Source organism: Drosophila willistoni, assembly GCF_018902025.1.
Source record: "Drosophila willistoni isolate 14030-0811.24 chromosome 2R unlocalized genomic scaffold, UCI_dwil_1.1 Seg167, whole genome shotgun sequence".
In the NCBI taxonomy this organism is placed as follows: Eukaryota; Metazoa; Arthropoda; class Insecta; order Diptera; family Drosophilidae; genus Drosophila; species Drosophila willistoni.
This window is the reverse complement of record NW_025814050.1, coordinates 4,922,953-5,067,131: the sequence shown is the minus strand read 5'-3', so window position 1 is coordinate 5,067,131 and position 144,179 is coordinate 4,922,953. Positions and strand designations below refer to the sequence as shown.

The 144,179-nt window shown below is 35.7% G+C and overlaps 6 protein-coding genes and 4 long non-coding RNA genes across 17 annotated transcripts; 6 read left to right on the top strand and 4 right to left on the bottom strand.

Moving 5' to 3' along the window:
• The first annotated feature begins 3,048 nt into the window (after positions 1-3,048).
• Positions 3,049-4,934, top strand: LOC6644467. Of its 2 annotated transcripts, none has more exons than XM_015178008.3 (2): positions 3,049-3,214; positions 3,298-4,934. In XM_015178008.3, the coding sequence occupies exon 2, from the start codon at positions 3,489-3,491 to the stop codon at positions 4,866-4,868; it is 1,380 nt and encodes a 459-aa protein (XP_015033494.2). In that variant the 5' UTR covers positions 3,049-3,214; positions 3,298-3,488; the 3' UTR covers positions 4,869-4,934. The 2 variants fall into 2 exon arrangements, with proteins under 2 accessions (XP_015033494.2, XP_015033493.2); XM_015178007.3 differs by having other exon boundaries at positions 3,049-3,244.
• A 1,860-nt stretch (positions 4,935-6,794) lies between these two features.
• On the bottom strand, positions 6,795-7,148 carry LOC124460281. Its single transcript, XR_006954205.1, has 2 exons — positions 7,048-7,148; positions 6,795-6,991 (listed from the first exon to the last, which is right to left on the bottom strand). It is a non-coding gene; the product is annotated as an uncharacterized LOC124460281 (long non-coding RNA).
• A 1,979-nt stretch (positions 7,149-9,127) lies between these two features.
• On the top strand, positions 9,128-10,079 carry LOC6644466 (GATA zinc finger domain-containing protein 10). Its single transcript, XM_002066761.4, has one exon. The coding sequence runs from the start codon at positions 9,291-9,293 to the stop codon at positions 9,921-9,923; it is 633 nt and encodes a 210-aa protein (XP_002066797.2). The 5' UTR covers positions 9,128-9,290; the 3' UTR covers positions 9,924-10,079.
• Positions 10,080-11,568: 1,489 nt separating this feature from the next.
• Positions 11,569-12,712, top strand: LOC111518819 (cationic trypsin-like). 4 transcript variants are annotated; one of them, XM_047010812.1, is made up of 4 exons: positions 11,569-11,674; positions 11,725-11,908; positions 11,970-12,249; positions 12,341-12,712. In XM_047010812.1, the coding sequence occupies exons 1-4, from the start codon at positions 11,602-11,604 to the stop codon at positions 12,692-12,694; spliced, it is 891 nt and encodes a 296-aa protein (XP_046866768.1). In that variant the 5' UTR covers positions 11,569-11,601; the 3' UTR covers positions 12,695-12,712. The 4 variants fall into 4 exon arrangements, with proteins under 4 accessions (XP_046866768.1, XP_046866767.1, XP_046866770.1 ...); XM_047010811.1 differs by having other exon boundaries at positions 12,314-12,712; XM_047010814.1 differs by having other exon boundaries at positions 11,570-11,674; positions 12,299-12,376.
• Positions 12,713-30,873: 18,161 nt separating this feature from the next.
• On the bottom strand, positions 30,874-31,215 carry LOC124460280. Its single transcript, XR_006954204.1, has 2 exons — positions 31,109-31,215; positions 30,874-31,053 (listed from the first exon to the last, which is right to left on the bottom strand). It is a non-coding gene; the product is annotated as an uncharacterized LOC124460280 (long non-coding RNA).
• A 7,044-nt stretch (positions 31,216-38,259) lies between these two features.
• On the top strand, positions 38,260-38,810 carry LOC124460257. The gene is made up of 3 exons (XR_006954184.1): positions 38,260-38,497; positions 38,554-38,675; positions 38,732-38,810. It is a non-coding gene; the product is annotated as an uncharacterized LOC124460257 (long non-coding RNA).
• A 20,759-nt stretch (positions 38,811-59,569) lies between these two features.
• Positions 59,570-61,518, bottom strand: LOC111518818 (trypsin-3-like). Of its 2 annotated transcripts, none has more exons than XM_047010717.1 (4): positions 61,107-61,518; positions 60,554-61,053; positions 60,319-60,454; positions 59,570-60,262 (listed from the first exon to the last, which is right to left on the bottom strand). In XM_047010717.1, the coding sequence occupies exons 2-4, from the start codon at positions 60,621-60,623 to the stop codon at positions 59,608-59,610; spliced, it is 861 nt and encodes a 286-aa protein (XP_046866673.1). In that variant the 5' UTR covers positions 60,624-61,053; positions 61,107-61,518; the 3' UTR covers positions 59,570-59,607. The 2 variants fall into 2 exon arrangements, with proteins under 2 accessions (XP_046866673.1, XP_023032457.2); XM_023176689.2 differs by having other exon boundaries at positions 60,554-61,044.
• A 1,746-nt stretch (positions 61,519-63,264) lies between these two features.
• On the bottom strand, positions 63,265-107,413 carry LOC124460184. 3 transcript variants are annotated; one of them, XR_006954123.1, is made up of 4 exons: positions 107,131-107,413; positions 94,411-94,542; positions 73,498-73,748; positions 63,265-63,703 (listed from the first exon to the last, which is right to left on the bottom strand). It is a non-coding gene; the product is annotated as an uncharacterized LOC124460184 (long non-coding RNA). The 3 variants fall into 3 exon arrangements; XR_006954122.1 differs by lacking the exon at positions 107,131-107,413 and adding an exon at positions 106,818-106,837; XR_006954124.1 differs by lacking the exons at positions 63,265-63,703; positions 73,498-73,748; positions 107,131-107,413 and adding exons at positions 82,392-82,948; positions 106,818-106,837.
• LOC6644465 (V-type proton ATPase 116 kDa subunit a1) lies at positions 88,813-93,939 on the top strand. The gene is made up of 4 exons (XM_002066760.4): positions 88,813-88,894; positions 91,219-93,445; positions 93,511-93,682; positions 93,750-93,939. Exons 2-4 carry the CDS (start codon positions 91,249-91,251, stop codon positions 93,838-93,840), a joined length of 2,460 nt encoding a protein of 819 aa, XP_002066796.2. The 5' UTR covers positions 88,813-88,894; positions 91,219-91,248; the 3' UTR covers positions 93,841-93,939.
• Positions 107,414-107,574: 161 nt separating the features above from the next.
• Positions 107,575-108,026, top strand: LOC26530090. The gene is made up of 2 exons (XM_015178123.3): positions 107,575-107,660; positions 107,727-108,026. Exons 1-2 carry the CDS (start codon positions 107,576-107,578, stop codon positions 107,894-107,896), a joined length of 255 nt encoding a protein of 84 aa, XP_015033609.2. The 5' UTR covers position 107,575; the 3' UTR covers positions 107,897-108,026.
• The last annotated feature ends 36,153 nt before the right edge of the window (positions 108,027-144,179 follow it).

The window sequence follows — 144,179 nt, the reverse complement described above, 5'->3', positions numbered from 1 at the left end:
TGATAAACGAAGTCAGTTAAAAGAGAGCCAGCAAAATAAAGGAAAAGTGAAATCAAAATGAATCATAGTCTCCATGCTGGCCGGCAAGAGTTCTGATTTCATAGTGAAAGCCAACCAAGTCATTTGTCGTCATAACTTTTGTCATTAAAAGCAATCCTAGTGGAGGGAGGTTAAGAGGTTAAACTGTACGTGATGGCCGGACAAAGACAGGGTGTATACATTTTTCATAACATGCTAAATATAGAGGAGACATAGACATCCACATGCAACATATAGACACAGAGACAGACAAATAGACAGACAGACATAAAGCGTGACAAAGGCAAGTCACGTTCCTTAATATGTCTGTCTCTATATGATTGCACTGTGAGGGTGTGTGTGTGTATGTTTCAGTCTAACACATTTTTAATTTATTTTCCTGCCACACATCCTACACAATGTACACTCACATATATTTGTTTTCTTTTTGGTGTGGATCTAGCCGCAGCAGCAGCCCCCGAGCAGCGGGTTAAGAGCCCCTTTTGAACTCTCAAGTAGTTGGCTTTTGCTACTGTCATTGGTCAAACTTCCATTCACAGAGTAGGCTATGCTTTTTCTGTAACGAGACAAAAGTCGTATAGTCACTTTGAATCAGATATATTTTCATTGTTGATTCGGAACTCGAACCTTTGGCATCTAACGAAAACAAACAAAAAACCAACAAAAATTAAAATTTCGCTAAAAATGTATAACCTTTTAACTCTTGTACAATCTTTTGATCGAACGCAATTGATAGTATTTTTTATGTTATCAATTGTATTCGTTTACTTTGTAATAAGATTCAGTGGTAAATCCAAGCAGATTGAAAAGAAGCCAGTAGCTGACGACCCAGGATCAAGAATTGACGAGTTCGAGCAGTATGCAGAGGAGTCCGATCTGGATGAATGCGATGGAACAACCATTGAAGAAGAAAACCTAGAAGATTTTAATGAGGGTGGCGAACCGCACAAGCAGCTGGATAAGGCAACCGGAACTGAAGATGACAAGGACAAGAAAAAGAATGAGAATGACAAGGATGTAAAGGAGATGGATGAGGACACTTTATCCATGGAGGAGAATAACGACGGCAATGATGATCGCGAAGACGAAACTTTATTGGCAACTCCTCAAGTAGAGCTCATGCAGCCAAGATGTTTGTTCTCTCGAGAATCTCATGCCTAAATGCTGTACGAAAATTTATATAATTTTAATTAAATATTCTTTTTGAATTGTTGAATATTTAAACATAACAAAAAAACCCCACTCAAACAACCAAGTCTTGGCCATCTAGGCCTTAATCCTTTCGAAATTAATTTGTTGCCTTTGTGGTGCCGTCACAGGACTTACTCGTACTACACAAAGACTAGCAAACAGGAGGCATACATACAAATATTCCATTGGCCATTTTAATTGGTTTGCTAGCCCATAATCTCTATGTATAAGTCCCAGGTGGGATGGAGTAGCAAGTATAAAAAATACTAAGTTGACAGTGGTCCAACTTGGCCAAGATGATGCAGCAGGAATATCCCGATAGTCCCCTTCTTAGCCCTTGCTTGGCTCCCTAGTCTAGACAATTTTAATGGCCATTGTGGTAAATGAAATGCGCTTAAGATTAAAAAGCATCGCTTGGACTTGGCTGCGATGTCAGAAACCGCAAAGCAAAAATAAATACAAATACGAAAAGTCGTCAGGAGGAATATGTAGTGACACGGGGATAAGAGAGAGTAAGGCATACAGAAAGAATATAAGGAGTATTCGACTTATTAACTTCCTGCAAAATATACAGAGGGAAAAATAACAAAATTTGTTGAGAGATTAAGTGGATTTAAGATTGAAAAAAAATCTAATAAGAACAAGCACACTTCTTTTAGGCCCTTTGCCAAGTTCTGATTTTCAAAATAGAGGTTTATAGACATGTACATGGCTAATATTCTATTATCAGACTTATCAGACATTAACTTTATTTAAAGTTAGAGCTATACAAAGAATAATTTCAACACTGTTTCCATTTCGCCAGAGCCTAGCCCACATTGGGGGTATCATTCAAGTCGATGCAATCCATGAAATTTTTCGCCCACATGTCCAAAAGTAAACATTTTAAAGTTCAAAAGAAGGTCCTTAACCTGCAGCCTGAGGGAGTGAGCAGATGAACACACTCAAACACGCTTACACCCACATACATGCACATATTTACACACACACACACACACATACACAAACAAACTCTCTTGTATGCCATTGCAGCTGCAGTTGCATTTGCAGTTGTTGCCTTTGTGCTGGAGTTGCTGTTGCTTTGGGCTGCTAAATGAAGTGAGTGTCAACGCAAATGCAAACAAATGGGGAAAAAAGCATAAAGCAAGAAAAAAAGGAGCGAAAGGCGTCACAAATCAACAGAGGACTTTCATCACAGGAGGTAACAGAATCCCCTATGTTTCTACTGTCATTTCATTCCCTTACCACACGAACCCGTATTCCTCATCCTTTAAAACCAAATGAGGTCAGCGCTCTGGGCGGGGTTTTAATAAAATTAATGCACTCAAATGTCAGGACAAAGGCAAAATACATTAAAATAAAACAAAACGAAGTGTCACTCTAAATATAACTACAAAGAGAAATAAAATAAAATACAATGAAATTTAACTTTATGTAAATTCAACTCATGCATTTTCCGTTGACATTTACACAAATGGCCGGAATTTGTTGATTGATATGAAAGACAACAGTGTCAATAAAGGAATTGAAATTTGCCATCAATCATTTTGTAAGTTAAGTGCGAGTGATTGTATCCTGCAATAGCAAAGGGCAATCAAGTGTTCGACTAGCAAAAGTAACCAGATCACTTTTTTGCAACGGGAAACTCTTGACGATCTGAATCGAAAGGATTCTTAATGCTGATCAAGATTTTATATTCAGTTTCTGGGGTCGGATGGCTAGTGCTTTCGCTTGCCTGATGTAATAATTTATGAAACTTTTACTTCACTTAATTTCACAACATTTCTTTTCTACTATCATAGAGTTGTTAATCAAATTTCATTTCATTTGGCCTTAAATATACAGTTGTGTGTGCTAAATTATTTTCATCATGGAAAAATCCGACGACTTCTTTGATCCATTTCTCATTGGGCCACCAAAAAGTGGGCAACGTTTGGACTTTGAAATACCTTTGTATTTCACCTACTCAGAGCCAGTATTTGAGGTAAAGCCGGAGCCGGATATTCACCCAAGGGTAAAAACAGAAATTTGTTGAAATATCATTATTCTGATTTCTTCTTTTCTTAGATTTCTCTGTCAACACCTAAATCCAAAACAACCACAATGACTTCAGAGCAAGTGAATTACTATAAATGAGTAAATTTAAGTAATTACTTTAAATTTTTCGGCAGCTATATTTCCCCACAAAAAACCACAATCTCAAACAATCGGTATTTAATTCCAATTAGCAAGAAATCTGTGGCTAAAATTTTACTATCATGGCCAATGCATCTTTCAATCCATTTAATATTGGGCCACCGGATAGCAATGCTAGTTTGAACATCAAAATTCCTACATGTCCTTCCTACCCACCGCCAGTGCATGCTGTTACACCCCAATTCAAGGTACATACGAATCGATCCGTTTCACAGGACTCCATGCCCGAGATGCAATTGAACTTGGCCGAAATGAAAGGTGCCAAATCACAAATTGGCGAAGTGGCTATTTCAAAAGCCATCAATGAGGAGATGGCTACATTCAAGCAGCTGGCCACTGCTACTACTCATGAACATCAACGCATTCATGCAGGAGGCGGCTCGGAGATGAGTCTGCCCCACAACATGACGAAAGATGGTTCGGACACGGTATCGTTGCAAACATTGATGCCAGTAAGAGTGTGCAGTAATAGCAGCAAAGAGAGCAGATTGTGTGAGATGGGAAATGGGTTCACCTCAAAGTCAAGTGTCAGATCGAAAGTTTCTAGGAAAAGTCATGTATCCGATGTCACCAAGGCTTCCAGAGAAACTGAAGGAATAGGGCTGAAGTCACAAGGTGATTCAAATTTCCATTTAGAATCAACACATAGCGCAAAGACTGTCATCAGTAACCTGTCCAAAGCTATCAAGGATTCTAGGCACAGTTTGAATTCTCCTCAAGCCAAATCTGTGAATGCAATCTCGAGAATAAGTCTAAAATCGAAAATCCCATCGGAATTGACACTTGGAGCAAAAGATTCTAAGCGAAGTTTTTTATCCAAGTCCAGCAATGTCCCTCAAGAAGCAAAGTCTGACAAAATGTCAACTAAAATGAGTATGCATTCACATGCCTCTCAGCCTACCAAATCGAGTTCAACTATTAAATCGCGAGCAACCCTGAAAAGTTCGAAGAAGTCTACGAATATTTCTATAAAAAGTTCCGACAATAATATTTCACTTGAACCTCCTAAGGATACAGCAAATGATTCTGATCAAATATCTCATTATTCAGTCAAGTCGACCAACAACAACCTATCACAAATGTCTCGACAAACAAGGAATGTATCTCATCACTCAATCCACTTGGAGAAAAAACCTTCTTTCCGCATCTTAATCGAACAGAAGAAAAGCACTCAAGCAAAAAGTGTTTCTCAACGTTCTATCAACAAGGTGAAGGATCTTGGGCCCAGCGTTTCGAAGCAGTTGAAAAGTTTCATTAAAGACCACACTCCAAGTAAAGTTATCGAAGAGGCCAATGTATTAGCCAACCGTCTTAAAGCTGGCAATGTAAGTTCATTTAGGCGCCTTAGTCCACTGATCAGCACCTATACAAACCCCGAACCTGAGAAGCTTTGCCGTGATGATCGCATGTCCCAGTGGTTCAAGGAAGCGGTGCTCTCCTAAAACAAAATACACAACATCCAATCAAAATTAAAGCTTAAACTAAAACTTTATTCGTTGCAATTTCAATTTCTATTTAATTTTTGTCCTTTTTTTTTTTTGTTTTATTCATTCTATTGCAACTTGATTTGCGGTTGAACATTTTGCTGACATTTTGGGTCGTTAATTTAAATGCTCTGCAAAAAAAAGAAAGAAAACTGTTGTGGTTAGTTGTGCGTTCAAAATGCGCTGGGTCATAAAATATGCATAAACATTTGTTTCACTTGCATAAAAAACACAAAAATAAATTTATTTGCATCAATAGAAAGTTTTTTTTGTTTTAGTTTAAAGGGAAATACTGTACATGCTTTTGACGATTGTAAAATGTTATTTTAATTATAACACAAATGCAGCTAAAGGCGAATCAAAGCGGAAAAAATTGAAATCCAGAGAGTGAAATAAAATTACGTATATATGCATATAGCTCTTTGTGTCTTAAAACAATTTTAGATTAGTTTCAAAAATCTAAATTTTAATTTAACATGTTTTTAAGGAAATTGCTAATAGCTTGACCAGATATAAGAAAAAAACAGCATTGTTTTGTCTATATCGAGATTATTACTCCAAATTACGAATCTACTTAATCGTATTCTAGATCTTAGTCGGCATTTGTTGACCTTTCAGAAATGTGATGTTATCACAAAACTCAAAAGTTTCTGATTTATAAAAAAAGCTATTTAAAATTGCTGAAAAAGTTTTAGAAAAAATGATCTTTTCATCTTGACATACTAATCCGGCTAATCCCATATTATGGCAAGTGTATACATAAATATTTAGCTTGTCTGGTTAGGGGAACAGTGGGGAGAGTTGGGGAATGAGTAAAGAAAAATTTTCATGTTGACCATGTTGTTTGGAAGCATTGTGGTTAATTTTATTTATTACAGCGCAAAATGCTAATTGCAACACAAACCATAACAGCAACAAAATTAGTCGGTTGCTAGCTGCCTAATCAGCATCTGGATAGCTGTTGTTGTTGTTGTCGTTGTTGTTGGGTCTGCAACAATTATAACAAATGTTCATGGCATATACTAACTACATTTAATTGCATGTCAATTTGTTAGCACTGAAAATACTCGCATGGTCGGATGGATGTAAGGACTTTTGGAGGTGGCAAATGGGAATGATGGTTGGGGGGTTGGCCAAGTAAGTAGGCCACAAATAAATGAGCCGAGTCCATAAAATATGTAAATGCAAACCATTTTTATGGTTCCTACTCTTACTTCTCCCACTTCATTTTTCTTCCTTTTTTTTTTCCTTTTTTGTGGCATCAAATAAAGGAAACAACTGCAATAATGGCCACCGAGCATAAAGTACCACCCAGAAATAACAGCAACAAACAACTTTGCCAAAGTGCAAAAACCAGCAACAACAACACCAACAAAGGCTTCCCAAATGAAACAAGAGAGGCAACGAGGCGCAGGTAGGGGCGAGACACAGAAAAATATATTTAATACGAAAACTTTTGCAATAACGGAAATGAAATGGAAATGGACGCGCGCCAATAGACATAAATGTGTGCGAGGTGCTGCTGCCGCCACCGACAACAGGATACAAATAGGACACGACTGCAGCAACAGCAACAGCAACAGCAACATGAACAATATCAATGCAGGCCATGTGAAACAAAAGGGCTACACAATGCAAGCAAATATACTAAAAAACAGGCACACCTACATACACAGATCTCAAAAGTAAAACTAACAATATCCGCAAAAAGCAATTGCACAAAGCCAAAGAGGCAACAGTCAAGACCATAATGTAGGTAGGCACTAGAATAATAATCGAAATTGAGAAGTTTTCCATGCCTACTGCATCAATGGGCACTTTCGACTGATCCTGATAAATACCTCTCCATACACAATAAAAAGTTCCCAAATGAAAAGATTTCTATTAGTTGCGATTAGTATCAAAATATATATATATTCAACATCTCAGCAACGAGAGTCCAGTTTAGTGTTATTGGAAAATATGTGACCATTGTCCAATAATTGAAGTCCTTGTAACCATTGTCCAAAAATTGAAGTCCTTGTAACCATTGACCAAAAATTGAAGTGCTTGTAACCATTGTCCAATCATTGATGAAGCTTCTGAATGTATTCCAAGGATAAATGCGTAATGATCAAGATCATGATGATATACTCACCTTATTTAACGGATTATATTATGTGTAAGAAATGTTTTTAATTCATCACTTTATTCTTAACCTAAGAGAGTAAAAAAGTATTTATTTTTTTTTTTTTTTTTTTTTTTGTGTACGAATGAACAAAGAAAACTAAAATAAATATTTTTCGGTGCTAGACTACACCTATGCTGAAATAACTGAAAAATTTGGAAGTCATTGCTAACTAGACCAGATAAAAAGTAAAAAGGTTTTGCACTCCTTTTTCAACTATTGTAATATCTACAAAAAAAGAGCATCAGCGCGACAAAAATTTTAAGTACACTTGATCTTTTATACAGACAGACGGACTAACAGAAAGATTTGGCGTATCATAAATATACATTTTACAAATCCAAAAAGCTTTCTTCTGCCTGCTACATATGCCAATTCACTGCTAACTTGAATCCTTTTCTTCAGTGTCCTTCAGTGACCTAAGTTTTAGAAATTACTAAGTATACAGTTTAATTTTTAAGCCAGTGTATTACAATTCGTATACCCTTCGTATACTGTTTTATATGAAATGCTTCCGCGCGCATAAAGTATAAAAATTCTTGTTCAGCATCAGAAGCTTAGTTGATATATCCATAACCGCCTGTCTGTCAATTTTCCCCGCTAAATTAAAAGCTGCTAAGATGAAACTTGGTACTATTTATAACCTACATTAATGCAAGAAGACTGTATGAGTATTTAAACTAGGCTATGGTCAATGTTATCTTCTTTGATATTTTAAACACATTTTTATTTGAATTCCGATCACAAGAAAAAATGTAATTGGTCTGGATCAAAGCGATTGAAGGAATCCAACTTCATTATAGTTCACGTAAAATAAATCTACGGTTTTACCTATGGGAAAAAAACACTTGTAAGTATTTTTCAAATAAATTCATTGGAAATCTCTGTTTTTCGGGTTTTACAAAAAGCAAACAGATGTTACAAATGTTCACATTTAATAAAATAAAATTAAAAATAAATCTAAACGCTCGAAGACACAGATGGTTTTTTTTCGTGACAACTTTCTTTTTGGCAAGTAAGTAATTTCTCTTTTCAGGTAAAAAGGTAAATTAATTTCATCTAAGAAAAAGCAACAAGAAAAGAACTCAGAAACTGCTTCTCTTTGGCATAATTAATTGAAAGTGCACACACAAAAACCTCTCAAAATAAACTGCAATTTCAGCAGCAGGAACAGAGGCAGCAGCAGCAACATTTGTACAAATTGCATCTACTTTAACGCTTAAACGATTTCGCTTTTATATATTATTTGCCAGTGTGTGTGTGTGAGCTGTGTGTGTTTTATACTTATTTACAAATTGCTTGTAATTACATGTAAAAGTATGAAAATAAATTAAAGCGTACCTTTTGCAGAGAGTATTGCAAAATGGCAAAAGCAGACGTTTTGCAGTGAACATTACAAAATTGGTGTTTAAACAGGTCGCTCACATTTATCAGCATTAATTGTAAAACTGGAGATTCTGTATATGCGCTTAAGATAACAATATTTAAATCTTTTCAGTCCGAACAGAAATCGAAACTGTTTCGTAGCTACATTTTATTATGTCATTTAAATATTGTCATTGGGAATTTTTTTAAATTACAAATTGGGAAGACTTGCAGTTCTTAATTTTCTAAAAATATCAAAATTAATTATGTAATACTTTAGTCAGGGAACTAGAGTGTATTTCAATATCGGTACGATGCGTTTTTTTGATACATTTTGCATTGCAAATAAGTCGAATTGATGGAAACTTAACATTAAAAACACGAAATGTGTTTTCATTGTGAAAACATTTGAATTATTTCCCCACAGAAGTATTCATACTCAATTGTAAAATTATTGAAAAGGTTATTAAATATTTTAAGTATGTCAATTATTATACACAAACCATGAATAAATTAATTAAAAAAGTGCAAAATTTCAAGTGAATGAGGTATCAATTTCACTTTTAATTAATAAATGCTTGGTAGTACAAAAGAAAATATCTGATTAGCTATGTGAAAGATTTCTTTATTGGAGTGTCGTGCTGATAGAACAGAGTTCCCTTTCTATGTTCACCCTTTGTTTACCCTTTGGGTTTCATGTCAGGAAAAAATCATTCGACTTTTTGTTTTGCCTGAATCCAGACCAAATTTAAATCTTTCGGTTTCCTGGAAAATAAAAACTAAAACTGTTTAGAAAACCATATCCAAAAATTTCAGCAAATACAGAAAAACAAAACGAAATTTCCGCAATGTCCACATCACATAGGTCATCTAACGCTGGATCGTTTCAACAAGGTAAGCCCGGTGTTTCCCGAATACCGCCAAATGGTTTGGTCGTCTATGGCAACGGACTGGTCTTTGGCGGCAATGTGTATCCCGTTCTGGTCGATGGTGTTCCCATGAGTTTACCAGCTGCAGCGCAAGAGGCAGCGGCCATGCAGCGTTTCGGGATGCAGCTGTTAGGACAGCCTCAACAGCCTCAATCTTATGGCCAAAAGCCAGGAATACAACAACCACCTGAAGCATCGTTTGGACAGTCGGCACAAAATTTGCCCAGGCAGTTGCAACAGCTGCCTAGACAGCAGCAGCATCAACTTCTACTGCAGCAGCAGCAGCAGCAGTTACAGCTGCAACAGCTGCCACCCCAGCAGCAGCAGCAGCAACAGCAACAATGGCAAAATAGCTACGGCAACATGAGGGCTATGGATAGTAGGAATGGCAGTGACATTGCAATGATGCCGTCACCGCAAATGTTCAACTATAATCACGACTATGGTTATGTGCCCACTGGAGCCGAATCGTCAGGTTGGAATGGTTATGCGTCCTGTCAGCCAATGGATGCCAGCAAACCATTTGCATTTGGCTGGAGTCCCACCGACTGAACTGAACTGAATTGAATTGAACTGTACTAAGCCGTATTGTGGTAATACAATCAACAATTTGATTAATTGATTTGTGAAACCGAAAGTTTAGAGATGAGGTGATTGGATAGTATTAGTACATAGTTGCAAGTTGAATTAAATTTCAAGTTAAACCAATATTATTTATTGAATTTGTATTATTTTGTATGATATCTTTGACCATTTACAGTAGCATATTTAATTTAATTTTAGAATTGCTTTTGCTGATCTCATTAATTGCCGTTCTTTTGGCATTTGCAAATCGAATTATACAATGTTCGAATATTGCTTTTCAAGAATCAATTATTAGTTAAATCAGGCAAGAGAGAAGCAAACTAAATTCACACTGGTAATTAATGTATCTGGCCAATTTATACATGTGAGTGTGCAGATGTTCAATACTTGGCCTAGAAGCATTTGCAAGCAAGAACAAATCAAATAAACCTGAAAATTTGTGCACAAAATTAAGATAATATTTCGCATGTCAAATATTTGTGACAAATCAAAACCAAGTCAATAATAAATTGGCCTCAAACCCAAAGTTGAACTAATAATAATTGTAAAAGTAAATCAATAGAGCGGAAGGGCAGGGAACATTCAAAAGCTGCAAGACGTTAGGCATGACAAGGCTTTAGGGGCCAAACCTGTGTGTGTGTGTGTGTGTGTGGGAATGTTCGTGTGAGTGTGTCAAAAGCTTGTCTTAAAATTTATGATTACATTTATAGGCAATAAAGACCCTGCCTTGAGCGAAAATGTGCCACAAAATTGTTTGGCCTGGTCTATCGTTAATTCAATTTTATTACGCATACGCAGTCTATGTATGTGTGCAGGCCGGACAAGGCAAAGACATGCACTAAGCAAATTGTGCGTATGCGTGTGCGAATCTGCATTGCGACAGTTTCAAGCCCATGTGTTTGTGTGCAAGTGTTGACTTAGGCTTCCTTTACCCATTCCCTTCAACCCACTCCCTCCGATTGTCGAGTGTGCAGCAATTAATTAGTGTTCTTTTGTTTGCGTATCCTATTTGTAGCCCATTTGCCTGTTCACTTTCTGCCCGACAACGTTAAGGGATAACTATACAAACGATTGCAATGTTCACTTTCTCAATTTCGATTCAGTAAATCGAATCTAATTGATTTATCTAAAATTTATACAAATTTACATTTGAGTTGAAGTTTAGCTAACTAACTGAATGTGGCTAACCAATATTTTGTTGTATCCCAAATTTATTTAGTAGGACCCTTGTAAGGTTAATTTGTCCAACTAACTATTTATTTAAAAAAACATAAAATGTTATATTTGTTAGTCTCCTCTATGAGGAATTGGTAAGAAGAATTGGTAAGACAAAAAAAAAACTGACTGCAGGACTATTCCAAAACGTGTCTTGCTTTTGCCTTCTAAAGAGTAAACTGTGACTCTCATATTATGTAATCCTGTTTCGTAACTACAAGTCTGGTTTTATAAACGCAGAACGTTTCTTGTTCTCCTAATGTCCTTCGGTGCCTCTGGTTTCTACAGAACTTAGGTATAAGTTTACACCAAGCTTCGGTGATTAGTTGTTGAGATTATGCCTCATTAATTTAGATGGAATGGACAACATTAATGTGCTTAGAGAAAACCATCAATAATTTAATTAGATTAATTCAGATGAGTTTTAGCTATGCTTGGATTGTTTATTGTGTCAATAGTATTCCAAATTGTTTTTTCGGCTTATTCAATTGTTGAAGGCAATGGTGAGTTTTCTGTTCTAGAATCGGCATCTGATTGATCATATTGAGCACAGCTAAAATCTTAAAAACCCCAAAGATTGTGGGTGGCTATGGGATAAACATCGTTGATGCTCCATACCAGGTTTGGATTGCTCTACGTTCCAGGCATGAGACGTATTACGGTGATGGTCGTTTTTGTGGTGGCTCTGTGATATCCCAGCGTGCCATACTATCGGCAGCCCATTGTTTCTACAATGTGTAAGTACCCTACAATTCCTACAGTATTATGCTGTTTTATAGACTTCTGATTCTTCCACAGAGCACTTAACTTTCCAGGGGAAAATGTGTCGAGTCTTATTGTTATTGTTGCCGGTAGTGCTTCTGTCAGGGAACCCGACAAGTACACCAAGGAATATCGTGTACAAGAAGTCATTATACATCCTGCCTTTAATAATATTTCGGATAACGACATTGCGTTAGCATTTTTGATGGGTTTTATCCCTTGGAATTGGCCGCAAATAAAAGCAGTGCCTCTGGCCGAAAGGCCACCGTCTGTGGGCGAAATATGTCTAACCAGTGGCTGGGGCTATGTGAATGAGGTGACTTCTAATCAAATCTATAATAATTCCATGTTATATGCTTCAATAGCTTTCACGTATTTAGATGGGCACTCCTTTCGTTTTACGACAGGCTAGTGTACCAATTTTAAGTATTGAACGTTGCAGATTGGCTTATCCTGAGATGCCTACCTCTCAATTATGCGCAGGCTACTCGGGGGCTGGTAGCAGGCCCTGTTATGGTGATTCGGGCGGTCCCTTAATATGTTCTAATCAATTATCCGGCATTGTGTCTTATGGCAAGTCTTGTGAAGCTCCAAAAATTCCCGTAGTTTATACGAATGTTTCGTATTATATTGATTGGATACGACAAGTCAATTCATCATTTGACTATTCCCTATATTCATATACAGATGCTTCTACCGGGCTTATAAATTGCAATTTTGAAATTATTTGCTTAACCACATTACTTATTCTTCTAGAGTAAAAATGAATATTCTCATTATCGACTAAGTTACAGATCTAAAATACACCAAAGTTATGCGGTAAGTTTTAGTGAGCCGATTCTATTTGGTTGAAACTGATAAAAGATTCAGGCAAATTTTCTGGCAACATCTCGTCATATGTCATACGGAACATGTGCGATAGGGGGAAGAGCTCATCCCTAATGTAAGATCCGTTTTTAATTAAACTCAACTGCAAACAAAGTCATAAGAAAGCTGGCTAGGACCTTAGCTATCGTGCAGTGAAACCCTCGTCCCATTTCATAGCGCTTTTGACACGCAGCTGAGGTTTTGTCAGTGCGCACACATACACACAGTTGAATGAAAGGGGGTTAGGCAGGAAGATGCGCGGAATCAGAGGAGCGAAGCCAAGACCAAGACCAAGACAGTTACCCCAGCTGAAAGTTGTTTGCACCTATCTATGTATAGCCCAGCAATCTGACTCTTACCGCTGCTGCTGCGTTTGGGATTATGCCAAAATGCAATTTGCATTTACCAAGGCCTTGTCATGACACACAAGACACTAACATGATGTGGCAATGGTTGGTGAGGAGTAAATGGGGTTTTTCGAGTGACATGCGCGTATTAATTTTAAATTGACTGTGAAATTACGATGAGCGTTTTATGTAACCGAACTGAGGGAATGACTGAATGAACGAGAGCGAGTTTCGCACACCTATATTCTTGTGTAATTCTGCATTACAGATATCCCATTAGCCCTTTGACGAAACCAATAGTTGTCCCCCATTGTCAAGAAAAACCAATATTTAATCAAGGAGTGCTCTTGATGGTCCTTCGCTGCCACTCAATATCCCAACAATGAGAAGTTTTTATAGCTTTTAATGTGGTCTTAGCCTTTCGGCTATTTTAACCTGGAAAAAATGATACATATTTACCATTTGCATTCTCTGACTTTAACAAATTAAATTAACAGAAATATATATTTTTATTTGCCAAGTATACCTACATACATACATTAATATCCTGATTTTTCATTGTTCAACTTTTGAAAAACATTTTGTGTTAACCATATTTCACAGTTTTTTATCCATTTCCAAATGAAATTTTATACATTTTCATATGCACTTTGTTTGCTCCATGTGTTTGCACACATATAAAATCAATTTTTTTTTAAATCAAACTATGAGAGTCATCAATGGAGTTCCATTTTTATGAGACACTGAAATTAAATTGCTATTAAATCTCCTTTATGGAGATTTACAGAAGAATAACCAGTAAAAAACCTGTTAACATCATTGAAGAAAAAACTGTTTTCCCATATTAATATTCTCTGTTTCATATAGTAAAAGAGCATATTAAAGTTAAATGCTGGATCGAAATAAAAAGTATAAAAATAGTTTTCACTTAGTACCAAACTTTACTTTTAGTTCGAATATAGTCAGTTCTTAGGCTAATTAAAATAAGTATCAACTCGATCAATTAATGAAAGAAACTACTTTTAAATTCAGTGCAGAAGTACGTCATTTTTTTACCAAAGGAACGAATGCTTCCTTAGAGAATCGAGTCAAACCACGAAAAATTTTGGTAAGTCTTCAATTCTGTGTTAAAATTTGAGTTTTAAAGTATTCAAACAATTTTGACAATAATTTTGTCATAATTTTTCTAAAAAAATTTACTATGCATTTTAAATTGCAAAGGAAATTTGTTTCGTAGACACCCTCAACTATTATAATAGTTGGAAAAGAACACAAATTAAAATAATTAGACATTTGATCGCAATCCATCAACAGATTGGGATACCCCTGCAAAAGTGGTAAAAAAAATTTTGGTCAGAATTGTACATCGCATAGAAAGAAGTATCTCCGACTCTATAAAGAAAGTATACTCAGTCTCCATCTGTCCGTCCGTCCAGCTGCATCACAGCACAACTCTTCCTAGACCTATAAAGCTTCTTAATATTGCAGGGTTTGTATATCTCGGATTCAGCTGGAACGGACAACTATATCTTATAGCTCCTATGCAAAACACCAAAGTCGTCAACAGAGACTTCTTTATGACTGTACCAAATTTGATCAAGATCGGTACTTTATCATATAGGTAGCTCCCATTGGAGCGATCGGTCGAAAACAGTGCCTTTTATCATTAACTTCGTTATTATTATTATTATTATTATCATTATTAAAGTATAGGATATAGTTATAAACTATCAACCTAACTATATTTTACAAGCACTGGCAACTAAGGCCTTCGGATTAGACGAAAACTACATCCATACACTAGTCTGGGATTCGAACCCGGATTCTTTGTTCGTTGAACGTTGCAACGCGTTTTTCAGTTGACTAAAATGACTGGGCCACTTAGACAATCATCTACCGAGGACTGCATTAACTTCGTTACTTTTCGGCGTTTGCCTTAATATTTTTAAGTTTAATATATCTATCTTTTAATGACTGTTGCAAATTTGGTCAAGATCGGGTTACTACACGGGTAACTATAGGTCCCATAATTCTTTCGCGAATACTAGACTTTTTAAATAAAACCTGTCAAGTCTGTCAAACTTCGGCGTGGTCGAAGTCAGCCCCGGCCCTCTGGTTTCTTTTTCTAAAGTGTTGTCATAATAACGTTTGTCAGTTAAGTATATATATCTGTTAATGGATATGCCAAATTTTATCAAGATCTATCGGACGACTATATTAAATAGCTCACATAGGAACGACTGGTCGTAGAATAATTTTGGTCATACTCATTTTTTAACTAGGTAATTAATTGGCACATATAATAATCTATAAATCAGGAAATTTTTTACCAAAATTGCATAGCAAAGTTATATAGCTGTCATATAAGCAAACAATTAAATATTACGCTGCATGTGCCGCACTGCTGTAGCTTGATATTGTAGTTCATTTTTTGGCACAAATTGTTTTTAAACTAAACGTTTTTTCGCTTTAACTCGTCAGGGTAGGGGGAAGGGTAACAGAAAAACATGAAAGGGTATATCAGCATGGGTTCAGCATGGCCGAAATAAGTCCCGGTTCTATTGTTAAAAACTAAAAGCTTGAAACTTCACTTGCATCTAGCGCCCCCAATACAACCCTTCACTAAGGACACTAAAGACAGACGGCATTGGTTTATCACCTTTGGTATTTCCCTTGTAAGTTAATATCTTTTAAGAAGGAGAGTTTTGTATCCATCTTTGTTCTACTTAATTTTATAATAAAAGCTTTGTTCCTTTTTTTATTACGCAACTTTGGAATATCAATTTTAGAGATATTTGATTTGCCAGAGACTTTCACTCAACCGCAAAGTGGGCCAATGTTTAGCTTAAGAACATGCCAAATTGCCTGTAAGGCATTCATATATACAAACATATATTATGTGTACATGGCAACATGGTGCACTATATGCACATATTCTCTTACCGCACTCGATGACATTCTGCGGCAGCGAAATCTTGATTATAGCCAAGTGCCGCAAGCATTTCGCTTGGCTTTCAGATATTTTCATTGCATTCACTTGAGCAACTTTCGCTTGGCTGCGCATTTCAATTGCCCGGTGGCTATAGTGGTTGGAAAGGACGTCGGGCGCGATAGAGAGGAGGCGTTGTGAAAGCAACAACCCAATGACATAGATTTTGCCGCTAGTAACAATAATTTTTATTATTATGAGACCACCTCGAGTAGCTTGCGCCATGTAGATGAGCTGATGCCACAGCCAGAGCCACACTGATTACTCTCAGTTAGCAAATAACATTTCCACACAATGGCCTCAAAACACACACACACACACTCAGGACAAGAGCCAGGACAACCAAAACGAAGGGTAGAGTCAGCAGCAGAGGCAGAAACAGAGACAGACTCTAGTCAATAAAATCGAACAGCTGCCATTAAAATCATTTAAATGTTATTGTCTCTGTGCCCTGCCGCAAGTTATTTCTACTTTGGTCCTGCTGCCTCCCAGTGGCTTTTTCTTGCTGACTCAGAGAAACATAAGGAGGTAGCTACTGCCTGCAAGTGGAGCTATAACTGGAGACGGAGCGAGAGCCAGAGCCACCGCCTGAAGTCACTTTTGCTTTTTGCCTCAGTTTCCTCAGTTTCAGTTTTAGCCAAATGTGTGTCTGTCAGCAAGTTGCAGTTGAATAATACTCTGGGGTGTAATTGCTTTAAATGTCCTTGTATGCGAGTAAAAATAAGGAAGACAGACAGGGAGTTCTGTTCCAAAAAGGTAAGTTGCCCTAAACTCGAATGCCAAATGTAAGAAATCTACATACATATTTGATTGGGCTTTTGGCATGGGCAACGGAAATTTTCAAAGAGTTGCACGTAAGTGTAACAAATGATTTTTGAAATTGAGCCAAAACTGAGAATTAGTTTTCATATTGATTTTTCTTAAAAGAGGAATCATTTTAACTGTCACACAACTTAAAGAGCAAAAAGAGTTTAAAGTGTTAACTATAAAATTCGAACAATTCAGAAAAAACCCCATTTCAATACGACAAACTCGCATAAAATTCTCTTTCTTTCTAAAACTGATTTCGCATTGATTGAGCCAAACAGAAGCTAATAAGGAAATTTAATAAAAAAAGAAGAAAACTCATATAAAATTAGTAAAAATCTCTATATATATTCTAATTGCAGTAGTTTTTAAAATTTATTAATTTATGAAATAAAATCTAAATTTAGTGTGGACATTTTACTCGCTTTATTTAGAGAAATTACTAGTTAAAGAGTTTTTAATTCTTCATTATAATCTTAAATATATTCAAGCTTAAGTAAATAATCAATTTTAATCAGATAAAATATTAGGTAAATAAAGTATGGCAATTGAAACATTCTGTCATTTGGCCCTTGATATAGAACAGAAATTTGGCATAAATAATAACCATAAAATAAAAAGTAAAATATAGCACATATATTTTAGTTGTTGGCAATCGAAACATTTTTCATATTTACGAATTTCATAAATATAAAATCGATGTGTTAAACCTAAATGAAATGCTCTTAGCTTTATATCCATCTCTATTTTATAAATATCCATACGAATTAATCAATCAAAATGAACATTTCGTTTGCTGCATGTTGCAGCATCGTTTTGTGCAACATTTATATCATGCAATCAAATAAAGCTTAAAAAGCATTCATCTACAAAAAATTGCATATAGAAATACAATTTACAGGCACAAAATGCTGGATGCGGGCTACCAGTACATAGGTAAATAATGAAAGAAAACTAAAGTGAAAACACGAAATTTGTGGCAAATTTGTTTTTAATTTTCCGCTCTACTTAAAACTGAAAATTGCAAAGAACAAGTCAAGAAGGAAATGCGACGAGTTAGATAAAGAAGCTGCTTACTAACGTAAGGAAAATTGGAAAAATTCACTATCCCTTTTTACCTCTAGATCGTCCATGCCATAGACTCAAACAGATGGGGGTCGAGTGAGAGGGGAAGGAAGGGAAGTATAAGCAAGCAAGTATGTGCGACTTTTGCTCTAAAAAATCGAATTTGCATATGCATTTGGCTCCTTTGTAGGTTGCAGACAACAACAAACAGGACAACCACCAAAACAACAAGCAGATCCTGTTAAAAGTCAGCGAATCCTCTAGCCTGGCCATGAAAGTGGAATTTTTTGTAATCCTTTTTCTTGCTTGGTGTTTTTTAACCTTTGTCAGCACTTCGCTTTTTTTTTTTTTGTTAGCAATTTTTGCTTATGAAATTGTTTGTAGATAGACGCAAAAGAGAAAATATTTTTTGTGCTACCACAAGTATGCAATGTGGCATGGAAACGAAATTATAACAGATTTTGTCATATATTCATTATATTCATACATACATTCAGCAGTATCTAAAAGTACTGAACAGTTACCTAAAAAAACTCAAATCGTGCACATTTGAAAAGGGAACCCACAATTCGAATACTCTGTGTTTGAGCTGCTTTGCTGTAGTCGGATCTCTAGAATTGTGAATTTTGATGCAACACCCACCCAAAACCCATACCCATGGCAAGCAAATGAAAAGTAAAGGACCTCAATGTGGCAGAGCTTCTGTTGCAGCTGCAAGTTGAACCAAAGCTGGCAAGCAAACACTTTGGCAATTTGACTTTTGGTCAGCAGTGTCAACAGCATCATCAACACACACACACACTCACACAAGCAGACCATTATACAAACGATGGCACACACTCATACATACAAAGAAATGGAGTTGGAGATAAGCCATGTTTGATTCATTCATTAATTTTACCACAAATTTTTGCAATTAAAGTTTGCTGTTTGCTTTATCTGTGTTTTGGCTTAACTTGACTTGACTTGACTTTGCATGGCACAGCTCGGATGGACTAGCGTGAGTTGACTAGTGCCGATTTGGGATGGGAATGAATGAAACACGAAGTCAATAAAACTTTGGCGCTACTTAATGCGAATTTATAGTGTAAACACACATATACATACATATAGAAAGACTGTGTGTAGAAGAGACGGACATGGTCGTGGAGTGAAGGGGTAATATTTAAATAGAACAACAAAAACAATAAAACCAAAAAAGAAAAAATTCTTGTTAACTTTCTTAAGCTTTAACAATATCACTTCCTTTAAAGTGTCAGATATTTGGCTACGCCCATGGGAATACAGATAGTGAGACAGAGAGAGAGAGATCCGTGGCAGGACAAAATTGTGTTACCAACAATTGCATAACAATCATTTCAAGTTTTCCGCAAATTGTAAAAAAAAAACTTTTTATTGTTATTATGAACAACAGCAAAAGCAAAAACAAATATATGTAAACGTTCTGGCAGGCCGAACTGCGGTATATACATATAAATGTATATATATATCTTTCTCTGTATGTGTGTGTGTGTGTGTGTGTGTGTGTATATAAAACAAAATGGCCGCACATCCTTTTGCCAGCGCTCATTTTGGCACCCCAAAAACTATGCAAAATTGTTGTCGTTGTCGTTGCCGTTGCTGTTTTGTTTAGCTTTTGATTTTGTTTGTGCATATGACTTTGCTTGGAGGTCGCCGGGTGTAGGAGGCTGACAGACTATCCCAATGGTTGGGTAGATGGTTGAGTCGGTTGCTGGTGCCTCAATTGCGGTCCGTTTTGCGGTTTCCGTTTGTTACTTGCAATTTTCCTTTTGCTGGTGGCCAACAACAACAACAACAACAACAGTAGCAACATCAACTGAAACAGAAACAACAACTGCGGATGTCTGCCATCAGCTGACAACTTTGCTTGGACAACTTTTACAACTTGGCTCCGGCATTTTGCTTTTTGTTGTTGACTTTTGTTGGGGGCTGATGATTTTTTAATTGCATACGCTTTTTCGGATTTACCCACAAAGTTCCCTGAAGTTTTTTTTTGGTTTCTCGAACAGCTCCCGCCGCCTTCTCTTATTTCCCTTTTTCGCTTCATTAATGTGGTCATGTTCATCATTTTCCGCCAATTGTTTGTGGTTTAATGCTGCTTAAAAAATAATAATCAAAAAATAGATATTTGTTGGCCTCAATATCAAAGACAAATGTTTAAACTAACCTTATTGTATCTAGCGCTCTATTCGAATGAATTAATTCGAATGAAATCTACATTTCACCATATTTATTATATATTTCACCTGGAAAGAGATATGACTTTCGAATTTATAATATGCTGTTCTGTGAGCAGAGGTCATTCTCTCTCTCTGAATATTCTTAATACTTCCAATAAGAGTATGTTACTATGTAAGAGCATGCGGATCGCACATATCGGTGATTCGATAGTTGAAGTTGGTATTATTGACAGCAAGTTGTCAGGCGACAGCCACTATTCTCATTCTCTCTACATTTTCTGTTTGATCGATCATTCTTATTGTTTCGTAATGGAACACAGTCACATTGTAACTTGGAACATTTTATATTATTATTAAAAAAAATTATATCTGGAGAATCTTATTGCATGTCCCATGTAAATTAATTAACTTGTATTAACGAATTTTAGTCCACATTAGAGGTGGGAAAACTATCGATGGCACGATCGAGCTGACCCACTACCTAATCCGTCTGACGAAATTTGCATATACAAAATTCCAGCACATACACGAAAAGCAAAATATTATAAGGGAACTTCAATAGGGCTTTGCCGTGTGATATTACTGAGCGAAGTAAGAATCAGCATTTAAGCCAACACCGAAGAACCAATCTGTTGTCTTTAATTTCCCGCATTCCAGACCGTCATATTTAGCAATTTATGCTGTATTCCGATAACAACTTGCAGTATCTAGAATAGAACAAATAATGTCTCTAAAATCAAACATATCCCTAAAAGGAGTCCCTTACTCCTGTCACTAGTTTGAAAACTCTTTCACTTATTCTTTTACCTCATCAGTTTGTGGTAAAGTTCCCCCATCGAAATAAGTATATAAAAGTTTTTGTTCTGAAATCAACATAACTTAAGTAATTTAATAATGTTCAAAGTAAATTGATATTATCCCTTGTTAGGCTTTTTTGGATTTCTTCGAAAGTAAAAATTTAGAAATATTGAAAGCTACTCTAAATATGTATATTATCATTTTATAAATGAATAAATTTTAACCTTTTTAATGTTGCAGTAATAAAATAATTGTATAAAATATGAATTAAACAACATGGACTCCTTTTGGAAATGATAAATACACTAAAAGAATATTTTTCTTTTATTGTTTAAGTTTATATTGTAAGTAAGTTTCTGGTAGTGTAAAATGATACTCATATTTTGTACTCAAAAATAAGTTGTTTTTAATTGTTAAAACCCTTTTAAAGTCTCTACTCTAGAGACGCTCTTTCTTGTTAATTACCGATGATAATTATCATCTTTGTTTTCATGCTTTTAGCACGTGCACATTTGTATGTCCATTGATGATGGCTTAAACATGATAATGGATGGTTAAGTGGCATGGTGATTGCGAGGATGTACACACTAAGGAACCTAGATGCCAAAGGGGGCTTAACAGTTCGCTGCATTTTGTATGGCTAATCAGAATTGCGTATTTTCAGCATTTTCGGCCTTAATTATGAGCTTCGATTTCTGAATATGCAATGCCAGTTCGGACAATTCAGCGAAATATCGAACAAGCTGCCACTGTCAGTTGAAACCATCTCCACTTTAGTAGATATATACAACTTACTCCCTCTCCTCCTAGTTGAGTTGTTGGGCTAGGTGAGTGCCAGTGCGAATGGAGGCTAATGGAGAGTCCAGTTCATTGCCACTAAGCAAGCAACAGAAACAGCTGGTGCCATTTCATCTCTAGTGCTAATTATGCATGCGCCTTAAGCTGAACTCATTGACGACTGAATGGAACTGTGGTTGGGGCTCGACAAGGATGATTGACCAAACTTGGCCAATAAGCCATTTCTATTGCTTGTGTAGCCATCATTAACGTCCACATCAACATTATCATAGTCCTGGCTGTTGTTTAGCGTAATTGAATTACTAATTTTGTGTCTGGTCTTTAGTTAATTTATGTTTATTAATGTCATTTTTTCCATCTTTCCAGTTACTCTGTATGTCTTAGTTCTCTTTCCACACAAGCTAAACCAACTTTATCTGAGAACAAGCCAACTGCAACTCAGGTAGGATATGCAGAACTTCAAATGGAAATCAGCGAAACTGACGCTAAAACAAAATTCTGTATACAAAGATTGTAAAGTAACAGTAAAGCAAAAGAAAAAAATAAAAAGGAAAACACCAACCAGAAAGCCGCAAAAATATTTATAGAAATTCAAACAAACAAAGCAAAAGTATAAGAGTAAAAAAAAAGTAGAACAAAAAAAATTGTAAAGCTGAAAATGCGCACAAGCGTAAACAGCATAAAAAAGGAAGCGAATATTGTGAGCGCAGATTTCCATGACTTGCCAATGCTCTACCATGGCCAAATTGATTTCAGCCTTTAAAAAAAGTATTAGCGAATCAATTAATGTAGAATATCTTTATTTAACCACATACTGATTTCCATTTCTCTATGGGGTTATGTCAAAAATTACTTTAAGATCTCAGCCCTTGCATATTTTTCTGTTGAAAAGTTTTTTCATATTAAATCATGGTCAAAATGTTTGGCAAATGGAAAATATCTTACTTTTCACTCTATTATAACCAAACAAAAGTCAATGCCAGGCTTTTGTGGTAGCCAATCTTAATGGATTTCTTGGCATAATTAACCCATGCCCCCCTCATGGCTCCCTACGGACCCTACATTCACTATTGCTTAGAGAGAAGGTCACAGTATTGGCAGTGGTTTTCTGGTGAAGAGAAAGTGTTGATGGTTTTTGGCAAATGCCAAAAAATATAAAAGCCAAGTCATGCGTGGCAATTTCATGGCAATGGCAGCTGGCGTCCATAACAATATATGGATAATATATCTACCCAACATCTGAGAGATGGAGGTGGGAAGAGCGATGAGAAGAAGAAAATTTATATATATTGAGAGAGAGAAAGAGAAAGTAAAACCAGGAAGGAAACGCATTGAATGACATTCCTCATGCGTGGCAATTTATGTGATTCGGGTTAAAATACTTAGGAGTAAAAAGAGAGAGAGAGAGAGAGTGAGAGTGAGAAAGAGCTAAGACAAACTCTTCAACTATTTTATGCCATTGCCATATAAATCATTTTCCCCCAAGCATTTACTTTATGTTATTTATAAATATTTTATTTCAACCTCTCACCCACAGATCACTTGGGAAATGTCATATAAAATACATAGATTTCACATGATTTTTTCTCTTCTCACACACAAATATCTGTTTCAATTTGCATATTTTTGATTTCCAGCTTGGGCTAAAAGTTCTGCACAATCCACCAAGGACACCCAACAATGGCCACAAAAGCTTCTCAACACTAGGCTTAAGGAATTTTCCTTGGCAGCTCATGAGAGTGTATGTATGTGCGTGTGTGTGTGTGTGTGTAACCAATATGCGTTACTAATACTAAGAAAACCATTTCATTTTACGTTTGACTAATAGAAAGGATTCATTATGAATTAAACATATGCGTGTTGGGGTTATGGCAACCAAAAACCAAACCCAAACTATGCGTGTCCTGGATAAAATTTTGTTTTTCCTCTGTTTGTACTCTTTTTTCTTTTTGGCTCTGTCAACCTCAACGTATGTGTATCCCCAAGGATATCAAGCAGGCATTGCCATTCGTAATTGTGTGAGCTTTGGCCTAGGGGCCTCGGCTTCGGCTTTAGTTCCGTTCCCTGGCTGGCTATTTAGTGTGTGTGTGGCTAATTTTCAGCGTAGCTTTTCCTAGAGCCAAACTTGATTAGAATTGATGGAAATTGATAGTGAGAGTGTGAAGGTGACACAAAGGGTTCGGGTCTACCTTTGGTATATTATTTACGTACGGTATGCCCAAAGACAAGCAATAAAAGAAAACAAAAAGAAATTGACAATGATATTATTGAAAATCCTTTAGGAATACCAGGCAATAGAATAAACAGTTGCCTTTGTTTTTGGGACAAATGTTAAATCCATCACAGCTCAATCAGACATTTATTGGAACTGAAAACAAAAGAGATTAAATTTAGGAACTGAGTGAAGTTTGCCATTTCAAAAGTTCAAAGAATGGAGTATCAGATTAGCTGAACCAGATATGCTGCTTAAATTGTTAAATTGTTTACAAGAACTAAAAACATTGATAAATGCAATCGATTTAGGAAACTGAGAAGCAGTCTTGAGTAAAAAGCAAAATTGAGGATAAAATTTCACATGAAATGGAAAATTTACCTATTATGTAGCATACTTTTTAGGGCAGCCATCGATCTTCATCAAGAAAGAAACGGACCTTTAATATTCAACTTAGCAACGATTTTCCGTGTATCCTAGCATCGTTGGTTTATAATAGTTTTACTTCCTGTCCATTGCTTGCCTAGCATCGTAGATGAGTGAAGCTTCCTTTCCGTTTCCTCAGTAAATAAAAGCATCCACTTGAGAATAAATGGGAATTTCATTGAATTCCGCTGAATATTCATTGTACACATTAGGCCCATTTATTTAACTAGTTACTTCATTTGGCCATTTGCACCCACACATTTCACAGTTCAAAGCGAAAGCCACATCTTTAAGGTTTGACCACAACATGCAGCACTCAAGATTCCCATTCTCATTTCCGCAATTTCCAAGTCCAAGTTCAGCTCTGCCGCATCGCGGCCATAAATAACTCAAAAGGGAACGGGGCATTCAAGTGTGTGCACAAGGAGTAAGAAAATGGAAGTGGTGGAAAAACTATTCTTTGATATTAATTGTCAAGGCGACAAAGTTTTTGGGGTTTAGCACAACCTGTGCCCCCTTTCACCCTCTCCTGCCCAACTCTGCTTACTCTTTGCAAATGTTGGGCCATTAATTTCCGGTCAAGTGGCTGATAGACAATCATAATTATTTATTTAGCACACATCAAATTGACCAAATGCACACGTGGTTGTGGGTTCCAGCAGAGACTAGAGACAAGAGACCCTTCGCCATGCGTGTGTGCGTGTGTGTGTGGGTGTATGTATGTATGTGTGTGTTAGTTGTGCGGTTTGCCAAGGTGTTGAAATGTTTACTTTGTATGTCAGTCAGAGTTAATGATGCATAACTCGTGTGGTTGATAATGGGAACAACAAGGACGCCAAAGACGCCAAAGGACACAAAATATGTATGCATGTGAGTGTGAGAGTAAGTGTGTGTGTCTCTGTGTGTGCTAGCAATTTATAGACCATAATTGCAACAATTTTGTTGCCTCTTTTCGTTTAACACCCACAACTATTCGCACATACACAGAAACTTAACATTTTGATTTATCCTGGAAATGCACTCCAGGACGAACAATTTTAATGACATGGCGTAATGCATGCTGCTTCTACTGCGGCTGATGTTGCTGCTGCTACTGCTGGCTGAAATCCAATCTATATATTAAAAACAAGGAGCAAAGGAGCTAAAAGGAACCTTCAATTTGTGCAATAGCTTGGAAATAATTTATAACATTTTGCAATGGCAAAAACGGCAAAAAGCCAACCCAATGGCAAGAAGCATTCAACTGCTTATCGTTTGCCAACTGCTCTTCCCTCCGCTTCCCGTACATCCTATACGATAACTTGTGTTACCCCCTCCCTCTTCTCTTATCCTACTATGTATTTTGTCCCCACACGCACACTATTATAATAGGTATTTAGATATATGTGGTAAAGGCTCTTTGGAGGGTTGAATCAGGTGGACTGATTTGCTTTCTTTCTAAGCAGTTGGATTATCGATCAAATTTCAATTTTTAACTGAGCATTGGTTTTTCTTTCTCTGTGCGTTAAATGCAAATAATTGAAACGATTTTTTCTTCTGTCTGTCCTACTCATTAAATTGCATTTTAATTTCGTTTCCTTTCGTTTTTCCTTTTTTGTCGGTTTGCCTGGCCTCAATATATCATGTCAGCAATCAAGTGACAAAAAGAAATCTGCTGACAGTTTCCATTCTCATCTCTTCTCATTCATCGTTGTTTGCCCCCGTCCCCAGGCTTGGTAATTTCATGCTTGGCAACATTTCGCTGGCTCAAAGAGACAAATTAAAAAGTTTTTTTTCCCAACAACACTCCGCTCTCCATCTCACCATCATCCTAAGCCCCACTCCCATTCGCCTTCACTCAGCCAAAGTGCTTAGCATTATTAAAAGTTTTATAATTTATCAAATATTCTAAAAAAAAATTGGACCAACTGACCGGGGGAGGGCAATCGAATTGTTGTTTACCGGACACATAGCTGACATTGCTGGACATCAGTATCTCTCTATGGGATTGGGCATCTGTCGTCTGGCAATTTGTAATTGGCGGCCATCTACTTACAAATGTTTCTCTCCCATCGATATCGAGTGATGGTGAGCCAAATTATAAATATCTGTCGCAGTTCATTTTTTATACATTTTTTGTTTACTTGCACCTGATGTCACATATACTCACTTATTATTGTCTAAAGCTATCGACCAGTATACCACCTACCAGGTATACAAGCCAGATTAGAGGAGCAGGTATCGGGGTACAGTTACTTGAACAAGTACCTGCCACTCATTGGCCATCAATCTTATTGTATGATAACGTCTGGCAGGCAGCTCGTAAATCTCAACGCTATCAGTATTCTCTTTTTCTTCTGTTTTTCTCGTCCTTTTTTTGCTATTCCTACTCGCGGATGTCCTATTTTGCGTAGCCTGTCAGTTCGAGGACGGTCAACACACATGAGACTCAATCGAGTAGGTGTAGGGAGAAGGTGTTCTATGCGTTGTGTGTGTGTGTGGGTGAGTGTGTGCCTGGGGGGAGAAATGGTGGAATCAAATCAATTCTCTTTTAAACGATGAGTTTCTGACAAGTTTAGTTAAAGAAGCTCTACTTTTCGTTGAGAGCATGTTGAAGTTTTGCGAGAAAATACATTCGAACCAGAAGTGACTTTCAGCTATATAAAAAGTAATAAATAATAAACTGTTAAATAATAAACTGATAGTTAGCACTACATTCATCGCACCAAGGGCTAAATTACGGTGTGTAGTTTTTACTCAGCTTAAACTATGATTAAGCTTAAGGGGAAAATTGGCGCTTAAACTAAATAACAAGGATTAAACTACTCTCCATTAGTCTACTTTGTGTTTAACAAACACTAATTGAACTAAAGTTCACATCTGAAACTGACTAATTTATGGCATTCTAATCAGAATGTCTAAAGGTTTGTTGAGCTGCTTGCATTGGCAGTTATAGCCGATGCAGTTGAGAATGAAAGAATAGTTTGTCAATACAATAGCCCTTATTCAAAGACTCTTTAGCCGTTTGTTACACACACATTTCATTGGCTTTCACAACACGCAACAAAGGATATTTTCTTCATTACCTCCCTTTCCTTGCTATCTCTTTCTCCATCTTACCCTCTGTCTGTTTTGAAATCCTGTATTTGAATGGCTGAAAACCTCTCATTATTGTTAATAACAGTGCTGCAACAAGGAATCAATCAAGCTAAGCTAAGTACCAGCCACAGAGAATGGGCAGAATGGATTGGAAGGAAGTTCAATTGCAGCTCGTATGGCAACAATATTGCCAGGCATTTGCAATATTAATCAATGACTCCACTCCTCCTGTGAGTTCACTCCACCTAACTTCAACATTGCTTTCATCTCGTCATCCCGTACGTATAGTCAAAAGGTGCATTAGATGCCGTTTCCACTGACTTTGGCCAGCAATTGAGCAGATACTCCATATACAAACGCACATCGACCATAAATTCAATTGAACGTGTTTGTGTGTGTGTGTGTTCATGAGTCTGATTGTGTTTGTGATTGACCAGAAATTGTTCATTCTATGCAGAGGCCCTTGAGGTATATAGACACGGACAAAGCCGACACAAGGTGTGACTTCCCTCAAAATGCTCTTAAACAGAAAATTTTCACAATTTCCGGCAATGTACATTTTGTTTTCTCTTGCCAATTTTCTTCTTTTTTTTTGTGCATTTTAAGCATGTTATTAAGTTACATGCAATTAAAATTACTCGCGTAATCAGAGCGAAAAAGATAAATTCGCGTTATAATACAGATACCTATGTATGTATGTATATATGCTATTTTTTTCGTTTTGTCTTCGCCCATTCCCCTGGTTTCGGCGTCGCCCCCTAGCCCTTGGCACGCATGCGGAGAAGAAGAAATGGGATTTAACATCGTTCTCCGGCGTATTCGCGCGTAATCAGGCTGCCGCACTGGGGGCTAATTAATTTCGCCACTTTACTCCGTTACGAGAGTCTCCAGAGATTCGGCAAGCGGCGAGAGAAAGAAGGTTTTAGCTCTGGGTTTTGTTTCTCCTGCCGCCGCCAACTTTGCTTTGTATTTTTGTATGTGCTGCTTTGATTTTATTTTTTCTGTTATTTTTTTTGTTGCTGCTTTCTCCTTCATTCTTTTTGTAGACTGCAGGCACCACCCTAAAGCCCTATACCTCTTTTGTATACCCTACTATACTTGCTTTGTGTTTTCTAATTTGTTTCTGATACCCTTTAGAAATGCTTTCAAACAAGTGTACATTGGGCAAGATTTTCGAAGAAATTAAGTGAACCTCTTTTGTCTTTTGAACTAAAATCTTTCTTTTAGTCCTTTAAAATTTCACTTTTGCAAATTGTTCTTCGTATTTTCCTTTTATATTTATATAAAACTGAATGGGATATCAGCTAGTTGATTACTCGCTTTGCAATTTTCTTATTCTTCTCATTTCACTTTTTCTGAGAGATTTTTCGTATATATTTTGTTTTCGTTTTTTTGGTGTTTTTCCTTTTTTATTCCTGGCGGCTGCTTGGTGTTTATAATTTTTCACAGAGCTCATTAATATGGCTTAAGTTGATGAAACAACGCACCCTTAACTCATGCCAAACTAACTGCTTTTGTTTTTAGTAAATAAACTAGGAATGGAAAGTTTAAATTAAAAATTTCAAACGATTTAAAATGCTCGGCACATAGCAAATTATGCAAAAACTTTCCAACAAAAGGCAAACTACATACATACCTCCATATAAGAGAAGAGAAGAGAGAAATCCGAAAAACCAACAAAAACATCGAGTGGAACACACGCACATTTGGAAGTTTGGAAAGTAGATCCTAACAGGCGTTCCTGCCGAGAAGGCTCGACGGTCAAGCGATAAAGAAAAAGCGACGTCAAGCCAAAAAGGAGCGTGTAAGAAACGAAAGAAGAATGCAGATAAAATTGTAGAAACGAAAAGTGTCAGCAAGCAACTATAACTTCAAATACAAAGAATGCTAGAGAGAGGCACAAGTTGGAAGGGCAAAAAAACTAGTTTTTTACATGGCAGATAAAGTTGCCCGAGGGCCCACAGTGCTTCTTGCGACACTTTTACACAGCCAAATGCAAAACCAGAGAGAGGGGCAACGGGAGACGAAGAAAGCAAGAGAAAGAGCAGACAAAGTTGGCAAACAACATTAGTTGATGGCCCAAATGGGCCGGCATGGCGCTTGTGGCAGTCAATAATAAGCAGGCGACATGTTGGCCAAAGAAAGTACATAAAAAGAACCAGATGAAGATGAAAACGGCTAAGGAAATGGGGAAGAAGACGGGTAGGGGAACAGAAACGGCAACACGACGAACAGTTCTCAACAAGTTTAAAGTTGCTGTCGAATTTTTTTTCGGCGGCAAAACGAATTCGAGGGTAGAAAAGTTGCAACTTGCTTGCAAAATTTATGTAAATTCTTCAAACATTAAAGATAAAATTGAAAGAAAAAGGAAAAGCTAAATATGTGCAATGGAGCAACCTAAACTTTTTCTTTTGGAAAATGTCATTGAATGTCATTGCTACAAGCTGGGCACTATATCCGAAATGCTATATAACTAGGCAAGTAAAATGTCAATAATTTGGAAAATAAAATAACGATTATAAAGTAAAACTTATGTATTAAATGCCAACTATAGATTTTTAAGTTTAATTTGTCAAATTTAATTATTAATGAACTTATCAACGCTGTCTAGTCTTCAACTTTTTGTTTATATTCAATCAAGTTTAAACCGATAATAGATTTAATCATGGAAACAGTGAAGACGATTATGCAGGTAGGCACCAGAGAACTGCAATGCGTGTGATTGAGCAAGCTTAATCTAACCTTAAAAACTCCGATCATTTCTATCCGCAGTGATCATTTGTAAAATACGTTTCAAGCCGAATAACCGAATACAGTCTAACTTCGGATTTCTTGCACATTATTTGACCGAGTTTACCAGACACGATGGATAGGAATTGCTGTGAAAAAATCTAAAAAGCTCGCGATCTATAGGCAGAGGGAGTGAGGGACGGACGGTTAAAGAAAAAAGGGTTTTGTCGAGCAAGCAACCGAAAAATGCGATTGTGGGTAAACATACGGTTACTCTCCTCAGACCAAATTTTCGATCACCCCCCCATTTGATGAAACGAAAGGTTCGATCCGCTCAATCAAACTGAAAGAAAAAATGCGGTCATACAAAATCAAGTACAAGAGAGCGTTTGGTGAGCATCTGTGAGCGTTCGTTTCGAACCGATGAAGAGCGATCGCTCTTTGCAAAGGAACGTATCGAACAAAATCATGCTCAATGATTGAGTGCATCGCAAAATTTTCAATGCAGTTCTCTGCAGAACACTAGAATAATAATTGAAGTCGGGATGTTTTATCATGCCACTTTCGATCGATCCCGACTGTAGTACCTTTGTTAAATAATAAGAATTCTAGAAGTTGCGACTAGTATCAAAATAAATATAATCAAAATCAGTTACAACCGTAGCAGCTCAGGTCAGTTTAGTGTTATTGATTGAAGATAATGGAATAAAAACGTAACCATTGTCCAATAATTGACGAACCATGCGAGCATTGCCCAATAATTGAAGACCTTGTATCCATCGTCCAATGATTGAAGAAGCATCTGAATGCATTCCAAGGTTAATTATAATTGGTTAAAATCATAGATATATACTCACCTTATTCAACGGAAATGATGTGTAAGGAGTGTATTTAATTATCACTTTATTCTTAACCTAAGAGTAAAAAAGTTTAAAAATTTTTTTTTTTTGTATTTTTTATTGTATTTTTTTTTCATTTTTTTTTTAGTTTTTTTTTTGTTTGTTGTGTACGACTGAACAAGGGAAACTAAATATTTTTCGGTGTTCACTTTATCCATGTTAAAAAAAAAATGAAAGTTTTGAAGTCATAGCTTACTAGGCCATCAGACTAAAAGTAGAAAAATTTTGTATATCTATGTTCTTACACGAGCACACTAGATGTAAGCAAAGTAAAGTTTGAAATAAACTTGATCAACATACACACCACATAAGTCTATATACCAAATTTGGTAGCTCTGGTCATATAATATCCGAGTCTTCATACGGACGGAAGGAAGTACAAACTGACTGACAGACAGACATTTTTATGGATATAACATTAAAAGCTGGTTGAATCCTGAACAGCCGTGTCGATCTAGCCATTTCTGTCCGTTCGTCTGTTTGTATGAACACCTAGATCCCGGAGATTATCAGGGATACAGCCAGATCCCTGGTACATAGACCCGTGTAGTTTGTATGTAAATATATAGACTTTGCTTCAAATTTTTGACAAAACCTCTACCGCCCCCTCCAATTTAAAAAAAAATGGTTTTCTCAAAGACCATAACAGCCAAAGAGGTAACATTTAGCATGTCTACTTATATAGATAAATAAAAAATTTGCCACGCCTCCTACTGCCCCTGAAATAAAATAAAAAAAAACGATTATCTCCAGAAATATTTTAACTACTGCAATTGAATTCGACTTACTAAAATCTGTAGCTAATATGCAGCAAGGTACTAAATTGAATCAACATCGAACTGAAAATAGTCAAGTTATCCATAAAGACGTTTTTCTTCATTTGTGTGAGCCAAAAAGTGACATATGCTTAATACATTTATTTATTTAACAGTTTTGTTTTACTTAGTGCATGGTACACCGAAGTTGCTGACGCGACTTACTTACTTGACTTTAGTTTCCTTTCCCGTTATTTTTTATTTAAGCAATACGAATCGAACCCAAGCCGCATTTGAAACGGATTTGGTATTGCTCGTTTAGCATAATTAGTTAAAATGAGTAACAGATTTTCAATTTCGGGAATTATTTCAAATATTTGACAATTAGCCAACGAAAAAGCTCATTGAGTAAAGTTTTTCAATTAATTCTAACCATCCAGGGCCACAAATGGCCATGCGGTAAATTCATTTTCACCTTAATGCGGAGGGAAACATCGAACTAGAGGGCTCCTTCGTCCAGCAATTGCGGTGGCGATTTGACAAATTGTCGAAACGATGAGCGTGGGGCAAGTCTTTTGTTCAGTGGCATTCTGTGCGTTTCGGCTCGTTGTTGTTTTGCTTCTGTTTTGCTTTTTCACTTGTAATTTTGTTTTGCAGGTGGGTGATAAATGGCAAAGAAATCATGAAATAATGGCAAAACATTCGCTGGTCAACGGGCGGGCATAAATTTAGTCAGTGGGCTGCCAAACTCTTTAATTTACGAGTATATTTCATTTGATTTCACTTGCTTCTACTGAAACTTAGGCTTACTTTCGTGGTTGTGGTTTATTTACATGTTGGCACTTGAAGTCGAAGAAGACGGATATTTAATTTAATAATGCCTTCTATGTCTCTATTTAGCTAGTCAGGCTATATGTAACACATGGTTACCATATGCTGGAGTCGCCTTGTAAGCAATTACCGACACTCGCATACACCTAATTAAGTAAATTAATGTGCTGAATTTACACGCGGCACACAACATTATCAGCGCCAACAACAAAGTGGAACAGCCGCCACGACACTAATTACAAATGGAATGCTCCTAGGATAAAAAGTGTAACCGAGAATGAATGTTGTGTGTGTGTGAGTGTGTGTAGAGCTGTGCATCAGAAAAAGAAAGCCTTCAAATAATTCAAAAAATAAAAACCAGCTTAGCTTATAAAAGCCAAAAGGCAACAGGAGGGGAAATATTTGTGCTTATACAGTAAATCATCATGGCAGGGCATTAATTTCCTGAAACGATGGATTAAACAGGTAAAATAAAATTCTACCAAGATAAATGTATCAAGTAAATTATAATGATTTTCATGAATCATATTAAAATTCACTTTATCGATCTTAAAACGTTGTAGATATCAAAAAATTGCTTTAATATATGAAGACTTAGAGCCTTGAATCAACTTTTTAAATTTTAGTTTTGGACTTTGAATTGAAATATTCTGTATGATTTATTTGTTGCTAGACGGTGTGATTATAATCATACGGCTATATTTTTTCTCATTTAAGTAATATTTACTGTATTCGTGTCAAAGGGCTTTAACTGGAACGCCGGCAAGTATGCAATGGTTTGCTTTTTATATTTATTTTATGTTCACTCGTGCACCGCAAATAAATTTTATTTTATTTGGCGATGGAGTTTTCTTACATACACACACATACATCGGACTATGGTTGCTTCAATGTATGTGTGTTTGTATTTTTTATTTTTATTTTCTTTTTTTTTGTTTACAACTTGCCAAATGATGTTGACAGCCAAACAAACACTTGGCTCTCTCACTCACTCACTCACTCGTTCGCTCTGGCTGGCTGACTCGGCTGCTGAACATCTGCGTAATTAACAGGGAAATATATCTGAATATATGGAAATGTATGTACATATGTGCGTATGAGCATGTGTGTGAGTGTGCATGTGCCGGCAGTCGAAAATTACATACAAACATGCATAAATATTTGGTTTATTTTATGTAATTAAAATAAATTTGTGTGAAGTGTATTAATTAGGAGTTAAATGGGTTAAATAACATGAAAAGCCCAACACCAAACAGACAACCAACCAGCCAACAGCAGCAGCAGCATCCACCAACCCCAGCAATATAGTTTGTATATGTTGGCTGGGCATTAATTACGAGTATTTTGATATCTCCAGTTGTAAATTTTTTTTTTTTTTATTTTTGGGCATGACCTTTTTAATTGGAAATGACAGCGTTGTGACCATGACCGCAAAAACTACCACATATACATATATGTATATATACATATGTATATAGGTAAAACCTTAAATCGTTCTGGGTCTGGCTATGGGGATTATAATTGAAAAGGAAATTATCATGATACATTAAAATGATTTTGGTCAACTTTTGCTTATTGCTGCATGTTTGTTATTCCAGTCCATTTGAGTGCTTCAAAATGAATGGCAAAAGTCAGGAATAAGCAGGACAACCCACACATACTTAATTGGAGCCATTTGTGTCTGGCATCAAGTACATAGAAGCAAAGACCCAGCCAAATTGTGTCTAAACACTTTACATTGCAATTAGTAAGAGAAAAGATAGAGACAAAAAGAGAACATGTGTGCGGTAGAAAGTTAAAGGGAGAGTCAACAATGTAAACGATGCCATCTGCTCTGACTCTACCCGTCTGGTAACATGGCAACATTTTACACTCTTCATCTAAGTGCTCTGCATATGTAACTATCTAAGGTCTTCAACTATTTTCAGTGCATACTTTTTGGTCACATTCGTTAAAGCGTTTCCATTTGGCTTAAATAAGTTCTTTTCCACATTTCGAACTCACTGATTAACCCAACCAAACTCCAGCAGCAGCAAATTAAATAAACAGAGATAACTCACAACAAACTTTTAATTGAACAAAACCATCGTCGTCATGATGAAGCCAGTACATTGACTTGTTGTAAATTTCTTTCTTCTTTCCATACTTTTTTTTTGTTAGCTCTTCTTTTTTAACTCTGCATTTCTACCCGCTAGCCATTCATAATTACCGACAAGGTATCGCGGCAACAGAAGAAAAGAACTCACCTGGGCGCTATAGAGAAAACCACAAACTTGCCCTTTTGCATGTTTTCTGCATTTGACTTTAGTAAAAGTCGACTCTTGCGATGCTCAAATTTAAATATTTTATTTTTCAAAGTGATCATACATTTATAAATCTCTGCATATTTTATCCGTAGATTACAAATCATTTGTTTGGATAAGCACATAATCTATTACAACTATTAAAAGTTAAACCAACTTTTATTTTAAGCATATGTTCTCGAATAGTTTTCCTTTCCAAATTATAGGAAAAATATGTTCTACCGTGTTCTTTAAGGTTTTTGAATTCAAAAAACATCTCACATTACATATAATAACATACACATAATAACATACATATTTATCAAATTCTTTAGTGTCATCACAAATATGAATGTAGTTCCCTTTTAAAGGGTATACGAAAAAACAAATACGAATGGTGGTCCAAATAAAAAAAAATTTCTATACATGCATTTAACAAAGACCAAGTTCGAGTCGAGCGCATTTCAGGTAGGTATTTGTATATGTATGTGTCTGCTTAAGGTGTGTGTGTGTGTGCAATAGGAGCAGTGAACTTATATAAAAGAGCAAAAGGTAGAAAATTGCTTAAATGATTTCCTGCATTGCACGCTACAAAAGCTTTAAATGCAACATGCAAAAGTAGCAACAGCAACAGGAGAAGCAACTGCCCAGATAACTTAAAGAAAAACTTTAGGGCTAGTTCTTTTGATACCTTTTCCAATTCCAGACTGGACTGGAAATATTGTAGAATAGTTGAAACTGGTTTCAGTAGTTTGTCTAGAATGATTTTTGTATAATTTGAATCATTAGTTAAGTAGATGCACAAACAATGGAAAAGCCTTTTGATTCCCTTTTAAAGACTCAACAATTTTACTCAAGCCCAGTTTTAATAAGTAATTCAAGTGAACGCATAAAGCAGACTAACCTGGAACGAAATGGTATTGAAAGTTATTAGCAACAATCGCAACAACAACAAACAACTTGTTATTCTCAGCTCATCTAATTAAAACTAGTTAATCGAGCAACCCAACAAGTTGTTGTTGTTATGTAGCATTCAAGCACATTTCCAATAGAATTTTTTGTTGGACATTTTCACCTTCATCTATGCATATGTATGTGCCTTTGTGTATTTAGTTACTACATAAAAATTTGCAATGCAAACTTGATGGTTTAATTCAACAAAAGTTGATGCCAAATAATTGCACAAGGCAACTAAAATAAAATTCACGCTAAATTTAACAGAGAACAGTCGAGGCCATGATATGGCCTAAAGTAATAGAATATCAAATACCCAAACACACACACACACACATAGACTTACTCACACACCCACATACACGTTCGCAAATTCTAACAATGGTAAAGTAATGCTAATCAATTATGAATCAATGTGCGGAGAAGCAACGCAAAAGAAAGAAAAATGAAACGCGCAGACAAAATTGTACAATTGTGCGGAAAAAAGTCGATGAGAAGTGAGTGGAAGGAGGTACACACACATGTGAGTGTGTGTGTGTATATATATATACATATGTCGTCATTACGACAGCATTGTTGTGTTTATTTTAATCAGCGGTGACGCCAAAAAGCCACCAACAATGTTTGCAGCCTAGTCAAAAAAAAAGAAAAAAAAAAAATGGGAATCAACTCAACGAAGAAAACAAGAAAATAACCGAAAAGACGTGAAAAAAGAACAGTAAAAACAGAAACATCAAATCAAAAGTCAAGCAAAAGAGAGATAGTCCCCGACTATATGTACTACTTCAATGGCCACAGGGACTTACGTTATACTCTTTTTTACAAATGAGTTTTATTCATTTCCCGATAATGTTTGCCATATAATCGAAACGAGGGCGAAAGTAAATATACCAACCAAATGACATAAATATAAAATTAACAAAATTTAGCCAAATCAAACTAAATATAATTTCAGCAGACCATCCCTAAACATGGGTGAAAATTTCGACACTTGTGATTTCAGTTTTGTTTTCGACCAATTAAAGCAGCAGTTGGAATATAATATCAATTTGAAGTGCATTTATACATATTTATCAATAGTATCGGTTAAATATACTTGGAATAGTTTTCCTCGTACATACATATAAGCATAACATTTTATTTGTTATTTTATTAAGACATCATATTTTTTTTTACTTACGAAAAATACTAAATTTGCTAGTCAGTGAAAATTTAAGCTATGACTTTTTCAAATCCAGTAAATCTGATTCTACTTAAAAGGGAATTCGATCATCAGCTTAACATTTGTTGGCTCAATGTTGTTCCCTTCAATGTCCCGTGGCGTTTCAATTTGTTGCCAATTCGCATGGATATGCTTTTCAATTCAACTCCAATCGGTTGCCCGTCTGGACGGGCTGAGTCCTTTTACTTTTTATTTGTATTTGTACTGGTTTTTTCAGTATTTTTGTTTTTTTTTGTCGTGTTTGTCTGCCTTTTGCTTGCTGCCATTTTTATTTCCAATTGGGAAGCAATAAATGTGCGCGTGCGTTGGCAACAGCAGCAACATCAGCAACAGCGGCAACATCGACAGCAGCAGCAGAAGCAGCAGCAGCGGCAGCCATGCCAAACAATGAAAAAGACAAACAATCAGCAATCATGCCAAAATTTGTTTTCATTTTTGTGGCGCCCTACACTCACACACACACACATGTTCTGTGATTGCCAGCATAGCCATTTGGCATTGATTGAAGTGTATTTGTTATGCAGCCGAAAAGTGATGTTGCCCCTGCCAACCTCTTTATCCCCTCTCACTCATCACTAGGATGTTAAATTACTTCAACTATTGGCCTGACAAGGGAATCGAATTTAACCAATTGCCTGTCTGAGTTCTTTAACCGAACAAACAACTCCATACACATACATAGAGATATATGTATATATGTATAAATTCGGATATAAATTGTAATTTTTTATCGACTCTCAAAGCTAAAAATCTACATACTAATCCAAAAATGAAATCTAAGTAGTCCATGGCCAATGAAATGTCAAATTTCCGGTCACTTGGTAAATTCAAACACAAATTATTTCAGTACAACACAAGCATTTCAACCATTCGGACCTAAAAAAAAAAACAAAATTCGAAAACACAATTTAGTTTTAAGGATAAAGTGAAAATTTTCTAAAAAAAATTGTAAAAAATGTAAAAAAAAAGAAAAATTCCGAAAAACTAAAAAAAAATTTTTAAAATTCTGAAAAACTAAAAAAAAATTTTTAAAATTCCGAAAAACTAAAAAAAACGAGTAAAATTCCCAAAAATTAAAAAAAATAGTAAAAAATCAAAAACCTAAAAAAAATCTCTGCAACATCAAACGACGCTGCTCACCTTCAAAGAACGGTCTATTCTCTTCATAGCAAGTTTCTTCATATCGATTTTCATTATCCAACCCAAAAATGTTAATCTGCTCAACTTTAAGGAACGGTCTATTCTCTTTATAGCAAGTTTCTTCATATCTATTCTCAATATCCAACCCAAAAATGTTTATCCTGTAAGTAAATAAAGATACGAAAAGTAAGCAAAACCTAATTGAATTTACGCCCACAGCACAAAGAATTATTATCCAACTAAAAATGTTAATTCTGCTCAACTTCAAGGAACAGTCTATTCTCTTTATAGCAAGTTTCTTCATATCAATTTTCATTAGCCAATCCAAAAATGTTGATCCTGTAAGTAAATAAAGATACGAAAAGTAAGCCAAACCTAATTGAATCTACGCCCACAGCACAAAGAATTGTTAGGACAAAACACACATATACGATCTATTTTGACTGCACAGTAAATTATATTTTGATACTAACTCATTTGATCCTTATTTTTCTTTTAACTATTGACTTTATTCTTACAAAAAGAAGCTAAGGGAATATCATATCATCGTCGCAACTTGTTGAAGTGCATTAAATAGCTGCGTATTGTAAACATTAGCTTCCGATGCAGATATTTAAAAGGCAGTAAAAGCCTGAAACGTTCAGACATTTTCCGTCATTGACGGGGATCCTTGCAAAGGGGTCATACATTTTCAGAGCCCAGAGAACAGTTTATGTTGAAGTAAACAGAAACGGTTAACAGTTATTCAATCAAAAAGGCGCACCTGAACCGGGGAAGAAATGTTACCGAAGTCAAACGTAGAATTAAGAGATGCCAATCTAATCCTACAGAGGTTTATGTTATCATTCTAACTTCTACGATGCCTAGTAGTGCTCGATGTCCCGGATCTCGGATATTTTTGTAGCCAATATTCATAGCGAATGTTTTTGCCGGGCTTGAGGTCAATAAATCATAATTTATAAGATTTAAAATCGTAGGCAGCACAAAAGGTGAGCAGTTTGTCTGTATAGCTATTTCCAGGGTATGCACATAAAAAAAAGGTGGAGTCTGCAGTTGCAAGCTTTGCCGTTTTCTCGCTTCATGTAGTTTGAATTCCCAACTACTTTTAGCGTTGAAGATATGGTATGGCCATTACAACTGTGGATTCTTTAGCGAAGTCTGCTGATAATAGAACTTAGTGGTTAGCTATACAGACAACCTGCTCAGCTTTTGTGCTGCCTATGATTTAAAATCTAATAAATTATGATTTATTGACCTGAGGCCCAGCTAAAACCCAGTTTTGATTCATAGCGAATAACATAAAGTAAGGGTCATTCGCCAAAAAAAAGTTTATATGCTTAAGTTGAGTCAAAACTGTTAATCATTAATCGCAAGCCCTAAAGCAAATCCTAAATAAAATCAAGCCAATTAGAAGCATTAATAAAATTTAATTTGGAAAACAATAGGCTTGATATTCCTGTGTAAACTCAACGCGAAAGATTCGAGTAAAAATCGATGTAAGCAATCACAAGAAATCAAGTCTGAGTTTCTCCGTGTGTTTAATTCAAATTGGTCTTAAAAAATTTAAATCTCTTGTGTTTTATTAATCGAGAACTTTTTGGGTGGAGTATTCCAAAATTTTGGCATACTTGAAACCCGTTCTATGCATCTTGATAGGGAGGACAAAAAGTATATTAAATACCTGATCGTTTGAGTTTGACTTATTCATAAAGATAGTTGAACACTTCATTAATTTTATTGTAACTAATTTTGAATATTTTATTTTAGTATCAGCTATGCAAATATTTAACTAGTTTTGCAGAATGAAATAGCCTAAAGTTTTTTCCTTATGCTACTTCAAAGAACGAGTACTTATAGTTTCTTTCTGATAACTTCATTAAATTGAACTTATAATTGCATTCAGCTGAATGTTTCATTTTATTGGGCCTTGATTGTCTGTTGTTGAAAAATAGATGCCATTCCTTTTTTCCTTAAAATCTATTATATATTTTTATGCATTTTATTTTAATTGGTCTCTGTTCATCAGCAAAGTTTTCTGACTTTTTCTTTAGTTTTTCTTATTTTGCTTTAAGTTTTTGTACTTGGATTTATGTGATAATTTTCTCTTCCTAGTCGGGCTACTATACAAAACATTTGCAACTTTGCCCTTAGGCTAGCAGACAAAAACATGCCTCACACCAACACCAACTCTCACACACACACACACACACACAGACATGTCAGAGAAGACAACAACTCAAACACCTAGGTTTTGCCTTCGTGTGGCATCAACACTTGGAAGTTCAAGTAGAAATGCTTAACCTGCAGCCGCCAGGGCTTTGGAGCCCACAACTGACAACACTGTTTGAATGGAAAACTGGAAAACGTGAACAGATGAAAACAGATGAAGGAAGACTAAATGAGAAATATACCAAAAAGAGACACACAGACAACATAGAGCAATGAGCCAAAGTTGAATCAAAGGCTTAATGAGAGAGGAGTAAAACTTCTTTGCTCTAGAAATGAGGCCAAATGTCTTTGACATAAAATGTAATATTTTCCAACTCTAATTCATGCTCCTTTGATTCAGCTAGCTGAATCAGAGTTCTCTAACATTTTAAAAATCCCAGATGGGTTTTCCTTGCCTAATGTCCTGCACGTGCTCAGCACATGAAGCAAGAAGTTCGAAGAATGAAACTAGCAAATGAAAGAAAAAGAAGTAGGGAAATAAATAATATCAAATGATGAAGCTCGATGTGTTGATTATAAGCATGGCCTAGTACAAATACACTCATCCAAAGGCAAAAGTGGAAAAAAGGTCTATGATAAATGATGCCCACAAGATGAAAGGTGGCCCAAAGACGAGAAGAGTGGCTGCTGAAGTAAATAGTTGGACCAAAATGCGGCTTGTTTGGCAAGTAGATTACCATTGAATTTGAATGGAAGCCATGGAAATGGGAATGTTTTATACACATGCAGCAATAATCAAATGAACTCTCGATTGTCATAAATCAAACGTTTGGTTGATAGTCGTTATTTGGTTTTGGGTCAAAGGCATGCATAGATAAAATTTCGGCAAACAAAAATTATTTTTTGGCTTTCTCCTTTTCAGATTACCGAATGGCCAGCTATTTGTCAAGATAGTGAATTAAGTGTGCTGCTTGAGGGTAAAAAAAGATATAAATTATTGGTTTACATATATACAAAAGCAAATCAACTAAAAGTAGTGAGTTTTGGCCAAGATTATTGAACGAGTTCTATAAGATTATAAAAGGGGTTTTATTTTTTTAAATCAGTATTTTAATAGTATGAAAGATCACGAGGAAGGAAGTGACAAAGAAAGATATATCTCATAGATCCGATTATATTATCTCATTATCTAGAACACACCTAGGTGTATGATATCTATATATCACGCCTGTAGATGAGATAAATGGAGATAAGTCGTTGGTATGCGAAAGTACCTGTTATTAAGAAAATAAAGAGACATTTAAAAGCAATTTTAAAAGCTAAATTTTAACTAATACTTTTTCAGTGGAGCTCAACTTTAGTAATCAGAACTTATTGTTCTTCTGTTAGTGGAATGTGATGAAAATGGAAGCAGCGAAGCAGAAGATCTGCAACAAAGAACTGGCCAACAAAGCGAAAGCCGATTGCAACATCATCGTCGTCATCAAATGAAGCGTATAGCATTCTGGCCAGCAAAGTTCTTTGTGTAAGTGGGCTTTGATATTGCTTGAATAACTTGGCTTTTGTTTGTTGCCCATACGCAATGTCTGTGAAATTGTAATATGAATTTCAATTAACTTGAGGTGAGCCCACTTGCATGCATCCAATTGATTTTGCAATGTTAACTAAGCAAGTGCATTTGAAACAATTCCCCACATTGGCAACAACAAATTCATATGAGGCAAACCGCAAGTTTAGCTGCAACAAGATTTTAATAAATAGACTAACAACGAAAATTCTGGGAGAGTGTAGTCTGTTTTTAATTTGTACAACAATGGGTGGCAGACATATCCACTCATACACAAAACACATCTAGCATCATAGTAAAAAAAAAGGAACGTCGACAACACACATGGCGTATACTTAACAATGCCTGGCACCGACCCATATACCACGTTCCATCCTTATCCCCCCATAAAGTACGTGTGAGCCCAAAAAGTGTTACGTGAGTGAGTATGCGTAAATGTGACCCAAAATCATTAGCAATATGAGCAGCAGTTTGTATTAAAAACAAAGGCCAAGCCGAAAGGGGAATGAGCTGAGATATGCAAAAAAACCAAAACAAAACGAAATCAACATAAAGGAAAAAGGGCACCAAAACAAAGTACAAAATATTTCAAATGCTCCATCTTGGGATACGACATCTTGATTACTGTGTAAAAATTACTTATGCGACGAATGAGACCTTTCGGAACTTGAAATATAATATTGAACTACTTTTGTTTTAAGATTTCGTTTTGGGATTTCAAAATAAATGAAAAAAACTGACATTTTTTAGCCTTTTAGTAGTTGTAAGACTACATGATGCAGATGCAGTTAATTGAACGAGTCGTATACGTAATATATGCATCTTTGAGTCAGTAAAAAGAAGCCCTAAATAGGGTGGCTAAACGGTAAACTAGTGCCATAAACTATAGTATCCTAACTACCCTAAGTATACCTTGCATCGGATTGTATTTCTATATAAAAACACATGTGGTATTTTTTTTTTGTTTTTGGTATTTTGGTTGCTCTTTGGGCATGTGCGCGTCGGGCAAAAGGTTAAATTAAATGGCTAAATGATAAGCATTTGGGTTAAATTGCCAGCCCTCCTTCGCCCATTCAAACAAGTCGCCCACACAGGGAGACACATAGAGATGGCAGAAGTGGTTACTGCATGGAGGGCTGCTCTTTGTTTCTCTATGCTTTTGCAGTCGCGTCTAATGTTTTTAATAGCAAAAGTTATAATGAATTTGTTAAGCAAGAGGCATCAGCTCCTCTCCCAGAACAGTTCTCACCGTGACCCACACCTTGCCATCTCAGATTCGTTTAGTTGCGAAACCAAAAAATTATTCTGTGCTTTTGTTTTTTATTCTATTTTTTGTTTGTATTTGTGGACTTGTTTGGTTTGTTAGGCAATCAGCGATGGAGCTTAATTTTGTTTTTTTGTTTTTTTTTTTTTGTTTTTAAGTGAGCTGCTGTCAGCATTATGTTTTTCGTCCTTTTGTCCTTTATTTGAGTGTTTGCTGTGCTGTGCATTTTAAATATTCTGCCCTTTTTGTTTTGTTTTGTGAGTGTGTGTGTGTTTGAGTTTTATTTTAATCACGCAAAATATTGTGCAAATATTTAATTATGTTGCTTGTTAACATTATTTGTGTAAAACCATAAAGTGACCAGGATTAATGTCAAATGAAAATGGGCAAATTCTCCGTTTTGTGCTTTTCCCAATCAACTTTTGAATACAATTTGTACTTAACTCTGGAGATTATATCAAACATGGCCAGCAGATTTTAACAAAGTTCCCCATCCTTGAAGACAAGATGACTTTTGGGCAAACAACTCGTTAGTCTAATGAAATTTTTACTTACTTTAGGGCAAACACATACACTACATACATTAAAATGCCTCTCGATGTTGATGATGATGATGATGATGGTGATGATGACGGACTTGAAACTGGAGGCTTATCAGCAATAGCAGCATCAACAGGCTGCCATAAATGGAAAATTCAATTTTCATGCACTTAATTGAATGGTTTATTTTGACAAGGTGGATAGTTGTGTTAGCCGATAAGCCTAAAGGGGTTATACATACATACACACAGCCACCCAGTTCGAGAGACTGCAAATTGCACCAAAATCAAATTAAAGCAACTCAAAAAACAAAAAATTCAGTAGTGAACTTTTGCCTGCTGCACATTGTTGTGTAGCAAATTTATAGCTATACATATCGCGCATGGCATGCCACAAATGCCGCACATGCAACACTTGCCACATTGCCAACTCAATTCGAAAATACTATCCAAACACAAGCGCTGCTCTAAACACGATATAACCAGATCTGATGGAGGGAGAACACGAAAATTCTATAAGCCTAAAAGTAGAAATACACTTTTCGGCCATCCCACACATAAAATATAAAATTTCAATTTCAAGTTTACAAATGTGATTGATGTTTACAGAGAAATCTGCTAATTTATATATGAATTCAACGCATCAGAAGTTTCTAAGTAATTATGGTTATTAAAATTAAAAAAAAAAAAATTAATGAAATAGGTCTTGATTTTAACCATTGAACTATAAAGCGGAAGCGGAAACTAAAAAAGACTTAGAAATTACTTTGTTGTCTTACTTTTAAAGCCGCTAAAGGGTAAGAACTTTATTCAATTTAACCAGTCAATAAATAAATTAATTATAATTTAATTTAATTTTGTTCATGAATTCTTTCAGGTGAATAACAAGATAAAATTGTTTCATCTTTGGATATGTTTTTTAAAAACAAAACCCATAAATGTAGAAGCACACAAGGGATTTGCTTAAGTGAGAAAAATTGGAATAATTGTCTAGTTGGCAGATCCAGCTTAAGTTTATTCACTTGAGATAAAATACAAGAGGAAACATTTGAAACATTTTTTTAAAGCGATTAGCAAGTTGAGATATAACTGGCTATGCCACTCTTTAATATCTCTTCATAAATCTTGCTCACGTTAATTTAAAATAGTTATTATTTCGAAATAGAAAATCATTTTGGTAAATTTTCAGCTGCTACTTCTTTTCTTTCTCTGCACGTGTGTGTGTGTGTGTTTGTGGGTGTGGTATTTCAGCAATTTTTCTCTCATATACACATACACAAGAAAGAGGTGAAGGATGGAAAAGATGGAGAGATAACCAGTTACTTTTGGCCATGGCTGACTGTAAGTGTGGCATATTCATCCTTTCATTCCATCGCCAGTTAGATGGCCGCATATGGCCATCATTTATGCATGCCAACAAGCTGGGGTATCAGTTTATCTTTTTGCTGGTCTTTGGACTGTCTGGAGTGTGCGGTTTTGCAGCTGCATCTTCAACTTGTTGTGGCATTAACAAAGTCGTTGATCTTACTCGACTCGTGTTGCCTGTTGTGTTTTGGCTGATGCCATGTGTTGGCAGCTTGGCTTGGCTCTCTAATTGAAATATTTTTATTGCCATTTTGGCTTTGTCTCCCTTGGTGGACATTAATATTCATTAGACAAGGCAAATGCATTAGCAGATTGCAGCCAAACCAACTGATAAATATAGACAAAATGTTTTAGGGAAGCAAAAATGTGTTAATGCTTTAAAATTGTTCACCCCAAAACACCTCCACACTTTACCACTCCACTCCGTTTGGTCCACAGTATTTTTAGGAGCGGTGGTCTGAACAAAAGCATTTTATTTGCGGAAGTCATTAAGTGGCCTGTCTGGGATGCCAGTGGAAATTTTCTTGTTTTATCTCTAGTTAAATTAGAGCTTCCAGTTCTTGTGGCCGTGTACAGAAAAATACTTATAACGTATACTATAAAACACGCCTTGAATGCAAATTGTCTCGTCTCCTGGTTTAATTTTCACATTTTTGGATTTTCTTTTAGTGCTTTTCGGCTAGGAAATGGAGTTGAAGTCGCAGCATTACCGCAAAGAGGCGACGTTGCAACTGTCGGTGGAATTTGGAATTTGGTTTCCGGCTTAATTTAGCAAACGTTTGCTATTTTATTTTTTGTGTATGCCACAAAAACCCAAAAATGCAAAAAGAAAAGACAGCCATCAAGAGAGTGAGAGCGAGAGAAAGAGAGAGAGGAGAGAGATGGGGTCGGAAAAGTAAAGAGGTGAAACATTTCTTGCGGTTGTTGGTTGGATGAGAATTTCTGACTGTGGCTTCGTAATCTGCATAAAAGTCCAGCACATCAAAAAGTAAAGTCATGCAAATCTGTTAGAGTAACTTACTAATTGTCCTACAATGCGTATACAAACATTCGAAATAGAACATAATATTTTGCAATGGTTTTAAAGACTTCGTAAATCTAATGAAATTGAGGCCATCATGAATGCACTCGAAAAGACAAAAGAGACATTCACCTTGAAGGTGAATTATAGTGAGGATTGTATGTGTCTATTGTCGAAAATTGCACTAAAAATGGGTGCATTAAATTATGAATTTCATCCAAGTCGGATGACTATAATCATATGATAAATGAGTATGAAAAGATCTTTAATTTCTATTGTTTGTTGAAACATCTGACCAACTTTAAGTACTTAAGTAAAACTGAAAGTAGAAAACAGACAATTTCTAACAATAATACACACAAAATCCAATTCGGACAAAGGCTTTTCATAGTTTTTAAAATCTCTGTTATTTGGGAAAACTTTAAAGCAAATTAAGAGGGATAACTTTATATTTTACTCTTAAGTAAAACACGATGAGATTTCTCGGTTTTCTCATCAACGTGATGATGAGAGAGATAGTCAATGAGAAATGATTGCATAATTATTTAAGATGAATGTTTCATTTCAGATTAATTTGCAGATCAGTATGACTCAATGTGCTCATAAAAAAAAAGTCTGTTTCATACAGTAGTGATAATTTCTCGATGCTTTTATTACACAATTTGTTTTATGATAGAAATCTTGTTTTACTCATGTTGAATATTCAATTATTCACTCTTGTAGCAGGCTAGTTTCTGCTTAGCCCTTGGCTGAACCGCCTGGGTGCAATTAAATGTTTGCCCTTGCCATATTGCCGGCCGAGAAACAACAAGAACATTCCAGCTGGATCAGGATACGCATCCACCTACTATGTAAGTAAGTATACATATATACATACATATTGCCAATGTGCAGTCATTTGTTCATTAGCACAGCGCATAAAACTCATCAAAGGCAATTAACATTAACGCAGGCAATCAGCGTGGTCGGTCCATCGTGGCAGAATGAAAGGGAGGCGGGTCCTTGTCAGCGCCTTGAGCGCCACAATTCCAGCGACTGTATGGCGGGGGTGAGCCATGGGGTCATGGCCATCCCACGACATTAATTATCTCATTGGCCTATATCGCTGACCAAAGTGGCAATATTTGAAAGTCTATTAAATGCTTTGGGCCCGGTTGATTTGATTGGGCCATGGACCCAACAATAATGCCCATCTGTTTATCTCCATCTGTGTGTGTTTGTGTGTATGTGTGTGTGTTTGTAAGACCAAATATTGGCTCTCCGCATTATAATTTGAACATAAAATTGAATATGAAAGAGACGGAGGGTAAAAGGCATAGTGGATTGAAGAGCGGGAGCGGTCAGAGTTCGAGTGGTTGTCGAAATCAAAGCCACAAAAGAAATCCCAGTTTGCATATTAACAGCAGCTGCTGCCTCCGAAATTGAATAGGCAGGATGGCTGGTTGGATGGCTGCCTGGCAGCAGGTATGTATATGCTGTGTGCACGGCCATAGTCCTGCATATCCTTTGTCAAGCTGAAAATGCAAATTGCCATGACATGCCCTTAACCATTTACCACACCCAAAGAGATCCCGGCAGAAAGACTATTCAGCTATTTCTTTTTTTTCCACTTGTTCCACTTCAGGCCAGGGACGCATAAAGCAAAACGCAAAAGGAAATCAGCAATGGACATGCAAAGTCAACAGGGAGACAAGTTTAGTAAATGCTTGGAAGGCAAAAATTCAAGCAGGCTAGCCGGTTATCCTGTAATATTAAAACTATTTGCTGTAGCTAGTCTTTGATATTTAAATCGTAATTTAGTTGAAAGGTTTTAGTGTTTATGGCTTAAATTTCCTTACACTGGGTATACCCTGTTTGTTACCCTCGATGTTGCTTACTGCAAAAGTTTTTTAGCCAAAAGAAATCGCTTTCTGCAAAAAACATGAGCCAATTCTCGAGGGCTTTCCGACCAACCTGACCAACAGCCACCATACGTCTGCGGTTAAGTTTCCAGCCATTTGCATGCCCCGAACCCAAACCCAAAATCGAGAAGAGAGAAGGAGAACTCTGAAGCAAAAAAGAAAACGCAAATTGTTTGGGACGTTGTCCTCAGCCCCATCCTTATTCCGGACTGTCGTCCTGGTTCTGACTCTCGTGGCCATCGTGATCGCCACTGCGTGAACCAATGCAAATTTCTCCCTCAGGTAACCTTCGTGCTTTGATTGATTGATGGTCCAAGCGGAGAGCGCCAACGATGGCTTCTTCGTCCTTTCTGGTCCCGGACGCCTTTTGTAGTTAGTAGTAGACCAGGGAGTGGCATTCAGCAAAATTGAATTTAATTTGTAGACACACGCATAGTCGGGAGCTTTATGTAAATTCCTTTTCCGCTCTTTTTTGTTTTTAGGCATTTCTTTTTTAACATTACTCTTTCCCCCTTTTATTTCATTTTGGATGCTTTTTATACCCTTGCAAAAAGGGTATATTAATTTTGGTCAGAAGTGTGCAACGCATAGAAGGAAGCATTTCCGACCATATAAAGTATATATATTCTTGATCAGCATGACGAGACGAGTTCATATAGCCATGTCCGTCCGTCCGTCCGTCCGTCCGTCCGTCCGTCCGTCTGGATCAACGCAAACTCCTCCTAGACCGTAAGAGCTACAGAGCTGAAATTTTGCATGTAGGCTTGTATATACTGCAGGCGTTGTATATCTCGGATTCAGCCGGATCGGATCACTATATCATATAGCTCCCATACAAACGCCAAAGTCACGAACAGTGACTTTTCTTAATAACTTCGTTATTTTTTTAGCTATTGTCGTGAAATTTAATATTGGTGAGTTAATTACACATATAAACGACTATGCCAAATTTGATCAAGATCGGGTGACTATATCATATAGCTCCCATAGGAACGATCTTTCGAAAACAGTGACTTTTGTGAATTACTTCGTTACTTTTGAAGCAATTGTCATAAAAATTTATATTTCTCAGTTTAGCAAAACTATTAATGACTGTGCCAAATTTGATTAAGATCGGGAGACTATATCATATAGCTCCCATAGGAACAATTCTTTCGCAAATATTATACCTTTTACATAAAAAACTTGCAAGGGTATACAAACTTTGACGCGGTCAAAGTTAGCCCCGGCCCTCTGGTTTTTTTTGCCTTTAACCAATCCACAAAGGTATATTTTTGGGTTTCGATTTGAATTTGGACTTGGATTTTTGATTGTGAGCCGGAAGAAACTTTTTGACATTGTTTCACATTTCTAAGGGAAATCAAAAGGTAAGCAGAAAATCCCTATTCAATCAAACTGTCAACAAATAGAAAGCAGAGTGAGGACGGGGGAAGTGGGGGTGTAGGGGTAGGAAGCATTTACTGTGATTTGTCAAAATTAATTAAAAATTGTAATGCCTTTTTATCGGCTGGCGCTTTTGGACATTTTAAATACATTTTTCGGTGGGTTGTCAATTAATTTATTTGGCATTTTATTTAAAATTAAATTCATTTTGCGGAAATTGGCGTGAATTTCAATTAGTTTTTGGTCGATGGAAAAAGCGTTTGACTGATTTTCGCATTGCCATTTTCGGGAACCTGATCAATTTAAGCCAATTTGATTGGCTTGTCAATTCGTTTGAATCGTGTTTGTTACCCTTTTCCCTGTCTAGTGTTATCGACAACTATTGCCAAATGTTTTCCAATTTCACAAAATGTCTGTGCATATATACATATATACATATATAGTGTATACAATATATACTAAATCCATATGCTTCTGTTTGCAGTGAATGCAAAATGAAAAGGCGTTTTGCATAGTTGCTCACTTTATCTAACTAACTGACTGGCTGACTGACTAACTGACTGTATGCTGTTGCCACTTTTGGGAAACATAAACGACAACGACAAGTGCCAAAGCATGTTTCTCTCATATTGCATCAACAAAATATGAATATTTCAGTTACAATTTTTTTTTCCATTTTTGTAGTTCTGTTCTCTCTCTTGTTTTTTTTTTTTTGGCCATATCGTGTCAGTAGCTTGACCTGTTTAATGCATTCAGAATGTTGATTGGTTTACGAAGCAAAAATAAAAATAGTATGATCAGAAACATCCATGTTTCTATTGTAAAATGTAATAATTGTTAAATAATATTTTCCCTTTTTTAAATACCGTGTAAACAAGAATAAATGAATGTATTACCCATATAATACCTTCTACTTTTTATATAAATATTAAGCATACTTTCTCAAAGCCGTTGTGTAGAAAGACTGTTTTAGTGTAGTTTTTGATAAAGTTATACGAAACTTTTCTTGGTATTAGTTTCATTGGCCTTGGCCTTCTATTCTTACTAAAGTGGCAGACCCATTTTCCGTTATAAATTTATCATTTGTTTTGTAAATTTGTTTTGTTTTGCAATTAAATATAAACTGATTGACATGATTTTAATTGAATCCGTCTAGAGTTGTTCGTTCGTTTGCTTTCTTTTCTTCTCTAATTAGCTCAAATCATTTTCACGCTGCACTGACTAGGAAATGCTACTCGCTCCGGCCATAGAGAAATCAAGCAAACTGTCAGACAACCTAAAAGAAATCCAGGAGCAACAAAGAGGAAGGAGCCAAAGAAGAAAAAGATTGGAGAGAAATGGAAAACCTGAAGAAATAAAAATGCTTTCAGTATAATGAATTTCTCTGGTTTACCTAACAAATGGCAAAAGTACATTCATATCCCGGAATACTTTGGCTGACCTCTTGCTACTTTTACAGCTCATGCTACTGCTCCTGTCGCTGTCATTGTGACATTTCAGGACTCTTGCCCTCTATCAGTGCACCGCAGCGGGAGTAAGTTACTTTCAAAAAAATATGTTTCTGTATGTTGTATGTAGCCAAGTTTATATAGCCCAAGTTCCAAGCACTTTGTGTTGATTAGAAAAACGTTTCAATAATGCTCGGGCAGAAGAAATTTTCTGTGCGACAATTGCAATTCAAGATGAGACAACGGGCATTGTTTAAAGTTGGCCTTGCCCTGTAATTAAGCCTTAATAACAATGGCCAAGTTGTTTAATTAGGCAACTTGCTGGGGTCCCAGTAGGACAAAGACATTTACATTGCTGGGCACATTTAATCAGTTGCCTAAAATACCGCATTGTTAATGCGGCATCAATATTAATTAAACCAAGGGTTACAGCAACAGTAGCCTTTTGTGGGGTGAGTCTGGTAGTTGTGGGTGTTCCGGGTAGGTAGCCATTCAAATGTGTGCAATGAGATGGCCCAAAACTCACTGACTTGGACTTGACCAGCCGACTGACACAAATCTGACAGGACTTTGACAACGAACGCATTCTAAGCATGCTCAACACAACATAAGCGACTTGTCAAATGTCGAAAGCAGCAAAAGATGCGATTTGGCGATAGGGAACTACTAACTGGACGAGAAAGCCCTGCAAATGGTGGAATGGCTGTGTAAGAGATGGTGGTCAGTGTCTGACAGTTGAAGGCCAGTTGACAGCATGAGTGGGTGGTTAGGACATGCGATGAAATAATTATATGTAACTGAAGACAGACACAGAAACAGAAACAGAAAGAGAGAGTGAGATATAACACTGGTTATTATACTATTTCTTTAAGATTGAAAAACAACTTAAAGACAAGAAGAAAATGTAAGATTCTAAATATAATAGACTGCTGACTGTTATGGAGGAGTCAAATACTGATCAACAATTGAGATAATATGGCCATGAATATATCAAGCTTTTTCGTATATCGAAATTATACTAAATTGATATTACTACATGATATTGATTTGATATTGTTAGATATGGGTAATATTTCTTGACATAGCTTTAATAAATGTATTTGAAATTAATTTTCGCAATATTTGTTTCTTGTGTCACATCAATGTATCCAAAATGTCTATATAGTTGATTCTATAGTCAGTTGTTTGGCCATATTATTATTAATTATTTTTGCAATTAAGGTTCATATTGTTGCTGCATCACGTTTGGCTTAAAGGGCTGCTGTTGCTATTGGTGCTGCGTAAGCAGCATTTCACTTCGATGCCCTACAAGGGGCAACATAATTTCTGCACGCTTCTCATAATTAGCGAGCTTTTGTGCTCATTTAGCGCCTTTCTGTGCTGCTGCTGCTGCTGCCGATGGCGTTGGCACACAGGTTTTCAGAGAGTGCTTGACAGCCAAGATAAACTTTTTGCGGGCTCATTCCGTAGCTAAAAACTCTAACAGCTTCCCAGCGACTGCTACACTGGCATATAAGCTGTTTCAAAATTGCTGCTTATCGCTACCGGCAGACAGACTGACTGACTGACGAAATGGCTGGATGACTGAAGTTCGTCAGTATGCAAAAAAAAAAAAAGGAAAAAAAAACAAAAAACGAGAAAAGAGACAAAAATGTGACACAACATGTGAACGTTTTATTGGCATTAAGGGATCAAAGTTGTGTGCGAGGGAGATAGATTGTGAGAGAGCGAGAAATAAACTCTTTGTGGCACCCTCGAGTAAAGGAAGGCAAAACGATGGCCATGTTTACTAAGGCTTCAGCTTCTGCCTCAGCCACTTCAGTGAAATTTTAATGCTGACACAAGAAATATTCATCTGGCAAAGAGCTGAGAGTTCTGAGCTGGTAGCATCAAAAGTAGAAGTAGTCGAAGAAGAAGGCGCAGCCATAAACCGTACCAGTCCTTTTGGGCTCACGCTGCGTATACGCAATCAGCTTTGGCAAACATTTGCCCAAATAGTTTTGCCCCCACATGGTGTGCCTGTGACTCTGTTCCATACACATACACACACACGAATACTCACACCCATACAGGCCTCCCTTTTCTTGCCACTTTTTTTAAAGCTTGAGCAAATGCTTAGCTTGGCATTTTATTAGCTGCTTGTTGTATGTGAATTTAGTCATAAATCTGTAGACGCGCCGTCGCACTCTTGTGCATTGCCGCATGAAATTGAAATATAGTGTGATTTTCACTTTAGCCTTAGCCAGTCAACATTTTGGCCATTGAGCGGGATGGGGCAGCAAAGCAACCAGAACCGGATCCACAAAGAAATTTAGTGGCAAATGCTTAGAAAAAAATAATACCAATTTCATTGACGACTGTTAAATGCTCTACAAAATAACAAAGTTGCTGCTTTCTTCAATTCCTTGCCTTGTTAAATGTATATTTTTATTTTTCAAATGTTTTCCAAAGATGATTCGATACATTGAAAACACTTCTAAAGCGCGTGAATATTCAGCGCGATCCATAGAATTGTATGGCAGAGTATAGGGCGTAGGAAACCATTATTCGTACTGTTATTTATGACAATTTTCTTATTGAAGTTGCTACTCTGCCCTTTCATGCCAATTCCCTTGCTTTCTCACTCTCTCTCTCTCCCTTTTCGTTTTGTGCGTAAGGCATTTACGGCTTTTTGTTACCAAAATTTTCACTCCTTTTCACTTCTAGCCATTTTCAGCTTCAGCATTTTTTCCTACGCTTGACTTTTCCGCCTCTAACAACGAACAAAAAAAGGAAAAACACAAGAATACAAAAATATGGAATGGGAGAAACCTCATTGCGTGTCCATGGGAAATGGCACAAATGCAAAAGCGTTTCCTTGCGTGTTTATCTAAATGTTATTATTAGTTATCAGTTGAGTTGTTGTTTTTGGTATATTTAATGTATTTCTATCGTGCTGCAATTCAATTTTGATTCACATTCATTTATGGCACTTGCTGTGAACTTTTTACCATACAATAAGATAAATATCGAAATAAGCAAATGGAAAAATGTTGCTTAAAACTCCAAAAATACAATTAATTCTCAACTAAAGTACACAATTTTTAGACAATTCAAGAATCAATAAAATTCTAAAATTGTTGATCTATGTACGTTTAAATACTGAGGCAAATTGACTCTGAAAATGAAGCAAAGGATATTGATTAGTTACTTTGAGTGCTTGGTTTGTAATAAGTTTGTTGTCGTTGCATGATCAAGTGCATTGCATGTGGCGTGATAACAAAATGGGCGTGTCACTAGAGGTTTACCTTATAATTACGAAAATGTTTACATTTATTAGGCCATAAAGCATGCAAAATTACTATAGTTGATTGTGGAAAATTGTAGTAGAGAGAAGGTTGAGCACCATTAATCGAATCAGAGTCAAAACGTTCGCGCTTATATTTAAAATGTAAAGGATAATTTAGAAAATTCGTTGAAGTTTTTTCAAGCTGACAGATGAAAGTAGTTATTGCTTTACAACCAACTCCAAATAATAGTTTGAAATTAAACTCTTTTAAGGCTTTACGAACAGTCGTAATGCAGACTGTTATTGTTTTGGGGTTTCTCTCGCAATTGAGTAAAATACTTTGCTGCTGCCTAACTAAACTAATCTCTATGCATTGCCATATAAAAACAGCCAACCACAAAATATCACTTTAACCTTGGCAACTAAGGCTTACACATGGCTATAGCCATGTACGCGTATATGTATAAAGAACTGTGTCCTGTCAAAGTTTATGCAATCTCGTCAAAGCTCCGTCTGGGCATCATTGATGGTGGTAACTAAGCCTCGAGCTAATTACGCTTGTAGTTGGTTAAGCCCTGCTCAACCCCGGCTAGTAAAAGCTGGTCCAAAGGCCTCACAATTACATAAAGTTAGTTTTTGGGTTTTGCTCGACATCACATATAAACAAAACCAATTTGTGAGAATAGATCAAGCAAATGTTTAGAACTTAAGTCATGTTTTTCATTATCAAATTTTCACTCGAGATAATTCTTTCGATAGCTTAAATGTTTGAAAAGTTGACATAGTTTTATGATTATTTTCCTACTGCCACCCTTCTTTTTCACTGCCTTTCTCTGTTCTCTACCTTCTATGCAAAAGTTTCGCGCAACTTTGTGGTACACAAATACCGGAAAGAAAAGCTTTCACTTCAACTGAAAAACTTTCACCTCCATTTTCATCATGCGCTGAGTAATTAATTATTTTGCGTCACTAAGTCCTACCATTTCCATTCCTAACGCATATTTTCGGTAATTCCCCTCTCTCTCTTCATCTCTCTGTCCAGTTCGTTCAAATCCCCGATTCACCAAGTTCCGTGCCCGTGCCCTTTTTGCATAATTCAACCACTGCCAGGCAGGTCACGTAGACAAGGCAAACGGCGTGATTAGGGTTTTTCGGGGGCTCAGCCAACGACCAGACCAAAAGAGATCCTGGATCCAGGATCCTGGCTGCAACCAGGCCACAGAAAACCGCAACATGTGTGTGGCTCTGTGGTGTGATGGAGGGTAAATGGTGGGTTGGCTGTTCGGTGGTATGGCTAAGTGGTTGTTGTTCTTGATGTTGTTGTTGCCATCATTAAATACCCAAATCAAAGTTTGTTTGTTATTGTTTGTTTGTGAGTGTGTGCGTGTGCGTGTATGTGGGGGTGTGTGCCAATGTCAAGCTATTTTAATTGTTTACGTTCATTGATATTTGTGCGTGCCATGCGGGCGGTCGGTAGGACGCTTAGCAGGAAGGATGGCAATAGGCCAGATATCCAGGCAACTATTATTTTCAATTATGTAGATGATGGTAACAAATTTTAATGATAATTAAAAAATTAAAATGCACCATGCAAATGAAATCAAATCAAGTATTTAGTTTGAACTTGAACAAATTTTGAATGCAAAAGGACACTGATGAGTTTATTAGCGATATATTCATTAAACATCGTTTATTGTAAGTCGCTTAGGGTTTGGGAACAATTCATTAAAAAGCAATTATCTGTGGTCTGAATGTGCAGAACATGAACCATTCCCTTGTTAAACTTTATATATTCATATAACTACTTTTAAGAAAGAAAAAAATATCTACATGAAAATAATAAAGTTCTGTTTGTATGATAAATTCTGAGAGCTTAGAAGCCAAAATAAGTACAACAAGTTTTCAACAGTCCGGGTAGAGAAGCTGATTAAGAAATGATATAACTCGACTTCCCTTTTAACTTTTGTTTTAATATTAATTAAGTACTCAAACATAAAGAAGTTGACCAAATTTTGAAATGCTTTTAAAATGTGCATTACAGGTTGGCTAAAAATTGTAAATATTTTTGTTTTATTATAATATAAAATAGGTTAAGATAAACAATCTTAGTATTTATTGTTTTTTGTGTTTCTTTATCAATATTTAGTTATACAAGACATATGTCCGGCATCTGATCTCTGTGTGAAAGGATTTACCCCGTTTTAAGAAAATTTGCTGGCTAAGGCTTCATTAGCCGAAAACTTCTTAATTGTTTCATTAATGCAATGCAATCCGTTTGCCTGCCACTTAATTTAATTTTATTCGCTGTCGCCGCTGTTCAAGTTGTTGTTGTTGTAGTTCTTTTTTAAATAATTGTGCGCAATTATTTCACCCAATTTAACAGTTTCTACTGCCTTTCCCTTACCCGATTCGCTTTGGTATACAACATTTAAATGACGTCATTTATATTCCAGCAGGATAAGCACTTAATGCAAAACGAGCTTGCCAGAATAAAAATAAAATATTCAATTAAACCCGTTTCACTTGTCCCTTTATTCGTTGTTTTTTTTTTTGTTTTTGTTTGTCGTTTCGCTGACAGCGTTTATTAATCTCCTGTCATCATTTTTCATTTCTCTGTATGTAAATTAATTAATATAATTGTCTTAACCACAAGTCCTACGCTTCCCTTTAGTCCTAATAAAAAAAAAAGCCCACTGGTATAGGGTAACATATATACACCTAAAAACAGGCTCCGGTTTCGGTTAGGGGAGCCCTAAAAAAAGTAATTCATTATTTTGCATAGAATACATACCACAGACCCTTCCCTAAGGACGCAAGTGTGCAAGAAGAACTCTTCAACTGGTCGCTGAATATTATTTCAGTAGTTTTATTTTTTTTTGCTGCAGACATGCAATGTATTTTTATAGGGTATAACGAAGGTATTTCGTGATAAAATAGACAAATTCTATCACAAAATAAAATTATTACACAATTTGTTTTCTACCTACAAGAGTCATTCAAGAAATAGTACCTAATTGATACAAATCGAAACTTAGGTTCTTAAGGAACTATGAAATGCATCGTCAAAAGTATATGCTCTATCAATATGAAATCAATATCAGAAATCATTTGTTTCAGAATATTTTTATTGTCTCAAATAATTAACTTTCATCCTTTATATAACGATTCTGCATATACATCTATTCAAACTTTACAAAAATTGCTTGCTTCTACTTTTTGTTTACATTTTGGTTTAGCCAAATCTATTTCTCTTTGTCAATATAACTGAATTTCTTCTTATATTATGTATTATTCTATCAGAAAGAGTACAAATGATAAAAGTAAACTAGGTTTTTAATGCCATTTTTAACCAAAAGTACTTAATTGAAATATAATTAAATCAAAATATTAAAAATGTAATGGTATAAAATAAAATGTTTAATAGTTAAGCTGGTATTTTCTTCTTATATTATATATTATTCTATCAGAAAGAGTACAAATGATAAAAGTAAACTAGGTTTTTAATGCCATTTTTAACCAAAAGTACTTAATTAAAATATAATTAAATCAAAATATTAAAAATGTAGTGGTATAAAATAAAATTTATAATAGTTAAGCTGGTATTTTCCCTCGTATGCCTGTTTTTTGTACCTAAAACTTATGCATGTACTTATATGGGTTTCTGTTTACATTTCTTTCGTCCAGAAACTTTTTGCTTGGCAAAACGTGAAATTTGCCAACAAAAGCCAACAAAAAAGGGTAATGCCATCAACAAATTTTGAGTGAATGAATGGAGTCAGCGGTTGCAGTGCCAGTTCCCAGCTCGATGATGAGGAGAGATCGCAGAAAAAGCATTGCCTACTTTCTAGCTGAAGTGCTGCGGTATGCTGCCTTTTGGAGTGCGGCATTTTTTGCCGCTTTTCCCGCAGCATTTGCAAATGGTTAAAGTCATTTATTTCGAACAAATCATTTGCCAAAGCCACAGGAAGAGAAAAAAATGGGGGAATACTCCCTACAAGTTAAAGCAAGAAATGGCAAACTTAAAGCCGAAGGCAATTTTTCAAAATATAAGCAAAAGAAACTTTGACTGACGCTTGTCGTTGTCTCGTTGGGAGATAAACTTGGTTCAATGCTCAAAGTTATTGAGGCGCAAACAGTTGGCTTGGCTTAACTTCCCTTTCCCTTCGTCTCAGCCAATTCCTCCCCGTATCACAGACACACACACAAACATATACACATAGTGGCAAACAAATGTCTGTCGCTTTATATGCAGACATAATAAGACTGCTGCCATCCAGCCTTTTGTTAAACAACTCACGCCCTCCTGCTCCCGTCCGTCTCCGCTCGTTCATTCTCTATCAGCCATAGCCCATTCTTCCATTCGACAACCAGCACGGAGTTTTGCTGTGTTGTATGATAAACTTTTCTAATTGTCAGTTTCAGCAAGTGACAAACGACAGAAATTATGTTATCTTCTAGGAATATATACCAAAAAGTTGGCGTTACTCTTCTTGTTGCCGTTCCTAAGGCTGCTGCTGGTTGTTGCCATCAGCAAAAAGTTGGAGGAAAAAATTTAAGAAAATTATCTTTAAGTATGTTTTGTTTTGTTCGCCATTTAACCATTTACTTATTAACATTACAAAGCGCATGTGATGCCTGTTGGCAAAAAAAGGAAACAACAAGCAAGCGAGTCCACGAAGCAAAGGGAAAGCAAAAATTGAGTTATACCAAATTGACTTTTAGCTAAAGGAACAAAAAAAAAATACTTTATTACAAATGCAGACAGTCTTCGGTTCGTTTTATGTTATATAAGTAAGTGTCAGCTGGTTTAGTTCTCAGGCCTAAAAAGAATCATTTACAATATTCAGCAGAATGAGACACAGTGGTCAGGGAGAGGGATACGGGTCCTGGCCTATGGGTTGACATGAAAAATGTTTTTTGATTGATAACCAACCTCTGACAATGTTTATTTAATAAATGAAATGCCATTCATACACACAATAAAACATTTTGCTTTTGTCTTAGACAGTATGGAGAGTGTCCCTTCGAAAGGCTTTCGCCATACTTAAAAGAACGAGACAGTAAACTGTGATGACTGTGATTATCTAGATGCGACTTTCCCCTGCACATTTATGAAAATTTGTGTTTTATAGAGAGGTAACACAGGCAATTGAGCTTTATAAATGTCATCTTTCGATTTTGCTGACCTCTATAGCTAACTGTGAATAAAAAATTTGTCCTATTTCTTTATTTCATGCCAGAAATAGCATTTGTATAAAGGTAGTCAATTTTAAAATAAAGTGAATTGCTTTATTTTAAGTAAAGAACGTTTATCTTCTTAAGGATAGAAATTAACACGATTTATCTGTTTAACTTACAAGTCTACAAATTTTAAGAATCAGCAATGCTGAAAACAAGGCAAGCGGTTGATATTTTCTTATTGCAGAAGATAAATACAGTGTTTCTATATCTAACGAGTAATCGAAAGTGGAATTAGCCTTTCTTATCCAATCGATATGATTAGAAATATTGGTAAAGGTTCCAGCAGTGTGAAAGCAATAATGCTCCATGCTCAATATTCCCGTTAATTTTTCAGAACATACCAATGGATTACCCGCATCAACCAAGCAAATACCCCTGACTTCTTTGTATGCAGTACACATTTGGGAATTTCCAATCCCAGGAAATGTATCTCTGCAAGTTTCCAAATCCATAATAGATAATTCTGCCTGATGTATATCCCCGCTATCTGCCCATCCACTTAGAAAACACTTTTCACCTATTTCTGGGGGACTTTCGGCCAAAGGCACTGGTTTCACATTTCTCCAAACCCGTGGTATGTAGCCATTAATAAACAGCACAGCAACATCGTTGTCCATCGTTTGCTCATTGAAATCGGAGTGTCCTACAATTTGTAGTATCGGAAATTCATGGGTTAATCTGTCGAGGCTACCAAAATGATTTTCACCAGTAACAGCAATGTAAAATTTGGCATCCATATAACGCGCAGGATGTGACGTTGATCTGTAGAATTTTTAACTATTGAACCCATTAGAAATATTTTCTGTTAGTTTTCTTACATATAATAGCATTGTGCAGCTGATAGGATCACTCTCTCCGATATTACCGTACCGGCACACACTTTCCCATGTCCAAAGTGTTCCTTGTGCTCCTTCTGTGTAGCCACCCAAGCGAGGTACGGAACATCCTCAATAGCTACGGTATAGAAGCGCGAAAAGCCGTTCGTATGGGTTTATTCTGCGACTAACAAACTTACAACTGTAAATGATAGTCAGCTATGCATATGGAGCTCACCTAGACCCTGTACCACTAAGCAATTGGACAGAATTAATTGGTGTATCACAAAGAGTGCCAACAAATCCATTCATATGTTTTAAAAGAAGCATACAAGAGTCACTTTGAAAAGTCTGGTTACATAAATCTTATTATATTTTACTATATTTGTTGAAAATTTTAAAAAGGCATGTTTGGTTTCTTTTTTCACTTTTATATACTCAATAACTTGGCAATTTGTTTACCAGAATATTTAATCTTTCTTACTCTTCAACCCAATGGAAGTGCGCAGAGATTATGGTGATTCGGAAACCTGGAAACCGAAGCTTGACCTCGTCTTGAATCGAAATATTATCCTTACTAGACGCAACCTAATTCCAGAACATCAATTTGGTTTTCGACGTCATCACTGCACCCCAGAGCAATGTCTCTCTGCTCCTTCGAAGATACACAGTACACCTCCGCAGTTTTCTGGACGTCAAGCAGATCTTGGACCGAGTTTGGCTACAACTCTACACAAACTGAAATTATTGCTAGTTACTCCGCATTAACTGATTTTAAAATCATAACTCACCGATAGTCGCTTTTACGTCAGGTGTGAGAGCCTGATATCCAGGATTGGGGGCATTCAAGCGGGCGTCTCTCAAGGTAGCGACTTGGGCCCCATTCTTTATACCATATACACCGCCGACCTGCCTGTGCTGCAGCAAGAGCAGCTCCTGATTGATATTTATGTACATGACAGTGCCATTGTTGCTACCACTCCAGACCCTTCGGTCCCCGCAGACGCAACTGCCCCACAGTAAGCCTCAATGGGACGCTTCTCCCGAATGTAGATAAAGTGAAGTACTTAGGCCTTAATCTGAAATCAGCACCTATAAAAAATATTCTCAATAAAACTATTTGAATAAATATATGAAGACAAAGAACAATAACAGTAGAAAAAGTGCAATGAACAATTTTTCAATTTTGGCGGCATAAGATAATAATTTATTTAATGTTTCTTTAACTAAACATAATTTATTTTATTAAAAAATATAAATTAGTTATAATCGTAAGTAAATAAAAGTGTTAGGTGTAGAATTTTCTAAGCTGGTAACTTGGATCAAAGCTAAAAAATCTCCAAGTTTATTATAATGACCTTAAATTAATATATTAATCTCGGTTAACTAGCGATTAATCTTAGGATTTTATTAAGGAATTTGTTGAATTTGTTTCATTCGGATTAAAAATGTCACATTTAATTGGATTACTTTAGCAGCAGCAACGATATCAGTGCATTTGCTGCAGTTAATCATCTAGAAATGGAACGGATGCGGATGCTTACACACACACGAACATATATGTATATATGAATACACACACACATGCGCAACATTTCCTGCAGTAAGCTTAATGTTCCCTTCACTTAAATGTATGTAGTATTTATATATGTACATATATACATATATATCGTGCGTTTTCTTTTTTTGACAAATTAAAAATTTAATTCGTAATTTCGCAAGAACATAAACTGCTTTCCAGGTAAATAAATGAAATTAAGCTGCTGGCACATACACGCACATAGAAACAAGCACACATGTACAAATGTCCTTGGAAAGGACACAAAAAGGACCAGGCGGAGAGCTGCAGTTGTGCGTAATTTTGGCATTGCCTTAACGTTTCCTTACTCAATGTTGTCTGTGCGTTCACTTGTTTTTGTTGTTGTTTATCCAAGCTTTGGCAACAGGAAGTTCCTCCTTAACTGTGTCGCTGTCGTTGTGCTATGTTTGCTTTTCCGGTTTGTTTAAGTTGCACGCGCCAGCTACAGCGCTCAGAGTGCAAGCGTTTTAAGTTTAAATTGCTTGGATTTTGTCGTAGTGGCTGAAGGATGGGAGCATTTGAGGCAGGAGGCAACAGTCAGCAGCCAAGACCCAAGACCCATCCCCCCGTCCGGTCCGCACTTTTTTCACTTTGGCGCTGATTGAATTATTCCGCTTCACGCCATAAAGACGCTGCCATACAACAATAACTACAACATGAACAAAATGTCACCGAAGAAGATGAGTAAGCTGACAGAAGTTTATTTTATATATTATTACTACTTCAGTTTTCTGCAGCTACGTGAGACCTTTTCCTTTCGTTTCGTAACGTCTTTTTTTCGGCACAACAGGCACCCAGGAAGGGTGTCCGCAGAGATATCCTTGCCATTGGAAGTTGAATTGTAATTTCAGAAAAGCTTGCACACTATACAGTATATGAATATGTGATGTATGTATGTATACTCCCCGGTGCAAGTGACTTCAAAAAGCAACGCTTTTACTGCAAAAATCCAATAAAAATTGCAAAATACTCTTATAATTATTTTTAAAAATATATTTTAAGAACGGTTTAACAAATGCCTAGTATTTGTATGTGTTTTATTAACAATTGTTTTAAGTGGATATAATAAAGCCGACGAAGAAAATTAAAAAAGTTTATTATTAAATAATTTATGAATTTGTTTATTATATATTGCGGAGAGACCTTTTTCTTTTGTACCTAATTTATATATTTTAATCAAACAAATAAACAAAACTTTCCCGTTTCAATGTATGTTTTCTTTTTATCAGCGTTTATTCAGAATAAACAAAGGTGTACGATTCTATCAATATGTGATTGCAAAAGTTTTAAAATATATAGATTTTAAAAGAATTTTAAATAAAACAATATCCATTCATAAATACATTAATTTTACCCTGTTTCGGTGTAATCTCTAGTTCAAAATTTTGTTAGGTGCTTTTAGGTCTTAAATTCCAGAGATTTATTTATTTCGGGGATTCTTATATGCCTTTTCCATTGTATCGTTGCAGGGTATAATGAAATTCTTCATCTCACTGCGGCACCGTAAAGCTTATCATCCACAATCTATCAAAAGCCTTAGCTCTCCACTATCCGCATTACGATTATATCCCTCCTAGAAAAAAGGAAAAAGCCTCTAAAATTTCCTCACGTTTTGCACGTGGAAACTGGCAGGGTCATAAAATCAAATCATGTCCGGAAGACTATTGCCCAGAAGTATAAGTCAACTCTGGGATGGCTTTTTTATTGATGTGCAAAATGCATGAAATTAGAATTTAAAGTACAGTTAAAAACCAAAAATTTAAATTTATATATCACCATGGCCAGTTTGCGGTTTGTCGTCATCACGATCTGAAAGAATTTTCAATGTACGTATGTATATAGAAAGCAAATTATGAGAGGCTAACTCAATTACTATGGGAATGTGTAAAGTCATAAAGGACATGCTAATTGGATGCCATTGCGGACAACATTTATTTATATTCCCTTTTTTTATTCGCCAAATCATTTTAAAATAATTAAATTGAAAAAAAGAGAGAAAGTAAAAAGGCAGCAAAAGGAAATGCAACAAAAAGGGTCATATATAGAAATATATGGTAGAGAACAGAGCTCAGCATCAAATAAAAACCATAATTCGTCTATAAAAATATCATAAAAAAGTCGGCACAGAAATGGGAGCACACACACACACACACACATGCACCGGGGAGAAGAGGAAGCAGAGCACTTCTGTTTTTCATGTTGCGGCTGCTGTAAACCGAGCCACTTAATGACTTCCGCCATAAACTATTTTCGGTTCAGCTAAATTCCAACAACTTTATTGCCCAAGCGCGCTCACCAAACAGAAAGAAAAAGGCCAAAAGCCTTCAGAGCTCGGCGAGGAAACGACAAAAATTGGCAATGTATATAAGTATATATGTATTTATAAAATATATACAAATATATATATATATATATGTATATACATATATATAAATACACATATATACGGTCTGTAGGTAAGGAATATGTAGAGAATTTTATGTTTGCACAACATAAACAACATTATTTCTTATGGTCCACAACGAGTCAAGGAAAAAGGCAACAGAAAGGAAAGGCAAAGAAAAAAATGTGCCAAAAGTAGAAACTGTAACCTTTATCCCGGCCTGCCCTTTCTCTTTCTTTCCCACCTCAATTCCTTAGGACCCCGCCTACCCACACAAGCGTAAATTTTTGGCCCAAGAAGATTTAATGAGGCAAAAGTCTTAAAGAAATATCAATCGCTGTCGTAAGCTTTATATTTCACTTATCCTCTCGGAAAAAACTTATAGGTTCATTATGTAATATAGAATATTGATTATAATTCATCTATGTATTAGGCTACATTGAATATTGGAATTTAAGAACATAAGGTACCCTTCCAAAATCTTGTACGCGTCCCACCACTAAGGGAAATTCAAACACGAATTTTTAGATTTCAAAAATAGGTAGGTATTCGAGCAGTGCCGTCACCAGAACAGCACTTGTGCTACCCGCAATGAAGTGAAATATAAATAAGTTGTTCGAGAAATATAGACAAACGGGTAGATCGACATGGTGGTCGTACTTACTGAATAAACATATCTATTCTCCTGACAAAATAAACGAAGCGCGTAAATTCCAGATTGCCAGAGTCTAGTCCTTATTGACTAACGCAAAGCTAGGAAAAAAGGTTTCTTAAATCGTGAATGAGATAGGGATGAAAGTGTTGATAAAAAACTTTAATAATTATAGAAATTTAATAAAAGCTTAACAGCGCGGTGCGCCGTGTTGTTGAAAACACATCCCGACAATTTTTCGGGGATATTAAGGACTCATTTCATTATTTATGAACAAAATTTTAAAACGCCTTAAGTCTAATTATTATTTACTTGACTCAAAAAACTTCAAAACATTGAATACTATTCCAACAATACAGCTTGATGAGTTGGTGCCAATGATTGAATGGTATCTTTTTATGGAAGCAACATAAACATTATAGAGTATATTATTTATACTCAGTCAATACATTACATACATATATGTATATGTATTTATATAAAACTAAATAATTATTTCTAGCAAAAATCGCATAACTTAATTAATTTTCTTAAATGTAACTTTTACAGTGTATGTACATTTTGGTGTCAATATTCGGTAAAATTATTGGTAACCAAAGTCGTGTTTTGAATTATGACGCGTTATACCTTATTACATACATACATACATATGTATATACTTGTTATGGTTGAAGATTCTTCTATCTTACATATACAGTGGCGAGCACATGTGGATACATGTTTTGATTCTGTGACTTTGAGTGGCTGTAAAACCCACAAAAATGCATTAATCGATTCCAAATTTTTAACAAAAATCCACTAATAATATATAAAACGAAAAACAAAGAATTTTATTCATTATCCCCTCCTTAGCTCGAATTATCCATAAAAAACTTAAAAATGAGCATGTATCCACTTTTGCTCGTATAACAAAACTTATAGATTAAGGAATTTTTTCAATATGTGGTCCAAAGGACTTTGGCTGTAATCACACTTTTAATGCTCCTGGGCATACTTTTCACCAATTTTTCTATCAATCCGTGCGATAGAGTGCTCCATTCCGCTTGGACTCGACTCCAAAGCTCGTCCATTGTCGTGGGCGGATTATCGTAGCGCGACAGTTGCTTCTTTAGCAAAGCCCATGATTTTCGACCGGATTTAGATCTGTGCTTTGATCCGGCCACTTGTAGTAAACTCGGACACATGACGACGAAATCTCAAAAAAAATTGGGACATCTCGCCTTATATATGTATTAGCTAAAGAGAACTACACATATATATCAATAAAATAAAGTAGCAGTCTAACACTCCTGTTTTACACCCTGTAACTGTCGACATAGGTCAGCAAAACACAAAGGTTAGTGACACTGCGATCCTTTTGCTCAATAAAATGGAGGCAGAACGGATAAACCTACTCCCGCTGTTCCACCAGGACTATACCTCGATTTCCAACTAGAGTTAACCGAACCACTTGAATTATATTGAGAACGCGTGTGATAGACTTTAGAGAAGATGTTTAGTATGCATATGACTGCTCAATGGGATTCATAAACGACTAGCAAAAACAGCCTGTGGGGGGGTTCTTTGTGAACGTCATAACTAGTATTTTCACAGCGTATTTTATGTATGTCGGCTATCCATATTAACCGAATCCCTTGCCTGGATTTTGATTAGAGGAGAATACAAAAGAGTTACGGACATCACTTCTTGCAGGCGCTATAGATGATCATTGCGCTCCGCGTCTGTACCCACCCTACCATGAGCCTGCCAGCGAAAGTTATCGCAGACTCCCAAAACGAAAGCTAGGACTTCTTCTTCTACATCAGGGAACTAAAGAAATTAATGATTCATAATAAACTTAATATTTATTCAAACATTTCAAAATAATTAGCATCATCGTGCTATAGGTTCGATCAATTTGATCTACAAAAATTCTTCATTTTCAAAACAATGTTTAGCTAAATAGCTGAATCTCGGTACAAATCCGATTATAAAGGTTGCAAATGTTGCATGTTGGTTCTTATTACTAATGATTACTCTACTACTTAATATTCATGATTTCATAACTTTACTATAATTAAACTTTAACATTAGTTCAAAAAAAATTTAAAAAAAAAAGAAAAAAATTGTACATTTAGGTGGCGTGATTACGCTAATCCTCACAAAATTCAGTCTCTAAAAATATTTTGCTCTATATATGTCCATTGACAATGTATTAAATGCTAATGCTCACCCGAATAAATTCAGTTCGTCAGATAAATTTATAAAAATATAAAGAAAATTGGTTTTTGATACACTTACAGCTTGTTAATTTTTCCCACGCAGAAAGATCTTTCGTTGTGTTGTTGTCGCTGTTGAAAATAGGAAGGTTTACATATTCCAAAAAGAGCTAAAGCATCATATTACATTGTGAATTTACATGCATACTCAAATTCTGAAAAATGAAAACTATTAACTAACGAAAAGATACACTGCCATTGAATTCCATTTCCTTTAAAATTGAACCATTTAGCCAACAAACAAAAAAAAGGAAATTCAATGTAAAATTATCTTAAAATTGATTCTAAACTACTGGGGAGCCTTATGTTGACTCATTTCACTTAATCCTGGTTATTTCGTCCGTTCCGAAGACGAATAAAAAATCTCCTTAGGCAAATTAAACGCTTTGGTTATACTTGAAAATAATTCCAAAATGCTTTCTCATTTATATAACGTGTTGAGTGAGGTTAGGTTTTGTTCGTAGAAAGGTTAGATTGAATACTTCCTTCTACTGTTCATCCTTCATGCTTTAGGTTAGGTTACAATTGGGAAAAAGGTTAGGTTTTGTACATCCTTCTATGTTTATAATCCTACACGTGTTCTGCTGGTATGGTCTGGATTACATGTGAGACAGGATAAGCGAAAGTGCAATGTTGACAATGATAAATGTTGCAACATTCGAAATTTTCACTTTGCTTCGCTAACGCCGTATCTATAATAACACTGTATAATACACAAAACTATTTTGGTAATTTTCTCTTTTATTTACCCTTACTACAATCCGAGGCAAAAGTTAAATATATTTAACTCTCGGATTTCCACAATTGATCGTCGGTTCAAGCCGTTGACTGACGCAAACAGTTCACTCACAAAAATTTTAAGACTGCTGGGGCAAGTTTGCCGAAGACAGGTGCCTCAAAGAAATGTCAAGCAAGGCGAATTAATAGAAAAATTGCCAATACTTGATGGAAACTATTTCCGATGCTGTTAAAGAGAAAATGCATAAGTTAAATGTACAATAATTCGAGAATTATTGCAATGAAATTAACTTACATTAATCTCTTGAACACATACACACGCATAAACTTTTATTTTCGCACATGCGTAGGGGTTATGAGGCACTCCCCTATTAGGTTATTTAAAACTTTAGACAAATACGTCCGATCAGTTGGAATTCACGTGGAGAAAAGAAAGAACACTTTTCCAAAAACCACGCTGTCCAATAAGTTTCTTTTGCCTTATTTTTCTTATTGTTTTATCCAAACTCCATTTATAGAAAAATAATGTAAAGCAATGCAAAACAAATCGATCAGCTGTGTGGCGTTGCCACTTAGTTCATTCTTTTTTCAGCTGGTTACCTAAATTTCGATTCTCACCACTTTAGCAAATATCGATAACAACAACAAAAATACTAAATAAGCAAAATCAGTTGAATTTTAAAATAACTGAAATTCCTGTACATTACACACTCCATCTTCAGAAAACTTTGATTTTCGAGCGATTCCTTTACAATTTTGGCCGTGTGTTTCGGATATGTATATACCCACCTTTTTATAGTATCCTGTGCTTTGTTATTTAAGGAGAACTGACGTTTTAATTATTTAGCAAATTTACCTAATTTGATGTCAAATCTAATTACTAGTTGATTTAATATATGCCTCAGGTTTTTATAAATTAAAAATGGCAAGTGTCAAACCAACTTGTCCAAATATAAATCAATCAACTCGTCACACGAAATTTTGAAACGAAAAAATAATAAGCGTCTCTCATAGATACAGACTACAGCAAAGATTCATATATACATATAAATGTGTATACATACACCTAAAAGTAATTTACTTAAATAACCATGAAAAGCCATAAAAACGCAATTCTATGAGCAAAATTTGAACTCATGCAGAAATTATAGAGATTATATTTTGGCTGAAATTCAAGCAGGGGAGAAGAAGGGAGAAGGAGAAAATCTGATTGATAGCTCTAATTAAATCTGCTCCAGCATAAAAACTTTTATTGAAAGCCATAAAAGTCGTAAACTTTACCGAGAACAACAAACAGGGCGATGGAATAGTAGGAGAAGCAAGTAAATGCAATCATTTATTTAAAGTTCTCCCTTTTTTTTTTCTTTTCTGAGATTTTTGTTTTTTCTGAGTTTAAAGTTGTAGTTCAGAAGTAGGCCACAAACAATGAGAGAAAAGAGAGAGGGAATGTGATGTGTGACTCTAGAGGATTTATAGGATCAGCTCAGTCAGCATAATCAATTCTTATAAATTATTGTTATTAGTTGGAGGTTGGCCAAAATGGGGAGTGAGCAATGAGGGGACGAGACAACGATTTGCCGTAAATGCGGGCAGCTGCTGACAACATTAAACAAACCACATGAATTATGGCGCGCCCCCTGCCGACGCCTACAATCACACTGATACCCAAACTCGCCTGGTCACTCCCCTATTCTCATTCATGGTTTGAAAATTTATTTGCTGTTAGGTTAAAATCAAATGTTTAACCCAGACTGCCATCCCCTAAAAAAAGAGAGAAGGAAAAACAATTTGGCCATAAACAAAGTCTGCCAATGGCGGAGAAAGATCAATGGACTCTATTGAAGTTCAATAAAATGTCCTTCGGCAGAGAGAAAAAGGAAAAAACGAATTCAGGTGCACCACCGCACCACATCTACAAACAAATGCCGCGAAAGGTGGTCACAAATTCGAACGAACCTATGTAGGAATGATACGAACGTCCGACCGAATGCCAATAACTGCGGCAGACTCAAAGAGCATTGCATGCATAAATAATGCGACGACGCTCCAGTTCAGGCCAGAGCTGGTCCATTCCGTCCTGCCCTGCCCTGCCCTCGCCTGGCCTGCTTTGTCCCGGCTTGGCCTGGCCTTTGGGTATCCGCATCTGTCGTTGCACAGGCTGGGGAAAAGCATTCAATAACACGTTATGCTGGAAATAAAACATGAGAAACGCTACAAGTCGCACTCACATATACTCTAACTACATCGTATTAATCGCAGTGATCACAATTTTTAATTACTGTAGTAGTCAGAAATCGTGGTGCATTAAAATTTTCTATACCAAATTTGTATAATATATCTGATTTGTGACACTTCTTGTATACCCTTTATATATTGAGAAGCAAATGGATTTTACCTTTGGCCAACACTGCGAAAGGATGACGACGACAATGCAAATAAAACATGGCGCAAAGGTAAGCCTTCTTTTCACCCTCACCCCTTTTTTCTTTGCTTTTTCAACCATTTTGAAAAGGTAATTTTTTGTCAATGCCTTCCCCACTCCTTCGAATAGCTAAGCCCGCCCCTTGTGGCCGTGGGTGACAGTCGAACAACTTTGCTTAGACCGATTTTTACTCAATTTATATATAAATGTATATATACAGATCTATTGATTTCTATGTATTTAGGTTCTCTGACTTTCATTCTGTCTCGTGTCATCCTCGAGGCAAGTTTTGTGTAATTGCTCAAGCTGGAACGCACAGAAGTATGCTATATATTTTTTTATTGAAATATTGATAATTGAATTAACCACGGTAAATGTCAATTGTTTGCCACCTGATGACAATTTTAATTGAATTTATTTAAGCCCATGGCAGAGTCTATGTTTACTCTTCTCGTTTTACTTTTTCTCCCAAAGGCAAAGCATTTCAAAAATGTTTGGCAAATGCTGCAAGCGAGTTTGTTGTTCAATTAAAATTTGCCTAAAAATTGTATTTAATACGGAAAAATTTTATGTTTAAAAGTTGTCCCATGTGGTAGTCCATCCCAAAAACAATTGTTATCCAATTAAGACCAAAATCTGTTCGGTATTCTGATCCATAGAAAGAACACTAAAAGAATGTTTTAATTTATGGTCTTTATCGAAGTATCTTTTTTTCAGAATTTTCTCATTACTAAAGGATTGGACCTCAAAGCATTTTCGAATTCCAACCAAAACTTCAAATTTAATAATTTTTAATTTTTTTTTTTTTTTTTGTCTAGATTTCGACCTTATTGAAGTTAATCAAAAATTTGTTTGTGCGGGGCTTCAGGTCAATCTTACTGATTTATTTGTAAGACTTTAAATCATAGGCAGCACAAAAGGTGAGCAGGTTGTCTGTATAGCTATTTCAAGAACCACCAAGTTCTATCATCAGCAGACTTCGCTAAAGAATCCACAATTGTAATGGCCATACCATATCTTCAACACTAAATTTTAATTTTAATTCGCTTATAAAGGCAGATATAGTCTTACAAAAACCACAAATCTTAATAGTTATTAGTAGGATTATATATATATATATATATATATATATATGTATATACTTATATACGGTTTACATTCGTTCTTTTATAAATGGTAAAAATTTCTTATAATTTAAAATGTTTTATACATATATATTTATATATTTTCTATACTGGCCAATCTTTAACATCAAATACGAGCAAAATAAAGTACATACAAATGTTGGTATTCTACCATATGGCTAATATGTAATAATCAACAAAATAATGTGACATAATTTGTTAAAGGCATTTTAATGCCCAACATACGCAGCATACAACGGCTCGTGTGAACAGGACCTAAACGAACAATTTTCTGGTCTAAATCTGGCAATGGCACTGATGCATGATGGCCGGCGACCAGCATGTTTTACCTAGCTAAATAGCTTCCTAAACACCACCTACAGAGAGACACACAGAGAGTAAACATCTGTGGAAATCTATTAACACATTTTACAAGCAAATACTAAATGCCATAATAACAGCCATATATGCTATACACAAATACCATAAACTGACTTGTAGGCCATAAATACGGAGAGAGCAAGAAAAAGAGAATCATTACACTGACCAGAGCTTAAAGGTCCTAGTATAAATTTGCTAAGAATGATAGATGCTTGATGAAATTGTATATGTTTGCATTGTAATAACTGATTTCTTTCACCTACAACTGTAAATAATTTTCCAAACGGATCTTTTGGAAGATGGAAATTAATTTGTGCAAATAATCTTTGTTGTCTACGAAATTCATTATGCCTAAGTAAGCAGGACACAGAGTTGGTACACGTACAAGCTTAATTGCTCGTTTGTTTCAAAAGGGCCAACTAGAGAGAAGTACATCGATTACACGGACAAATATAGTGCAGACATCACCCGATTTGGTAATAAAATAGTATATTATTACTCGTTAATGCAAGTCATATTAGCTAGCAAGATCTGGTATCAAGTTATCCCTATTTACAAATGCCTTTAAGTTATTTTTTAAAGCTTTTTGAGTTTTCTTCTCTTCAGAGAAATCCATCCATATTCAACACCAGGTTTTTCCATCCGCAACACTTTGAGTTTTTGCATCTTTCATCCATCTGAATAACTTTGAAAATCTGAAATCAATACCTACATGTAATAAGAATGTCAGCCATCTTATCTATTTATTTGTATTTCATTTTCTCAAGCTTTAAGATATTTTTATTTTTACCCCATGTAGGAATAAGGTCAGATGCGAAAATTGAGCCAGACAACACAAAGTGTTTGCCTTGGTCTGCATATTAGTTACACGTGCCAAGTGCCAGGGAAACAACAAATGCTATAGTTAAGGGGAAAATTACTGATATACGAAATCCATTTTCTGGGCTATCAATCAAAGAGCAGCATCACACTTGAGTCATATATGAGTTAAGTTTCTTCTTTTCTCCCAACTAATAGACATGTATTTCCCTTCGCACTTCCAATCATGCGCTCCACACTTTTCGGAATAGCCTTATTAACTGACTAGCACCCATATTTCATTTTAGCCAACTAAATTTTCTGTATTGATAAATTTGCTAAGTGACATGCGTAAAATCCGCGTGAAAGAACTTTCATACACACTCACAAACTTATATGTAGATATACATATGAATGTTGTTATGCGTGTGAGTGTTTAGTCCTTCAAAATCTCAAATGTCACATAACTAAAACATCAAACGGTCGTCGAGTGGATGATGCCCATCCAAAGCTTTACAAATCAACTGGGGCTTAGCCAAGGTTTGCGGCTTGGTCATGCGGTTCGCTGCTCAAAGAAGTGTCAGGACACGCAACGCATCTGACAATGACTATAACTATGTAGTCATTCATAGATGAGGACGAGAACGACAACGACCACGACGACGACGGCAACGAGAACTATGACTACGACGACCTCGATGTGTATGAAATGCATAAATGATAAATGACTTTGTATTACAAGAGGAAAGATAGTGGATGAAGTAACTGTTCGGGTCAAAGGAAACTACGCACACCCATACACACACACTTACATTTACACAGACATACACTCTAGGTACATACTTACTTTGACAAATGGCTAGAGGCTTGGCAGACAATGCAGGCCAGGTCCTGAACCTGGCCCAAGAAAGTATGCCGCGTTTTGCATTGCGCCTTGTCGGCTTTATTATAAACTTGAAGCATAATCGCTGCGCATTTGGCTCTGAGTCGAGTCGAGTCGAAGTTGTGATGTTTCCCTTGCATTTTGTTCCTTCAACTTGTCAGGGAGTTGCTTAGCCGCTGGCTCGTTATTAAGTAAGTAAGAAGTTCAACTTATCACTGCAAGAAAAAATCATAAAAAATCGGTTCAGCATTTTAAAAGGCCACGAGGAAAGACATCATAAATAACATTTCATTCTTTTGTTCAAATGATCAAAAAATTCTTCTTATTGTAAAAGTAAGTAAAAGTATATCTTCCATGAGGCTAAACAAGTTTTTTTCCATCTATTAGAATCAAATTTTAGATAAGAATGTAATTTTAAGAACTTGGCTTATTAAACATGCTTTTTTTTTGGAGAGTAGTTGTTAAAAATGATTGGTTAATTGTATTAAAAAACGTCTGGATGAGGCATGTAAGGGACGATTTTTTCCGGTGTTGGCAGTTTGTCATCTTTTTATTGTATGCAAAATATGATTAATGTGGCCCAGACGGTTACAACCAAAGGGTCTCTGTCTACGTCTACCTTTTTATAGAGTTTCATCATCTTCTTGATTTTTTCTTTTCTGCTTTATGCATATTTTGCTAGGAGGTTGGACTGGGAGACTTGCCAACTTGTAGCCAGCCCAGTTAATTGAGCGCTTGAAGAGCTTGGCTACATTTTTTTCCCTTCTTCTTTTGGATTTTTATGACAACGCCTATTCAATGGCTTTCAATTGCAGTGAAGCCATAAAAATAGAGAGGAGAAAAAGTTCAAGAAGAATGAGAAGTATATATAAAAAAAATGAAGCGAAGAACCATGTCAAAAAGTCAACGAATGGTAGCCAAAACTTCATTAAAAACCTCCACGCCCCGTTGTTCGGTCCATCATCTAGCTTACTAGGCAATGGCAAGAGGAGTGAGGAAGAAAGACAGCCAGAGAAAGAGAGAGGTCATGGAGGCAAAAGTCTCAACCCCCAACCCTGTGACTGCAATGCACTTGTGTTTTTCTGGGTTATAACAATGCGGCAAGCAAGAACTTGACTTTTAATGTTTCCTCAATTAGAAAGCACACAAAGGCCGGCAGCCAAAAAGGTAAAAGAGTGTAAGAGCGAGAGAGAGACAGAGTCAGCGAGAGGAAAACGAAAAGAAAAACTTAAATGCGCATTAATAACAAAGTGGAAAGAACTCGGGACTAAAATACTTGCAAAATAGATGCAGAGCAAAAACCAGGCAGAGTCAACGACTGTCGACGAGTAGGTACCAAAACAACTCATAAAAAAAAAAAGATGTGAAAAAAAGGACGACAAAATTGTGAGTCAAGGAGTGCCAGGTTCTTCAGGAAATGGCAGCACGTTCGGTACACAAAACTGCTTCTGCCAAACAGCAACCCACTCTGCACACTCCCAATGCGGCTGTCTAAGAAGATTGATGATGTGCAACACCAGCAGAAGCAGCACCACAACCTGGTCCAGTAGCAGGCACAAAGGTGCATTTTCCTCCTGCCTCTGTGCAGGCAACAGAGAGTGAGTAAGAGAGAGAGACAGATAGGACTAGAGATGTGGAGAGTAACCCACTCGAGTAGCCTGGCATCTGCTTAGCTCCGGCTTAACTTTATGCTGACAGTCGCCTTGGCACCAGGTTTAGCTCCTACTCCTGCTGCTACTCCTTCTGTTGCTTAGCTGATTTGCTGCATGTTTGCTTACCGCAAAAAAAAGCAGTGCCGGCTTCAAATGCAGGAGTTTGTAAGTGAAAAAGTGGGATTGGTAGAGATAAAATTGCATTTATTGTTGCTGATTTTGAGTTTGCACTTTTGCCCATCCCAGTTAAAGCTTTGGACATCCATATATCATTCTAGTTGGAGTTGGCATTTAGAATAGCCTTTTCGGAAAGGACACAATTGGAGTTGTAGAGTGTGGAGTTGTTTATACTACGTATGTATGCACATCTCATGACGTGACCAAGTCTTTCTCCATAACTTGGTTTCGATTTGTGGTTAAGTTGTAAATACGCTTCAAAGACAATCAATTTTCAATGGCAATTGCATCAACTATAAAGGCAAACATAAAGTCAAGTTTTCCATTTCGTGTGGGTAAACAATGAGACCGCAGCTGTCGTTTTCTGGTTAAAGCTATAAATGAGAAAACTTCACAAAGAGCTATAATAAATGGAAATTGGCATCGAAATCGGATTTACAAGAAATGCATTGCATTTTGTCATAAAAATAGAAAATCAAATCAGCATATGCCATGACCTAGCCACTGCTCTATAATCTAAATTAATAAACAATTTTAATCTGCATGCTTTGCCGCAATCCTTGGTTAGACCTTGCGTAAAATGGGCTTACCAAACCAACAAGATACCCTAAATGTAAATTAAAAACTAATTGGTTAGTTGTTTTATGCTAAGCGCTGTGAATCGGCTGATACCAAAGAAGAACTAGGCAAGTCCATTATTTTAAAAGCTGATTTCATAATTGGAAAATATATCAAAAGTTCTTATCGTATACGTTCAATAAATTTGACATAATTTTAGAAATTTTACAATTAATTTCCCAAACAGTTGTTAGCCCAGAAAATGTCATTTTCCCTTTAAAAGTAATAATAAATTGAACAAACTAGGCCAATTCCTGTCGACCAAAAATGAAACTGAACTAAACTAAACTTCAAAAGCCAACAACTATCTAACAACAAAAAAAAAAACAAAAAATGTACAACAACGTGAATGTGAGAAAAGGCGAGAGAGAGAAAGATGTAGAGAAAAGAGCAGCAGCAAGTTGCATTTACAGAAAACCAATAAACTTAAATGGAAAATCCGTAAACTATAAATCATGGCTTAAGTCCATTTCCTACGTTGTCAATACGTTTCCGCTTTGTTGTGGGTTTTTGTGTGTGTGAGTGTGGCTGGAGAGGGGGTTGAACGATACACACACACACACACAGTCTCCCACTCACCCGCATACAAGTTTCTAGTTCTGTCCCTAGCACAACACGCCTCAGGCATCGTGTAACTGTTGCCGGCACATTTGTTAACGAAAAATCGAAAGAAACAGGGCAAAGGGCAATGGATAGGGGTATCATATAGTGGAGAAAGGGCACACATGTGCCGACTGCTTTACATTTTTTTGGCATGTCCATTTGCAAAGTCATTTACCCTCACACACACACACTCACTCACTCACTGACTGCAGTAGCAACAGCAGCGGCACTCACTCAATTTCCAAGTCAAACGTTAAAAAGTCGTTCGCCATCGTCCTTTACGTCCAGTGACAGTGCCTCTTGACTGTCAGTCAATATATTTGCTGGCTAGCTGGGCCTGCTGCTCTGCTTTGGCTCTGTGGTATGGCAGCATTTTCGACAACTCATTTTATTAGGACTGCACACACACACACACATACTCAGGACGATTGATAGACAGATGCACTCGTCGGCGTCGCTTGCACGTTTGCGGTCAACCCTACAAAAATTGATGTGACTTTTTACCCTTAGTTCTCCCTCTCGCACTCTCTCTCTCTCTCTCTCTCTCTCTCTCTCTCTGGGGTGTAGGAGAGGAATGAAAAGCGATGAGCTATGTTTGTTGATTTCTCTTCTTTGTTTGATGTGTTGATGGGCATTGAACACATTGTTGCACTCCTTGTTGTACCATAAGAAAATGAAAATACGAAACAAAAATTGAGATTAAGGCAAACCCCAAAAAGTAGGCAATGTTTTGTGAGTTTACTTTAAGCCAGATTCTATCCTTTGGGTTATTATTATGGCTTATCTCAGTTTAAAAATCATCTCGTTTGTGCTTGCTTTTGTTGTTATTTTGATAATTTATAATACTTTTTCATCTTCCTCTTGTGCTGGATGTTGATAAATTGTTATATGCCAAGGGTTAACTTTGCCTGGGGGGCAGTTCCTACGATTATTCTCCTCTTCTTTTTTTCCTGTATGTGTGTGTGTGTGTGTGTGTGTGTGTTTGTCAAGGTGGGCTTTGTGTGTCTGTGTCCGTGTCTGAGTGTGATGTGTGCAGATAGATAATCTACAATAATAAATTTATTGGCAACAATTTTTGATTTATTATGTGTAGGAAAGTGTGTGCATAATATAAATAGCTTCTAGCTCTCATTCTCTCTTTTTTCATCTTTTGGGCACACTGAATTTTACCTTAAAGTGACACTAATGATGTGGCATCAGAAGCAAAAGCATTCACCTACTTAGGCAACGATGGGGGCCTAAAGGAGGCAAACCTCAAGGATTTACCCTTTTTTCGTTTTCATCTTCAGCTTTGTTAATATTATTAACATGGATTTTTACAAGCCATAAACCTATATTTGGCCTGGGCCAAGCCTTTTGTGTCCATGTGCCACATAAAATACCAAAAGGCGCCGAAGATCTACCTATACCCTGCCCAAAAAAGAGTACATTGCCTTTGAAGAGTGGAATAATGAAATTTGGTTTTCTATATTTGTTGAATAATAGAAAGATTCGCATTAATTATTGACCATTTATGACACGATTTTTACCATTTGGTCTAAAGAAACTGTTTTGTTTGCCTTACCCTCTTTGCTTTAGTGTGTCAAGTTTGCCTTTCTTTTCATGACATTGCCGTCGCCGTTTGGACTTAAGTGGCCACGAGTTGGGTCCTTCCCTTTTAGGACTTTCAGTTTGGGTCACGGTTTCATCTCTCTCTCTCCCTCGTTTATGCACGTTTTCAATATATATCTCATATTGTTTGGCCGTGAGCTGCGCGTGTTTATTTGCTTTTGTGGTATTTAGGCACGAACTGGGCCTCAACCGGACTCTTCTGGCCAAAAAAGCTGAGCATAATTTGGCGGCTTATGCATAAGATATTGAAATGGCACACAAGAAAAAAGGACTCCAGATTTGCCGAGTGTTATTAATAACTAGCAGCATTTTTATTATCATTATTATGTATATTAAGGTGTGTATGTATGTGAGTGCGTGTAGGAAGGCATGTGTGTCTGTGTGTGTGTGGCACTTAATAAGCCGAGGCTTTTACTTTAGCCCAAATACCAAAGGGAATGGACTGACAGATGTAAATCTTTAATGTCTTTTCGAATATATATGTTTGTGTGTATTTATTTTTTTGTAGTTTCTGACAGTCATAAAGAATCAGTTTACCATAATTTATGCATCACGAATATGCCCCACACCTTTACCTTCAACCAATATTCCTTTGCCCATTGACTGAGAGTGAGTTATGACTTAGGGTGGGGTCTCTGATTGGAACTTTAGGATTGAGCTAGAGATGGGCTTGCCACACATTTGATTTTAATTCGAAATGCATAATTTATACGTTTTTGGCATGTAGCTGAAATGATTATAATTAGGTTACGATGACAATTCAATTATGCGAAATGAAATCATAAAAAACATATCAACATTTATAAGTTCATAAAATATGTGAAATGCAAAAAAATGAGAACCTCTCACTAATTAATAACATGCTAAAATACTGCATGCAATATAGTCGATGTTAGCAACTAATTAACAAAGGATTTTATTGTATTAGTCTTCATTAGTATTAGTAGCAGAATATTCAATTAGTTTAATGAAAATTTGTAAATTTATATTTCATTTTCATTTTCAATTGAAATGTAAATTACTCAGCATTCTCTAATTGTTATCAACATTATAAAGAAATCACAATCATTAACTACTTAATATTACAAAAAATTAAAGCTATTATAAAACAGAAAAGTTATTAAAACCAACCAGAAAGCAGTTTAGGCTTGTTAAACTAAACTAAGTAATCTTTTATTTAAAATTCAGGAGAATTCTTGGCGCTAAGTAAGCAGTTTTTCTTTTTGTGTTGAGCAATGTAAGGAAGTTTCGTTGATGTGACCTTGATAACGTGAGTTCGGAACTGCCCTGATTTCAAACTTAACAGCAAAGTTTTAAATCATCCATTGACATATAAGATCCTTAGTGACATTCTAAATGGAATACTTGTCTATAGAATAAAGTGTCACGTCGCCACTTCGTTCTTTTCTGTCGAAGTTGGCAACAATAACCTTGTTGCACAAGGCACAAAATCAATTTTCTCTGCACAACAACCGCAAAAACATTGAAAAGCCGCTGACAATAAGCTCTTCTCAGGATGCCAAAAATTGGAGTTTTCAAGCTGTCTGGTTAGGTAGTCAGGTATTTCTAGCACCTGACCATGTTTGGGGCCTTCTGGTCCAAGTATGAAATAAAATCGATCGAAAATACAGTGCAAACTGTTGTTAAAAACACGTTTAAAAAGTTCATAAGGCGAAAGGAGCATAATGACATTTCGAGAGCAGTTATTCAATTATATAACTTTTACACGGGTGTTATGACATGCACACATGCATTCGTTGATGGTTACCTACATAGCTTTAAAAAGAACGTTAATTCGATTTTTATTTGTGTGTAGTCGTAGTAAAGGTATCAGCACACTCATATTTTTTGAACAAATAATTAAACGCTGGCTTAATAATAAAATTTACATATTTATTTCGAGACCAAATGAAGAAAGAAAGTCCTCGCACCGAATTCGGTATACCTATCATCAGCTGATACGACTATTTTCAATTTTTAAGGCTATATTAGGTCGGTTACACTTGTCAACAAAATGTTATGGCAAGAAACAAAATCACCAATTATGAATAATGTCTTAACACCATTTTATATGTATTTCAATTAACCTTGGTAAGCATTTAAGTTTTTGGGCTATAAACACTAATTGAGGCGGACTCATTATAATTCTTATTTCCAGTAACAATGTCCTTAATATGATTAGAAACAAATTGTTTTGTTTAGCAGTGTTTATTTCTGTTGATCCCTGCAAAGGAACTCTAAATAATGCTGGGTGAATTGCTAAAAACTAAAAAACTTGTGTGCAGCGAAACAGATATATACAGTCTGGTATAAATTTGGGTATAAAAGATTAAAATATAGAAAAATTGACTACGAAAACTCTATCTTTTCGAAAAAGTCTTCGCGTTTCGCTGTACAAGTAGACTTTCTTTAATCTATCTTTTGGTTGAAAATATGAAATATTCTATGGTTACGGTTTCATTGTCCAATAAAAGTTGTGCTATTAGGTTGGCGTTCAGGGTTCTTAAAGCTATCGCTTAGCTATCTCGACAATTTATTTCAGTCGCTCATCTTACCATCTTTACTCCTTCCAGTTCTTGATTTTGTGATGCGCATTTATCGTTCGCTTATTTAGTCGTTCGCTCTCGATGCTCTTGCATTGTCATTACATAATCAAAGGCAAATTAACGCGGCATCGCCTGACATGGTTTAGTTTCACTTCCTTTTTTCTTCTGGGATGTATTTTTTTTTTTTGCACTGTTTTTGTTGTGGTTGTAGAGCAAAACCCGCACATAGCTCCTGCTGGTGCTTCACTCATTTTGTCTTCCCCAAGCCCTAGCCCTGTCCCTGCTGCCGCATTGCAACTGTTGACAAATCTCTTTTTAAGAGCGCGCTTAAAACGTCGTTTGAGCGTCTTTTTTTTGTCCTGTTGTTGTGTATGCTCCACAAATGGGAAATCGTGGGGAGGTCGTCATCGTTGTCGTCGTCGACGAGCTAAACCAATCAATATTTAACACATTTAACCCTTTTTGCGCTAAGGCGGCTTTGATGCCAACATCGCCTACTCCTCCTACTCTCTTTCATCTAACGCAATAGACTAAGGTAGAGAATGCGTGTGAGGGAGGAACAAAAGGGGGGAAGGTAGAGGGTCGCTGCTGATCGTTTTGCGTAAAATTAGCATAAAATTTGAATTTTACAGCCAAGTGAAGCGTATGCAGCGCGTGATTGACAGCAGTCAAATTCAATTGAAGTACAAAAATACAAAAAACCGACAGAGAAAGAGATGGAGACAGAGCGAGAGAGTTTCACTCACAGAAAAAGCGAGGGCAAAAATGAAATAAAATAAAATTTAATTCAAATAAAACCAATTTTGCAGCAGGCAGCTAACCTTTTGGCCCTCTTCTCTGGTCCCTCTCAATCTGTCTAGGTTTTTGCGACCTTGTGGTGAAAACTTTCCGCAGGGTGCAAAGTTTCTCCCTTCAAAAATTTTGAATGTGCGTGTTTTTCTCTTTTTTTTTTCTTCTTAGGCAAAAAGGATGCGCGTTGGCAACGTGTCGTTGGCTGACAGTTTGGCTAAAATGATGTCAGCTATGGAGATGGGAGCAGGGGATGCGGAAGCTTTCCGCTGAGGTCTCGGGGTTTTGCTTGGGCGCGTGGCATGGCGCGAAATTGGCTAGATGAGGGTTAGACTGAAAGCAGTTTGGAGGCGCAAATCAATGATGCTTGCTTTTGAAGATTTTTCGTGCCAGGGAAATTCGATTTTGGCATGGCAATTGCGATAAAAATATATATACAATATATTTGTTTTCTTGTTTTGCTTTTCTATTTCGAATACACTTGCAGAATGAATTATTCAGATTGGAACAATTATTTATTATGTATTTTTAACATTTTGCATAACATTTTATATCTTATATAAGCGTTCGATCTAAATTATTGACAATAGTTTGTAATTTTCAAATATTGCATGAATAGTTTCTTAATAGATCTTCTCACCTTTTTATCAAATTATTCTGGACTTAGCGATCAGATCGACTATCATGTTAGATGTACTATAATTTAATTTCAGTTTATTTTTAGATAGGTATATGCACATCCTTGTACTAATCCAATTAACCTTGTGATTTTTGTAGAGCATCTTGTCTTCGGTGCGATAACCAGGTTACTCTTGTTAGGCTAGTTGTTAAAAAAAATTTATTTATTTGTTTACCATGAACTAGAAAGTTTTTTTTATCCAACATTTTTATATTTATATTAAATTCCTTTAAATCGCATTCTCTTTTGTTCTTTGATTATTCAATTTATTAAATTCTTTCGAAGCAACAGGCTGTCATCATAACAATGAACATGAAAATGAAAATGAAGATAAAAAATAATCATATAATATAAGTTGAACAAATTGCAAAGAAGTCCCAACTACAAATGATATGCTTTGGCTTTTATTTGAAACGAGTTCATCGAGTGGAGCTGCAGGGACAGCAGGGAAGCTGCATGATGGCGGGGGGTATGGGGTAACAGAGCCCACCGCAGCAGTTGACGTTTATGGTCGGCATGACGCACTGAGCCATTTTATTTTTTATTTTTCTTGTTATTCTTTTCTTCGTAACTGATATGCACAACACTGCGTATGAACAATCATATTCAACTGCTGTTTGTGCCTGAGTGTGAGTGGTAAAGGTGCGTATATTTATATATGTGTAGTGGGTCGCATTTGTTTTAACAACAAATTCATTTTCCTCTGGAAATTAAAGTAACCAGGCTCTGACACATAAATCCTATTGTAAATGGGAAAATAAAACAACAGCAGCATTAATTTTATATTCATTTGAATAATACACAATTACCCCAACATTGCGCAAGCCTTCAGCAAATATTATATATTATTCCAAATAAATATCAAAGAAGCTAACATCGGCTATGCCGAAGTTTATATACCCTTGCAGTCCTTGGTAATAATAATTTTACATGTTCAAAATTTGTTTTCTGCACCTCAATTCATCAATATACAAACAAAACAATTTTACTTTCTATTTTACAATTTGTTCTTTATCTTCCCGCATTCCCAAAGCAAAACAACGCACGTATACACATACAGTTTATTAATTAAGTTTATTTATATTGTGTTCAAAAAAAAAAGTAACTTCGAAATGTTGAAAAAAAGCCTCACGTCCATGAACAAGAAGGCGACATTTATAATGCGTCAGTTGATGGCCTTAAGGACCAAAGCATTGAACTTGCCTATTGAGTTAATACTTTAATTTTGGATGTTAGTATTAAGGAAAATATTGAAGTATGGAAACAATTCATCACGACCGAGGTTGCCTATTCAGTTTTCATCACTTTAAGTTTGAATTATAACATAAAGGAAAATATAACCCATTAAAGTATTTAAAGTGGGTCTCGCCCCTTTAGTTTGGAAACGTTTAAAGCGTTTTAAAATCAAAAAAAAAAAAAAAGAAGGAAACAGTTGTTGCCTTGAGAGAGCTCAACAAATGAATGAGAAAATCGTCGAGTCGGCCTGCTTTTATACCCGTAAAAAGCAGAGCCTGCTATGCCCTGTTGGAGACGAAAATGCTACTTTTTTTGGAGGTGAGTAACTTTGTCTAACATCGATAACAAAAGTATCGATTAAAAGAAAGATTATCGTTCATACCCTAAAATTTCATCGGATAGTAAAGTCCAAATTTAAAAAAACAGAAAACATTAAATGTATAACTAATAAACGATTTATTATTTTTTTTTGGAGGTGAGTAACTTTGTCTAACATCGATAACAAAAGTATCGATTAAAAGAAAGATTATCGTTCATACCCTAAAATTTCATCGAATAGTAAAGTCCAAATTTAATAAAACAGAAAACATTAAATGTATAACTAATTAACCATTTATTATTCTTTTTTTGGAGGTGAGTAGCTTTGTCTAACACCGATAACAAAAGTATCGATTAAAAGAAAGATTATCGTTCATACCCTAAAATTTCATCGGATAGTAAAGTCCAAATTTAAAAAAACAGAAAACATTAAATGTATAACTAATTAACGATTTATTATTCTTTTTTTGGAGGTGAGTAACTTTGTCTAACATCGATAACAAAAGTATCGATTAAAAGAAAGATTATCGTTCATTTAGGGTATGCCCTAAAATTTCATCGGATAGTAAAGTCCAAATTTAAAAAAACAGAAAACATTAAATGTATAACTAATTAACGATTTATTATTCCTTTGTATTCGTGCACAAATAATATGAATAAATGGAGCTTTAAATGCCAATCAATAAATTCGGTATACATAATCGTATTGCCACTGCGAAGTTTCAACATTTGTTCACTGAAATGTATTTGATGTACATATGTAATTGTAATTTATGAATTTTTATGAAAATGTTTCTTCTAGTTCTTCTAGAGCTATATGATATAGTGGTCCGATCCTGATGGTTTTCATACTTTATTTTTCCCGGGTAATAAAAAACCCCGAAAAAAAATTTCAGCCCGATAGCTCTTAAGACGGCTGAGTAAAAGGCATACGCACAGACGGACAGACAGACGGACATGGCTATATCAACTCAGCTTCTCATGCTGATCAAGAATATATATACTTTATGGGGTCGGAAACGTCTCCTTCTGTGCGTTACAAACATCTGACCAATTTTATAATACCCTCTGCAAGGGTATAAAAAAGTGCTGATAACTTGTTTGACTTTAAAGCCCTGCTTTTATGATTTTTTGGGTATCTACCTTTGAATTTGAATTCAATATCAAAACCAACAAAGCAATCGATAAAAACAGCGTAAAATTTAGTTTATTTTCCCCTTTATCACAGTTTTTAAAGAATTGATAATATCAATGGTATGACGTACTGATAGTTTTCTGATCTTAAGAAAAAGTTTGAACAACTTTATTACTATTTTAAAAATACAATTTTCTCGTTTTATTGAAAATATTTATATGAGCGATGTTAAATTAAAGCATTTTAGCTAAGTTGTTAAGCTAATAAAGTCATGTGACATTTTCTGTTGTTATTTTCATTTTTGTAATGGGTGAGCGGGTGGGGGGCTGGGTAGCCGTTTTGCCCGGTGGTTGGCAGACAGCCACCCAAATAAGCCATAATTCATTTTAGCCTTTGGCCATAGCTCGCATACTCGCATTAGCGCATGTTTTTCCGCACATTTTTGCACACTTTCATTTTTCACATTTGTGCACAAATTACAAAAAAAAAACGCACATACACACACAAAAACAAAAAAATAAAATGAAAATAAAGAAATGCCAAAACAAAAGTGAAAAATACAATAACCAACCAACGTGTTTCGCCTTTTATGCATTTGTAAACCCTTTCATTTCGGTATATGGTGTGATAGGATGTGCTAGAGTGTGAGTGTATGTGAGTGGGTAGAGCGGGGGAGATATTATAAAAATGCTTAAAGCAGAAAATTGGATTCTTCTTTTTTTTCTGTCGAGAACAACACCAACAACAATAAGAGCAATAACAGTAAAGCTGAGGCAACAAAAAATAATAAGCGTTAAACATCACCGAAAACAGGGGAAGAACATTTTTTTAGATATGCTGACAAAGGTATAATACAATAAATACGAAATGATGCCGTTCCCCCCACCAACAGAACATTGAACACAAAACATTCAGACAGAAAATTTCAAAATTGCCGCTGTTAGTGTGAAATGTTCATGTAGCATACTTTTTGGGGGTGTTACTTTTCTCTTTCTTGGCACATTTTCGCACTGGCAGCTATTGTTATTTATTTAACATTAGTTTTTATTTCACGGGCCTTAACAATGGCCAACAATTGAAAAACGTAACTAGCCGAAAAGTTAATAGTAAACAAAAATGTTTATATTTTCAAAGGAAATAATATACTCAGCTTAGTTATAAAGTTTGAGACAACACATGTCAAAAAAGATACTACTCTGAAAACATTCTATGTATGTTTCAGCATTTTCATTGAAAAACTAAACAAACTTCATCTATCTCAGACAGCAATCTAGTTTAGTGGTATAAATTTGTTTGTTTTCAACAAAATGCTAAACTTGATATCCTATAAACTAATACCTCTGCTTTCAAAGCGTTAAATTTCTACAAAAGCTCTGCCTCAAACCTTGGTACCTTACAGACAAGTTTTATCTACAAGGATTACTGAATTAACTGAATATGATGGCATTATGTGTGTACTTAAATGTATTAGAATCAAGGTAGTCGGTCGCATACAAGAGGTGGGAAAGAGATCGTAAATGAAGGTAAGAAAGAATGAAATGAAAGCAAAGTCAAGTGCTTTGTTTATCAGCAGGCGTAAAGTCTGTAGGCAACCCAGAGTACTTGCCCCATTATCGCCAGTCACGTGCATTTGTCGGCAAGTTATTGTTTTAAATAGAGATCGTACATTTATATTGTATTAAATTTAGTTGCCATAAACCCATGATTCATGCAAACTGATTAAAGTTGATAAACAAATAGAGCTCTCGCGTAGGTGTTGAATTATTTGCCAATTTTGATAACATTTGGCAACCAATCTCGAAATTTTCCAGGTAATAAGCTTAACATTTTCCACATGCCACGGGCACTTGTTAAATTTTGCCGTTAATAAGCATAAGCATCTTAATTTATGCTATTTAAATGAGTTAAGTGCACTTTTTCGCACACACGACTTCCATCCAAAAACCATATAGTATATGGTATAATATAAATTGCAATGCAACTTTAAGTAGCAAACAAACATCATCATCGAATGAATCCTCCCTGTCCATTCGTCTGTCTGCCGACTGCCAGACCAGGCTAATGCCACATAATGAAGCTGATAATGGCCATCCACACAGATGCAGCAGGGGTTCAGGGGAATTGCGAATGGAATATGGTTGAAATTTTCAGCTGCCATCACGTTCAACTTTTCGTTGCACATTAAAAAGGTTGGCTGGCATGGCCAGCGGGAGAACAGGAATGGAATCCAGCTGCTAATGTGCGTCACTATTCCATCTGCCGCCAACTAGATAAGTGTGCTCTTTGGCTAGAGATGAGATAACCATGCACGGAATACTAAATGCACTCAATAATAATTATTGTTATTATCAGAAAAGCAAAACTTTAAATAGAAGCCAATAAAAAAACAAAACTAAAATTGTTTCAAGTGAGTTTCCCTGTAGAAAAAAAAAATCGGTACCCTCTTAGATTGGTTAGATTATGCTGAAACTACAAAACTAATATTGAAGGTGTACAAAATTATCGCTAAACTATATATGTATGTACACACATAAGGAATATGGTGAATAGATTTAGGTCGTAGGCAGTTTTCTTTAAATCATCGCGGTGTGGCGAAACTTTTTGGTCCATTTATGCCAAATTTCTTTGTAGGAATTCGATTAAAAACAAAGCAAAATGTTTTTTGATTTACAATTACTACACGGTATCGGCACAAGATTCCAACTGACTAAATACGACAGAATTTAAACACCAATGGGTTTTCCATATGATTCACTTCCGGACCTGATTCTTCGACTTGTGTACAATTCTTAACGATAGTGAATTTTGGTTAATAACGACTGGCTATATCATAACAATACATTTAATCTGATCACGATTTTCACGCATTTCGTGGTGTTGAACAATACAGCTATATAATCATGTAATTATACATAAATAGTGAAACTTTAACTGTTTATCTATTCTTCGGAGTTTCGAAGAACATTCCTTTTTCTTATTTACTGGATAACATCATGTCATTTTTTACGTTCATTTTATTTTAAACATAGTATTTCGTTTGTAGTATAAATTTCTACTTATATTTAGGCCAACCTGTCGGAAGTGTATGCCATCCCTTAACGCAAAAATCATATTTTTTATGAATTTTTTGTTTTTGGCTTTTAAATGCAGCCTACTTTGCCATGGACTCTGGCACTAAAATCTAAGTTGTATACGAGTGTGCGGGGTTCGGTGTGGATTAGCCTAATGCCAATATATGAACGTAGCTACAAAAGTGCTTTTAGCTTTTTGGTGCCCTTTGGCTGCCCTTGTGTAGTGTGGTCTATTTTAAAACGGCGAACATGGCAGACAATTCGATTCTGATGTGTTTAGTGGATGGAAAAGTGCAGCTTGCTTTTGCATCTGCCAGTGAGTATGTTCCGCAACGTAAACTTGATTATCTTTGTAAAATGCGACTAGATGACGTCAGTTGTAAACAAATTTGTCTGCGAGAATGAAATCCGTATCAAATTTTTATTTACTTATTTTGTAATAAAATGTTTAGCAATATTAATTAAATGAACTGAAATAAAACTGAAGCGAGACAACTCGTGCTTATGCTCAATCATTTCGATATGGTTCAAGTGTTTGTCATAATTCTGTTTTAGTTATTTGCCGATTACCTTACCGATTTTTTATAGACGCCACATGGTTATTGAGATAAGCCAAGTCACCAGCTCTCTGCCATACAATCGGAAACGAAAAGAACACAAATAACAAAAGCGAAATTGCCAGATGATAAAAAAAAGAGGAAACTCTCTTCTAACTCGCTATTCTCTTTGTGGCCTGCTCTGGTAATAGGTATTCTCTTTGGGCCCACTTTAGATTAGCTTCATGGGTCCAATTGGGCAAAGCTAAATGGTTTGGTTGGCTTTAGGTGATCAAACAGTTTGCTCTGCACCATTGCCAGCGGCAGGTCGCGAAAACACAGTAAAATCGAAAAATATTGGAACATATTATTGTAGATTCTGAGTGAAGTGTAAGTGTGTATTTGGTATCCTTATAATCGAACTCCAAGTAAAGCAAAGTGAAAGTGTTAACCAGGCAAACTTAATGGTTTTTATTTATGAAATTAGATGAATCATACGCCACGTAGACCATTTGTTAATCTGAATTTCTATTCGTTCGGCTTAGTCGCATTATCTATAATTATAATCACCTACGGGTTAACATAATAAGGTTATCGCAGTACACATACTGGAGATAAGATGGCTATAAATTAAATATTGTTAAACACGAAGACTTTGTAAAATTAATTTAACGAAATTCAGTTTTCACCAACCTCCTGCCACACGCATTTTTCGCTATATATTTGAAGCATGTTCCGTAATTATTCATGACAATTAGGTTAATCTTAATAGCCCTTGTATGAATGTTGTTGTTGCGATAACGTATCTTAATTGATTTTTGATAATTTGCTTAACTAAATGTTGATTTGCTCTAACAAATTGCCCTTGTGACGTCAGAGCACGTGATGGATGGATCATGTGGGTAAGAGTGAATCAACAAATTATAACCACTTGCCGCCTACCCCCTCTACTGAGTGCATTCCTTACTCGCCCTCTCATTCTCTATCTCTCTTTACCTCGCTGGCTGTCTTTCTCTATATCTGTGCAAAAATTATTATAGCCCCCGATAATACGTATTTTTATGGCCCTCAAACCCCTTACCTTTCAAATGGATTTCTTAATGAGGCTAAACCACGGGCAATAGCCAATCATATAATAATTGAACTACTGAATGATATTGCTATGACTTGTGCAAATTGGCTTAAAAGATTTATGTGGCATATAGATTGGTAAGCAGATTTATAGCTAACTGATAAAATCGCCATGCAATTGCATTGATTTATCTAATTAAACATAAAATATAGGCAAATAAATGTTTAAATGCTATCCAGACACGCAACTCGCCATATCAAGTAGATTGAACTCATTGTTGCAATATATGCAAATTGGTTGGATATTGCTTTTACCATTATAATGGTTTAATTTTGTATTAATTCAAAAATATTTAAAAAGTTCTTTCTCTAAGCACAAATGCCAACAAAACAAAAAAGAAATCCTTTGAAATCTAAATAAAGGAGAAACTTCTATTAGTACTTAACCAAGATTATTCAGAATATACTTTGCTGTAAAATTTCAAATCTAATTCTTAGGATTACGCAAAGTTCGCTAAACTGGACGTTAGTAAATGTAATGCCTAGAACTGAGAATATTCATTATAGAAACACTCGAATTATTGTAAGAAAAATTTGTTGGTCCCCCTATTGGCTCTCTGCATGACATTTTCCAGAGTTTCAAAACTTTTTTTACCCAGCGCCAAGCCTAAAATATTTATTTAATGCCCCCTCATTAATTTTACTTTGTGAGGGAATGAGTCTATTTGGCAATCGTTATTAACATTGGCAATTAATTAGATAATTTAATAGTTTTATTTATTGCTCTAATTCTTCACTCTGACGCACATTACGTCGTTTTGCCATCGTTCTATCCAATTGCAGCCAATGCCAGCAACAATGTGCCCAATCAATCACACAAGTGGAACTGAACTGTTTATGGCAATGAGATTAGATAATGGTTGCCTAAGTTCCACTTGGTAAGTGAGTTTGCCTTATGAGTTACTCGCCCCCTCGCCACTTCTCGCCGCACAGTCGACCACACCTCTGTAGTTTTCTTATCTTGCTGGTGTATTTGCCTTTTGCTTATCTCTCTCAAGTGGCTTGTTGGAGCGTTGCGCGCATTAATAATTTGAAATTATTAACAATTACCAAGCAATCAGTATGCACATAGTATATACATAGCATGAACCATATATAAGTATAAAGCCGATGGTCTGAGGTTTAACAAATTTCCCATCAAAGGATGTGAATAATGGGACGCTAGTTGATAACCGTTTTTTGGTATGCCAGATTAAAGATAAATTTATGGCACGACAGTTCAACCACATTGATTGATACAGACAATTTGGTGCTACGCCGGCTGCTCGGTTACTTAAGATAGTGCGAAAGACGCGGCGCTGTCTGTGGCGGCCTGTGATAACTTTAGATGATAGTGTTGAAAATAAAAGTAAATTGATTTACTGAAACAGGAAAGCAATCAATTTGCAAGGTTTTTGCTTGATTGTTAATTATATGAGATTTCTACGGATTTTAGACTGAGAGGCACAACCACATACTTGAAAATAAGATTTACTTATTGCTTTGTATGATATCAAGATTAAATTTGGTTCTTTAATAATAGTCAACAACTTCTCCTTTGTGTGTGCTGTTAATATTACTAATTAGATTTTTTCTTAATTTAGAGAAACGCTGGCCAAAACTTCATCAGCAACATGGGTGACATGTTCCGCAGCGAGAAAATGGCCCTGTGCCAGTTGTTTATACAACCTGACGCTGCATATGCTTCGATAGCAGAACTGGGAGAAACTGGTTGTGTGCAATTCCGTGATCTTAACGAAGAGGTGAATGCTTTCCATAGGAAATATGTTACCGAGCTGAGACGTTGCGATGACATGGAGCGACGTCTGCGATATGTGGAGACTCAAATTACTAAGGATGAGATAAAATTGCCCACTATTCTACCTGATCAAGAGCCAGCAGCGCCAAATCCTCGCGAGACAGTTGATCTAGAGGCCCAGCTGGAGAAGACCGAGAATGAACTAAGAGAAATGTCTGCAAATAGCGCCAGTTTGAAAGCCAATTTCAGGCATATGCAGGAGTTAAAGAGTGTTCTCGAGAACACTGAGGGCTTTTTCTCGAACCAAGAGGTTATTAATTTGGATTCCAATCGCGTGGTTGATCCCTCCGTTGAGGTTTCAGCCCAATCGCAGCGTGGCCAATTGGCTTTTGTGGCCGGAGTGATCAAATTGGAACGCTTCTTTAGCTTTGAGCGCATGCTATGGCGTATCTCACGTGGTAATATCTTTTTGCGCCGCAGTGACATCAGTGGCTTGTGCGAAAATGAGGAAACCGGAATCCCAGAGTTGAAAACTGTGTTTGTGGCCTTTTTCCAGGGTGATCAATTGAAACAGCGCATCAAGAAGGTCTGTACAGGCTATCACGCATCAGTTTATCCCTGTCCGAGCTCATCCGCTGAGCGGACAGAGATGATACGCGATGTGAATGTCCGTCTGGAGGATTTGAAATTGGTTTTAAATCAAAGTGCAGATCATAGGCAGCGTGTGCTGTCGGCTGCTTCAAAGAAGCTACCCAGCTGGGTCATAATGGTGCGCAAAATGAAGGCCATCTACTTCCTTCTGAATCAATTCAATCCCGATGTGACGGGCAAGTGTTTGATAGGCGAAGGCTGGGTGCCACAAAGTGACTTGCTCAATGTTCAAAAAGCCTTGGCCAGAGGTTCCAAATTGTCGGAGAGTAGCATTCCCGCATTTATGAATGTGATTGACACGAATGAACAGCCACCAACATACACCAGAACGAACAAGTTTACCAATGGTTTCCAGAACCTTATCGATGCCTATGGCATGGCCTCTTACCGGGAGGTGAATCCAGCTCTATATACTTGCATAACATTTCCTTTCCTGTTTGCTGTGATGTTTGGAGATTTGGGTCATGGCCTTATCCTACTAGCCTTTGCATCGTTTTTAATCATCAGGGAACGTCAATTGTCAGTTATTAAGGAGGAGATCTTTAATATATTCTTTGGCGGACGATATATAATCTTCCTCATGGGTCTCTTCTCCATATATACGGGTCTGATTTATAACGATGTCTTCTCCAAATCAATGAATTTGTTCGGTTCCGGCTGGCGTATGAACTACAATACCTCAACTGTGGTGGACAATGGTCTGAACTTCATTACCCTTCGACCGAATGATACGAATTTTAAAACTTATCCATTGGGCATGGATCCAATTTGGCAATTGGCAGACAATAAGATCATCTTTTTGAATACCTTTAAGATGAAACTTTCGATTATCTTTGGTGTCTTGCATATGGTCTTTGGTGTAACCATGTCGGTTGTCAATTTCGTCTATTATCGTCGCTATGCCAGCATCTTTTTGGAATTCTTGCCACAGATCATGTTCCTCTTATTACTCTTTGGCTATATGGTGTTCATGATGTTCTTCAAATGGGTTGTCTATAATGACACTAGCGATGATCAGTCCCTATCACCCGGCTGTGCCCCATCTATTCTCATATTGTTTATCAATATGATGCTGTTTGGTTCTCAAGAACCTCTCGATGGCTGCAAGGAATACATGTTTGAGGGTCAAGAACTGCTGCAAACCATTTTTGTGATTGTGGCTGTGATATGCATTCCATGGATGCTGCTAGGAAAACCTTTCTACATAATGAGCAAGCGACCAAAGGTGGCACCAGGAGCAGTTGAGCCGAAACCTTCCACCAGTGGTGGCGGTGGGGGAGGAGGTCATGGTCATGGCGATGATGAGCCCATGAGCGAGATCTTTATTCAGCAAGCCATTCATACCATCGAGTATGTACTGAGTACAGTCTCCCACACGGCTTCCTATTTGCGTCTTTGGGCGTTGTCGCTGGCCCATGCACGTAAGTCCAAGAATTAAGAAATCCTTTATACTACATAAAACTTAAATCATTCTTTTTTCTTTCAGAACTCTCGGAGGTGCTTTGGAACATGGTGTTCTCCATGGGTTTCATTTTCGACGGTTATGTAGGTTCCATTGCCATTTATATAATCTTTGCTGCATGGGCAGGACTAACTGTGGGCATTCTGGTCCTTATTGAAGGTCTTTCGGCCTTCTTGCATACCTTGCGTTTGCATTGGTGAGTCGATGGCAAAAAAACTTCTATCTTTCTGTGAGTCTTATTTACCTTTTTTTGTCGCTTTCAGGGTGGAATTCATGAGCAAGTTCTATGAGGGCGCTGGTTACGCCTTTGAGCCCTTCTCCTTTAAGGTCATCTTGGAGCCAAAGGAGGAGTGAATTTCGGACGCAGGACGCCCAATTTGTTTTTCCTATCATTTTTCGCAAAAAGACGAAAAAATAAAGAAATGTTATTTTGTTCAATATGAGTATCTTAAACATGTAGCCTTGTCTCATTTCTGCTTCAAAATATTCTCTGACAGTTTTGCTACTGCTGGTCAGCCAAGTGACAGCTGCCGACAGTCGGTCCGACAACAACTATTTATTTTACACAAAACATAGAAAACAATCTCAAAGAAAATTGCTATGGACTCGTCTTCCACTTGTTTCTGTTCTCGCTCTCTTCAGTTTCTGGTCTTGTTATATTTTCTTATTAGATAAAATGTCATATGTTAAAATTATGTTGTCAATTCAAATGTCCATTGGGAATTTGTGTGCATTTCTTGTTCCGATATTGGCAAAAATTTAAATAATAATATGGCAATCATACAAATGAGGGCCATACACTCATCTGCAAAACATACATTTCGGGTCAAATCGAAATGACAAAACACGCACAATTGGCTTGTTTTTGGGCAATTTGTGGTGGAAATTAATTAATATGAGCTAATCAGCCAAATTTAAGCTTACTTTCCGCCTAAATCAAATCCGAAATTTGGAAGCAGCATCCTTCTGTCTGTTACATACAAACATAAGCCAGAGGGCAGTAGCGAATTTAACTCATCGTGTTGGTGGAAGATATTGGGCATAATGGTTGGAAATCTGACATTTTGAAAAGAAAAAAAAAGGATAAATGATTATTCGTGATCGGTCATTTTTGCTGCTTTAGTCAATCTCGAGCTTTCAATTTAAGAGAGACTAAGCTCAAAGTTGGTATTTAAACTAATTTTTCTACTTCTAGAGGAATACATATAAAGCTTAAAATGTGGCCGCTTAGACTGCTGCAACAACAAATATCATAACATATATAATCATAATCAGTCGATAAAAACTCAGTGAGAAAATTTTGTTTGTTTCTTTGTTTTTGTGTGTGACTTGCATCTTATTGCTTGTTTTGAAATCAAACTACTTTATTATATAGCATCCAGCGAAACTAAAGAATCTGTTCTTATGAAAAAAAATTGTTTTCCCTCAAACTCGCCAATTCAAAACTTGATGCATCATTAGGGAGTATTTAATGTTAAGTGAACTCTGTTACAAATTAAATATATTTTTGGAATAAGTGCATAGAAAAGTTTAATTTCTTCCTGGAAGCTCTGGTGTATTTACCGAATAAATTATCCGGTATGCGAATAAACAATTAATACTTTCTAAGCCCATGAACGTAAGTAAACTAACTATAACAATTATGATGGCCCATCAGCCAAGTCCTTTTTTAAACGGAATACTTACGCCTTAAGAAACAGCTTAAACTAATTATTAGCCAACTTGCATAAAAAAGCTAAAATCTATTGGGAAAAGTACAAAGCCGGCCATTCATTAAGAGGGCATACTATACTAACAACTCTTACTTACAAAGTAAACATCAACAAAAGTTTAGAATGCTTTGGGCGTTGTCTATATTCTGTTATCCAGCTGGTTGAGAGTGCGTGTGTGTGTGTGTGTATATTGGATGAGACAAGGGTTAAGTTGGCGAATGGGGCATGGCTTCCCTTTGCCTATTGCAACCAAACTGTTAAATGGCGCGAAATTCTTTTCAATTTCAATTTTTGGGCAAGCTCTAGGCTTGGCCAATGTTCGTCTCGCTCTTGCTGTCTGCCAACAGGCTATAGCCATGCGTTGTTGGTCCAAGCGAGTTGTGTGCCAAATATTTGCATTCGAACTCAATTGGTTGCGTTTTGTGTTTATTGCCTTTTGGGGGAGCGGGGTTTAGAATGCCTGTCGAAAATTGAATGTGAGCTTTTTCTCGAAAATATTTTTTCTACAGCGACATCGCCGTGTTGACAACTGAACAACCTGAACCCAGAACTCTGGCCGTGGCCAGGTGGAGCTTACACGCAATGCAAATAGAAATTCAAACAGGCTGCCAAATGCTTTGCAACTAGCAACCCGCATGGTTTAAAAACAACAGTAACAACAAAAGCAAAAAAATAGAAATGAGAAATTTATAAAAATAAAGTGCAAAAAAACAGAACCCCAATTGAGCCGCTAGACATCCCACGGTTTAGTCCTGTTTGTACAGCTGACATTTTGGTCAAGAGTTCGCGTGGCAAAATTCATAAAAAGAGAACACTACCCACTATGCCACTTATCAACAAGATATATTCACCTATATATATATGATGATATTTATATATGTACATACATATGTACATTTGCAGTGGACAACAGAACAAAATGCTCACTATGTTATTACAAAATTTTCTCTGCATATAGTCCAAAAAAAAGGAAGTAAACATGGAAGGACCTTCATGACTACATGTAAATAATTTACTAAAACAATCTATAATTAATATTTCCAATAAAGAGTAGGTTTTAATACATGTAGGAAAGAGTGGAGAGAGTCGAATTATCTTGAAATTACAACGATCCAAAAAGTGATAATTGTCCCAAGATCGCATTTTGGTAGGCTATACTTGGATAATAAACTTAGACGTATCCGATTCGAAGTATCCGAAATTTTTGGGAAGAAATGGGTTAAAAACATTGATAACATTTTTAGTTTTGATCCATGTTAACTAAAACAGGTTCCGAAGTGAAATTCTTTTTTTTTTAAATTCACACAGTTTTAAAATTTTTAGAGTACTGGAAATTTAAATATGGCGTTTTAAAATCATAACTATACTTGAATAGTTATTGATAAAAACAGTACATATGCCACAATCAGACGGATCACAATACTATATCATATAGCTGCCACATAAACGATGAAATTTACAGTCATAAATGAAAGTCTAAGCCAATCAACATTGTTGTTGGAACAAAAAGTTTTTTTATAAACAAATTTTTTAATATTATACTATGATTTGTGTTGAAAACGTCAAAAATTGCTATAGCTTTATTACGGTAAATTACATCGAAACGTATCTTTAATCAATAGTTGAACAATGAATTAACCTTTCATTTAAGTGCTCATATGAGATGATATGAGCTCCCGATCAGGATATATGAATGATTAAGAAGTATATCAAAAACAAATATATAGGTACAATACAAGCAAAACTTGAAGCATTCAAGTCATCGATTTTCTGAAACTATATTTTCAATCATATAGACATAATAAAGTGTGAACATGTAATGCTGGTAGCCCTGCTTTAAACACGTTTATTTTGGATTTACATTTTTTTGTTTTTCTTTACACGAGCTTTAAAAATATTTAAAGGCTTAAAAATTCTGAATAGTGGGTCAAAAAATTTCACACAGATTTAAGTTATGGGGTAACTTCGTAGAATTACCCACTGCTCTTTCAAAATTAAATAAACAAAAAAGTAGACATAAAATTCTTCGACAAATTAACACAGAGCTGCTTTAGTCGTCGAAACATCATAAACTTGTGTTTTTTAATGTTTTTATGGGTTTTAAAACATTTTGCATGCTGCAAGCAGCTACGTTCAATATTACTATTCACCTTAAAAACTATATTAACTGATACAAAGTGTTCTACCATCTGATTTATACTGTTCTTACTGTAAGAATTTATTATAATTACAAACATTTAAGACAATTTTTAAAATCATTTTAGGTGAACTATTATATCAAAATGAAATTTGCATAATCTGAAATATAGTCGCATAGTTGCCAATGTTTTTACCCATCTGATAGATATTGGATCATAGCACTTTCTGGTTCAATTCAACTTAGTTTTATCAATGCACTGCCTCAATGTATGTATATGTATGTATGTATGTATGTATATGTGACTGGTTGTAGTGTATGTGTGTGCGTCTGAGTTTCACTAGCCAAGATCATAAATTATGTTGGTCTGGCCTAATGCATTTGGCCTCGTATTAATCAATGTTTATATGCTTGTATGTATCTGTGTGTGTGTTTTTTTCCTGTGTCTTTGTGTGTGAATCCATTTTTTATTTGAATTTATTTGGCCATTGCAATTATTTGCATTTTATTTTTGCAATTGTTGTTTGAGTTTTTGCAAAAAATACGAAAAAATAAAAGAACGCGTATACAATAAACATAAATCAAATTGCTTTTGTTTTCGGTGTTGCTGATTTGCATTGGGATTTGTTTATAAATCCCCAACAAACACACACATTCGTGAATGAAACTCTAAATAATAGTTTTCTATATGCAAATAACAATATATATTTGTAGAACGATATCGGTATATTTTATATATGTATGTCATGTATGCATATAGGCATATATATTGCTTTTTAATTGTTCGCCGGTTTGCCATATTTTCTATCACCTTTTCTCCACATATTTTCCAAATTATGCTCTTGCAGAGAGTATTGCGATATTGGTCACATGTTTAGAATTTTTTAATCATCAAATAAAAGGATAGTCAAATATGAATATCATATTTCTACTTATATGGGCTGCTCCATACCACGCAGGATAAATGTATCCTTGGATCTGTTATATCAACAGCATTATATGTGAAATTCAGATCAAATAGGACTACGAACTGTTCATGTATCACCCTCTTTATTAAAATATCAAACAAAGAACAAGCATGGACATGCTGTTTTTTTCCTAAAGAAATATCCTCACAAATAATCCTACACTAACATATGTATATTCACACGAACGCAAAGTGACTGTAGGGTATTTGGGCTTTAGGTAAGCAATAGCTAACTGCTGGGTTGCTTATTTTTTGTGTTGACTTTAACATATGCGTTCAATATTGGATTGGCTAATTGAAAATCGCATAAAGATTGCTTCTTTATAAAATTGTTTTTATTTTCGAAATTATTTTTTTTTTATCGGTATTGTTAGGCAATTAAATAAATCTGGAATTTATTAGATTTGCTTTGATATGCAATTAATGAAATGAATTGCAAAACCTAAATACACAAAAAAGAGAAATCGAACTTTTTGTCATATATGTTGTCTGTCGATATTTCAGCGAATTTTTAAACGCCTGTCGGCGACAAATTCTTTGCCAAATATCTAAGCATTTAACAAAATTTGACCACGCCCACTCACATTCACACCCATCCACACACAATTGCTTAGCCATTTTTGGCCAACGGCCATTGCAATGGACAAACAAACAACAACGACAACAACAAAAAAAGAAAAATTGGAGAGAGAATTGAAACGAAATGAACCAAACAACAAAATATTTTAAACCACATTTTTTGATGTTGTATTTGTTTGTTTGTACCTCCTGCCGTGTCCTGCCACTGACAGCTGCAAAATTTGTGCGCTCTTGTCCAATTTGTTGTTGCTGTTGTTGTTTCTGCCGTTTGTTTGTTGTTATGCCAAAAATTGAACACACAAAGCACAATTGCTATGCAACATTTGTGTGTAGACATCCGCCTGAGTAGTGCCAAAAAAAAACAAAAAACAAAAAAAAAGTACAAATAAAATTGTTGTACAATTGAACAAGCCAGCTGCATACAAAGGCCTTCTCTTTCTACCATCTTAGCTCATACCCCTGTTTCACTCACTCCCTTTGTCGTTTCCTTTTCTGTGAATTGTGTATGTCTCACAACGTTTAATAGTTTTATTGCTAGCTAGGGGCGAATTTTTTACCCTGTTATATCAAGAGACAAACGAGTCCATTAGGTTTAGTAACACTTAATAAAACTGTGGCTAAATTTTAAAATTACTTGATACTAATTATAGGTTTTTTAAAAAATGAAATCAACAATAGGCTATCTAGCTTTTACTTAAACCAATAGAACGGATCCTCCTCATAAGACTACATATATTAGTTTTAAAATTTCATTTAAAAGAATTAAATTTTACAGTACGTTTGCATCATTCAATGACGTCACAACATTTTTGTCTACAATTTAATTTGCGGATGGTATAGTAAACTAATTAAAGCTAAAATTTTATTATAATTATAAACTTATTGCTTCATTATATTTAATTTTATACCTATTCTCATTAATAAAACTAAATAACCCGATAAATATCTCAAAGGTTAATATGTGTGTGAGAATCTCTCAAGAGAATCAAAGATGTAAAAGAGTAAGAAATATTTTTGTTAATATCTTTTTAAATTACGCGGTTTGTGGTCAAAGGCAAACAGTTTTTTTTTTTTAATTCTAAGCAAAAGTCGCATGTAAGAAGAAACCCATAGGGCCGGGGTTAACTTCGGTAGCGCCCAAATTTGTGTACTCTAGAAAGTTTCTGTTTTTAATCTTGCCTTCCCTATAGCCATCAACGAAAAAAAAACATTTGATAGCTTAGGCTGTGGCAATCCGGCGCCTGTAGATTCTTGATGTGACCGATTTTGATGAAACCGCGTCAAAAGTAACAATGTTATTGATAAAAGTCCTTGTTTTCCACCGATTCCTATGGGAGCTATATGATATAGTCATCCAATCTTGATCAAATTTGGTACAGTCATTTGAAAGTATATTAAATATGAAACGAAATAAGTACTTTTAAGTCAATAATTTTCTACGTGGCTCACTTGACAGAGTCTCACACATATGTAAAAATAAAATAATTCGAGAACTTGAGAACAACAGTATCTATTATAGTTTAAGTAGGACTAGGTAGTGAGAATATGCGTGAATGAATATGTTTGTTGCGATATACGGAAAAGGTGAATTTCAGACAGTAAAATATATATAAAAATATATATCTGATACCTCGTAATGTGATTATCAAGAAATTTATTTTTATGTATAACTTATATATAACAAAAAATAGGTATCAATTATGCGACCTCTACTTTCAAGTAACACATTCACTTAAAAATATATTAGAGAAATTTTTTGACTCAAATGTTCGTTGCTTGTCATGTTATGCGGTCAATTGTTTATTGTTAACATGGTCATTCGCTCGCTCTCACTCTCTCTCTCTCTCTCTCTCTCTTTCCATTATCGAACTTATATATAAGATTGCTTTGGCTTGCTTTTGATAAATTTCTCTGTTCATACATACTACATATGTACGTACATATGTACATATATCCTAAGCAATTTGTGGCTTTGGCTAAGACTGCTGTCAGCATTTCACAATCAGACATATTAATCCGTTTTTGGTTGTCTATCATTCAAACAAACAGAGGCATAAAGACTGAAGCATTTAGATATGGAGGCAGAATGAAAGAATGCGGCGACTATGCTAAAGACTTTAAGTCAACTTTTGCAGCTGCAGACGACTAATTAGTGATGCTTGTTTAGATAGTTTGAACCTAAACAACTTAAGTGATGGAACAAGAAAAGATGCTTTCCATATTTTGTATACCCTATGATATGGTTATAAGCCTTTACATAAAGACGTAGACCTTGACAAGGACTCCTTGTATATATGATCCATAAATAATTTTATTGTTTGACTCCTGGTAGTCGTCATTGAAATGAATTAAGTGATGAAGTATTAAAAAAATTAGTAATAAAATAGATTAAAGTCTTGAAGTTACAAATTTTCTATCATCTTCTACGCTTGTTTAATAATGCCAGTCAACCAAATGGAAAATCTTCTCTTTTATCGTATACTCAGTTTGATAGATATATGTAGTTGGTAAATAAAAGTTATGGTGCAAGGGTATATACATTTCGATGAGCTGAAATTGTCATATTGGATTTGGCTTTGTTGCCTTTTGCTTTATGTTATATATTTCATTTTTGCAAAATGAGAGACAAAGCCAACCGAAACTGACTGACTGACCAACCAAACGACTTCATCAACAAAGCTCAGCCCGAGGACGAAAATTTCAATGCGTTTCTCAGGCTCCACAATAAAATAAATGTCCACTAAAAATGTCTGTGTGTTTGTGTGTTTCTGTGTGTGTGTCTTGAATGCCTTGCGGTGGGTGTGGCCATTGTGAGAGCACAAAAGAATTGCCATGTCTCAAGGACATAGTCGTGGTTGACTGCTCCACTCTCAAAGAATTGTGTGCGCGTGGATGGTGCAGGGGTATGTAGGAGACTCTGGCCGAAAATCGCTGCAAGTGCTTTTAAGTCGTTGTCAAATGCAAAAAGCACAATAATTCAAATTTATGACGCGCAATTGTGCTCATCTCTCCACACGCACAGCCCACTTGGCCATACTTTTTTGGATTTTTGGTTTGGTTTGGTTCGGTTCGGTTCAGTTTCGTTTGCTGATTTCTTTTGAGGGAAAAAGTTGTACGTGCGTCCAGCTGAGTGGGCGGCGGCTGCGTCTCATCATGAAGTATGTAAATTCACTAAGGACTGACACACAAAGGGAGAAAAGTAGCCATAAAAAATCTTTATAATTTGTGGTCTTTCACTGGACAATTATTTTGTCTCATGGTGTAGTAGGTGTGCGAATAAGTAAGGGGGTGTAGCAGTTTGAAAATTATCTGCTTTTGATTTACTGACATTTTCGAATCTTTCGCCATGAGACGTCGTAAAATTTACACAAGTCCATCGAAGGCTTTGGGTAATTGCATTTCAGGCTTGAAGGCCGGGAAAGTGAAGCATTAAAAAAAACCCACAAAATTGGAACAGGCTTTGTCTTGAATTTGACTTTACGTTTGATTTTTGTGACTTTAATTCAAAGCCTTTAACTTTATTTTTATGTGAGAGACAAGTAATAAAAAATGCTTCATGAGCTAGCTAGATCTTTCGGATAAATACTTTGCAATTTATTACAAAAACACTTTTTAGATTTCAATCGAAGATGAGATCAACGAGAAATGTGAAAGAACTGTCTCTTAAGTTAACCGGGTAGCAGACAAGAATTTTATAAATACAAAACTTGAATTCAGTATTTTACAAACACAAATCTTGCGCATTAGAATTAAAGTTTCACTCAACCAAGTGAAATTATTGCTGCAAAAAAAAGGACAATTTTGAAAGCTCATTCTCAATTAAAGCCAAGCCCTTGGCAATCGCAGACGACTTTCTCACTAGTTTCCTGTCTCTCAAATCCCCTCTCCTTGCCCATGTATATAATGCTCATTGTTTTTTTCACTCTCTCAGTGGCAATTATACTAATCTACATTTTCGCTTTATCTAAATTAAATCCGCATGTGAGCACACGCAACTGGACACCAGTCGCAGCAAACACAGACAAATGCGTTTTTCCGCCAAAATGAACACCCAAGGTGCGTAACGAAACACTTGAGCGTGTTACATAATTAACAATGAGATGGGCCGCCGGCTAAAGTAGAGAAAACCCAAATCCCCCCATCGCCACGACCCCTCGAAACGCTATGGCGAGAGATAAACTATAAAATAAAGCACAGAAAGAAACGGAAAAACAATGAAAAAAGATGGGGGTAAAGAAGAAAAAATGAAGCAATTGCGAGGCCAAATATCAACACATACTTGAGAGCATAAAACTGGTTTCTGTTTATGTGTGTATGTGAGTGGTTTTATTACCTGAGGTCCTGCCCTGTTAGCTGAATAATAGCCAGCGTGTCACATTGTCCTTAGCCGGTAATAATTTCCCCCGGCTCTCCCTCCAAAACACGTTCATTCTGCTGGCTATGTGGGACTAAATTAGCTGTGACGACAAGGCGACCGCAGCAGTGTGTGGAGCTTAAGATGCGGCGGTCTCCTTTTGGAGTCCTTGGTTATCATTTATAATGAGTTAATTACATTTAATACGCATGTACAACGGCCTGTTGAACATCAGAGCGCAATTAAATAAGCCCCAACCTCTGCCACAGGACAATAAAGGATAAGCTCAAGGTGTTGGCAAATTGAAGTAGTCTTTGCATTAAATAGTGTACTTCTTTGATAGTATTATGTGGGAACACAGAATAATTGTCGAATTTCACGAATTATGCAAAAAGCATAGCATACATTTAAGCGCACTTTAAATGCGAAAATTTTTAATACAAATTTTGATTGCATTGATTAAACTTACATATATTCCACAAACAGAAAATTGGTTTGTTTTTATTCTATCAAAATAGTGGCAAACTTATTTTTTTTAAACAAGGATATATTAAATTCTTAAATTTTATCAGAGCCACACATTAAAATCAGTGGCTAAAATCACGAATATTAGCAACTAAAAACCCGCAGCTGAATGTATATGCTCCAAATGCAAAAACTAATTAATGCATTTTGAGTTTTGGTTTTTCGCTTTTTGGTTGGCATTCAATTTTTGCTGTCCCCAAAAACTGTTATCCTCGGCCATTTGTAGATACTTTTGCCTCTGCTGCTTCTATTTATTATGAAATAAATATAAATCATCCAATTGGCATACGAAAAGCGAGAAAACCATGGACGAAAAATAATCGAAAATCCATGGATACTTTCAACTGCCATTTTTGTGGGGAAATGCACAAAATGGCATCAAATAGCTAATGTTCGTATATATGTGTGTGTGTGTTTGTATTTAAACATAGTGTCATACTATATCGAGAAACTTAATTATAATCGCCTAATGGCCTCAAGTATGCTAATCAATTTACAAAATGTTACAAAAACGAAAAATGTCAGTAAATATTAACACACATTATTACTACATGGAAGGGTTAACATTGATAACTAATTCTAGTGAGGGAATAAATGAGTGACTGAACAAGACGGGAGAACACACAAAACAACTGAATGAGCAAACGATTTACGAATCTACAAGAATAAATTATCATAGCAATTTATTCGAGCATTCATAATGAACCCTTCCACACACATATCTACATATATGTATCTATATAGTTTTAGTCTAAGTTTCTTTGCATGAGTTATTGCCAAAATCATCTTTAGTTTTAAATAATGCATAGGCGCCCATCCATGGGGGACACAATTTATTAATACCAGGACCTTTTGTTATAAAAATAATCATATCTTAAAAGAGTCTAAATTTCATAGTTTCAAGGTGAAGCGTATTGGTTTAATTGTCAGAACTATCAAAAGAAACATCGCCAATTTTGAAGATTCCTTGAGATTGAGGCATAATAAAAATTGAAAAAAATGTTATAATAAACCTATTTTCAAACGAAAAATGAGACATGGAATGAAAAATTTATTTGTAATTTATAATGTTTCTAGTTTTTTAGAATTTTTTTTTTTTATTTGAAATGAATAATAAATAGGACACAAAATATTTTGGTAGTTTCTATTGATGCTGTCTATCCGTTTAATTTTTTTCATAGAGTTGGGGAAACAATTAATTCTGTTATCCCTTTAAGTAGCCATGGGTATATGGGTATGCCTTTTCATATGCATAATTAAAACGATTTTATTCCTCCCTTGCTACGGCCCCTTTTCTAAAATTAAGTTATTATCCTTTGCTTAGGCTGAAAATTTCATTTTAATCATGCCAGCCGACAAGTTGGGCTTATAGTTTTCTGCATTTACTTGAGCTGTCTCTCTCTCTCTCTCTCTCTCTCTCTCTCTCTCTCTCTCTTTCTCTCTGTTTTGAGTGATTAATGAAGGTTAATAAAGAGGAAAATTTGTTACCGATTTGAGAGAAGAAGAGAGTTGGAATATAACTTAGAGATACCCATACATACATATGTATGTATGCACAAACGTATATGGATATAGTTATGTACATAAACCTAATTGAGGCTCGACAGTTTATGTGGTTGAGTAAATTTGATAAAACAGATACGACTTAATTAAGCGATTCATGCACATGAATTGAATGGATGGATTGAGTTTGTATAGTAGTCCAACACTAGGCAATAAAATGTAGACGATGACTTTGTTTTCAACGAGTAGCAAATGCGAGTGTATAATGTGAACACTTTTTATTTAATAAAATTTTCTTTTGAAAATAAGAAAATTATGGCAAGCATTCATTTTACCCTCATAATTCACAAACAGAGCGTATAATTGAAATATCGTGACTTGGCGCTCTTCTACACACTCATATAACATTTTCTTCATGCTGTATACCCTTTAATCGAAGTTTAACGGGGTAGGTTTGGCAAGCATCAAGTTTTATATCCTACAGACAATATGATTTAGGAAAATAATTGGATGAAACCCATAAAAATTGTACAAAAAACGTGTCACGAGTTGTAGATAGACACACTTTTGCTGAGTAACTAACTTGGCTATTAAACTAGTAGAGAACATAACTTAAAGCTACAGGGTATCACCGAATCGGTACAAGGCCCTTATGTGCAAAGTTCTTTTTTATTATTAAACAAGAAGAGAATGAGCAAACTAGAAGAAGAGAAGCAGCAGCCATTATAACTTTAGACATAATTTATGATAGCACTTGAGGCATTTCACTTCTTTTTTTTTCTTCTACTTTCTGCTTTTTTTGTGCCGTTGAAATACAAAAGCATTTCAAATTGCTGGCCATGTTTCTAAAATTTGCCAAATGTCTGACAAAACGAGATGTTAGATAAAGCGATACCGCAGATACGAATTTTGGTTTGCTATGTGTGTGCGTGACTGCTGATGGGCAGATTCCCCCCAAACTTGCCCCAACTCTCTGTCACTTATCTGGCAGTAAAAATCACGGAAATACAATGTAATACAGTTTGTCAAAAAGTTGGCAATGCAACACACTGAAGCTGAAGCAGCAGTAGCACATGCGAGCGAAAATCTTAATGATTTACCATAACAAAAGGCGGCATACAAAGTTTCCACAAATACATGTACGTATGCATATGTGTGTGTGTGTGTTTACATGTATGTACACACATTGTGTGTGCCCCAGTTCTTGTTGTCTATCATGATAAGGCATATATGTAAATAGCATTTAAGGCTATTTTAATTCAATTTACAATGGCCGACAATTCAAAAATTTATAAACTGACAATCTTCAGAACTTTGGCTTACAGCATTCGCCATAAAATATTGTTGCATTAAAGCAACATCAAGGTTTTTTAAATGGCGTAGTTATCAAAAATGGTAATACATATATTTCCCGATTTGTTGCCTAAATTAGTATTCTCTTTCAAACAGATAAATACAATCGAAGTAAATGTGCTTTTTTCACTTATTTGAGACAAATTTATAACTAGAGATCAAAAAAGCTCTACAAGTAGGGATAATATTTTAAGGACTTACATTCATATCTTGGATATAAATATTAATTTGTTTCGACAAAATATTTCAAAGATATTTGCCATTAAAATCAACATGTACTTTTTTATTAATTATTGTTATTTAAATTGATTAACCCATAAATGAATTGCGTTTGGAAAACTGGACACAGATTTCAAAATTTCCTGAACTTAAAATGTCAAGAAAATAAGAAAGTAACAAGTTTTTAAACTGTAAAAATATGAGTTCATTAAAAAATCGCAGATTCCAAGAATAATCAACAATTACACCGTGTAGAACTTAAGCCGTAACGGTAATGGCTATTTAAAGCTCTTACGTTTATTTGTAACAATTTATTAGCATATTCGAATCACTCTAGTTCAGTATTTGATTTTCGTAGTTCTAATTCTTTTGATCGCATCCATAAATATGGGCAAAATATTTAAATTTTTTTAACCATTATTGAGTTCTTTTCACTTTAGATATTTGCACGGAGTTGATTTTGAACAACACCTGGGAATATCATGAAGAGGAAAAAAAAAGTTCGTTTGTTCCTATCAATTCGGCCACATGCGGAGTCTTTCACTGCGAGAAACTGTACAACATGATTTGTTCTAATCCACATTGATATTGACTAGTGAAACGCCAAAAAATTATAAATATAAATACAATAAATTAGAAATGCTTTTCAATTGATTCTTTCCCGATCAATCAGTTCGTTTCGGTTTAACTAAAGTATCTTACAATAATTTATGGAACTTATTGTTAGTTCTATTTGAAATATGCGATTCGTCGGTGTAACAATCTTACTGCTCTGGTCTTTGCATTTTTCACTCGTAGATATGAGCTACAGCCCCGTACGCAGCAGTATGTTGAAAAACTATTCAAAGTCCAAAATGTTTATATTTTTTTGATTCTCTTCCTGGTTTTTAGGGGTATGCAGAAGAACGCGAGGTCGATACATGTGTAGACAGGAAAACACTTGGGGTTACAATGAATTGACACGCACTTGCTATAGGGTGCCCCAATATAAGCAGCCTTGCGGTTTCTTTGATGGCCTTAAAGGGTGCCAGGACTTCTGTAATCTACAAAAACTTCCTTAAACATTTATTAAGTTAGCTATAGATGGATGTCCCCATTAGTGCTGCCACAAACTTCGATTTAATTCCGTTTTTTTTTAATGAGTAATGATTTAGTTTTCAAAATAATATAGCGAAAAAACTGTAAACTGCATTTTGGCTATCTACAGACTATTTTGTAACATAACTTTCGAAAAGATTTTTTTACTCTGGCTACTTAGCTTTCATTCTTCTAGTCATGATTAAACATTCAGATCTCTAATAGTTATTGCATTCGTATTATCGCATAAACGGTTCATAAACCAACCGAGATCTTCAAGAAATGATCACATGATCCATACGTAAAGGTCAACAAAAATGTTGTCAAACTATTCAGGCCATGCACGGTCTATATTTAACTTCATCAAGAGCTCAATGTGTGTCTATGTACAAATATCCGAATTGTGTGTCCTTGGCTTGTCATTTTGCCTTTGTTTGTTGTCTGGTTTGTCGCTGGCTGCCGCTAATGAAACATACTTCTACCTCTTTATTTCCTCTTTTGTTTCTGCCCCTGTTGCTGCCAGTTGTTCCCTGTTCCCTCTTTTGTGCAGTATTTAGCTCATTTTGCACCCAAACCAACAAGCTTGGCTCAAGTTTTTGTGTCCTTCATTTTATTAGATTTTATTTGCTAAGCCTTTATTTGTCTTTTGTCGTTGTCGGTGTCGTTTAGACATTTTCTGCTTTTTCTCGCACTCTTCAACAACGAAGTGTCCAATTTTAGTTCTCAGAGATATTACTCACTGTGTAGTGACGACACACTTTACTCTTGAAACTAAGATTAATAATATTTGAGAAATATTTGAGAAAGTTGTTCTTCAATATCGATGGTCAAGGAAAAGGTGGTCAGTTTAGTTTGAAAGTTTCTCATAATTTTGAATGGTTTTTTTTTTGGTCACCTTGTTATTTTAAAATTAGCAGTTATTTTTTTGTTTTCTTTCTTAGGGTGATCAGTGTTTCGGTTACTTTACGTTTTGCTTTTAATTTCCGTTTCCTTTGTTTGTTTGTTCCATTTCATACTCGGCATTCGCCAGCCACAGTAAACAGAAAATTTTTGCAGCCGTCTTTCTTTTTGAGTTTAGGTTCACTCACTCTTCCCCCATTTTTGTTTCACTTCTATTTGCTTGCCCCTTTGTTTGTTAGTTCTATAGAGACGGGGGAAAAATTGTTTAGCTCAACTCGGCTAAAAGTGGACACATATGCCACGCTTCAAGAATGCTCCTCACTGTTTGCCATGGATTTTTTCTCTCTTTTTCGTTGCCGTCGTTTGAGTAAATTCGTCAAGTTTGTAAACACAAATTATGACAATTAAGTTGACTGCGATGAGTTAAATTTTTGTGCGCTTGTCTGAAAACTTTTCAAGCAACCAAAGAGAAATTTAAAATTTTCCGCAAATTTCATTAAATTTTTTCAGCCATCGTTTTCTGATGACAGCGAATTCGATTAAAAAATTTTCGCATTGCTATGACATTCTTAACCAGATGTTGATGATATTGAAAGGATGATGATTAGTAAGATGGTAATGATGATGTTGATAATGATGATAATGATGATGGTGATGATGCTGAGGTTGCTTAATTTTCATTTTTATGCATTCGAGTGTCAAAACTTTCTCTAGCTGCCAATTGCAGAGGTGAGTGGAGCGGGTTAAAGGGGTTGTGGCATGGCGATCATTCAGCAAAGGTGCAACCACAATTGTTCATTAGATTAGCAAGTTGGTGCCGGAAAAGTTTGTGCAAAAAGCTCAAATGCCACTTTTACGGCTGCTGAAGCACTTGAGTTGGATTGCTTTTTCTTTAGATTGGGTTTCTCTTTCGCTTTGCCATTCTTTTCTTCACATTGCAAGTATTTTATGAATTTTCTTATCAATTCAAAAGAGGCGACAAAAATTTACGTGCACAAAGTGGCAAGTTGTCAAACGAATACATATATATGTATTTGTATGTGTGTGTGTGTGCGTGGGGCAACTTTTTGGGTCTTCTCATTCTTTCACTTCCCATTTTCTCTTCTTGCCGTTTTTTGTCTCAATTTGTCATTGAAGTTGCCGCTGCTGAAGCCGATAAGAAAGTTTCTCCTGATATGTCAAGAGTATTGATGGTAAATGGCATTGGCATTCGTTTTTATCCCTTTGGGAGGAATTTGTTTTAAATTTTTAAAGCACTTGATTTGCTCCCGATTTTTTGTTTTTACTTAACTTAGCGCCACTGCCTAAAGCAATTAGAATGTCTGGGCGTAAGCATGGAAAATGTCTGGCTAATATCAATCAAAGTTTTGTTGTTGCGCCAAAATGCCATTAAACTTTTCTAGCAACGGAGAAAAGGAGAGAGGCACAACAGAAACAAAAAAAAAAATAAAAAAGGAAGCAACAACCAAAGCAAATTAGCGCAATTTGTGCAGCCATTGCAATGGCGCAGGAGCTGCAATTTATTTAAATACAACGGAAAATACAACCATCAAGCACCAGTGTAGTCGTAGAAGTCATGGAAAGAGGTAAAGGAAAGAGTGATGCAGCGGTGGAGGTGGGCGGGAGTTGCCGCGACATAGTTAACAATGTTTGGCTATGGCCAACGACCGAAAAACACAAACCGTAGCATACTTATATGGGCGCGTACGTTTTTCAAATAAAATTTAATGCCATTCGCAGGACGAGGGCAGCGTGGGTGCTGGGGTGAGTGGCAAGTGACTGTCGGGTATGTGGGACATGTGGTAAAAATGTTTGCGGCGCATAAACAAAAATTTTGCTGTTTTTGCTGTTGCTGTTGCTGTTGCCATTGCCATCGCTGCTACAGTGTGTGGGGTGTGCACTCCCAAGTGGTTGGTTGGGCAAGTAAAATTTGCTAAACCATTAACTAAACAGCAGAAAACATAAAACAAAATAATTTCAACTTAGTATGTATCTAAAGACCAGTGAATGCTCTTAGAAAAAGCTATGCAAATAATTGGCGAGAAAAACACAAAATTATTGTTTTCATATTTAAATTCAAAACTATTTATTTAACAACTATGCGAAATATTGAAAAAAAATTATGTATAAAATCAATTCTTATATAGTAAAGTTGCAAGACTTCAATAGATTCAGTTGATTAGTTAATGTATGTAATGTATATCGGTGTGCGGATTATGAAACATAATTTATGCATTTCGATGCACTCTACAAAACAAAAAAAAACAAAAAATTTTTAAAAAGACTTGACTATTTCTGTACTGCCAAAGCTTGCTTACAAATTTTGAAATTTTCCAAGGTAATCTGTGCACGGTGGAATATGCAATCGATACAGCATGTTGGCAATGCATAAAACAATTTGTAACGGAAATTGCAATAATTAACTTTAGTACTTGCTTGAGTGACATTGCGGTTGTGTGTGTGTAAACCAATGTGTATTTGGGGGAACCAAAATCCCATTATATTTGTTGTGTGTGTGTGTGATGGTACTATGAATGTTTTTTCGTCTGTCTTCCTAATTCAATTAAAATTGGCAACAGGAACAACAGCAGCGACTCATTACCCTATCCCTATATGTATGTATAGTCTGTATGTGTGTAAACTTACGTTTGTAGTGGTGTTAATGTTAACTGTCAGTACTTTTGCCTATCTCTGCCCGTCCAGCCCTCACTCTGTCTATCGCTTTAGCACTCTTTCATGCTGTTTTACGTCTCTCGCTTGTTTATTATGTAACTGCAAAAACATGCCAGCAAACATTCCAAATGCCATACATGTCCAACGTGTGCGTGTGTGTGTGTGTGTGTGTGTGCGTGTGTGTGTGTATGTTGTTGGCATAATCCCGTTGGGCTGTCCTATTTGTAAATGTTGCTTTAATGCATTTGTGCGCTTCGAAAATAATCGAATGGAAGTACTCGCACTTTTGTTTCAAAATTGGGTTTGTGTCTTTTCCATTTGGAGTTTTGAAACTTAACACAGGGCTGTAAGTACTTAAATTAATCTGGGACTAAAAAAAAATATGATGATTTCTTAATTGTTAATTATTCCAAACGAAGTCATTAAAAACTACGTTAAGAAATGGATTGATTAGTTGGTAGTTAACTTATCCACAAGTATGCATAATTCATATTCTGACTAGATATATGTACATATGTATCCTTGATGATTTAGTAAATTTTGTTTATTTTATTGGTTCCAAAATCTATTTCATTTCTATGTTGTTCAATAATAATCTCATGTCCCGCATCCACCAAACAACAGTCATAAATTTTGTTACATAAATTTTAATCAAAATCAAAATAGCTTCTTTAGTTTATTAAAGTATTCTAAAGAAAAACGTCTTCCAGTTAAGAAGCAGCTAATAATAATTTTTAAGCAGCTTATTGACTGAATCCAAAAGTACGTCACTTAACTGCCCAAACTGTTTTTTCTCTTTTTCCTAACTGAAAAGTTGTCAGTCCAGAACATGCTTATCGACTGTCCCCAAAGTGTTTTTATTCTCACGCCTGTTTTAAATTGCCCCTCACTCAAACGGGAAGAATGTATTTGTAGGTATGTACCTTCTATGTGCTATGTAATTGACCTTCTAGGGCCATCGACTCTTAAGCCCAGTTCAAGAAGAATGTTTGTGTAAGGTTGTGTATGTGTGTGTACGTTGTAGTACGTAGTTCGCATTGAAAAGCTTAACAACTTTCACATCACTAAACCACTGAAAGTTGTTGACTTTATGCAACTTTTTCGTGGCCACAGACAACTGCTACGTGAGTGGACCATGGACCCCACCTACAAATCTCTCTATCTCTCCTTCTGTCTCTACTCACTGCGAAAACGTTGACAAACAAGTTTGTTGTTGTTCCGCCATGCATTTTTTTTTAGGTTTTTTTTTTTTCTTGCACTTCACATCGAACCAGAGACCACCTCATACATACTTACATATACATATGTATATATTGCTTTTTCACAAATATAGAAACTCGATAAAATTTGGGGGCGGGTTAGCAATGGCGAAAAACTGCTGGCGTCAGTTGCTTTTAACATACCAGAAGAGCAGAAGAGGCTTACACACACACCCACATACACATACTAACACACACCACACACTCACTCAAACTCAAACGCACACATTCTCACACATATCTCTTGTGTACATGGGTGACGACACGTGCTGCAATTGAATTTGTTCGAAAAACGCAATAGAAAACACCCACAGAACAGGAAACACTCCAGAGTGGGACAGGGAATTCAGGAACCAGCAGCAAAGTGAAGAAAGAAGAATTACAAAATAGCAAATCGAGGTATACGAACTCTTGATGATGTTTAGATAATGCTTTGTTGTTTATAAATAACAAAGTTAAACGAAAATTGTACAGAATTTTGTAAATGATACATTTATATAAATTAGTTCACACTTCGCAATTAAAATGTTTAGAACTTCTTTTGAAAAATTTAAAGATTAAATATCCGTTTTAGACAATTTCTTGTTTTGTCATTTAGCTTGCGTCACTTTGCTTTTCAACATATAAAATTAACTTCTAGTGTCTATAAATTGTAATAATGTCGCAAAGATCCAAAGTATTATGGGCTTCGAGATAAAAATACAAATGATTTTGATTATCAGAATTACTGGATGACAATTAAAATCTCCCTCGGGTGTGTGGAAGTAAATAATGTAAAAGAATCTTTAAAAAATGGGTTTCCATGTGAGTATATCAAAAAAGCAATTTTACACTTTTTTATATATTTTTGGTTATGAGTTTTTTAGATTTATAATGTAGCCAACCTTTTAATGGGTATATCAAAATCAACAGTAGTAAAATCCGCATACATTGCAAAAATTTCTTGTTGAAAAATCTAATGCCACTTGCCAGTTCGGAGACCAAGACCACGTAAAATGCTACAGAAATGTTCCAGTTTGTTGTCCTTGCATGCACGCACGCATTCAACTCACCAACAACAACAACAATAACCTGAAATAAGGACAATAAACACAAGTCGGTGTATGTGTCCTTCGAATAAGAGCAGAAACGCGAAACTGGATTCTGACCTGGCCACAGTCAGAATCCGATTCCGAATCCGTATCAGCCATTATATTGGCATAAAAGTTTTCATCTTGAACAGAGTGCATTTTATTAAACGAATTTAACAACATTAAAATTGTTAACAAAAACAAAAGCCATAAACAATGCATAAGCAGACAAGGAGGCTGGCTGGCAGGCAAGACGGCAGATAGCCACGCCCTCCTCTTGGCATTGCCCGGATCAGAAGGAAGGACGCAAGGAAGAGAAAGATGGTGGAAAACTTTGCTTGCACTTTGGCCAAAGTCTCGAGTAGTAGGAGCACAAAACTTTTGGCTTAAATAGTGAGAATTATTTTGAAATTAAGTTTTTTTTTTGCCTACGTCTTGGCGTTATTTATTTACGACCAGGCGGCATTGCATATCGATCGATCTTTTAATGTACAAGTGCTTAGCTATAAAATAAAACAAAAAAAACATGTTAAAAGAAACGGAAAACGAGAAACTTTTCTTAAATGTAATTAAAAATGTCGTCGAACTTATTTACGAGTATTGTTTGCATACTTAAAGCCAGACTTCCATGGTCTCCAGATAGCTTAAGCACAATAGACACATACAACAACAACTAAATCTTCAAACTGTAGTTAAAACAAATTCACGTTTCCGCAATAACATTTAATATAACCATATTAAATTGCATTTATTCCCAAACGAATGGATTTTCCAATTAAGCCACCGATTTAAAGATATGTTAATATCCACCAAATATAAATCGGTTACTAAAATCCTGTTAATTTTTAACATACATACATTATTATGTAAACGCAATACAAACAGAATGGTTTAAGGTTATTAAATGTATTTACAAACGCAAATTCAATGCTTAAATAGCCTTATTTAAAGTAAACTTAGTTTTAAAGCTAGTCGTAGAATAACAAACAAACCTTGATATAAAAAACGTTAACAAAATGTAATCAAAAGCCTTTAATTTGCAGTTCTTCGAACGATACTAGTTATTCAGCGATATCTTGAAACTTGATATAAAGAATATTTTGATATACAAGTCTTGGACAAGAGAAGAAATGATTTTCTTAATCAATTGCCACGCTTATAAAATAATGATTAAGAATAATGAGTAAGAAGAAAGAAGAGAGTTTTAAGTATCAACAATTATTACTCACAATTTGGTATTACTTTGAGTTAGGATGAAACTTGGTATTGAACTTCAAGAATTTAAGTTATTTATAACCTGGGTGAACTGAAGTTTGAAAATCATCTGGGTCGGTCCACAATATCATTAAGTGATATATGAAAATTCGTATAGCTGGCAAATGCTGGCAAATGAGATGAATGGGCTGGAATGGCGAAATTGAAAGGGATAGAGCGAGAGCTTGAAAGGTTTGAAACACAAAAAGAGTTCAAAACATTTAAAAACAATATTGCCAAAGACTGAAGGGTATATTAACATCAGCATAGCCGAACTAGTTACTTTAACGAAAACATGTCATCCCTTGACAGATTTTTGAACAGTATGAAATAATTCTAGTTTACCACAAAAGTGCACCTTCGATTTGAAGACAATTTTACAATAACCTGCACTCGAGGAACTCGTCCGTTGATTATAATAAACTACATCTGAATAATAAAAAAGATTGACCAAACCAAACACATAAGTTTATTCAACATCTGAAAAAGACATTATACCTATTTTTAAAAATTTTTGGTTCTCACATGCTTTCATGGCAAATTTAGTGGTTGAATGAAAGAAAACAGAGTAATTTTCGAAATCATATTTCCTCTGAACTCAGGTAAAGCTCATTAAATTTTCAAATTGCACATCATCTGGCATAAACTTTATATTCCTTTTTTTCAGTTTTGCAATGGATTCGGCCTCATTTCATCATCAGAGCCGCAGTTATCGCACATTTAAACGCTAATGCGAGCAACTTTTTGTTGCTTCCATTTAGCGCTAACTGCCATTATTTTGCAGTTTTATGTTCGCGCAAGGTCAAAAAGCAACTGGAACTGCAACAACTCGGAAAAACAAAACTCTACGGCAAACGGTTAGAGGAAAATGTTATTTACTACACATAAATTACACAGGGACTACAACTACCATGAACAAAAACAACAACAAGAACTACAACTATCAAAATAAAAGAAAAACTTTTCTCTATGAAACACCGCGGCAACAGCGGGTGGGCGTTTACTTTGAGTGGGGGCATGACCTGGTTCCTGCCACATGCTACATTTGACCACAAAGTAAATCGCTTTTATTCCTTGTTTTTGCAAATTGAAGTGAGAATGAATGAATGAATGAGAAATGGAATGAATAGCAGCAACTTGTCGAACTTGCCAAGGTTAAAACTTAAAACGTAATGTTGATGCCACAAATCTGTCGAATTTTCAAATGCTGTACTTGAAGAATGAATGGAAAGATCTAAAATATATTAAGATAAATTAGAGTTGTTTATCTTTATTTAACACTCTAAAACTGGGGATCGTAAAACTTGACAAGCGGTTACAGTGACTATTCACTTTAAATAAGAAATTGATATCAAGTATACTCTATCTTTACATACCTACATATAATTCAACTCTAATTAGATTTTACATCATCTATATCATATAATTTATCTTAAGGCATTTCAAATCAATCATTTTTTTGGTAAGGATTCGAGATCTCTAAATGATTGCTTTTATTTTGGTCAGAAGTGTCCATCGCATAGAAAGAAGCATCTCCATGGCTACAGAGCTGAATACAAACGGCAAAGTCACGAACAGTCTGTTTCATTGCGAACATTAGACTTTTTAGAGAATAGGTTTTACCACATTGACGGCTATAGGTAAGAGAAGAGTACCAAAAAAAATACCAAGGGTATACAAACTTCGGTGCGGTTAAAGCCATCCCCGGCCCTCTGGTTTTTTCTTTATTTTCGTTTATATTGGCTTGAGCTTCAGGCAGCTTTTTCAACAAAATTACACCCTAAATCTGTATTTAATTTAGAACTTGTGATTTTTGATAATTAAACATAGAGGAAACAGATTTATTTTTCAAATGTTAGCGCGCGGTTGGTTGAGAACTGAATCACGGACGTACCATATTGCTCTTGCGTAGACCATTTAAGTCCATCCAATCCACCGTTTGGAGTTTTCTATAACATTTTGATAAAGTTTTTTTGTATTTATTTGCTTCCAGTTTAATCTTCTGTCTAGTGTAACGCCCAAATATATGGCACTGTTGTTTCAGAAAGGTAATAAACTAATACATTTATAAAGTTAAATAGTTACTAAGTACCCACTATAAAATAAACAAAAGAAAGGAGAGATCTGACAAATGGAACTAGTTGAAAATGTTTTCTGGCTTAAACTATCCGTTTTAGTTTTATTGTTTCTTTGGTTTCAAGCATATTAAATTCGTTAAGCAAAAATGCTCATAGCCAAATTCATGATATGGTTTACCTTCTTTATTCCATGCTTTCTTTTTTGCCCCTTTTTTGTTCCTTTTGAAGTTAAGATGGCCAAGCATTTGTTATGCCCAGGCCACACATACCACACAACAGTACTGGGCCCCGGATTCCCCTCTATTTGGCCCATTGCTGCTTTTAGTCGCGGAGAGTACTCACACACACATCTTTTCTTTACAGCCATTTACCAGGCGATTTACGTAAATCTTTTATTTATACAGAAAACGTATAAGTTGCAATTTATCAAAATCTAAAATGTTTACCCGCACAAGTTATTCACTTGAAATCTCTACACAGTGCATGGTGCAAGTCTATGTACTACATATGTGTGTGTGTGTACATTTACCCAGTGGCTTAATTCAAGTGAAACTTAGGGGGGATTTCGTAATTTGCTATTAGTGAGCTATAGTCCGAATTATTGCCTCGTATTGTGCAGTGAAATGTTTATAAATAAATAAATTCGCTTAGCACTTGTATGACGAATATACAGAAACCTACGCCTCTTTGGCGTTTTCCACATTGCCTAGACGTAAATATGTATTGCAAAGGAGTTGGTTCACGTTACGTACACGCGATATATGCCATACAACCAACGCCCCTAGAGTCTGATGCCAGGCTGAACAACTGTGCCATGCATATGCTTATTTTTACTGTATGTATGTGTGAGTGCAAGTGTGTGTGTGTGTATGAGTTGGTGTATTATTTTGTGTTTTGCTCGCACAAATTGTCTTGTGACAGACAGTGAAAACTACAGCAGCGGCGCCGGGCTGCACACACATGGACACTAACACACAGAGAGAGAGAATGAGAGAGCAAGAGAGATAGAGAACGTTTTCTACCAACATTTCCTTGTTTCTCTATCATCTGCCTGCTACTGGAGGCCCTTGGGCCGTGGGTTTTAGTCAATTTGCGGTCGGATGTTGGTGTTGGTGTCGGTGCATATACATGTATTTATATACATATATGTGTGTGTATGTGTGGGGGCAAAAGTAGTTTATTTTCATCTTATCTCTTAAAGCCAATAATACGCTTCGCAAGCGCACTTAAATGCGCTGCCACGTTATTCTTTTCTATATTTTTTGTTGGTTCATTGTTTGTTGTTTTTCTTGTTGTTGCTGCTGAGCGTTAAAGGATTTGAATGCAACCCGGTTTCGTGTGTGTGTGTGTGTGTTCGTGTGAAATGCCAACATTGCATTATTTTTTCCTCTTTTGCTTGCCAGCTGACTGGCAACCCCTTTGCATAAGGTTTTCGTTCCAGGCAGTTTAAATGAAAATGAAGAAAAAACTACATGCCCAAAAAATATGCACTATATATATATTTAAGGTATGCAAATTTTTTAAAAAACGTGCAAATTAAGGTGCAAAATTCGGAGTATTCATAAAAAAAATAGATTTTCAAAGTTCATTATTCAAATCCTGCTTTGATATAGCTATAGTCGTTGACAGCTAAGCCTCGATTCAAATTTTAGTTAAAATATTTTGATGTTTTTTAAAATTATAAATATATATATATTAAATTTTGCAAGGTTTGGAAATATTTTCACAATGTGTAGTTGAGCAACACCAAATGAAGATGCCTTTCTGTGCAGTCGAAGTAAAAGAGAAGAGAGTGCTGCATTTTTCAGGTTAGCCATTTTTTACCAAATTATAATTTTGGAAAGAAAAGTTTAGCAGTTTGTTTATGATCAGCACATTTATTTGCGATTCTCTTCAAAAATCTGAGAATATTACGTACTAAAATCAGCAGCAGAATGTTTCAAGTTCATATATATAGTCTAGAAAATCTAAAAAATACATATAAATGTGGGGATGGTATGGTAATGCTGTAAGGCCAGACCTACTCCCGAAGCAGCTGATCGACGAGGTGGCAATGATAGAGAAGACGAGGTGGCAAGGCAGATTTGAAAATGGGAACTCTCCCATTTAGAGAGAACGACGAACGACGTGTGTGTAAAATGAATCAATACATAATTTTGTCAAAACCTAATTACCTAATCTAATTACCTAATTTAATAAATAATCTACTTAATATAACAACTATTCTAATTCTTGTGGGCGCAAATCCCACATAAATATTCTAGAAAATCTAAAAAATCGACTAGATGATTACTAGCAACTACTTTCAATGCAAACCTTTATGACATTTATATACTACCTCTTGATTCACAATATTAATACTTGAATTCAACTTCGCCATTACAAGAATTTTCGCGACTGCTATTTCTTAGATCAGATTGTGGGAACAAATATTTAAGAAATTACCTCGCTCTTTTTAATGACCTTTTTGTTTTTCTAAGAACTTTGCTTAACCTTTCCAATTAACCTTTACTCGTTTAGCTATTTTGTTTTTGTTGATACATTCTTTGCAACTCATTTTTATGACTCATTAAAATATAAAAACGGAAAATCAAAGTTTCAATTCATGGTAAAGCTTTGAAAATTATTTCAGTATGATTTTTCCAAAGAAAGACAAAAATAAAAATGAAAACAAATTTAATTTCATTTGAACTAATTAAATTAGATTGATTTGTTGGGGTACTAATCAGATATTTCCTTTTTTGGAGTACCCATCATCAAGATGATGATGGTACCCCGACCTTAGACATTACTGAAATCACAATTCCTTCTTCTTGAAGCTTTGCCCTCTCAAAGCTTTTCTAAACGAAGCAACAAAAAAATATTGTGTAATATTTTATATGCTCATTTTGAATCGAAAGCTCCGGCTTGATATCGTATAAGAGAGAATTCGGGAAAACGTCTAGAAAGAGAGAGAGAGAGATGCTTAATAAAAGAGAACACTAGAAGGAATAATCATAGGCTGAGAACAGTTTGGCTTTGCGGGAAATTTATCAAGTGGTAAACAATGTAAACCAAATTCGTTATAATTTTATTTGATTAGTAAATTTATTTAGTTGAATTGTTTACCCGCCAGCCAATGTAATTTATGTATCCCTAAAGGACATGAAAATCCACACTAAACGAAAGTGCCAAGGGATATTACTTTCATTTTCAACATTCGCTTAATTAAACATTATGCGAAATATAACTTATAATTCATAATGTTACATAATGCATTCTTGTGCATTGGGAATTCAAAATTCCAATTCAATAATATGTAAAACTAAATTCCCCAAAACTAAATACCCGCAAGCCCGAGGGATAAGAAAAACCATTTACCATTAATTAGAAAAACAAGATCCGAACGAAAAAAAATTAGCCACGCCAAAAATTGTATGCACTTTAAAAATTTATAACTATCTCGATTAGGAATTATTAACAATTATCAGATTTAATAAGAATAATGTGTTTTTGACAAAACAACTTCATGATTATGCCTAAAAGTTTTAATTTTCAGTATTTTAAATTATAAATAATATTTAAACGCATCATTCTTTATTTATTTATGATTAATCATATCGAAATATTGGTTAACAATCTAAGTTAAAGATTTAATAATAGGTTTAGTTAGTTTTAATATCTCAATATGAATACTAAGATATCACATAAGCAGAAATAAGAAATGCAGTATAATATATTTGTATATTTCAATACTTTTGTTTTAATATTTTCATTTTCAAAAAAGAGTACTAAATACACATAGCCGAATATATACACATATTTTTATATAATTTACTGTACCAACGACAGAAGCAGATTAAAACGACGCTCTGGAAAATAAATCCAAACAAAAAATAATAAACAAAACATATTTGCCAAATAATGCATTGCAATAAAGGATCACCGCGAGAAATTAGAGACTAGTTCAAGTGCCATATATGACTTATACATAGAATAAAAGTGAATTATTTAATAAATGATTTTTTTGAGTGTAATAAGCAGAAGCCACAAATAATAGCAGATCGAATGCTGCAGATACTGACAAACAACAAAATTGCTCAAAAAATAATTATAAAGCTCATTAGCTGGTAAATATTTTTCAATGATGGGAATTTGGTTTTCAGGCAATGCCACACCCCATTCATATACATATATGTTTATATGTACATATATATATATAGGTACACCCACATGTAATCAGCAATCATAATAACTAAAATCCAAATTAGCTAATTCAGAAATCAACACGCACAATTGACAAATTATGCCGCAGCCAAACATTTCCGGGCAATTGACTAAATACGTGCGAAAGTTAGGCTGAGGGGTTGGTGGCTGTGTGGCGCGGAGGGGAAGGGGTGTGCAGGTTACCTGCTGCTATTGGCACGTGCGGAAATATTGTCAAATTATAGCCATGAACTGTTGTTGAGTTATTCATTAAGTGGCATTTATTTGCAGACATTTTCAAACCAAACTCGTAAATAAAATCAACCATCCACCCCATCGGAAGCAGCAGCCAGGATATCACAGGATGCCACGATACTTGTATGTATATATGTATGTAAGAAGATTATTTAAAGTTTTCCCAAGTAGCGTACACCTCCTCTCGCATCGGCCTCTTAAGCCTGACATTTCCACCTCATTTACAGTTCAAACACGTTGCATGCATTAACCCCAGCTTGGCCTGGGGTTAAGTGCGCGACGATGTTGTTGTTGTTGTTGTTGTTGTTGTCGTTGTCGTTGCTGTTGTCGTTGCTATCGTTGTCGTTCACCCACCAACGTAGGTTTGGTAATTATTAACTAATAACATCCAAATTGATTTGCAACAATATCGACGAGTCTTGAGGGCCTTGCCGGGTTTATGACTTTGGGTTTAGCATTAGCTTTGCTTTTGCTCTGATGTAATTAACATGCATTCCACATGATTGCCCCACATAGAGCGTATAAATCTTTGACAGTCATCACTCCAATCGAATAACCAAACAGTCATGCACCTTTTAATCCCCAGAGGCAATACCGAACTACATTTTTTTTCTTAAAATGTTATTTCTCATTAACTAATATCAAAACTATGACGCAAAAACTGTCGCCAAATGATCATGCATCTAAAAACAAAAGCAGCCGCTAAACTTGTGAAAGTAATTCAAATTGAATATTGGTTGTCGAAAAGTCGACCTCAAGTTGAACAACAAACGATGCAGCACAGTGTAAATAGTTGATATATTGGAAAACAGGCAAAGACAGACAGAAAGATAAGTCTTTGACTGTTGCTGCAGTCAAAAAAGAGTGTGATTTTTTCATAATTTAATTCAAATACAATTGGAAGGGTCCAACTGCCTCTGGGGATTATCCGGGCTTCCATTAACTGGACACCACTATTATGCGTAATGAAGCTGAGATTGATCCATTGTCACTGTTAACCGTGATTACCTCTATTATCCGTGATTTCAAACGAAATTTTTTTTTTAATAAAATAATAAAACGAATTCGGGGATTCCCCGTTTTAGTTAGCAATCAATGAGAAACACGCGTGTATGTACATTTTACATATTTTTATTGTCAGTGTATATGTGTACTTATAAATTTTCAAGTACGAAATACGTGGAAATTTTGATCTCGATTTACCGGGTTTTTCGATTTTCCGTAGCGGCTCTGGTCCCGACCGTCCCGGATAATCGGAGTCCAACTGTATTTAGTCTACTACAAAGACGTAGCTAATTAAAATTATTGTAAGTTAAGAAAAAGTAATTCTCATTGTTACAATGTAACAAGAAATATTTTTAAAAAACTATATTTCTTTTTATGTTTGCCATAAGTAATCCAAGTTCGTTTAGATCTCAACTAACTACCCAATTATACTTTAAAGTTTTCCACATTTTGTTCCCTATTTTCATTCTTACATATCCCCTGATGCGCTTTTCTTTCATTTTATTTTCAAGAAAAAAAAAGAATATTTAAACTTTTTATTTTTTTTTCCTAAGAACTTTTCTTTCAAATTATGATTAACTTGTGAAGGGAAAAGCACATAACCAACAATCATCATCCACACCCTGAAATGTTTTCTATCTTTCCACATGGTTGTGTGCCAACAGCAATCAGTTCTAAGTAAAGAGAAGCATCGTCTTAAGCAGCAAAGAGAAAGGAAATTAACATTGTAACATAAAACGTGAACCCAAAACTGGCCATTGAACGGGCACTTAACTTTGGATGCGAACACCAACACCATTATCAAGAGTGGGAGATAGATAGATAGTTAGATAGATGCCAAGAGAGTGGACAAGGGAGAACGACCAACCGATGGACAAGGAATCCAACGTCCGCTACTCTAATGCATGATGATAGATGGCATACGATACGTTTCAGCATTTGTCAGCTTGTCTTCGCCGAAGCGCAACAAAAGCCAACGCCCCGAAAAAAAACCTAAAAGAATCCCTGGCGGAAGAGTAACAGCGGGAGTGGGACCAAAGGGGAAGGAAGCGTGGGCGTGAGCGAAACGAAAAACCATTTTCACGCTCACGCGAATGCTTGGCAGTAACTTTCCGTCTATCTTTCATTCCTTCTTTATTTTTACAACCCGCTGTGCCAACTATCAACTGACTCTCTCACACCTGGCAAACCACCAAAAAGGCAAAAGCAAGGGAATTGGCCCTCACCAAAAGATAAGCACAAGACGTCGACAAGGCACTAAGACATTTTGCATTTTTACCCTCTTTCTCTTTTTCTCCTTTGTCCATACGACTTTGTGAGAAATATTGTACGGATTCAAATAAACGAAATTTTCAAATAAACTATAGAGATATAACGTTGATATCTGAAATGCCTTAGGTTCATTTAAAGAAAAAATTGATTTTATATAAAAATGGTTTTGAAATTCGGTTTCAGTTACAGATTTTTTATAATTTTCTTGATTAAATTAAGGATTAATGTTTGCTAATCCCAAAACAGTCATTTCGGAATTTTTATGTTTTTATGAATTCCTATTTTGGTTCCGACGAATAACGATTCCTTTAGATTGCCCATAAAAGTAGACTATGAATATTAACATTTTACATAATTAACAACCAGCATACCTTTCTTTCTAAAATTACTAAATGGTACTAAAGGAACAAAAAAGCCGGCCAAGTTTTGCCCACGCTGTCTCCCTTTTCCTTTTTGCACTTCCTTCGCCTATAACCCTTCATCCTCCTTCTCACTCTCCACCATGTCGCCATTATAATTTATGCGGCGCTGTCTACGCCGGAAATGGGTTAATTTGCTATGATTTAAGCGTAAAATTATTGAATTATTGGCGCTTAAGATTTAGTACAAGTTTTCCCGCTTCGTTATTTTTTTGCACAAAGAGATAAAACTTTCTCTCACTTTCTCCTTTCGACTACCTCTGAGTAATCACTTTGCTGTAAGGTGACTCACCCTGAACCTTAAAATTATAAGAAAAAACCAAAATGCATTTACCAAATTGCAAAAATTAAAAAGCACAAAATATTATGGAGCAAACATACCCAAAAATAGCATGACTTATGCTCATTAAAAATGTATTAGAGCAAAGGTATAGATTAACTCTAACCAAATGGGTTATTAAGGAGCGCCTTATGAAATGATTGTCATTTTGACATGATGAAATTAATGGTTTTCGAATTGCAAGTTTTATGATTTATAGAAATATTGATAGGTATCTAACAAATGAAGTCCAAAATAGTGAACGAAATAAGTTTTTATTTATTACGAAATAAAAATGTTGTACGTTATGATAGATAAGTAGAAAGGATCTCTCTTAAAGACGAGCCTTTTGTCTTTCTCACTACAGAGTCAAAATATGTTTTATCAGTTTCGTATGCATAATTCACGTGCCACATATACATACATATACATATAGTCGGACAACTTATACATTTGATTTCACTGTTGTGTTTTTCACTTATTTATGACCTTTTTGGGTCTTCTTCTTTGCGTTCTCTGTGTCTATCTTCGGTTCTCCTTCTCCAGAATGAAGATAAACGACATGCTGAAAGTGTCGCCAAATTTAAAGCGTAATAAATCAGGCGGCCAGTCGGGCAGCGAGTCATTGTTCGGTTGACGCACTAACTGACAGCTTTCTTCTGCATCAAGTTGGAAATTGTTGTTCATATTTTCTGCAACTCCAGTTGAAGTTCGTCTGAAGTTTTTAAATAATCGCTCAGTAGCGGCAATTAGCCCCATGTTGAAGTAATCATAAGTTGTATGAGCCTACTTTCAACATACTTTTCGTTGGCTGCGGTTGCTTTATAACTTTTTCTTACTGGAATCTTTGTATCGCGTTTCTGTGGATGTATTGTGGGTAGTGCGAGTTGATTGTGGGTGGGTTACTTCTTTTTTTATCATTTTATGACAGCATCATTGGCATGTCGTAAAATGTGAGTGACGACGACATTGCACATGGTGTGAAATTTTTCATAAGCTTGTGCTACATTTGGCGGCAAGTATGGCAAGAGAAGAAGCCAATGTGCCACAAGGCAGCTTGAATTTTTTACACCGCTTCACCCTGGGGTACAGAGGGCAAAGACAGTAAGGATTGTAAACACATGATATATGTATGTATTTATGTACGTATGTACGAGTATTTGCCCCACAAAGGAGATCACGGGAAACTTTTCGGTATCTGTCTTAAAGAAAATTCGAGGAATGTTTAAGATGGATAGATTATTCAATGTGCAGGCAAAAATCAAATAACGAAATACGAATGATTCCCATGAACATCCTGTAGTTAAGCAATTCGAAATTATTTGTTATAGTTCACCCAAAACTAGGGAAGTTTCTATGTCTGGTTGGCGGTCCTTTTTTTTCTAACATGCACCCATACAGTGAAATGATAGCATCAACCGTTTACATCAAACAGATTTTCTGGGAGACTAACTAAACTAAGTAGGACTTGTAGACTTGTTAACTATGCGCTTAATTGATTAATTTTGAAATTTTTGCCACGCCTACTTCCGCCACCATAAATACGAGAAACCCGTTTGCCCCTACAATTTTCCGACAATCGCAGACAAATTTGTCAGACTAATTAATGCTTTTATTTTTTATAGACATGCCAAATTTTTTTAAAATTAGACTGAAAATAGCCAAGGTTAACATATACACGATTTTTTAAGAAAAATGGGCCATTAAACCGTAGTTGGCCGTTGTCTGCTGGCGGCGCTAGAGTGCAAATGTGAAGACATATGTACATTTGGCCTTCGAATTTTCAAACAGTTTTTCTCTTGGTGAATTGTATACCAAAGTCCGCGACTTATTTACTTAATTTTCCTTACCTACAGGCATCAATTCCAAAGAACGAATTATAAACTTGTCCCGAAGCTTCCAATTCTGCCGAATATTAAAAGGCATCTTCGTGATTTATCTACTAATACGATTTCAATCAAATTTGTCAGAATAGTCGAATATTCTGAGCATGATTTTATATCCTGCATTAAAAGCTGATGCAGTCATCTAATCTTTAAATAGTCTTTCATTAACAACATATACTTACTGTCAGACAAAAATTTTGAAAACAATTTCTTAATATATAACAATCGTTCGTATGTGATTTAAGTCGATATATGCATAAAATTTAACTCTTGAGGAGGAGATCTCGCTTTTCCAAGCCTCGTCGGCCTAATCTCAAATATATGTATGTACGTTTATAAGTACCAGAACGATATGGTTTATGGTGGCTTTAATTTGAAAGGTCCTCCTAACTAATTCGGGTACGCTGACTCTGAATATGAACACGATCAGGGGATCTGTTGTTGGAAAATAGGTTCCCAATATATACTAAATATATACAATATATACTTAATCTTAAAGAAGTGATCCAAAATTTACGACACTTTAAATCGGCGCACATGTTAGACGAGCAAGACCAAATGAGGCGGCTTCAGCTTTTAAACACTCCGAGATCTATAGAACTACGGATGCACATGGCTAATCAACGCAATCAAGTATTCCCTCTATCTATTTTAATTACAAAATCATATAAAACCAAACTAAGAACGCAAAATATCATTTGCCGCCTGGTACATCCAAAATAGCCTTTATTTTGAGTAAGCAGGAAGAGTCTTCGTCCAGTATTCTTGTGCAGAAATTGAAAATGGAATTTATTGAGTTCCTTTTTTCTTTGTTCACAAATACCATTAAATATTTAAATGTCAATAAAATTTATAAACTGCATAATTGATAAGCTGGATATTTATTGTATTTAATAAAAAATGTTCCGTGTTTTTTATATATGTATCCACTTATTAAAAAAATGGTAACTTTTGACACTAGATGATAAAGATTGAATAATTAAAGCGAATAATTAACAAAAACATAACCGACTTTTATGCTTTTGTCTTTTGCTGTTGGTTCAACTAGTTCTAATATTCAAGTGAAGTGATACCGTTAAAACATGATGAGAATAATACGTGTGGTAATTAAAAACAAATTCAACGCTTGTAAGAACTGTTGATTATTATGGACTTCACATGTAGCTAAACATTTATGCAATATAATACCTTCAAATCTTGGCCGGATCGTAAGCAAAGTGTTTCTCTATATTCACATTCAAGAATACACAAAACAAGATCATGTATTCCCGCGAAACACTTTCAAAAATCATTTTAAATGTAATTTGGTAATACATTAATTTTATCTCCTGCACTGATTGAGAATCAATTAGATGTTTTCACATCGTTTTCAAAAGGTTTTTTGTTTGGCATGTGCTTTAATTCAAAATGAATAATAATATCCTTGGGTAAACGTTAATTGATGAACCCATTTGTATTGCACTTTACTTAGCAGCATACAGATTCCCTCTTTGGCCATTGAAATTGAAATGGAATTGAACTAAAGTAAAAGCTGAAAAACGAAAACAACATGAGAAACCCAACAAGTTCTTGCTATTTATCCAAAGCTTAGAATTGGCTTCGTTTTTGCTTTTTGAATTGCACGAAGGCGACTTCAATAAATAATTGATTAAGCATAGTTAAAGAAATGTGCCAGGAGCAGGAGCAGTACCAGAACAGGGATAGGGCCACGACCAGGAGCATGGCCAGAATCAAGACGAAGACCACAATGTTGGCTAATTACTCAGCGATGCTCATTAAGAGAGCTCGCTGCATTTCACTTTTCAACACGCCGCAGCAGAACCCAGGACCCGTCACAGCCATCACCACCGTCTCACCACCGTTCGCCCCAAGCTAGCCAACTAATGAAGATTTATGAAGGCCAAGGCAAGTAAAGGGAATGCCGGGGATGGAATGGAAATTCTGCAGCCTTCAGTTTGTGTTTTTCCATTCTCTTTAAACTTTAACTGCAAGTTTAATGCATTTTTTAGGTTCCTCTCTAATTATATGGCAAACTGCAATGAATTATGCATTTGGCATTGTCTTCATGGCAACACATAAAGACGTTGCGATGGGAAACTTTAATCAAGACTCTGCATATCGAAAAAGGAAACGGACAGAGACAGCCAGATAGAGAGACAGCAAAAAAACAAACATTCTTAATTCAGTATAATTCAAATTCAAAAAAAAAAATATGAAACACAAAAAGGAATATGTATAACTATAACGGGGGATATTTTTCCTTTCCCTTTGCGTCAAAACTTTGTGATACATTTTTATTTAATTTTCCTATCTTGGAGCTGAGTATCCTTCCCTCATTGTTTTCTTCTCCTCCACCTATCGCTTTTTCCGGCTTGCTAAAAAATGCGCAAGCAAAAGCAATTTGAAAGCTGTGCTGAATACGTAAAAAACAATACAGCCCAAGACACAAAAAACGAAAAGGAAAACCGAAGGGAGCATAAAAAAATGTTTGGAAAATGAAGTAAAAAGAAAACTCTCCCTATTTCGTATGTGTGTGTGTGTGTGTGTGGGTTTTGTGTGTGTAGTTGCGGCAGCTAATTTTCATTATTCTTTCAAAATGCAATCAAAAAATGTTACTTTGGCGTGGAGTTGAAACAGCAATTGAAGAGCACACAAAAAAAAACGGCTATGGCCAGCGGCTTCAGTTAAAACTAAGGCAACTCACCAGGGCAGGATGCAGATATTCCTAAAGAAGCAAAACAAGTTGCGAAAACAAGAAAGACCAACAGTGAGCGGGGTGTGTTCATACCAAGTTGGTTAGTGAACATTGGACAACATGCTTAAAGGTAAATGAGTAGTTTATGAAATGGCTAGATGGGAAATACACTAGGTATTGTAATCAAAATGGTAGCTTAAATGGTTTGCAATTAATAAAGTAAGAAACGTATACTCGTATTTGTGTTTAGTAGATCGTAGGTTTTCATAGTAGGTAATTAAACTCCTACACAGAAATTCCTCCAGATCTGAAATTACTTATGAACGTGCTTTCATTTCAGGCGAGATTTGCAAAGAAGCAAAAAATAGTTTCCAGATACCTTCATTTCCCCGATACTATTCTATTTCACTTTTTTCTATTGAAATCTTTCTTTTACTTTTAATTAATCTAATTAAATGTGTTTATTTCCAGTCCAATTACATTTTATTGAATTATTACACTGATTATTTCCTTCCGCTTGCATTCATCTTTGAAAGCATATGATTTTACTCAATGCATTCAACTGCACACACCATTGAATACGCCCACCAACCGTCTAACTTCATTCAATTGATAACCCAATTTGACAATCAATCAAATACACAATAACGGTTACAACGTCTACAAAATGAACTGAACCTATCCTACAAGCTGTTCAATGTACAAGTAAAACTTTATCAGAGCAAACAATGCGGCAAATGCAACACAAAAGCCAGGCCGAGCAAAGGTAAACTCAAGTCTTGCGCTTCATTTATATTTATAAGAAAAAGATGGTACCACCCCGAAAAGAAGTCCTTGCTGACTCTAAGCTAACTCATATATATATGTTTGGTTAGCTAACCGCTAACCATAGCCAAACATTAAATGTTATTAAATGCAAAACAGAAGCAAAACAAAAGCGAAACCTCAAACAATGGCCCAAAAGTTTCAATGGGCCAGAATAAGTTTGGCAACTTCTTGTATATAGCGCTATATACGTATATTACCTTGCGATTCTATATGCCAAAAACTAACAACATAAAATTGATATGATAAGCTGACAAGTTTTTGAAGCTTAGACCTGGCGAATACCCTGCAAAAACAAACGTGAATTAAGCTTTAAATTGAAAATAAGGTATTTAATAGTTTCAAAATTAGTTTTATCGACAAAATTCTGTGATTAAGTAAAATCTATTTCAAATTGGAATAAATTCCCTCAATACATAGCTTTTATCACAAAAATTTTGGGAATGACTTTTAAAATGAATTTTTAAATTATTTTTAACGAGATTCAAGAAAAAATTATAATGAAAAGTTTCTTCTAAACATAGAGCTGAATCATTGAATTGGTATCAGGGATTTTCAAGATATGTCTAAATATTTACATAAATCTCTACAACAAGGTATTAAAAAAGTTGTATCGAGAAGGTTATTTAGGGATATCCTGACAGTTTCATTTATTTGGTTCGAATTTTTTTTGGACTGTATTGTTTTTGATGCATTTTGTGAAAGTATTTTGTCGTAATTATTGAAATTGAGTAATTTGATAGAGTAGTACATGGTTTCACTTACCAAAATAATGTTTAAATGATATTTCAAATTAGTTTATCTCTATCTTCCATAACAGAAACAAAAATGGACATGTAAAGTAACTTTATTGCTGTTTTCTTCAATTTTACGTAGAGTTAAGAGAGAGTGAAACTCATTACAAAGAAAACTCTCCAAAGAATTAATCAAACTATTCGTATGCCAGAAGTACTCTAATTTCCCTTAGCTTTTTGACAAATTTTGAGGGTAGTTGTAAAAGGCCAGCACTAACAACAGCAACAACTTTGGCAACAAGAACAACAACAGGTCGTTGCCGGGAGAAGGACAATAGGAATGGCGTCTCATTCAATGGCAGGCAGTGGCGACAAGCATCGAGAATTGTGTCAAGCCACATACACACACACATGCATGCATACTACTACACCACACACACACACACGAACAATACAGAAACTGCGAAGCAGAGGAAAAGCTAACTAATTTAAACGATGCCATTGTGGACCATTCTTTTCCCTATGGAAACAACAAAAACTGGTGCCAAAACGGAAACCAACGAGTATCCTGAATGGCCTCTACAAATGTAAGTGTGAGTTTGTGTTTGTCTATTTTAGTGTGTGTTTGTGCATTCAATGTATTAATACCACTTCAAAGTTTTCTCAGCTCTTCTGTGTGTGTGTGTGTGTGAGTGGGTCTGAATTATCAAAATTTACAACAATGCTATTATCAGCAGCGCCTTTTACATTGAAATATGGCCAAAAGAAAAGCAAAGTGGTGAAAACTACCTGCGGGCATTTTATCGATAGACATCTCCGGCCACATATGTATGTAGTACACATACCTACGTATGTATGTATGTATATTTGTGTGTACATATGTGAGAGGTTCAGTAAGAAGGAAAACTTTCAAGGCAAAAATGTGTTACAATGCCGCCGCAAACAATTTTTTATATATGTTGCATATTGTAAAACTTTCCCACCGGGCATATGCTTTCTTTTCTCTTGCACAAAACAAAGAATACATATGTATGTATGTTGAGCTATGGGCAGTGGCAGGGGCAGGGGCATGTGCATGGGCACGGGCGAGTGAGGCGTTGGCGTGGGCGTTAGTGTGGGCGTGGCTGCATTTGTCTGATTTGCATAGTTTGCTGTTGCCGTTTGCTGTTGCATTTATAATGTTGCCAATGTGTGCAAGAATACCAACAACATCAACAACAAAGAAAAAACAAACAGAAACTAAAAGAGGAAGAAAAAAAAAGTGCAACACGCATGCAATTTTCGTGGTGAACGGCAAACACTAACCTCTCTCCCTCTCTTTTTTCTTTTTCTCTTTCCCTCTTTCTCACTTTGTGGCATCCTGCGTCTGTTGCATTTTAAACAGCGCTACGAGAGAATGGGCGAACAAGAAAGGACTTTGCTTTTCGCGATGACAGCAGTTACATGCATATTACACAGATACGCACTCATACACGCAATCACAGTGTTGGCCAAAGGTTTCCTTTCCACACGCAAGCGATGTATGAATAAAATAGCTAATAAAAACTATGATCTATGGAAAAATCTAGCTAAATTTGTAAGACCTCTATTATAAGGCAATAAGTTCTTTGTTTCATAGGCCAACTGACCTCATTAAACATTTGCTTTTTATGATCAAAGTGGGAATATTCCTTTCGTGATATTCTAAATGTATTGCACATTTAACACGGATCAAAAAATTAGCTTAGTTCACTAATTACTATAAATTGGTCTAGAAGTTCATATGTATATGGATTTCGCCGACCCCAGTGATGTCCAAATTATATTGTTAAAGATAGGTCAAAGAATAAAAATAAGAATTTCATTGTAATATTCTCTTGACATTATTCGGATTATTGTCTTTGCACCCAGTATTTAAAATTTAAAGTCTATAGCAGATGTGGAGTCTATATCTTTACATAGAGGCTATTCTTTAATCAGGGTGATCCCTTAAATAATATAACTAATAAATGCGATCCTATACAAGTATACTGTCTTTTTGTTATTCCTTATAATTCATATGTAGCAGATTTATCGCAAATCTAAGAGATCTCCTGTGTTGCTTGGGTATGGAAATATTTCTATCGTTTGTGAGTATATAATTGGTCATAATTTATATTACACAGGTTTACAAACCCGTGACCATGAAATGGACTTTTTTTCTGAATAGCCGGTTTTAAGATATTCAATTAAAGATAGATTGAAGGCGCTTAATTTAAATATTCCTAAAAATTTTAAGAGTTTTGTTTAGGATGATAAATTTACTTACATATATGTACACATAGGTATATTCGAATTAAAAGGTATACAACGGTATTAGGAATACGAATTTCTAGCACCGCATTAAATTTTAAAAAAAACTTGCAATTGTAACCAAAAGAACTCAATATTTCAATATCTGCTATAGCAGTGAACTAATTTTCTTAATCGTTGTGTCACTTTTGTCGACGAATTTTGTATTAAGATTAACAAGAAAAAGTATTTAAGTTGATTTATAGCCTAAAAGTCTGTTTCAAATAACAATATATAAACTTGTAATAAAATGTCAATATAATTTTTGTAAAATTATTTTCTTGAAAAACATTTCAAATTCGTCAGCTCTCTACCTATAAGCCCTGCTCTCTAGTGATCAGCAATGTCTTTGTGGTAAAATATTTTATGAAATCTGGCTAAAAACTAGCCACTTCTAGTGCGAAGAACACACATATCTTGTCGCTTTACACTTTGATGTTTTTGTCATGTGGGCGACTTGAGGGCTTGGGCGTGTGTGGGATTTCTTTTTCATGCAAAGCTTTCGAAAAGTGCCAAAAACCAAAAGGGAAATGGGTCAAGTGAACGAAGATTAAGCATGGGCAAATGGCACGTGCTGACCTTAAGGAGGGCAAGAACTAGGATTAGTTGAAGAAGGGCAAATATTTTGGAGTAGTTGGAGGAGTAGAGAAGAGTTGTGAAATATTTTACGTGATCGCCATTGGCTGGCCATTGATTTATGCCACTCGAGTGGAGCGTAGCTTCAAAGTGTCAATAGCTTGAGACTTGAGTGGCTTGCCTTCAGTTGCCAGTTACGAACATTTCGGTTGCATTTTAGCCAAATTGCTTTGAAGCCGCTCAGATGCCCCACCCGGCCAACCATCCTAGTTCCCTGGCTCCTTCCGGTATTGTTAAGTGCGCACATGGCTGGCACTTAAAATGAGAAATAAAAAAAAAAAATAAGCTCAAGTAAACTTTGTAACTAAATACGAGCGCCCTTTTTTGTGCTTGTATATATATATATAAGAACTAAGAATATATGTATATATATAACAGTAATTCCATTAAAGTCCATTACACGAAATGCGCTTCGCGAGTGCACACACACACACACAGAAACAAAAAAGAAGCAATAGCAAGTGCAACTGCAAGTTCTAAAGAAGAAAGATTTTTGTGCTCTTTCATTTTGGTCTTGGACTTGAGATTCGTTTTCGGGTTTGTCCTTGATATAACATTTCAGCATTGAAAATAATAACTTAAGTAATGTCATTAGTCGGCAAAAATGGATTAGATGATACTTGGCTGGAATGCTACACCAAAATGGTGTACTCAAAGAAATGCAATAGTAAATGGAAGATATAAAACGTTTCGCTTGTTTAGCTGTATACTCAGTAAGCTTAAGTCGAGTAACAATTTAAAGATCCAAAATGTATAGAGAATAATTTTTATGAGGTTCACCAATCTGGCTTGTTGGGCATATGAAATGTAAATCGAATATTTTTCTATCTGGGATTGTTTTTAATATAATAATTACAATATCAGTAACAGAAAACAAGAACTTCTAGGATTTCCATCTATCATTTAATAATAAGAATATTTGCCTGTCAGCCTAAACTCAAAATTTGTTCTCACAGTCTCAGCAGACATTTTTTCTACTTGTCAATCTCTCTTCATTTTTTTCCCCCCAGTCAAGTCTGATAATCAAAAATAGTTCACAAATGATTGATACACACACGCCCACACATACACACACGTCTTCTCAGACACTCACACACACACACACGCACACATTTATCGAGCACACAAATGCTGAGACGTGTCGCCATTCATCATATAATCGTCACGCTTAATGCATGAGTGAGCTGAAAAGTATGCTACGAAAAAAAAAGACAGAGAGTTCTCTGACGCAAAACTCAGACACAGCTGGATCGAGTGAATCGTATAGAGTTTGGGTGGATTTGGTTTATGTGTATGTCGATGAGTGTGTACATGTGTGTGTGTGTGTGCCTGCTGCCGATGTCAGCAACAGGCAACAACAGAAGGCAGCTATTCATTATGAGTATTACAACTACAACGAGCCAGAAGGAGATCCAAGTGAAAACCACCAAAACCGCAAGCCCAACAAGAACCTCATCAATGCGGCCACAAGAATCCGTTTTCATTTTGGTTTGCATCCGTTTTGCACATATTTTCAGTTATTGTTTTGCATTGCAACCAACGAGAGAACGAATAAAAGAAAGCAAGAAAAATCAAGTGGTTAGATTTATATTTAATTTATATTGAGCATGAAAATTGATAAAAGCAGCAAATTAAAACGGTTATGAAATGCTAAGGCCATCAATTGAGTTAATAAGCCTCAACCCTGTTTTTATCAGTTTCATCAAATGGTATCTCTCGATTCTTTCCTGGTGTTGCCTATTTCGTTGATTTAAAGCCGAAAACAATTAGAGTCCAAAACAAAAACTATAATTCGGTCCAAAATTAATCCAATACTAAATTGGAAAACAATCATAGCTTCCACACAATTCAAATGAAATTTTGGCAATGTACAATGAAAAACGTTCACTGCATTATGTGGCAAGCTGATCAAACAGCAATTCGCCTGAATTTTCCATGAATAGAACGGTTTGCATGTGTGTATGTGTTTATAATCTCTAATTTTGTTTTTCGTAATTTTTTTTTCTTTTGAGCTTTCATAATTTGTAACTGAGCTCTCTGCAAGGCCTTTTCTCCTTTATCATTGAACATGCATGGCCTATAAGTGCTAAAAACATAACAATGCACTTTAAGTCCGCCCCATACCCGTGTGGATGCCTATTCCTCATTCTCCGTTTGCTCCACGTTTTAATTGGCCGCTCAACTGTAAATTCACTCGCATGCAAAGATTTACAACTTGACCAGCCATTTCAACTTTTCCTGGAATTGTGTTTCCAATTGCTTGGCTGGGGCAGATGTTTTGGCTTTTGCATTTGGCATTTATGGCCGTTGTTTTGTTGTTGCCCTTAAGAGAAGGGCCAACGGAGTGGGGGGGGGAAACGATGGAGGGGACTATGTATCTGCATACATATAGGTGGCATAGTTGTGGGAGAGAAAATCCGAGTAGGATGTTCCAAGAGAAGCATAGCATCCTGTTTGACCAGCTGCATTTGGCTTTGCTGCTGTTTGTTGTTTAGCCTCTATTCTGACTGAAATGCAAATACAAATCTTATTCTGTCCCGCTCCCACCCTCTCTTGTTCTCTCACTCTCTCTATCTGTGCTTCTGTGGAAGAACCATAAATTTCCTTATAGTCAGCTTGCTCTTTGGCGATTTTCCGCCAAAGAATTTTCAATTAAATAAAGTGTGTTACTTTCTCTGTCTCTCTCTCTCCTTAACTCCATCTGTTTATCTGACTATTTTTCCCGCTCGCTCTGTGAGGCCTGTGAACTTATTCAACTGGAAATTTGTATTCAATTAAAAATCATTCCTTTGTCAATTATTCATTCATTCATTGTGCAACATTGTGAAGGGGCTTGTCCATAACACCAACAAAAATATACAAAAATATATCAAATAGGGGCGCCAATAAGTCAGCCAGACAACATGCACTAAAGCCAACATCGGCCCACTAGCCAGTCAGCCAGTCATTCATTAAACTTTATGAAAAAGAAATATACCTTTTTTTATACAATCGAATAGGCCATCTTTACCCATATGTATGTATATTTTTGTTATTTTTTTCCCATTTGTATTTCTTTTTATATGAATTGTGCATTTTATACAAATGTTGTATAAATCAAATGGTTTTTTTTGTGTTGTTTTTTGTTGTTAATCAATGCAGCAATCCTCTGTATGTGGCTGCAAAACATTTGTCCATAAAGTTTGCTTGGATTTCGTTTTCGTATAACGTAGATACAAATATTCATTTGGTCAGATTAAAATGCATGTGGCTGAGAAAATATTATAACTTCAATGACATTTTGTTTATTGTCTGTGAAGAAATATGAATAAATCAGAAAAACACATAGAAATGTTAAGAAAAATATTAAGAAGGATAAGTTTTAATAAAGTTACATAAATTAAACATTGCACAAAACTCAACCTAGCATTTGACTATTCAAAAAGCCAGTTCTTTAATCATCTGCTCTGTATTTAGAAGTAAAGTAGACAATTTTTGTACGAAAAGAAGATTTCGACCAATTTGGGGTTGAAATATAGAGAGGTAGGCTGCCTCCTGCAATGAGTCTGCAATTAGACTTTGTCTTTGAGGTAACGGTTGGAAACCATAAAGTGATGAAATACAACAACATTCTTTCTGGATCAAAATGAAAACAATTATCGCAAAGGGAACGTATTTGGCTTAAGTCCTAACGTAGTTACCCCAAGTGCCAAAACCCTATGATTTTCTTTTGCACTGACTCAATGACGCTTCTGATACTTTGACTACTGGGGAGGCTTGTCATTTGTCTTTTCGTTTAAAAGAGAAAAACCTAACCAACACTTTTTATTCTGAGTGAATTAACATTAAAAAGCATAATAATATACACGTACATGAACATACATATATGTATGTGTATGACCTTCTCATTTACCTGTTCAAATATTTGATTCTGACAAGTTATGGATCATGCTGCGATTTCAGCAAGTCATTTTAAAGTTACAGTCAAATGTTTCAAGTTCGATTCAAACTTATAATAAATGAATTTTCAATTTTCTTACTACAGCTGCGAACCAAAGAGTATGCTTTTAGTTTTCCCATACGTGTTGCCACAACAAACTTGGACTATGCTCACAACACACGCGTGTGGCGACGTGTGTGTAAAACCATATAATATATATCGATAATATTTCATTAGTCTCTACCCCCGCGTGTCGAAGTGCGCACATAAATTTTGGCAAAAAGAAAATGCACTGGCATATTGGTGGAGGGTCTTCATGAACATGAACAGGCGGCGGTGGCGGAGAATGGAATTGGCCAAGGACTAGGGCCAAGAGAGGCCAATGCAGTTTACTTGTAATGGAGCTTAATGCCATTTTCCCAAGAAGAAACGCCAACGCAATTTCTCTCAGAGTAAACATATTTTTACTTTATGCTTTGGTTGCCTTTACCTACCCAGCTACCGACCGCACCCCCTCCACCGCCGGCATTTTGGCCAGCAAAGGCCAGCGAGAAGAGAAAGAAAAGTACGTACAAGTTTTTTCCGGTTCGCTTTGCTGCCTCTGCCACAGTCTTTCTCTTTGGGAGAAAATGCAATTTGCTTGGCACTTGTTACAGGGCGTATACATGATGTCGACATTTGCCACTCTGGACTTTGCTAATTAGCCACGAGCTTCGGGCATCGGAGCAGCTAGATTTGCAACTTGCTCAACATGAATGGCATATTTTTTTCTGTTACTGCAATTCTATGTCAGGACATACTTAGTTCTACTGTTGAAAGCGGGGCATAAAAAATCGCTTAAGTTAAGCGAAGCGTCAAGTCGTTTGCCAGTGTCTGTCGGACCACAAAGGATTTGGCCAGTTAGTCAAGCCCAGCCAAACACTCAACTGACTGCACGATGATGATGATGATGATGCTCATGATGGCGATAAAGTTGCTTCCTTAGAGATGAGCCGATTGATTCACATTGAAAAACTTTTGAAAAGATAGAAAGAAACTTATAAAAGTAGATGAATAATGTTGAACAATCATATGTAAACTATATTGGTCTATTAATTGGTCTGAGTAAGTAGGCAATCAGAAATCTCCAAAGAGTTACAGACGTATTACTTTTTAAAACGATTCTAAAAATATTTGATAAAGTTATAGAAGCTTCAAAAGGAATAACAGAATTAGCTGCTGCTTTAGTTATCTTTTCGCGCCCAACTGAATTCAATGCTTAATTGAATGAGACTTGGATTAATTACCTCGAGCAACTTTGTGATGTCATTTTCACTTCAATCTCGTGGTTTCACTTTTTGGATCGACATTGTCTCACATCTCTAGTCTCAGGCCAGTGCAGAACTAACCAAGTGAAATGTTTTCTTTGACATTGGCTGTCGGTTTTATCGCGCCGCTTGTCAGCAGTGCAGCTGCCAACAAGCTACCAGTTTTTTCTTCTTTTCTTCTCTTCTCCTAGTTTTGATACAGATCCCTCCACTTCTACTGCAGTAGCTATTGGTGTTGCCTTTTGTTGCATGTCATTTGCCTTGGCCAGCCAGTCAAGCAACCAGCCAAGGAGCAAGCAAGCGGAACTAGCCTCAATTTATTTGCACTTAACTGCCCCTCGCCTTATGGTAATGCCACAGGAGAAGGGGCACGAAAAGGTTAACAATGCAGCTGGCTTATCTCTGCCAAAGCTGCCACACACCTGTGGCCAAGCTCTCTCCATACTTAATTGCCCTCAAAATGTGAAAATAATTGCAATAAATTGAAGTCAGAGAGAAGTACCCAACAACAAAAAACCTAAAGAAAACGTCATGCATTTTCATTACCTTAACTGCACTGACACTCGGAAGAGCGTTGAGCGACAATTGTCATCGTCTCTAATGCTCCTGGCACTGACTTCAGCTTAACTCTCTGGCCTTAGCCTTCAAGCCGGACAAATTCAATTTGGGCAAAGGACCCAAAAAAAAAAGGACAAAAACACTCAAAAAAGGGCGCTGCTACATGCGTTTAAACGTCGCGCGTTTGGCAGGTAAAAGGAAGGGAAAAGAATTTATAAAAAACAGTAAGACAACCCCGAAAATTATATACTCTATTATTCGAGTCGATGCAGGTAAATATATTTTATTAATTGCATTCTACATTCAGAGTTTTGGCAAATTCAGATTGCAATATGAACTTAGAAGTATCAGTTTTTAAAACCTTTTTGATTTATTTGATATACTCGATATACCTCAAATTTTGGTTAGTTTACAAAGTGCAAATGCCTTGTCCAAGATGTCAGAGATCTGCGCAATTCGACGTCAAAAAAAGCTTCACAAATGACGATTGCAATTGTCACAGATGCTCTTGTTCCTCCTGCTGCTCCTTCGCCTGCTCCACGCTGTTTTCTTCTGGCATCTTGCCGCTTGGTAGTTGCTCTAGTTTCTAGTCCATGTTGTTTCTGTTTTGTTCTCGGCGTTGAAAGTTAAATATGCACAGTCCAAGTGAAACGAGAGCGAGTGCAAAAAAAAACATCTGCTGACGGGATTTTCTTATCTAACCAAAAGCGTTTTCAAGCTCTTTTGGCAAATGGCGTTTACTTTGAGTTTGTTCTTTTTTTCATTTCGGGTTTTTTGTTCTTTCGCTTTCTTTGCCGGATAAGCAGTTAGCATAAAAAGTATCTACAAAGTTAAAAGTGTTCGGTTTGGTAACTCGAATAGATGGTTTTTAAGAATGATACACAGCTTTCTCTGAGTAATGTACAATAGGCCAGCAGTTTCCATTGGAATATTATTATAAATGCAAATACTTATTAACAATAGATCGACAAAATGGATGTTTTGGCTATTTCAACTTGTTTCCATCAGATATGCCATACACTTCATGTTGTAAATGAAATGCACCGACGACTAAAACGAGTTACAGCAGATCATAACTTTTTTCAGAGTTTACCTGCAAGAATAAATCTTCCCAAATTACATTTTATAACGCTCTTGTCCAAAATGTTGATACAATTACTGGGAATATTTTTTGTATTTTGTATACCGAAGAAATAAATATATTAAATTTTTGATGCAAACATTTGACGGAAGTAAACAAAGTTCCTGCACTAAAAAGTTCTTAAAACAGAAAATCGTGGAAGAAAATAATGGAGAGAAGCTTTGGTAAATACTTCCTATACTTGCAATATTATATTTATTGGTCGGTCTACAAAGGATCAGAAAAAAATTGACAATCAAGCAAGCAAAAGGAATAAATACCAAAACAAAGCAAGATTTTGCTCGGATAAGACAACCTTATACTATATACCACCTTATACTCTTTTTATCATGGTTTAGACCATGGTGAAATAAGTACAAGGTGGTCCCGTCGGCAAATCGTACGGTCTATGCATGATAAAAAAGAGTAAACATTCAACAGACAACTGCCGACAAAGGCGAACGACAACTGAAATAAGACCTCGTCGTGAGCAGCGCTGCTGCCGATGGGACCACCTAATACTTATTTCATCATGGTTTAGACTATTTTTATATTAATTTGTATCACTTATTGTTAGAAGTGTTCTTTGCAAATTAAAGGACATTAGGTTCAAGTCAAGTCGGTGTGAAGCTACTTTGGTTTCTAAAAAATTTATTTTCTTAATCAATGTCCTATTCATCTTCCAATAAGTGATGGATCTATCTGTGTTTCAGTTGTCAGTATTGTTATCCAGGAATCTTCTACATAAAGGCTCCGTTTCAAAAGCAAACTTTCATTTATAATTACGACAATTCAGGTAAATCTAGCTTTTTTTTACTCCAAAAAGCGAAAGTTTTTTGAGTTTAGGTTTAACTATAAGAAACATTATTAAAAATATGAAACAATAAATAAGCAAAGTAAAATTTTGTTAAGTGGGCTTTAACAATATTTTCTAGTTTTTGAGTAAATTTTGATGGCAACAAACAAGCAAAGTCAGATTATAAACCAAACATTTAAGACCAGCAATGGACTAACATTAGCGGCATTTGCGAAAGACTTTTGAAAGACTTTCAAATTCTAGATATTTCTGAGTACATAAATAAATTTTATATTGTCTTTAATGTAAAATAAAGTTTGGCAAAACAGAAAAAACTCAAAAAATATCGATCCCCTGTCATTCTTTGGAAGCGAAATATAGATTTGCTTCGATAGATTTGACAACGAGAGATATGTTGAACCGTCCCTCTGACTGTCTTTATTCATAATTCTACACCTAACTTAATTAAAATTTTAAAATATGACTTTTTACTTATTGACAAACCTAGCGGACTTTTTACTCCCTTACAGGGTATTTTAATTTTGTAATCTCACCATATAAAGTTTATTTGGTCTTGATCAGCACGACGAGACGTGTTAATATACCCATGTCTTTCCGTCCGTCTGGATCTTCTTCCAAACCCTAAAAGCTCCAGAGTTAAAATTTTGCATGTGGGCTTCTACATATACACTACTGGGATTGTCTTGTCTCGGATTTAGCCGGATAGGACCACTATATAAATATAAATAGTTGAGAAATTGTAAAATTCCTGGTGACATTTGCAAAAAAAGTCACTGGTAATGCTAGCGAAAAGGTCACTAGGAATTCCTGGTGACATTTAAAAAAATGACTAGGTAACATTTCCGAAAAAGTCGTGGGTCAATATTTCCCAAAAAAAAATTTCCGAAAAATTCACCTAATATAAAATTACAGTAGCGGACATAGAAATCCGGACACCTCGGTAAGGCCTCTTTATGCGAATTTTGAACGGGCGTAAAATACGTAAATAAGGTTCGATCGGTTTGAATCTTTTTTCGCGTTGTCTTCTAAGTATTTAGTTTTAAAATACCGCCTAGAAAAATGTCAAAAATGACTGAATCTGATAAAGGCGCCAAATTGGCTTCACGATCGGAAAATTTAAGCCTCCGCGATATAAGCGCTAAAGTTTAGTAAGTCTTCTGTCGGGGATTTCTTAAGGAATTTTGAAAAAACCGGAACGCTGAAGCGAAATCCTGGGACAGGAAGAAAGAAGAAGACCAATGACCAGGAAGACCGTATTCTGAAGCGCTTAAGCATGGCCCATCGATTCAAAACTGCAGAAGATATTAGATTCGAGTTTGTTCAGTCGGAAGGAGTAGATATTAGCACTCGAACAGTGCGAAGACGGCTTTAAGATGCAGGACTTAATGCGCGCAGACCAGCAAAAACCGGTTTTGACCGCTCAAATGCGCAAAAAACGGCTACAATGTCCGCTACTGTATTTTAGCTTCTTTTTAAATAATCGGGTTGAGAAATAAAAATTAGATCGAATTAATTATAGACAAATATGGGGCAAAGTGGCTCGAATATTTACTTTAATATTAATACACTTTGTATAAGATTGAGGCAAAGCAGTCGTAGAAAAAATATGAAAATTAAATAATTAAAATTAATACAAGCAAGACAAGAATTGTAGCGCGATAGAATACAAAACTTTGTTTCATCATAAACACTTTGATATATAAATAAGAATAAATTGTGGTTGCCTTCCTTTCTTGATAAAGCCCTCTTCAACTTGCTCGTCAAAGAGTATCTACAAGTCGCCTTAAAACCTTTACTATATTTTTTAGTGCATTTTTTTTGCGAACAATTTATAAGCTGCATAGTGTGCTAAGAGAATTGGAGGCGCAACAACAGTAGCCAGAGTTGCCACCCACTTTTTGTGGCTAAAAATTATGCTATAATTCAAAAACAGTGCCAACACCAACACACACACACACACACACACACACCCACACATCATACACGAACACACTTGCATACATGCTGGAGCCGTTCATTAGCACAAAACCCACACATTAATTTCATGCGCATATACATATACATATTCATATATATATATAAAGATGTGTATTTGTGGGTGTGTATATGTGTATGTGTTTGCTTTTGTCACCATAAAGGATATAAGCCATGTTTTTGCACACACATACATGTGTGTGTAGTTGCTTTATGTAGCTACATGACTGCAAAACGAAAGGAAGAAGAAAAAACAACGGGAGAAAAAACTGCAAGCTCCTTTTATTTTTTGCTTTTTTTTTGTTTTTGTTCTTGTTACCCTACTTATATATACCTACACGATCCTTGCTTCAGCTTTAGCTTCAGTTTCTGCTGAAAGTCAAGCCAATTTCAGTTTGGGTGATAAATTTCATATAATAAAGAAGACATTAAGCAAACGCTGGCAAACGAGGACACAACAACAAGGACCTTACACTGCACACACACACATACACACACCACACCTTGATAGCACTAAAAAGGACAAAAAATAAAAAAGAACAAGCACGAACGATATTATAAAAAATAAATGTTCTATTTTATAGTGTAAACGTTTTAACGCTGTCGCGAAAGATTTTTTATGTCTCAACTAATTGCCAGACAGGTGGTAGAAAAAAAAAACAAAAACCCAGAAATTTATCCTGAAAATTTAAAGTCCTTAAATGGCTTACACTTGCTGGAGGCTATCTACGAAATGCATATTATAATTCGGAAATTTTGGCCATTCAACCATACACAAAGAGCATGTGCATGCAAAT

Excerpts from the sequence above, each read along its gene's own strand:
- LOC6644467 (XM_015178008.3), top strand. The coding sequence starts at position 3,489 with ATGGCCAATGCATCTTTCAATCCATTTAATATTGGGCCACCGGATAGC.
- LOC6644466 (XM_002066761.4), top strand. The coding sequence starts at position 9,291 with ATGTCCACATCACATAGGTCATCTAACGCTGGATCGTTTCAACAAGGT.
- LOC111518819 (XM_047010811.1), top strand. The coding sequence starts at position 11,602 with ATGCTTGGATTGTTTATTGTGTCAATAGTATTCCAAATTGTTTTTTCG. Across the intron at positions 11,675-11,724 it reads TTCAATTGTTGAAGGCAATG|CTAAAATCTTAAAAACCCCA; the intron begins GTGAGTTTTCTG and ends TATTGAGCACAG. Across the intron at positions 12,250-12,313 it reads GCTGGGGCTATGTGAATGAG|ATGGGCACTCCTTTCGTTTT; the intron begins GTGACTTCTAAT and ends TCACGTATTTAG.
- LOC111518818 (XM_047010717.1), bottom strand. The coding sequence starts at position 60,623 with ATGGATTTGTTGGCACTCTTTGTGATACACCAATTAATTCTGTCCAAT. Across the intron at positions 60,455-60,553 it reads CTTAGTGGTACAGGGTCTAG|CTATTGAGGATGTTCCGTAC; the intron begins GTGAGCTCCATA and ends TCTATACCGTAG. Across the intron at positions 60,263-60,318 it reads GCTGCACAATGCTATTATAT|ATCAACGTCACATCCTGCGC; the intron begins GTAAGAAAACTA and ends AAAATTCTACAG.
- LOC6644465 (XM_002066760.4), top strand. The coding sequence starts at position 91,249 with ATGGGTGACATGTTCCGCAGCGAGAAAATGGCCCTGTGCCAGTTGTTT. Across the intron at positions 93,446-93,510 it reads GTTGTCGCTGGCCCATGCAC|AACTCTCGGAGGTGCTTTGG; the intron begins GTAAGTCCAAGA and ends TTTTTCTTTCAG. Across the intron at positions 93,683-93,749 it reads CATACCTTGCGTTTGCATTG|GGTGGAATTCATGAGCAAGT; the intron begins GTGAGTCGATGG and ends TGTCGCTTTCAG.
- LOC26530090 (XM_015178123.3), top strand. The coding sequence starts at position 107,576 with ATGCGATTCGTCGGTGTAACAATCTTACTGCTCTGGTCTTTGCATTTT. Across the intron at positions 107,661-107,726 it reads CTACAGCCCCGTACGCAGCA|GGGTATGCAGAAGAACGCGA; the intron begins GTATGTTGAAAA and ends CCTGGTTTTTAG.